General features: G+C 37.8%; 1 protein-coding gene across 1 annotated transcript; it reads left to right on the forward strand.

Moving 5' to 3' along the window:
- Window positions 1-13,117: 13,117 nt before the first annotated feature.
- On the forward strand, window positions 13,118-76,621 carry cntn3b (contactin 3b). Its single transcript, XM_057338327.1, has 23 exons — window positions 13,118-13,533; window positions 20,904-21,041; window positions 23,567-23,702; window positions 32,024-32,199; window positions 36,476-36,571; window positions 42,959-43,162; window positions 44,563-44,665; window positions 46,153-46,337; window positions 50,094-50,230; window positions 52,245-52,374; window positions 52,888-53,038; window positions 53,124-53,251; window positions 54,899-55,074; window positions 58,917-59,034; window positions 59,700-59,858; window positions 60,342-60,491; window positions 61,032-61,102; window positions 61,721-61,955; window positions 63,001-63,110; window positions 65,685-65,871; window positions 70,958-71,070; window positions 72,017-72,182; window positions 72,699-76,621. Exons 2-23 carry the CDS (start codon window positions 20,987-20,989, stop codon window positions 72,791-72,793), a joined length of 3,081 nt encoding a protein of 1,026 aa, XP_057194310.1. The 5' UTR covers window positions 13,118-13,533; window positions 20,904-20,986; the 3' UTR covers window positions 72,794-76,621.
- Window positions 76,622-131,209: the final 54,588 nt, after the last annotated feature.

Consider the following 131,209-nt stretch of genomic DNA (forward strand, 5'->3'; position numbering starts at 1 on the left):
TGGTTAATAAGGACACTTGACTGGATTAGCATTGGCTCTAACAAATTACGTCGGTGCTACCGGGTCTTATAAAAATTAGATGCTGACAACTTTTTTATTTTTAGGTACCGACTTGGACCTGAAGTACCAGGACTTTTGACAACACTAGTAAAGACTGTAAAGTGTTGTTTCTAAATGTGTTGTTTCTACATTGAGTTGGAGATAAAAAGCAGTGGTGTAAAGTATTGGAGTAAATGTAATTAGTTACTGTACTTAAGTATCTTTTTGGCTACTTTGTAGTTGTACTGAGTATTAAAGATATTAGCAACTTTTACTCTCTACTTGACTATATTTTTGAACAAGTATATGTACTCTTTACTCCACTACATTTGTAATTACTAATGCAATTACACATTACATTTTGCATTTTGCATGGCACCTATCTTTTTTTGCAGCAGTTTATTTTTGCTACAGAAGAATTAATATTGCCATATACAGGGCATTGAAGGTACTATAATCGTGTGTATTTTTATGGAGGACTAAACCTGCAAAAATTATTAAAAAAATAAATGTATGAATAAGTAAATATATAAACGAATAAATGTAATAATACAAAAATAAATAAAGGAATGAATGGTTTGATAAAACAAAATAATTCGTTTTAGCTATTATTGATCTTAGCTTTAACTTTTTTTTTCATTTTTTAAATTGATTTATAATTTTTTGTGTTTTTTATTTTTAGATTATTTTATTTATCATTTCCTTTTATAGTGTAATATATAGTGTATATAGTATAGTGTAATTTTCCTATAGCTCAGTGGTAAGAGCATGGCGCTAGCACAGCCAAGGTCATGGGTTCGAATCCCAGGGATTGCAAATACTCAGAAACAAATTAATAGTATAATGCAATGTAAGGCGCTTTGGATAAAAGCGTCTGCCAAATGTGTAAATGTAAATGTAAATGCTATAGTAATTGGTAAATTGAAGTATATTTTAATATTTATTATAATAAAGTTTACAAACACTAAAATATCCAGAAATTTCAGTACAGTTTACTATAATAAATACTACAGTAATTTTTCATTAGGCAGTGCACATCATTTTACATGAAACCATTACAAAAGATATATACTGTATTTATCTGTATTCTATTCATATGTTTTTTTACTACCATGACAAAATTTGGGGGCCTTGAACCTTTTGGTGTTTTGGGGGGGCCTTAAGTTTGGGAAGCTCTGATTTAGAATAAGGAAAAAATAAATAACAGAAAGAAAATGATTAAATATGTAGCATACATGATATGTTAGGTCTCTATCAATGTCAATTCTGGGTAACAGGGGAAATAATGGGTACAAGCCTGTTTCCTCCTTTTTCGAGAATTAGTGATCCAGTGAGGTGCTGTGATGGGCACACAAGATGATGTGCATGAGAGCAAGGGCTGAGTTAAATGCATTGATTTTCAGCCGGCGTGTGAGAGTGTCTTTGTGTGCACATCATGCTCTTGTTTATACAGTAATTGCTTCACGACAATAAAGCAATATCAATCCCAAACACTCATCTACCAAACGCCTCACCTCAGCAATGCCCTGCTTGTTTCTTCTTTGTCCTAAGGACAAATACGGCGCATGTTTAATTCTAGCATGCATCAGCTCGAGGCACTGAGTGAGACGATGGGGGTTCTGGCGAAATGGAGTCTTGAAATATTTATTAAGGCGATGCATATTCAGCCTGAGGTCCTTTGTGAGTGCTCTTGTGATCTTCCACAACACGTTTGCAAATTAAATATTGATGGCGTTTAAATAAATAGGCGAATGGCACGCCCCGGCTCGAGAGGATGCCGGCTGAATAAGTGAAGATATCAGAGGTGGCTGGAATGTGTCTTTCTCAAGAGACGCAAGAGTGATGGGGCCTACAACGTTTATGGGGGACATTTGTTACTGTATCTCACCCTCATTGGTTTCTTTTATGGCCTACTGTGCCATGATGAATTTGAAATCCATTCAGAGACGATGTGCACCAGGTTGCTTTTGGAAGATGCTTTTATTCAAACAACTATTAGATATTCAAGAAACATTTGATCAGTTTGTAAATCTTCCCATGGAATTGAACCCATGATTTTGACACTGCTAGTGCTTTATCCAAAGTGACTTACAGTGCATTCAAGACAAGGCATAGATTTTTTTATCAATGTGTATGTTCTCTGGTAATCAAACATGACCACTGCACTGCTCTGCCATTTATGATACATCGGCTTTTAGCGCCAATATATTGTATTTTATAGCAAACCTCAAATATAACTCACCCTAAAATGAATATCAAAGATTAGCTGTGAGGCATTACATTGAGACAAACTGTTTCCACACAAAAGCAGTTTGTTCAGTGTACTGAAGCTTTTCCTCCATCTTCTTCCATTCAGAACAGCCTCTGGTCTTCCTGTTGGGATCCCTCTGCATTTCTGAGGTTGTACGTCCCCCCCAAGGAGGGTCTCTGTTCCAAACACTCCCTCCCGCCGGCAATGTTTGTACAAACATGTAGTCCCATCTCAAACCCATACCAATAGAACAGATCTGCCTCCAAGTTTTTGAAATTGCCTTACACACACACATACAGAGAGAGAGAGATTTTTTAAAGTTTCTAGAGTTTACAACTTCACATAAAACACAGCATTTGTTGTATTCTATTCTAAAGATCCTTTTAAATCAATTCTGCAATGGAAATATTGACGGCTAATATGTTCCTCCACAATCAGACCTTTAGGATATGTTATTTTCAGTTGTATTGTGTTTTTATATGAATATTGACATTAATATTAACATGTTAGCTTTTATTTTTTATTTTAATCAGCAATTTTGTTATCTGCCTTTGTCATTTCATTTTTTTTTATTTTTTTTTTATATTGCTATATAAGTTATTTACTTTTTTTCTCAGTTTATCTGTAGTTCTATTTATTTGCAGTTAATGATTAGTTCATTGCTAAGGGAACATTACTCTTTATTTATTTATTTTTATTTTTTAAATAATATTGAGAGACCCATATTCTATTTGATTTCAATTATAAGAAATGTTTAGTTTTAGTACACTACAATAACCTTGATTTTTCGCAGCAAAAAAAAGAACGATTTTAGGTTTCCCGAATAACCATTTACTCAAAGGTTCTTATGAGAGCCATTTCATTCCTTACTTTTTCATCATCTTAAAGACCTATTTTTTCACTACATAGAACCTTTTGTGAATGTTCTTTGGCTGTTAAAGGATCTTTATGGAACCATTCATCCAAAGATGGTTCTTCTGTGGCTTTGTAAAGCTGCTTTCTATCATTTCAACAATATACAGTGCAGTACACAGTGAAACGAAACAACGTTCCCCCAGGACCAAGGTGCTATACATACTTAAGACATAAACACACAGACTACATAAAGTGCACATGTGCACATTTTGCACTGTATGTTACCATAAGGTATGCACATGCATGGAAAACTACAGAGAAATTAACTTAAATTTACCGTAGAAATTGCAATGATGCATGAGAATAATTCACATGGATGAGTAACAAATCTCTCATTAGAATTTGCAGCGCTGAAAGATGAAGAGAGAGGAAAATGCAATGTCGAGTTGAATCCTGTATGCTGTTTCTCCCATCTTGGAAGGTGGCCAGACGTCTAATGCTTGCATACATTTATTCATACAATATACAAAGTACTGTACATACTGTCATAAAGGCTTCTTTAGTGCCTCCATATTTCAATTTCCTTTCAAAGGCATATGCAACTTAAAGTGACAACCCAAAATATAATAGCATATGTATTTGTTTAGAAAACGTTATGTAGAGTTGCACGCAAGGCTGGCCCCGCACTTTTCCTCTAACCTACATTGAGAGAGTGAAGGAAACGTCAGAAGATCATTCACTTCCCGCTCTTTCCACCTAAGGATAGAACAGCACCATGGGAATACAGCAGCGCTTCTAACACTTGGTATTACAAACATCAGGATAATGAGATGAATTCAAATGCTAGTTTGCATTAAGGCCTCGTCTTTCTGCCCTGTGTATATGATTTTTTGTTGAGTATATAAATAGTGATCTTTTAGCTGTCAGACGGAGCCTGCTAGAGGTCTCCGGGGATATGATCCAGTTTTAAAGATCCCCTTAGGAAATATGGAATCCCAAGTGATGATACACATGCTGCAAATACAAGCGGACATGGAGAATACTGTACAATTATATTTGACAGTGACCCCGTAAAGCCCCAGAAAGACTGACTGGAAGAGGCAAACTGTTGTTTGGACAGTGTTTTGCCAATATTTAAAAGGACAAATATTTAAAGATTAAGAAGGGATTATAGTCAATTATTAAAAGAAAACAACTCTTGGCAGTTCACATGCTATTGCAATGAAAACTGTTACATTTTCATTACATTTTTTTGTCTTTCAAAGCTTGTTCCAATCCCTGAACTCTACAGTGAAAAAAATATATTTCTCAAAAGTTGCACTTTTATAGCTCCGCTCTAAAAATGACAGGTATATTGAATAGCTAAAATATGAATTTGAGTAAATTTGATGAGAAATGCTTAAGTAAATCATCAATAATAATAACTTCGGATTGCACATATGGCAAATTTGAAATCTCTTTTTGAAACTCTATAATGTACACATTTGTGACCCCTTTTCTCAGGAGATATATCTGAGACACACAAGACTCAAGCAAAAGTTTCCATTTGCTCTCATTTTAGTCTCATTAATGTCAAGACGAATTATCTGAGATATGGATGACATGTCTTTCTTACATGTACAGTATCTCTAAGTTTTAGCTATAATAATAATAATGTTTATCTCAGCAAGCTCTGTTATTATGAAATGTTTCATATTTTAGATCTTCTGCAATGGAGCCAAAAGTTCCAGAATTTCACATTCAAGGATAGTGTTATCTCAAGATGAAGTTGGATACAATAGATTGAACGGCTGTGCTGGTTTTTTGAGTGACTGTTTCAAACATGTTCAGTCAAGAGGAAAATGTTCCTGTCTGCCAAAAGAGCCATGCAGACACCAAACAAAACCTGACTGTTCAGAAATACAGTAGGATTGAAATCGACATCTGCAACACTTAAAGGCATAATGGATTTCAACCTGATCTCACAGGAATTGGTAACTATTTTAGGCTTTTTTGTATGAATTTGTATGTTGTGAATCGTACAAAAACGTACAATAACTAGGAAAAAAGCAATACTGAAGCCACCCCCCCAACCCTAACATCACTGGCGCAAAAGCAAATCGTACAGAAATGTACGAATGATATTGTACGAATTCATACGAATTGGCCAAAAATAGTTACATCGTAAAATGAGAATGTGTTGTGGATTTAGATATTTTGTATCGAAAGGGTTCAACAAAACATTTATGTAACTTTTCTTACTGAGAGTATGAACTTATTTTTACAGTTTATGAGTTAAAGAGAAATATTTAGTTGCTGTCTGTTTGAAACTTCGTATCTCCATTTTTCATGATTTTTTTTGCCATAAATCCTTATTATTAGTAACCCTTTATGTTTTTCACTTGGTTTTGCAAATATCTAACCAATAAAAAGTATTAAAGCAACTCTTTGTAGCTATTCGACTTTAAAATAATAATTCTAACCGGATGAATTCTACTGCCGCTGCTACCTGAGCAGCCATTTCTTTTCTCAGCCATTTACAACCCCATCAACTGCCTGCGGAAGAGTGCCACATGGTTTTCAGAAACAACGTTTGCCCGTTTCATCAGCTTAGTGAACATATTCACGTTTATTGCGCTGCCCACGGGGAAGCTTATACAGTGATAATTGCGCTTATCAACCACATGTGGGAACCGTGAGCAAAAGTTCTATAGTGTTGAAAAAAGTACTTGTCAACTTTGACAATATAGTTTTTATTCATTTGAAAAGTACAGTGTTTTCTCCATTTCCTTAAAAACAGTGAATTTGGACATCCAATGTTTCGGAAGGACAGCAACGATTTATTCTCACACGTTACAAACAACACAGTGAAGATTTAAGCTTTGAAAAGCTTTGTGATGTAAAAGCACCATAAAAAATAGTCTATGCAACTTTTGCAGTCATTCAATCAAAACATTGACATTTAAATTGTTATTATGATTGCATTAAAGAATTACTAGCATAGTCTTGATTATTTCTACATTTGCGTTCCAAAAAAGAGACAAAGTCATACCGGTTTGAAACAACATTTTTGTGTGGACTGTTCCTTTAAAGTCCTATTAAAGTGACATTGAAATATGTTTACTGAATTTGTCACACAACAGAAAAGTGTGTTTTTAACCACCCAGCCAAATTTGAATGGAGAAAAAAAACATCCAATTAAATAAAATAAGTTATCAAAATCTTGGAAAAACAAGCTCTCAAACGATGGGGGCGTGTCCGCTGTTGGCGCTGAAGCCACGCCCACTCGAATCGCTCAACCTGAGTCCCCAGCCCAGTAGGCTATATGTGAATTATGTGAATACGTTTTATAGGAGGATTTGAATTTCGGCAGTTTCTTCCGAACTCGGAGTACTCTCCCCATGTCCGGGGAGAAGGCTCCAGGCCCAATATTAGCCCGAACCCAGAGCACGTTGTGGTTACAAATAGCAGCCAGCAATGTTCAAAGATAGCATTTGTGCATGGAGGCATCTTAGAGAGTCAAACTGTGTCTGAATTCGCCCTCTATCTCATATATAGTGCACTTTATCGGGTGTCCGCCATTTTTGTAGTGTTGTCCGAATTCTGAGTAAAAAAACTCATTCCCTACATTTACTACTTTTTACCCACAATGCATTCTGATTTTGAGTGTACATTCGATGTACACTGGCTCACTCATATTTCCCATGATACAACGCGAATCAACCGTCTGAATAGAATCAGCTGGAGGAGAGTGACCGTTAATGCCACGAATGTACGTTTATACACTTGTGTTTGTTCTTGTTGACAGTTATTTTCTACTTTTGAGAATAAACAGATTAAATAAATTGTATATATAGCAGTGTTGTATTTTAAAAATATTGAGACATTTTTTAAACGTAATAAATGTAATTGTAAATAAATGTGGCAAACATTTGTTTTGTTCTCTTTATTAATAACGAATACAATAAACGTGACAAATTATGTAAAACTTAACTTGACCATTTTACAAAACAATCCATAAAGCCACACAGGTGTAATATAAGCGTTATGATGAATGTCCGCGACAGTATTGTCAGACGCAAGATTTTTTACATCAGTGTCCGAAATTGTTCACTCATTTTCATTCACTTCTACCTCATATACTTGACTATTTAGCATTCGCTACATAGGGAATAGTGAATGAGTGAACAAGTGAGCGAATTCAGATGCAGCTACAGGCTTCATAGGCAGCGTATTGGAAGTCTATTTGAATTATAAACAGAGAGCGTCTTTGCTATAACCACTCACATATTCAAAAACTAAAATACCAATTTCTCGCTAGAAATGCAATCAAAAGTTATTGAAAGTGAAAATTAAACGTACATTTATACAAAAGTATGCTCCAACGGGCGTTTCGGCCGCCATTTAATTTTTTCGAGCTTGAGCCTTCTCGACCAATCACGTTCCTCCCATGTTGTTATGGAAGCGACAGGTCGTTTTTTTCAGAAAAGTTTAAATTTGTTCAACCTCAAAAGACGCTCTGAGCTGCAGAAAAAGACGCCGGCGCTGGCGTTTTGAAAAAGCGATCAGGACTTTTTTGAAAACACGGTTTACTCCATAGGATTATAATTTAAAACAGACGCTAGCAGCTTCAGAAAAGAAGTCAAGTGTGAACACAGACAGCTATTTGTAGTGGTTCTCTCTTGAGCTGATAATGTAGATGCTGGGATTGCTGATAGCGAACCAGCCGGGTGGATTATCTGCTCGTGCTCGTCTCGAAATTTGTTAATTAAACATCATTCACTGAAGCACGTCGTGATAACGTGCAGTGATCGCATCTGCGTTACCATTTGCTTGTTATTTGGCGTGAGATTTGTTTAGTTGGGCAGAGTGAGAGCCTGAAAGCGTGTGCGAAAAGCTTACAACCCTGAGCTGACACCTGATGCTAGGCGCTCTAGTTATGAGGGAGGGGCCATGCATGCTCGGACAATCCATTGCATCATCCCCGGCCAAAAAATCCTGAACAGAGAATCGGTGAAAAACTGTTTAACGGTTTAACTCCACAATTCAGTACTACATACTTCTGAGTCTTTGTAATGTGTTTCTGCAATACATTTCTAACATCTATAATGCGTTTAGAAACAATTCTCAGAATTCTCGGTATTTAGCCGGACTTTAACCGTGACGTCAGCTTTACTACATCATGCCAGCTCACAGACACAACTGCACGTTAAAAATGTTTAACAACATACGGTAATTCTAACTCAGTCTGACTTTATTGGGGTAGAGCGTGAAACGAGATCCACAGCCCTGACTCACAATTAGAGATACACCAGACCCAGCAGCTATCATTTACAACCTAACATCATCACTCAAAAGATCACATTGCCAAAAATCCTCAGTGAGAGAGACTTCCAAAGGAACCTAATTGAGAGCAGGGCCTGTCGTGGGTCAGATCTGTGTGGTATGAACTCTCTTTCTTTTTAATTAATACCAGTGGGCTGTCACAGTCTCTGAGTGTGAAGTCATGAAAGACGAGTCAACCATGCTGCCATCTGAAACATGACTGCAGTGTTGGTATTGATGCCTCATTTTCTGTCTTTTTATCACTTCTGTGGGTGAAGGTATTTGTTTAGGACTGATCTGCGTAGGCATGTGTCGCTTTTCATGTAACTTTTAAAATAACAATACAGACATCAAATGGATTTTGACTGATTGATGTTGAATGATGTTAAAATGCTTATGTGATTGCGTTAAATGCTTTCAATTTAAACTGTTGAATGCTCGGTGAAGTTTTGAATAATACTGCAAATTTTTTACCTGAAGTTGATTAAAATTGAAGGCTGTTGTGAACACAGCAACAGCGGTGTTTAACCTTTGCGGTCGACATGAATAGGTAAAAAAATCTTTTCAAATGATTTTGAATGACCCAGGCAGCAATGTCTGACACTCTAATGAATAATTCATTCATTCTACATGATTAATACTTTGATTTCAACAAGATAAAGAGTACTTGGATGTAAAATGGGATGAACACGTAAAAGATTATACATAACTAAACTAACATCAGACTACATGCATTAATAAAGTCTACAAATTATATTCAACAGTAAATGACACTTATAATTGTTTTTCACAAAGCTTAGTTGTGTTAGCGTTGTGTTCAAGGTGCAAAGGTCTGGAGTTCAATTCACAGGGAGCACAAATACAAATGAGTTGCATTGGATGAAAGGATCTGCCAAATGCTTGCATGAAAATATATCATCAGAAAATCTGAAAAAAAAGATTCTTGACTTGCGTGTCAAAGGTATATATAAATTAAATGAATTATAGTTCGATTAAAAGTTTCCTCAAGATTCTGACAATGATTGATGATGATTCATTAAAAGTTTCTTTATTCATTTAGTCATGATTAACGGTGAGTCACAACTGACACGTAACTCAAAGTTCCATTACTGAATGCATTTCTAAACAGAAGTATGTTTTGAAGTATAGGGATTACAAAAAGGCCTTCAACAATAAATATAAATAAACTGCAAATCTAGGTTGTATGCGTTTAGATGTGCGATATCTATATTTAATAAACAACATCAATGGTATTTGAACACAATTGAAGTAAACAAGTACCTTTAAGGCCAGATCAGCTTGCTGGAATGCCTCTTTTGGCGTAAAAAAATACGGTCAGGACTTGCTAAAAACACGCAGTGAAAAATTAGCGCTGAAAATGCCACAGTTGTTTTTGTGGCTGACCTTATTGCATATGCATTTGTAGGAGTTTGCCTTTCAGATATTTATGGGAGGAAAGTATTCAAACGAATCATGCAACGTGATTTACAAACATTTATTGATATTTGCACCATAATTTAACACCCAAGAAGGCATGTCTTAAACCCTACGCTCATTTGCGCTGCTCTTGATGGATTGCGTTGATCATTATGGAAATTAGATATTGCGCCTGTGTTTTTTAATGTGCGCCTTCTCAGTAAATCACCTGCAGAAATTTTCACTCGTTTGAAATTGCTCTCAATTTCTCTTTGCCTTGTTTAGTAAATCTGGCCTTTAGTCATAAATCTCTATTAATCAAAAAGATAAAGAAAATCTGATTACAGCTTATTTGTGTCTCAAAAATGTTCTGGTTTTTACCGTCTAGAAAATACAGTGAAAGAAGAAAAACCATGTTGAATGAGGAGTGAGGTGCCCTTGATTTACTCAAAGCCCATAGGGGAACCAGATGGATCTTCGTCACCTGCCCAGCTTTGAAGTTTCCAAACCTCAGCAGGATGTCCACCAAATGAGGGATCATATTCTGTTTGATGCCATTTTTTCCCTCTGCATTGAAAGATAAAACAACATGAGGAGATTTGTCTTTATTACGTGTAGCCTGCGTAAGATCGTGAAGCTAGTGAAATCTGAGGTTCATAATACTGTTTGCTTAGACTTCTGGATTGCTGAGTGAGCGCTGAGGGAAGAAATGAAGGTGACTTGTCTGTTACACACTATATTTATATTAGCTGTATAACCACCAGACCAACAGAATTTGCATGTAATATCTTCACTCTCCAAACCTGTCCTTGTTCTTTTAATATTTTTGTGACTTAAAGAAACCCAAAAATGAAAATTCTGTCTAAATTCTATTTACTCGCCCTCAAGTTGTTGCAAATCAGTAAAAATCGTTGTTTTGATGAACACAGAGAAATATATTTGGAAGAATGCTTATAATCAAACAGTTCTTGGCCACCATTGACTATCATAGTAGGAAAAAAAAATATTTGTTTTGTTGATATTTTGAAGAATAGGAAAGAAATCAGTTCTGGGGCACTTTTGATTACCATTGTCATTCTTCCTACTATGGTAGTCAATAGAATAGTGGTCAAGAATTGTTTGGTAGTATTCTTCCAAATTTCTTTCTCTGTGTTCATCAGAACAAAGAAATGTATGCAGATTTGGAACAACTCGAGGGTGAGTAAATCATGACAGAATTTTTATTTTGGGTGAACTGTCTCTTTTCAGCATACCAAAAAACGAAAATTTCTGTCTTTATTTTCTCCCCTTGATGGTTATTTTTCAACGTAACACAAAATGAGAGTTTTAAAGAATCTGGCAGGCCTCACAAAAAACAGCATGCTGTGGACTGATATGTGGGTGAGTAAATAAGGACATATTTCGGGTGAGCTTCTCTTTTATATGTTTACGTAGCTGTAAAATACCTTGAGCTAAATGTCACAAGTGGCACTAGCCAGTGCAGTCAAGCGTTTGAGGGACTGTTTCACAAAGTAGCAGGTCGTGCAGTTGTCAGTTGATGATGTTTTCTTCCATAGCTCCTCAGGGTCCAGTGCACAGTTAAATGAAAAGACTGCCATTATTTACCAGACACTTTTCAAGGACCTCTGACTCCATCTCCCATCAGCGTCTCATCTATCTTTCTGTGATTCTTAGCAAACACACCGTTTTTTGACTCCGTGTCAAAGAAAAATCTCCATCCCCGGGCGGCCACACCATGCCATGAATCCAGTCTTCAAACACTTTAGATGAGGGTTTCATCGACTGATAAGGGTTTGCATTTTAAAGGGATAGTTCACCCAAAAATGAAAATTCTGTTATCATTTACTCACCCTCTTGTCATTTCAAACCTGTATGACATTCTTCCTTCTGCAGAACATAAAAGAAGATATTTTGAAGAATGTTGGTAACCGAACGACGGCGGTACCCACTGACTTGCATTGGTTTTGTGCATACAGTAGAAGTGAATGGGTGCTCCCGCTGTTTGGTTACCATCCTTCTTCAAAATATCTCCTTTTGTGTTTTGCAGAAGAAAGAAAGTAATACAGGTTTTGACAAGGGGGTGAGTAAATTTAGATGATTTAATTATTCATTTAAATGATAAAAGTAAATGCATGGCTTGGTTTAAATGTTTTATGGCCGTTGTGTCTTTTTTGACTGACTGTCACTGTTTTCTGTTCCTAGTCGGATCACAAAGGTTTAGCTGGTCTGCCATACTACCAGTCTGACCAGCTGATAAGTGCCCAAAACCCCCATAAGACTCACCTGACATATTAAAATCAGCTTGGTGCCTACTAAGGAAAAGCTTTTTTGCAACAGGGTAGAAAGGACAAAGGTTGGGAAGTGTTCAGCAAAGGGACATGAACTGTGTCATGGATGCATTCAGCAGTAGGTTGTGCTGTTTCATAAAGGAATTTCACATGACCTGAAATGTGGTTTTGTGAAATTCACAGGTTTCCTTGTCAACTGTAAATTATTAGTAACTTTTTGGTTTAATATGATAACTCTGGAGGAACACTTTTGTATAGTAAATGAATCGTCTTTATTATTAAATCTTATGCTGCTCGTCTAGATCAATACAGTCTAAACAGTTAACATTTCTTTATTTGGAAAATGCTCTTTTCTAAATCAACTGCAGTGCGTTTGAGATACATCAGTATCAGTTTATTAGTTCCTTGTGAATCAAACCCATAACATTGGTGTTTCTATAGCACCATGCTTTAACAGTTGAGCTACAAGAATTTCTTGTTTATGTCTGCATTGCAAAGTAAATAAAAAGGGTATAAACAGTACAGCATGTATCGAAGTAAACTGGTTAATTCAAATGGTAATCTGCGATATATGCACCATTATAGAATTTTAACTTAAAAACCCCTTCTCCAAACTGTGAATGCCAATTTTATTTTGGACATGGCACATGGCATATTCAAATAAAAACTCAGAACTACCTAATGATGGCTAAGTCAAGATCTACAGTGCTGTTAGGTCTCTTCCAAAATTATTCGGATGCAATTGAGACACTTAAAATCAAAAGATCCAGTTCTTGACGGTCCAGTATTAATGGCATGTGAAGAAAGCGCAGGCATTAGACGTGATGCAAATGATCACTATCCAATTATCAAGCCACCAAGCTGTGACACTTTGCTCGCTGCATTTAGGGCGTGCATGCTTACATTTTCTCAACTAGAGGTAGCCACATGAACACCATTATCAGCGCGCCTTGAGGTGCCACAACTGCGCACTGCATCCACTCTGCGCGTCTGCTGGAGGAGATGCGCATCGCATATTTCCAACCAACCGCGTCTGTCCCTGTCCACTAGTCTTTTGGACCACTCTGCTGGTGGAAACGGGGCACGTGTGTGCAGTGGATACGCCGGAGCTCTGTGATTCGTGAAGTAATCGTCGAGCGCTTTCAGGAATACGCGGAACATCTCCGCGCACCGAGAGGGAATAAACCTCATTTTCACCTACTCGTGCTTTCGAGGGGCATTAATTTGTTACTTAAAGTGAGAGACCGATATTGGAAAGATGTTGCCGACGAAATTAGGGGGGTATAGGGGCTGAGGTTTATCCCATCACTGAATATGGAGTAAAACCCCACGTCTTTTCTTGTTTTAAGTGGGAATACAAGAGTATCGCATCACATCACGGTGAGTTGATAGACTGTAACAGTTACATTATTCTAATATAAGTTGAACCTGCACGCGTATTAATTTTCCGCAAGTTTCATTGGCGTCATTGTAAATTATTTATTTTTGCATTATGTAGTATCAATATTAAATTATTAAATTCGTTATCATTATAAATATATTATGCATTTTGTTATTATACGCCTAAGCAAAACATAAAAGGCTGAAATACTGGACAGCGCTATTACAATTGATTTTTTATTTTACGCATACCAAGACCCCAATGGATTTCTACTCTTATGCAACGCACGGATAGGCTAATACACGCTGTTTGGATATCTTATGAAAGGGGGGCGTTCACATAAGACGCATTGTGTTGTTTCTTCCGTGCTGTTTTTCTTAATTGTCTGTCTATACACATGCGTCACTGACGTTATTGGCCATCACGTCGCGTCTCCAGCATTGCGTTTTTATGACGGCGGGTCAAGTTAGAATCAGTTAAACTTTTAAAAACGACGGCATGCTCTTCTATTCTGGTGCCCTCCTTCTTTCTTGGTTCAGGGGGAAAGAATGTGTCCTGTGTAGACCCCCTTTTAAGAGCATCAGACGGTTGTGGTAATGGTGTATGTGTGATTTATTTGCCGAGTTGCACACTGAACTCAGTCATCAATAGAGTACAGATGCATGCAGGGGGCACAAATCTCTTACTGCGGATAACTTAGTATTCCCTCTGACTCAGTGCTCATTTCAGGATAAGAAGGACTGAATTTACTGTGAGCTGCTGCCTGTCTTCATCTCCATTAGTTGTGTTAAGTCACCCGTTGCAAAAATTCCCTTAGCCTGTACAGTATATACATATTCCATTATCTCCTACAGTATGGAAGATATGGGCTAGAAAGAATAAGGGATGTTTTAGATGAAATGACACAAAAATAACTTGTGAATATCAGGTCACAGAAGTTATAGAAAGCCTGGAAAAACCTGGGAATGGGAATTTGGGTTTTCCTGGTCTGAAAATGAGAAAAAATAAGAAAAAAATGTTTAAGTCAGAAATATTTATTCAGTAAACGGAAACAAACATTTACCTGCTATAATAGTAAGCCAGATATTGCTTTGTGTGATTGCTAATTGTTTAAATCGGTTCATTTCAATAACTTACAAATGTAAATCTGCTCCTGCAATGTCTATAAAATGATTGATCAAAAATTCTTCATGTATAATAAAATAATCTTGAAGGACTGGAAAAAACTCAGTCCGTAAAATTAATTGGTCAGCAGTTATAATACTTTGGAATATTCATAAAACGCTTAATAAGACAACAATGAACATAACACACACGCATTGATTGTTATCTGACGTGAGCTAGTTAAGTAAACCTCCAAACAAGATCAATAAAGTCATCAGCCAACACTGCCTCTCTAGCCTGGTTTATAATCTCTCAAAGGTGTGATTTAGCTCTGGAAACTTTGATGCCATTGCAGGAGAGAGAGCGAGGGAGGGAGATAGAGATAGAATAAGAAGCACATCCGGATCTATCCACACCACATCTGCTATTCAAATAGCAACGGGATCCTTCTCTCGTGTGTTCATGTTTATTTATGGATGCATGGCTCATCTCATTTTGTTGCTAACAAGCACAGCCAAATTAGAGGTGAGAACATTGAGAAACAGCGGTGAGCGGAATAGAGTTGAACCTCTCCACGGCACTGCCGGCTTCCTCTGGGACTATTTACATCTCTCATTGTCTGCATAAAGTTTATTTAAAAATCATTTAAAAAATAAGGGTGAATGAAAGCATTGTTAGTTTATATAACAGGGCATTTTTTCCAACCCTGTCACTCTTAATATCCACCTCTCTTCGTTGTGGTACCTACGGCCTGTTTTGAAAACTTGTACTTTTGTTTTTGTCTGTATTTCCTGCGTGTTATTTCAGTTTTTTTTTTGTCCATCTCTGGCTGTCGCGGCTTAAGGCAAGAATGTGCTGCAATGGTTGAATTGTGACATCTTCCTCTCTGTTAAGTGCACTTCAGCTACTCCTCTGGTTCCGCAACATTTCTGTGAAACGAATTTCTGCGTTCAATAAACAGCGAAAGAGAGAATGCGTGTCTAGGAATGTTGTTCCATGTTGTGTCGCTTTGTGTTCCTTTTCTCGGATGCTGAAGCAGAATATCTACTGTGGTGGATGAGAGCGGATGTTTTGTGCTTTGGTTCAACACTGTAGATGTTTTTTTTGTCTCTATTCATTCACTGTTGACCACTTGCACTCAACCCAAGCATCTTTATAAGTATTAAAACCTCTATACAACGATGTATATTCTCTTTATACAATGATGGCTTATATAGTGACCATGTGGGTCAGGATCCAAACTAGACCAAAAAGCACCATATAAGCACCCCGTGTGATTCATGAGCTACATTCCAAGTCTTCAGAGGACATCCTGTAACTTTTGATGACCAGACCAAAATGTCTTCAATTTTACTGATAATCTTTCCCTTTACATATGATTTGTTGTTGTATTTCTCTAGAAAAAACAGTACTGTTGTCAACAAACAATGACATAATTCTGTTACACGGACGTGTCTGACTATTCGTTGCATCTAACATCATCACAGTGCTCTTCTCACTTGAATTTAATGGTCTGATGGTCAAGCCTGGAACATGATTTATCATCGTTGGCTAAAACACAATATACTGTACATCAGCTTCACAGAATGATGGATGATTTATAGCAGTGGTGTGAAACCAACTCCCAATCCCAACATTTAACACCAAGCACCATCAAGCAGCTCATATACAGTATGATGTACAGTAATGCTTATAAGCAGCGTTTTTGACAATTCAGAGCTGTAGTGTTAATAGTCACTGACACATTTATCCAAAGTGACCTACGGAACGTGTAATGGGTACAATCTGCCTGGAGTGTGGCACGGTTGAGTGCATTGCTCAAGGGTAAAATAGTGATGGTTTAAGGATGTTTTCTTGTGGGAATTGAACTAGCAACCTTTCGGTTACATGCCCACCACCCAGCGATTTAGTACGGACAGGCCACAATACCCGCAACTTCAGTCTGTCTATGGGGTGACCAAGAGTAGGACGTATTCCTGAATCAGCATCAGTTGTTGGTTTTTGTTCTTGTCACACAAACTTATTCTTAACTGTATTCATAACCTCAAATTTCCTCTAAATTCGGACATAAATGATAGGTTCATAAGAATGTGGTTCCAGAACCAACCCTCAGGCTCAGACTCACCCTAATGCAAAATCTGTGGTTCTGGTTTTGCATCAGAATCCAGATTTTATGATCAAGTGAAAACTCAGCACAGTACAAAAAATGTTTAGAGTACTACCATCAAAAGCAACAAATATCAAAAGCATTTAAACTTTAAACCATTTGTTTGACCTGCAGGAGCCCAACTAGCAAAATTAAGAAAAGGTCCAATTTAAATGTTGTAAATGCATTGATCACATTTATTCCAACTAAATGTTTGACTTTGTTGTCAACAACAAACTATGTTTTTCTAAAAATATATATGCACAGACATATGGTTAGTTGTTATATATTATTTGCATTCAGGACTGTTTTTTCTCCACTATTTTCCCCTATTAGAACAGATCTACAAACACATTTTGAATACTTTGTTTCATAAAAATAAAAATTTACTTCAAAATGTGTTGCAGATCTGCTCTGATTTGGGTCGCTTGCAGGACCAAGACAACACATTTTACTTGTCAAATTCATTGTCACTTAATAATGATGATGTTTTATTAACTAAGTTCAGGAGGAGCACGTGCAGATAACTAACACGGCCGGTTCGTTATTATCAATCTCACCAAACAGATAATCAACCCAGCTGGCTTTCCATGACTAATCACACGATCAGATAACTAACCCAGCTGGTTCCCATAACCAATCTTACCAATTACCCTATCAGCCCGTGAGCGAACCCTTACAAATAGACAAGCTGCCTTACCTTCACCATCTGTAGTGTTTTCAGCACCCCGTCTCCTCACCCACAGCTCAGCACCTTACAGCCCAAGGGGGGAACGACCCGAGTCCGGGCACACACCGAGCTTGGGGCCCTCTCCCCGGACAAGGGGCGAGCGCTCCGAGTTCAGAGGAACTAATGAGCTCGGAGCCCTCTCCCCTGGACAGCACGCCAAATACGCTTCATATCTGTCCCTTATCACCAGTTGTTATATGCGAGGCGAACTTGTGAATTATCAATGTGAGATTTACAGTTAAACCACAAATCTGATATCTATAGCCTAATCAGCTTCAAGAGGAAGTTTTACTGGATGATTGGCTGGAAATGCAGTTTTCATCATCAGCCAGTGGGTTGTTAGCATGTAATGCGTTATAATCACGGGCACTACGCCCCCTTGCCATGTTTGCGTTGTCGTCCAGTTATGTATGCCCTGTGAGTGTGTTTTTACACGTTTGAAATCAGCCCCCGGCCCACTAGATCCTTTGCAATTACACTGGCCTTTTGGGAGAAACAGATGCCTTTGACAACCTCTCCTATCAATTACAGTGTATGACAAAACAACGTCCGTGCTAACCAAGGAGTTATCTCATTTACTAGGAAAATAAAAGCATGAGATGCTTTTCATTGCATATCACTACTACAGAGGTGCCTCATTACATTTGCTAGTGCTCATCGCTTTGCTTAATAAATTGTCATGCCTCTCGTTGAAAGATTGGTTTCATCACTTATTTGAAATAACGCACATAATAAAAAAAAATTGCCAAGATCTTTTTGGCACACAAGATTGTATGCGCAGGTCATAATGGAAAACAACTATATATTATAGCGTTTGGTGAACTGCGGCTACGGTCCCCCCATCCAGTGTCACAAGCCGAGCTGTGTAATCCAATCAGACAACCAAACAGACTTTTCCTGAGGTGTAATGTGTCCCCGAACCTCAAAAGACACCAAGCAAATCCACTCAGAGACCCCCTATCCCTAGAAGAATACAGAGGAAAACAAGTCTTTTTGGAGATCATGCAATTATAAGAAAATGACATCAGATTACCCTTCCTCAAAATTATATGGCTTTTCATTTATTCATTTAAAGGGCCAGCGCGGTAAAACGATAAGCTGTTCCGAACTGTGTGTACACAAATGATTTTAATCCTCAGGGTTGATGTCGTTACGATCTTTGCGACAATTCATTATGTGCTCAGTGAAGACTGACTAACTGCAGATAGAATGGAAAAATAAATATAAAATAAATGATATGATATGATATGGCCTCAGGCTATAGAGCTGGAACAGTGACAGTTTGGGATTTTCAAAGGGAAATAAAGCAAGCAAAGACATGTCTCCAATGCTCGCTGGTGGAAGCTCAACGTGAAATACGGTAAAAATCCCAAAATGCATGCCAGTCAAGATAAGTTTTACGAGTATTAAAAATAGAACAAAAGCCTTTTGATGCAGCAGTTCACAAAATAGCGGATAAGGACCTACGTATGAATCATCCCGTCATTTCCATGAAGTTCATTCATTTTCTCAAGTGAAACAATAAGTTAAACACAGGCTATTGTGCAAACACTTTTCTATTAATATGCCAAACAGATCATCTTAGTGTGGGCTACTCTGCAAGACAAAATGTAGTGAGCTGGCTCACTGCCTGCTGCCTACAGCTGCCTCCTTAAGCAAAAAGTTTCTTTAGGTTGCTAATTTAGTTGGAACAACCTTCGTGTCAAGAAAGTGTCTATTTTGCCTTAAAATGCTGTCTCATAGGCAGTTCACTTGATCTTGGAAAAGAGAAAAGATAGATTGTATAACAGTATGACACATTTGTTCTGCTACATAAAACTGAGGTAATCACAACGAAAAATTATCAGTGAAGTTGTTTCAACCCATGCAGTGAAATATGTTGACAGCTAAGGAGATTGTAACTCTGCCTTTACATTTCTTAATGGTCCAATGTGTCATTTTTTTGGGAGGATCTATTGACAGAAATGCAATATTATATACATAACTATGTCTTCAGAGGTGTACAAAGACATAATGAATATAATGAAGCGTTATGTTTTTATTACCTAAGAATAATGGTACTGCATTTGGGGCGCGATGGTTCCCCGAAACCCCAACCTTTGGAACTCGATCCCGAATGCACTGAGGAACGCGATTGCAAATTGACGGAGGACACTGTTCTGTCTGAAGCTACGGCGTGCATGAGCGGCCACACAGACTCATTGTAGGTCCTGCGCAGTGCAATTTTAGGCTGCTCACAAAAGCTTAATATCTACAAAGTAGGCAAACGTCCACTTAGGAAGCAGCAATTACCTCTACATCATCTTAAGAAATAGGTAGATCATATAAGTATGTTTGTCTTTCAGACTCTCATTTCAGAATGAGCGAAGTCACTCTCTCTTCTGATGAGTTCAGAGTGCGCGTGAAGAGACTGGTAGTGCAAATAAAGTGCCTTTTCATATATTTCTGAACTTGGACGGCTGTTTAAAGCTGTTGACAGTTATTAAAGATGTAAAGCGCTATTTTCGACAGGTAAATGACACCACCGCATCTGTATTATAAACTGCGAATAAACTCTCGCTTGTGTTAAAATCAATGAAACGCGCACCATTCTCGTGATCTGGAAGATTAATCCTTTTGGAATAATGCCCAAAACACTACAATTTTGTAATGGTTTTAATGCAAAAAGCTTGGAAGAATCTGATTAGAAATTGCAAACGTCTCCATTTGCTATTCAGTTGATGTGCCTGTTGTAGAAGAAATAATGGCAGTATCCATTTCTCCTGTGTAATTTTTCTTTTCTTTGGGAAATTATTCTGTCTGAATAAACCCCACGCAGAGCATCCAAGGATGTCATTTAGCCTATACAGTATATGTAGGTGGAATCCTATGTATTACTGAAAGTAGCGCTAGTTTGAAGCTAACAGTATTTAGGTTGGCTGCTAGCTCCTATTAATAGTCATGAGAAAGTAGCTTTTGAGGTCAATAAATTCCAACCCCCTGATTTCTTTGATGTTGCAGGTTTCTGTTTGTTTCTTTGGTTTCGCATGTGGTGCATAATCTAGACTGAATTAATCTTCAAAAGTTTCACGTAGAAATCTGCCATTCGGGTTTCTAATAGGAATGTGGAAAAAAGACTGTATAAATATGCTGGTTTGGATTTCACCTGACTGTTTACATTTGCATACATGTTGCTAGATTCTTTTTAGTTCAGAGATAACAATCGCATTGATTTCTGTCACATTTCCACCTTTGTTCCAACAACATTCCACAACATTTATCCCCCCAGTTAAGGTGATCATTTCAAGAGAGGTTTAATCCATCTGATCAGTCTATAAAAGCGAAGCGCCTGTCATATTTGGACCAAAATGTCTCATTTTAATTATTTCTGTAATTACTTTCCCCCACAGATTATACGTCTCGCATTCAAGGGAAAAATCATTCCATTCACAAGCAATTGGATGAGAGTCATACTTGCCCTTGGCAACTAAAGATGACGTTACTATGGAAACGACTTGTGGTGCTATCAATCATTGGCTGCCTAGCAGGTAAATTATTGTGCTGCTGATTTCATTCAGACTGAATGTTTTTGCATGTTGTTTTTGTATATATGTAATGAACTGTCACATTTATGGCATTTGAAAGAGAAAATTATATTATAATCTTAAACGTTGGATTCATTAAATCCTGTTGAGTAAATTCAGCCTATTTAAGATAAATGTTTTTTATCATTTTAACTTAAATCACATTAAGTTTAAGTCTTATGGTATATTTTATACAAAATAATCGTATGGTATTGAGAAGGCATAGTTGACCAAAGTGCTTATTGTTTTATTTTCAGATCTTGCATTCTTTTGTCATGTCACACATTTTGTCTAGAAAGTGACTGATACAAAATGTAAAACCCTAAACATCAAACTTTAAATCATCCAATACAGTTTTACTATACAAATTGTGAAGATGCAGTTTATTCTAAATGATCAGATATGTTTTTTTGCAACCACCCAAAACAGCCCAGAATAAACCTAGCAACCACCCAAACACCCTAGCAACCACATACAAATGCTCTGGCAACCACCCAAAACACCCTAGCATTATGATCATCCGTGGTCACTTACATTTTCTTCAGAAATTGTAAAACAAAATGCATCCCAAAATAAAACTTTTAATTATTATCTTTTAGGCAGTTGGGAGTTTTTAATTGATTTGCGAGGCAGTTTTTTATTACCTTCCTTCATCCAGTTCTCCTATTTTCGTTTACATTCGTACTCCCCAAAGGCTGTAGTGAGATTGAGGCCTAATATTGTGTTTGTCAAAGATGATTATTGGGATCCTTGGAATGGAGGCACGTCTGCATCTCAGCAGCAGTCACTTCCGCTCTCTGCCTCTCTGGACCCAACAGATTACAATTGAATCTTGGAATTCAAAGGCATCTTTTTTCATCAACTTATTTTGGTTCTTCGGTGACAGAGTTAAGTTACTGCAACAGAAGGTTTGATTAATGAAGGAACAGATGTTATTGTTTGGAAAAATATAGACTAAATCATTTCCTCTTCGTCTTGTATTCATGAAACCGAAACACAGAACAATTACAATCGGTACATGCATCAAATTCCTATTATATCACCGACAACTGTAGTTATGGTGTGCTTTCACAAATGATGCGCACAATTGTTCTTCTAGATATTTTAACAATAGTAGCTGAAACATGAGTTCACATACGTGTTTTAAAGGATATTTCAGCTTGTTTGCTGAATTCTCTGGTTGTTTTGTAAATGTGGCTGCAGGGTGTTTCTTAGTAATGTTAATTAATACAGAGGAATTAATGGCTGCAAGTCTCTGGCATCTATTTAGACATTACATAACACTCAACAATAGAGACTATGTCTTGTGAAAGGAACTGCAAAAGATGTGAATAATCGTGTTTACTGTATATGTGTTTTTTAGTCTTTCTAGTGCAAATATAATAAAAGGCCGTTCTTAGTTGTGGAAGGATATGTTAGATCGGTATAGGTTAATATTGGAACATTTAATTCTGATTTAAAATAGAACAGTAATCCTCTAATCCAGATTAAAATGTATCTTTTCTATGCATTATATTATGTTTTGCTGAATCTCCTGAATTTGGAGCGTTTTTTAATCACTTTAACATGTTTTAGTTAAAACACAACAGTACGCATTTAATGAAAACATTCACCAGTTTTCAAGCTTAACTGTGACTCAATCTGTGCAGCTAAAGTATTTTTTTGTGATTTAGTATTGTATGTATAAAACTATCCTACATACTGTACGTAAAAATACAACATTGATACCTTTAATATTGACCTTGTCAAAGATTGGCCATGTCATAAAACATGTCAGTAAAATCATTCATTTCGGTATCATATTATAAATTAAAAATTAGTTCTATATCTCAATATACTGTATAGGTTGACAAATATACTGTACATGTGTCCTATGGTGTGACAGCAAAAATGCAAAAAATAAACTAATAATAATATATTATTTTAGAATCATAAGATTTATCTTCATTCATGCAAACTTTTAATGTTTTGCTGTCACACCACAGGATACATTTGCAGTATATTTGTCAACTACCCATATCTATATATCTAAACACACATTACCCATTTTTGTAATTTTATGGCTATGATTTCTTTGAGGCTCCTTATCTCATAATAAGATTTATTTATATTTTTTTCATATTTTAATGTTTAAGCCTCCTAAATATGCTATATTGAGCGTTTATATGAAGCAGGTCAGCTTTATTGTTTAGTTTTGTTCCACTAACGTGAACACACAAGCAAAATGATATGAGAGAAATATTATACTGTATAGAAACAGCACACCCCGAACGGTTGTCATCCAATCAAATTAGTGGACCGCAACTGTTTTCCGAAAAATAATTATTGGCTATTGGTATTAGCCTAAATCAATGCATCCTTAGAATCTTTAATGTAAATTGAGTTGATGCATCCAACCCTGTGAGGAGCTTGTAATGCAATAATGGAAAGAAGTTGGCCACTGGAGTCTGTGCTATTTTTTCTAAGTGGAACTAAAAATGTCTCATCAGCTCAAGCAGAAGATGGCAAGTTTTTCGGTCCAAGCTGGAAAACCGAGCCAGAGAACCTGATACTTCCCATCCATTCTACTGAACAAGAGGCTGTTTTAAGCTGTGATGCGTCTGGCGTCCCGTCTCCTCAATACAGGTAAGAATGACCCTGATCTAGCGCTCCATGAGCAATTCATGCATCCATTCATTGCCGTTACAAACCATTTAAACGGCAGGTTTTGACATATCGGCAGCTTTTTCCCCTTGGGATTCAACTTGAAAAGTAATGGTACTGGTTGCTATTGATTTTCCAGGTGAGAGGCAATTTATTTGTCCGTCTAGTTAACCATTACAGAAATCTAGTAAACTGCTGTATCGCTAGCAGACTATTACAGTGCCATCTTAAATTGTGACCCATTTTCCATCTGCTTTCCAGAGTTTCACTGGTGTCAACTATTTTGCATCCTGTGAAGACTGATGTAAAAGAAAAACATAATTGACAATTTAGCCTACTTTGGAAAACATGGCGATCGCTTTAGAAATTAGCTTTCCAATTCATCTTTTTGAGAGAGTAACATGCTGTAAAGATAGAAATTGGCCTTGAAAATAGGAGGGGTCTAAATGACTAATTTGTGCTCGAGATTCTAAGACACTGTCCCACGTACTCCCTCGTGGGGCGTCTAGTCTGAAAATAGCAGCGTGCTCTAGCTCTGTGGTATATTGTGTTTCCTAGCTAGGGTCAGCAACATGTAAATGCTCAGGCAAGCACAAGGGAGGGAAGCAATAACCTTGCGAGTGACATTCCATTTAAATGCTTACATCTCCCTTTAGAGTGTCTCTGTTGAAGACGCAGGCCTAGATTAACCGTAGGAAAGTATCAATGCACATTTGAGGATTTAAAGGGATAGTTCACCCAAAAAAATGATTTACTCACCAACATGGTGTTCCAAATCTTGCATGTTGCTACGTTGTTATTTTTCCTTAATATAAAATGAGGTGAATATTGCTCTTTTTGTTCTGTGGTGACGGATAATGACAGACAATGATATTTTTGGCTAAACTATTCTAATTTAACTTTTGCACAAACAATAAAGTGATAGTCTTTAATAAGTTTGACTTTTGACCCAGCTCTTCACTTATTTATGCAGAAATGCAACCATAAATAAACTTTGCTGTTGGAAAGGAGCAGGGTAACTTATGCAGATGTAACGAGGAAGGCGGGATGAGAGCCGCGAGGGAACGGTGCGAGGCCAGTGGCACGAGTGATAATGAGTGTCAGCTGCACGTTGCACCGGTCTCGCACCGTTCCCTCACAACTCTCGTCCCGCCTTCCTCGTTACAGCATATATTCAGCAACATGCAAAATAGCCATTTTAAACTCTGTCAAAGCAAAAATACATAGCACTCCATTCAATTCCTTTAACATGAAGTATTGCATATATTTCATTTTAGACTGTCATCGCCATGATTTTTACAAAGCTACAGACTGTGTGATTGTTTTTAAAAATCTCACATTAATAATACTTTTTTCCCATTAAAAAACAGAAAACTGTTTACTGGGAAACAGTGTATTGACTGGCTTTAAAGACCACCTAGATGTTATCTGCTGCTAGTGATTCTTGGGGTCACTTTCTCTTTGTGTGTTCAACCTGACTCGCCCCCATCCGTCAATACACCTCACCACCATACATCCAGACACTGATAAGACTGGTGACGTTTTAAAGATCCTTGCTTGGGTTAAAAAAAATACTTTTGATAAGTTGTTTCTAACAGTATAAGCTCAAAGGGTGAGGTCTAGCACAGCAAGTGATTTCGGGTGTGTTAGCAAAGGAACAGCGGAGGCAGTTAGTGTTGAAAGGTATAGCCAATTCAAGTACAACAATAAGAGTCTGTAAAAAAGTAAATTACTTTCTTTGTTAACAGAAATTGACAAAGTTCCAGCTGAATCTGGTGGTATTTGAGAGTCTGGAGAGACCAGTGTTAACTTTGAGAACACAACATGGCAGGCTACTTTGCATCTTGGTTTCAGATTCCACAGTAAAGTAACTCACAGCTTAGTCAGAGGAGAGAACTTGGCTGCCTTTTGCTTTTCTCTCACCAGAGAAATATGGCTTTCTTTATCTTTTACAGTAATAGAGTCAGGTTTATAGACACCATAATACGCTTTATGAACCATTAGCGGGATCTCATGAAGAAATGTTTTGGGTATATTTTCACCCCCCAAAAAATCGGCTAATGAAAATGAAGTATTTTGGACAATTAAGCACACTTTCCCTAAAACTTCTTATCACGGTAATGTGGATAAAATGTATTCTCATTAGTATAACATCAAAACATTTTTGTTAAATAAATAAAGAATCTTTTTTTGCACCAGCATCAATTACAATCAGTACAACAAAGTTATACAGATTATAGTTTTACTGGGGTTTCACATCATTATGCATACACAGCCCTGGAAAAATAGACTATTTTGAAAATTATTTTTTCAAAAATTAAGTTTTTCTGAATTTACTATTTATAGGTATGTGTTTAGGTAAAATTATCACAATTGTTTCATTCTGTGAACAATATTTCTCCCAAAGTTCAAATACAAATATTGTTTCTATTTGCAGAAAATGAAAACAGGTCAAAATAACAGAAAAGATGCTCAGACATCGAATACTGCAAAGAAAACAAGTTCATATTCACTTTTAAGCAATACAACAGTAAAATGTGTACATGTATTTAGGAAAAGTTCAAAAGAATATTTTTGGGTGATAACCTCCATATTTATGACAGTTTTCATGCGTCTTGTCATGCTGTCAGTCTTTCACATTGCTATCGGCAGACTTTATGTCACTCCTGAAGTTTGGCAACAATACACCTAGAATGCTAATTAAACGAAAATCTAGTATGGTTCTTATGTTTTTGTGGCTGTGTATACTATTTAATATTAATATAAATGTAAATACTACTGTATATAAATAAATATACAACTATTTCTCAATACTCTTGCAGTAGTATTAATTACTTTGCTTAAACTGTGTGCGTTTTACTTGGAGGTTAGTGATAAATGACCCATGTTCTTCATTTTTCCTAGTATTAACCACTATTGCTGTATTTTGTGTTTGTTCTCTTTGAGAGAGGGATGTTAAAGCAGAGTGATATTGCATTAATGCGGTTCTGCGGGTCCGCAGGGAGGAAAGGTAAGTTGCAGTTTAAGGCCACAGGAAAGCCACGACTCCATCCCACAATTCTTTGTTTTCTCTCATGCCCAGAAGCAGTCATGCAGCAAGACGTTATGCGAATTAAAGAAAAGCAAAAGATAACAGTTCTTCGTAGCCTCTAAAATAAAGTTCTGTTTCACTCACTTCAAGTTCTCCTGTCATGCTACTTTAAACGTTTTGAAATAACCCCAATGAACTTTAGATTCCATCTTCCTTTCTACATTTAACCTGACAAGATTTGTAACCTATCGGGTGGCCTTGCGAGAATATGAGGATTTGGTCCCTGGTCCGCAGAGCAGACAGACATCAGAGCTTGTAAAGAAGAGCTGGTTAAAATGCAGCGATTACACAGAGAAAGTCAGAGGTGCGCTGGTGTCTGCTCTCATTAATTCGGCTTCGGTGTGATCTACGAGAACGCAGGTTGCTTTCTCAGTACAGCGACTCATCTGTACGAACCTTTCTTTTGGAAAGATAATTGGAAAAACGTCACGCTGTTGTTGTTTTCTTTTCGAGTTACTGTCCTAATGAGCAGGTGTAGGTTGTGCCTGTGGGCATTCTGTTAATGTAGCCTGATGAAATAAAGGATGGAGGTTTTCGATGCTGATGCTATCAATGACGTCTGTGACAATTCTGATGATGTTGATTGTGGTGGTTCTAACAATAATGAAGATCATAATGATAGTAATGTGGATGAATATAGTGAGTCTCAGTATGGTGCGAGGGGAAGTAATTGCCCATAAAAGTGTCAGAAAACCATTGGCCTTTGAAAACTACTGGTAGTCTTAGGCTTTCTACTCATTATCTGAAAATATTGTGGCTCCCCGTCATCACTAAGCCTTTTTGAAACCTGTAAAGGGGCTCCTTAGAGACTGGATTGTTTACAATTCTTCGTCAAGCCTTTATAAATGATCATTCATGCACCAATTACTGACGGAATTCAGTTTCCTAACCTACCACTGTGATTCAGAACAAGGCTGTCTGGTAAAATGCCTGTTTTTTCTTTAACAACTACAAAAGGTATTATGTGCAAAGAAAGTAAATGATATTTTAAACTATATTGTTGATAGTTTCTCATCTTTTCTGAGTCTACATGTAAACTATAATTGATGTTGGGTTTTCATCTACATGTAGGTATCATTACATAGTCTAGTGAACATGCTGGAACACAGCTGGTAAAATATTTGGACAGCAGGGTGGACCTATGGTAGAATGCAGTAAGTGATATTACATAGTTTTATCACAACAAATCACCCTAACTACTGAAAATTCACAATACATATACAGTCAAAACTACTTTTTTACATAAATATGTACATTGTAGACAGCAGCTTCACTTTTTACTAGTCATTTGTTTAACGTTAGTTATTACGAGAGAACACAATTTTATGAATAAAGTCATCTTTCATTCCCCCAATGGACTTTGTAGAATATTGCATACTTAACCAGAGTGGGTAAAATTATATTACAAACTTACTCACCTGGCTCATATCAACATGCCGTGCGTTCCAAATGGGATATATATCACCCTCCGAAGGGCACGAAAAGGGCACTTCAAGTTGTTTGGTCCCCTACACCCTACAAAAAAGTATGGACAAAATGAAAGCTACAGTAACATATGCTGTGTGGTGTTAATTGGTGTAATTACCTTATAAATAAACTATATTTATATGCAGTGTTCGAATTGAAATTGATTATGGGGGTCCCCCCATAAGACTTTTTGTTTGTATACAATTTATACAAATTACACAATATATTTGATCATAATATGCTACCTATATACTATTTATTAGAAACAGGCTTACATAAAAGAACAGGCTTCTTTTACTGTATTTTGGATCAAATCAATGCAGGCTTGGTGAACAGAAATGACTTTTGAACAGTAGTGTACGTCCAACAGAATAAGTCTAGCATTATTTACCAATGTAGTATTTACTATTTTCCCTAAAAACAACTGGATAATTGACACTTTGTGATAATGATGTTTGTTCCAAAAGACTTGCTTAAATGCAAGAAACTAGTTTATTAGATATTAAAAATATCAACTTTGACAAGATCGGCTGTCAGTCTGTGTGTTAGTGTTGTGGGGATTTTTCAACGATTTCAGTGCAGTTTACATAGTTACTTACAGTAGGTGGTGGCAAGGGACTGTTATGAGTGAGTCTGTCAGTCAGCAGACTATTCAACCATTTCAGTCCAAAAGTCTGCTTTATTCAGGAACTAACTATGGCTATCAATATGTCAATCATAGCTATTTCAAGAGTGAATCCTGCATTTATTTCCGATATAAATCCCAAAACTTTGCAGCGTATACTGTATGTGGCCGTTGGTCTTAGCAGCATGAAAAACTAGTTTTGTACAATTCTGAATGGATTATATATAGCACAGAAACCGCAGAATGAGCACTCCCTTACACAATGACTAAAAAGCTGTCACTCATCTTCATCGAGATCTCTAGCACCCCAGAACCAGGCCTAATAATAATTCATGCAAGGAATACAAAAGCCCCGACATGGAGTTGATAAATATAGTGGAAAGATATAGAGAGAGAGAGAAAATAACCCCTCAAAAAAGTAGAAGCTTCCTCTTCCCGACTGCGAGTGGAGGTTTATTATTCTCCATTTTTTAGCTGAAGTTAGCTTCACCGGAGCGACGCCAATCAAGCAGTCATGTCAACGATATCCTGCGCTTAGCGGTCTTTAGACGTGGGTCGTTTAAAATTTAAAGAGACATGACTAGCCCATAAACAAACTTAATATAAATTATTGTTAATATTAAATTCCTGAAATTTACCATATCCATTGCATGAATTTAATCACATTTGTCATAATCATTTTTACTTAAATAAAAATAGCTGAGGGACCCCCCAAGTCTATTCTTTACTTCTTATGGGGGTCCCTATAATGCCTTATGGGGGGTCCCGGATCCCCCCAGCCCCCCTTCAATTAGAGCACTGCTTAACTTGCTCTTGACACAGTCGACTCCGATTACTTTTATGATCAAATTGTTACCTCGTGTCCTAGTTCACATTCATTTACGTGACTTCACTTTAATTGCTCGTGACAAACGGGGCAAAAATAAACTCGATTGGGATTCCCGACGCTGACATTTCTGTACGGTGCCGCATCGGTATTGCTTATGTCAATGATGTGGATCTTTCAAACCTACCGTGGGCGCTGACATACACGCTTTGTTCACGTTTTCGGTGTTTAACGGGCCCAGGGACAGTTGACCGGAAGCGAATGGGTAAAGGGGGCTTACCGATAGGTCAGTTATGTGACAACACCAATATTGTGTTTGTTATTGTCTTACAATAATCAAATGTGTAAATTATATTAAACTCACCAATGATGGCTAGAGTAGACAGATTAACTTGACTTGACATACAGTAGAAATCAGCAATAAATAATGCAGAAGAAATTAGTTTATGTGCAGTATATCTAGGCAGGGGCATCGTAAGTGGGGTGTAAAGGGTGACTGAGTACATAGGGCCCTGGCATGTGAGGGGCCCTAAAGTTCCTGAAATTATATTTATTATTATTTTATAATTGTGCGCCACTGCGCGTCTGTGGAGCTTCTCTGTTCTCTGCTAATTCTGAGAAGCTTCGGCAGACGTCTGTCATGCCGCACGAGCACAGCATGCAATATGCAATGGCGAATTGCACGATAGGCTGTATGAGTGAAGTGAAATGGACTCACATCTCTGCAGAAAGCATTCTGTTATCACTCTGCTAGAGATCTGTGAATTCCGCTCTGGGTTTTCAATTTCCCACTCACAGCAGATGATGGATAGACTCATCGACATGTAGATGAAGTACAAAACACTTTACAGTTAGTTGCTTGATCCAAAAAAAGTACTATTTGGGTAGTTTGTTTTTAGTATTTGTGTCGGAAATGTATTGTTTTTGTTTTCGATTTTTGGAAGCCTGCTTAAATGATTGAAATCGATCTTGGTGTTCCGAATTAACACCAAATTCACAGTTCTTAGCCTTCACAAAAATTAGGCAGGAGACTATGAGAGTTATATTCAGCGAACAACCCAACAAATTGTTGGAAGTGAATATACAGGGCAGGCTGCTAACTTCAAAACAATCACTTAATCACAATGTAACTGTTTTACCGGACTACGGATTGCATGAAGGGACAAACATCTCACGCTTTTTGTTTTTATCTACATATTAAGGTCAACTTTGGATATGTACGACGTTGAGGCAGTTCTTCTGACTTATTAATTTTATCCCTAATAATATAACATTCAATTAAAATGACATGCTAAAGTTAAAAAATTAAAATGACATGCTAAAGTTAAAAAGGTTCATAAATATGTAAGTTATAAAAATATGTGCTAGTGTATATTTTAATAAAAATTGATAAGAGGGGAGCCATTTATTCTTGACATACATATTTTTAAGAAATATTAATTGGCAATCTCAGTTACAGTCATGAAGTGGCATTAATGTGCTGTTGTTTAGACTATTGAACTAATGCCAAAAAAAATTCTTTCTATTGTTGTTGTCGTTCCGAAGGTTTCTGCCAAGTCTTAAATTTAAAAAGTCTCACGTTTCAACAACCAATTATTTAGGTTCTAGATATTCAATAACTTGCATTTTTTCATTCTGTTCATAATTTCATACAATTTCTTTGTGTACATCTGATCAATACACATATGGACATTTTGACTTTGTTTTATTAGCTGCAACAAGTAAAGTTAGTTCAGAGAAAAGGCTTAGCCTTTATTTGCAAAAGCCACTTTGAGGTTTCTTACTTTCTTTTATTTAATCCCATAATATGTATTTGAGTAACCAGCAATTTCAAGAGATCATATCGTTGCATTTGTTTTTATCAGATTCTGTGTTTTTTTTTTTTTACACCGTATAATCGAAATAAGAGAACACGACACATGCAAGGAGTTGAATAACTGATTTGAAATAATTAAACTGAAGTAATAAAAACTTAATAGTTCAGCTTGAATGCTTGGTTTCATAATTGGCAAGTAAAACCAGCCTACCCACAAACCAACTAGTCACTTTTTCAGGTCTTTAAACAATCAGATACAATCATTCACGACTACTGTTTTGCTTGTTTTCATCAGTTATTAGTCAGACTGAACCGCAGAAGAACAAAGAACAAAAACAAATGTCAGCAGTGAGCTTTGTTTTGTTGCTGAATCTGGCTGTATAATGAAGCTGGCTTAATCAGATCGATGCATGTGATGAGTGCTGGTGAGTTAGCTTCTCTGGAGACCACAGTCCTGATTGTGTTTGCGTCTCTCCAGATGGTCTCTAAACGGAACGCTCATTGATCTTCGTGGCGACGAGAGGCGTCGCCTGTCTGGAGGTAACCTGATCATTACCGGCCTGGATCGAGACCAAGACAGCGGCATCTACCAGTGCGCTGCCTTCAATGCCCGGGGAACCGTTCTCAGCCAGAAAGCCACACTACAATTTGCATGTGAGTTATACGCTGAATTTATTTCAACGCTGCTATGTGAAAGTTTTCTTCTTTGTCAAAAGAATAATTCACCCAAAAATGAAATTTCTTTCATAAGTTACTTACGGATGTATGAGACTTTGTTTCTTCTGATTAACACTTGTGTGTGTAAAACTGATATTAATCAATCAATAAATTAAAATATGGCAACACATCAATAACTTTAAATCTAATTGGTTCTCATGTGTCTTGTGTCGAAATATCATACCATAACTGGTCATGTGACCCAATGAGACCCAAAGTTGCAGATGTAGTGTGCACCTGAGTTTAATTTTGATTTTATTTACGCTTTATTTGCATAAATCATTAATAGTTTTCTCTTACCCACCTTATTGTATTATATGCGGACAACTACAAATAAGTCATTTGTTTACAACCTAATAGCAATATACACAATATATGGCCATTATGTTGTATAATTTATTCACATGCAAATGTATAGAGTTATCTTGTGGTCTGGTCTTGGCTAAATATTGTAAAAGCGCCTGCATTGTTGATTGATATTCAGATTGAAATTGCAGAAGAAACAGTCATCAAAAGAGCTGTCAAATGCGACAATTTCACAGTGCGAAACACCATTTTATCGACTTCAAACTCCATCAGTCATTCGTATTAGTCATCAGGTTGATGGCTTCAACGGCGTCTTTGTGCACCGTGTATTAATTGCGTACTGTCTGTTCCACAAAGTAAACCGCTGTGTATGAAAATAACAATCTAGACACCTGGCTGCTGCACAGATGATTTGAAACGCCGGGCTGGCTGAGAGAAATCAGATGTTCGAAACAGCTCTGCTGAATGAAAGGAGACGGATCGTCTGAGATGAAAACACGCCTCTTTTTGTCTGAGAGTAAAGGCTCTCCACAATCTATTGATCCAACCTCTGGAATAAAGAGAGCATCCTACATTTCCACTTGGAGGCACGCTGTAACTTTATGAGTGGGATAATGAATCTCAGTTCAGGGGATTGCTTAACAGGACCCGCTTGACATTTATTTCCATTATTGATCATTTGCGAGTCAAAGGGGAATCATCGTTTTAATAGGCCAATAATGCTGCTTGCTTTCGTAATATGTCAATGTGCAAGAGCTGGATGCATGTTTGATTCTTTCACAGCCAGCTAACAGCATTCCTTCATTTCTTATCCGCTGACAGCTGCCTTAACAGTAAACTGACTGGCTGGTGTTGGGTTTGCAATCCAGTTTGAAATAAATGCGTTTGTCATTGTGAGATTTATGGCACGGTGGTTGTCCATTGGCTGTATTTTGGGGTAATCCTTTCCCGGGTTTGTGCACCTTTCTCAAGGGTGCGACAGCAGCAGAGCGGATCTGTGACCTAACAGACCCCTCGGGTTCTTGTTGATGAAAATGTCCAGGAATTCAAAGCCAAGTTACAGATGTTTAGGCGGTGCCAAGCATAACAATGGATATAAACAATTTTGTGATGAGGTGTTCCTTATAAATGTTTCAATTGAGCCTCGGTATGTCATCACCCCCCGTGATATTTCTTTTAAGGCCCCACGAAAACAGCAGGAGGGAGATGTGAGCTCAAGATTAAATGAGACAGTTTCAAGTGTGGTGTGGCAGAATAATTCATAGGATATTGTTCATTAAATCGTGTGAGCATATCGCGTCTTTTTGTGATGGCAGAATTAAAAGAAAATCCTCTAATTTAGAGCTTGGTTTGACTAAAAGTGTTCTTGCAAGTTTTTGTGATATTGGAGTTATATGAAAAACCAAGTGTTACAGTGTTTTATTGATGGATAAACCTAGAGCGTCAATATTACAAGATTCAGAATGGCAAGCTTATGATTTTTATCTAAAAAGTTTCACGTTTTTTGACAGACCGTGTGTAGATACGTATGAGTATCTACAAGTAACCTGTAATGGTATGTTGTTGATATAGATTCAAAAGTTACAGATTTTAGATTTAAAGGTATGGTTTATCCAAAAATATAAATTCTGTTATCATTTATGCCCCCACATGTGGTTAAAACCGGGTTATGACACTTCTGTGGAAAACAAAAGCAAATAGTTTGAAAAATGTCTCAGTGGTTTTTGTCCATACAATGAAAGTCAAGGGGGCCAGTGTTGTTTGGTTACCAACGTTCTTCGAAATATCTTCTTTTGTATTTTACAGAAGAAATAGAGCCAAGTTTGCAACGACATGAGTGTGAGTAAATGAAGAATTTTTATTTTTGGATAACCTATCCCATTAGCAGTATAGCATCAGCATCATCTTTCTGTACTGTTACCTGCACTTGGAGATGTGAAGCCCACATCTCAAACGATTTTTTAAGTACGTCATTAACAACTTGTTTGCTCAGTCTGGCTCTCTACACAGTTTGTAGACTGAATGTAAATGTGCTCCTCATTACCTTAATTTTCAGGAGTGAGTGCAGTAGCCACTCCAATAAATAAACAAACTCTGTCTACAATACAGGATAACTCTGAAAGACTCTGACAACTCTGTGTAATTGCAGTATGTGCGTGGCAAAGAGTTATGCAAATAAAACCATAGGTTTTATGACCCTCAGTTCTTCCAACTCACCATGCATACTGATATTAATGTCTTTCATTTAAGAAACAACGCAATTCACTGTGAAGATGTCTGGCCTGCCCTGCGGTCTGCATCCGTCACGTGAGTCGAGCCTTATAGATTTGAACACAAGAGACCATTAATCAGAGGCATTGGCTCTCCAGCTCCGAGACATTCATCCTGTTACAGCGAGCCGGGCGAGTCCCGCTCTCTCAACTTCCTCTACGGCTCAGTGTGTCTCTGCGGTGTGGGACTTCCTTTTTGGTCATCAGGGGACGGCTCATTAATCTTTCCCACTGTTCTTAAGCACCTCTACCTAATCCTCTTCTTTTGTTTTTCATGGGTTTTTTTCTCACCTCTGCAATTTGTCCTATCGGTCACATTGACTTTGTGTTAGAGGCCATGACTCTTAGTTGTTTGCTTAAGGGCTGCCCAGTTTCCGTCGTTAAAACCGAATTTCTTTGTCACAGAGCAAGAAGAAGGTTTTTTATTACGATTAGCAGATGACTTGGCTGCCAACTTCCTTTTTTTTGCCTTTTTTTAATTTGTGGGGATGGATTATGTCGACACGTATTGACATATAGTGTTTGTGCGGTAATGATGCAGCGTGCCGCTATTTGTAGGTGGAGATGATGTTAGCATCCCGTTCTCATATACCGTAATGTTGTCTACACCTCGCTAGACTGCATTGTTAGACGCCCTCCAGTGTTTTTTTTAACATCGCTGATTTGGTTTTCCTCAGTTTTTGCTTTCTCAAGAATCGAGTGACTCAGTGTGGTTAAGTGATTACAACAAACATCTAGTCTCCATTGCATTGCTATTATATAAAGTGCTGATTTTTTAATGAGAGCGTCAGCATGCAAAACAATTGGGTCAGTCACAACAAAGGGTGCAGTTTGAAGAAAAAAGAAAGTGTTAAAATGAATCAACGTTGGTTTCATATGGCAAGTCAGTTTCATGCTTTTTAAAGGTGCTGTGTGTCATTTTTTGGAGGATCTATTGACAGAAATGCAATATAATATACACAACTAGGTCTTCAGAGGTGTATAAAGACCTTACATAATGAAGCGTTATGTTTTTATTACCTTACAATGAGCTACTTCTATCTACATACATCGTGGGTCCCCTTGCATGAAATTCACCATGTTGTTTCTACAGTAGCCCTAAACGGACAAACTGCTCTACAGAGCACGTTTCATAAATACGATATCTCCTTCGGCAAAGAAGCGAAAACGTGACGACATCTTATCCCTGCGTCAGCTGCTGTAATGCTTTGAAGGGGAGGAGTGGAGTGAGCCGTTGGTTGTAATTCACGACCTTACCGCTAGGTGCCGCTAAATTTCATACACTGGACCTTTAAAGCTTGCCAGGTAAACCGGTATCTGCCAAAACATCTACTTTGGTGTAATGAAATATTTTCAATTTAATCAGAATGCACAGCTTCTTTTTAAAATGCTGTGAATAGAGAAGCGTGCTTCTGGTTCACATAATTTGATTATAAGTATGTGTACCTGCCTGTGCTAACCAGCCAAACCTTGACCTTCTGGTTACACTGCCCTGACATTTCATAAAAGTTATCAAATATTTTAAAAGAACTGCTTCACTATTGAGTCATTTAAATCAGAAATTAACTAATTTGCCTGTATGAATTTCACATAACAAAAATACAAAACATTAACATATATGCATTCATCTTTTACAGATTTGGAAAACTTCAAAACGCAGATGAGAAGTGCTGTGAATGTGAGGGAAGGTCAAGGTGTCGTTTTGTTATGTGGCACGCCTTTGCATTCTGGAGGTAAGTCTGTGATGTGCTGTATTGTGTTGCATTCAATAACATTAAATGGTACAGAATAAGCGAAAAATTATTTTCTGCAAATACTTGGTTTACACTTTCTGAACCTGGATGTGTGTTGAGGCGTGCTCACACTGCTAGAACCTGAAGTGGCGTCAATGCAAAATCATGTTATATTGAAGGTCATTGATGTCGCTGCCACATATGGGCTTGCAGCCTATTCAAGCTCAAAACCGAGGCGGTAACTCAACCAGCCGTAATTGGACAGAAGTCATTAGACTCCAAGTGCAAACAGGAGTGATGCAGCGAGAGACATCAATATCAATTAGAGGTCGCAACAATCACTGCGACAAATGAGATGTCTGAAATTAGTTGTGAATTTGTTTCATAGGCTGGCAATTATAGTTTGCCGAGATAAATCTGTAATTAAGCATTAGTTTAATTAGAGAACCCAGAAGAGAAACACTTCGAACAAGGATACCCGTGCGTTTGGCCTTTGTGTCACCAGCAATTGAAAACGTGCTACAGTTGGGTAACTGACTACAAAGACTTAAATAATTCAAAAGTGCTTAAAACAGGAGAAATGTAATAAATACAATTTGTTGTGTGCAAACATGTTCTGAATCGCTAATGGTCGTTTTACTCTTGTGAGCATACCGGTTAGCTACAGAGCTTCTAAAGAACCCATTTACTATGGATTGCGGATCCACAGCCTTTGTTTGTTCGGCTTCAATTTGCGTTCTCATTTGAATCACTTTCTTTTCAATCAGACCAGGACCTAGTGGCAAATGGAAATAAGCAGTTGAAATCTCAACCCAATTAGTGGGAAATATGTTTTTTAGAAGAGCGCATTTTCTGCTCGGAGAAGGTAGTCAATTGTTTATCGTTGCGGATTCAGAGGAGAATGCTAAGCGTTGCACATTTCAAAGCCGATGTTGTAGTTGTTGTGTTTTGTTTAACTATTAGAAGTTTTAGAAAAAGAGCTAATGCTGCACATTGCTGCACATTACTTTAAGTATATAGTTGCTTTTTATCTTTTTAAATATTGAACTCAAAAGATAAATTCGTGATTATTACCAACCTGTTTTATCATATTGAAGAAAGCTATATTGTTTTACGCAGGTAATATTTAAAACTACGTTTTTATTTCCTAGGGCAATACTCATTATGTTTTAACTGTGGATCAAATCTTTTGAAAAGGAAATTTCTCGCTCCACATTTGCAGTTTTCTGCTAGATCAAACTATCCTGTCCCAGAGGAAAGGAAAATCAAACAAGAGATCTCCTTCTCATCTCACATCTTTCTCCTAGACAGAAATGAGATCAAATGAACATCAAATTGAGACATAAGGTTAAGTCTCCTGCTTCTCACATGTTTCTTCTGAGGCAAAAAAATGTCATTCTCTCATGTTTGTCTCCACTGGAATTTAGAAGAGATCTGCTTAACATCTCACACTGTGCTCAGATTATTCTCCTTCAATAAAGACTCTTACATTCTCCGATTTATCTCCTCTATAGTTTCATAAGAGATCTCAATAACATCTCACTNAAAACAGGAGAAATGTAATAAATACAATTTGTTGTGTGCAAACATGTTCTGAATCGCTAATGGTCGTTTTACTCATGTGAGCATACCGGTTAGCTACAGAGCTTCTAAAGAACCCATTTACTATGGATTGCGGATCCACAGCCTTTGTTTGTTCGGCTTCAATTTGCGTTCTCATTTGAATCACTTTCTTTTCAATCAGACCAGGACCTAGTGGCAAATGGAAATAAGCAGTTGAAATCTCAACCCAATTAGTGGGAAATATGTTTTTTAGAAGAGCGCATTTTCTGCTCGGAGAAGGTAGTCAATTGTTTATCGTTGCGGATTCAGAGGAGAATGCTAAGCGTTGCACATTTCAAAGCCGATGTTGTAGTTGTTGTGTTTTGTTTAACTATTAGAAGTTTTAGAAAAAGAGCTAATGCTGCACATTGCTGCACATTACTTTAAGTATATAGTTGCTTTTTATCTTTTTAAATATTGAACTCAAAAGATAAATTCGTGATTATTACCAACCTGTTTTATCATATTGAAGAAAGCTATATTGTTTTACGCAGGTAATATTTAAAACTACGTTTTTATTTCCTAGGGCAATACTCATTATGTTTTAACTGTGGATCAAATCTTTTGAAAAGGAAATTTCTCGCTCCACATTTGCAGTTTTCTGCTAGATCAAACTATCCTGTCCCAGAGGAAAGGAAAATCAAACAAGAGATCTCCTTCTCATCTCACATCTTTCTCCTAGACAGAAATGAGATCAAATGAACATCAAATTGAGACATAAGGTTAAGTCTCCTGCTTCTCACATGTTTCTTCTGAGGCAAAAAATGTCATTCTCTCATGTTTGTCTCCACTGGAATTTAGAAGAGATCTGCTTAACATCTCACACTGTGCTCAGATTATTCTCCTTCAATAAAGACTCTTACATTCTCCGATTTATCTCCTCTATAGTTTCATAAGAGATCTCAATAACATCTCACTGTGCTCAGATTATTCCCCTTAGCTAGAGACGCTAACATTCTCACATTTGTCTCCTCAAAGTTTCTTAAGAGATCTCCGTAACATCTCACACTGTGCTCAGACTTTTCTCCTTAGCTAAGGACTCTAACATTCACACATTTATCTTTTGTATTTGGTCATTCTTGCTGCTTGGACAGTAATTATTCAGTTTGACTAAATCAGATTGAATTGCTTGTTTGGAATATGGACTGCATATACAATGCTGGGCTTTGAAGATACATTTAATTGAGTCAGCCTTGATATTCAGAATTGTATAATGCTATTTAAATGATAGTTTCTATATTTACAATATTAGTAGAAATTTAAAATGTAACACATTTTTCCTAAAATTAAATGTAAGATATCGGGGGTTAAAAAAACTTCTTAGACTAGTCTTAAAAGTCATCAATAGTCATCATTTTTTTAAGCCTGGTATAGACTGGTTGCCCTTTGGTTACCCTAGTGAAAAATAAATCAAGTGTAGCGTTAGTTCTGGCAGGTCACGTGAGTTCAGCTTGCATCAGCTGATCACATCAGGCACAGCTAATCAACGTTAACCAATAGTCACACAACACACACTAGACTGCGTCCTATTTAAGCTGCATTTCTTTGCTCCTTATCAGCTGCTCAATCGTTTTGCACTTAAAACCCACCTCCATCCCCATCTCCTCCTTATTTGCCTGTATCTTCGGATCTTTTAATTGAATCCTGTTACGCATCAGGAACTGTTCTGGTTCCCCAGGTGGGGGGGGGGACATGTATTGCTGCGCTCCAGCTATGTCCATGCAAGGCTGCACGGACGGGCAGAGAGTTTGCCCAGAACAGTTTCATTCCGCTAAACTAAATATATGCTATCGTTACATAATTGACGAGAGTGGTCCTGACAGAAATGTTTTTGAAATACATTTATTTAATGCTAAGTATACTGCAAATCTATTTACATATTATCTACTTAATGAAAATACACTGCGATTGTATTTGTGGCATACTAAATTGGAACAACTAATTTTGTACTTAATATACTTAAATTGTGCAGAAATAGTGCTGAAATATTGCAAGCATGCTGCAGGTATCATAAAATCCTTATCAAAAGTGACATTAGAACACATTTTTATTTAAACACATGAAGAAATGTGCATTGTGTATAAATAGTTCTCCAAATAACGTTTAATTATAATTTTATATCAGTAAGTCATGTCAGTAAATATGTTAATACATTTAAACTATACATAGTAAAAAACAACACATTTAAAATGCATTTTATTTCATGCTAAGGCAACTACTACTTGTTCTTTAGTAACTATTCAACTAATTATTTGCAGCTGGCACCGGAAGAAAAAGCTGAAACATAAATGAGACGTGTAAGAGAATAATCAGCCCTTAGTATCCTGAACTAAGATAAATCCCTGTCAGAAACATAGCCTTGTGGTCAGCACATCAACATCGAAGCACAGCAGCACATCAGACAGCATGAGTTCGAATCCTAGCTAAAGGTACTCTCCTCCTCCCTTCCTGTCTCTCATCCTACGGTTATGTCCAATGAATGTGAAAAACAATATCATCAACATCATCATCATCATAAAAAAACACAACAATAAAAAGTTCAGTTTTTCTTCTTTCCATGACTTTCTCATGTCTCACTTGAGTCTACTTTTATGTATCCTAAGGAGTTTTAGGAGAAACATCTGAGACACTGTTGATACTACAATGAGAGATAAATAAGAATCTCAACTAAGTCTCAGATATTTCTCATGTCTCAGTTGTGTCTACTGTTATTTCTCCTAATGGAATTTAGGAGAAACATGGGAAGACAAAGCTGATACCTAAATTAGACAATGAAGAGATTTCCCAAGCTTCTCTCACCACAATCTCAGTTTTGACTCTCTTAGACATCTCTTATTTGCTTCTTTTTTTGTTTCTCCTAAGGAATTTTAGGAGAAACATCTGATAAACTGCTGACACTTAATCAAGAAACATAGGAGAATCACAACTATGTCTCCTGAGCTTAGAAAAAGCAACCAATTAGCAAAACATTTTTCCTCTGGGGTCAAACTAGCCACTGTGTAGCTGTCTGTTTAGATTGCTGAACTCAAAAACAAATGGGTTATTATTACCAACCTGTTTTATCATCATAGTGGAGGCTATATTTTTTACACTTGTAATATCTGAAACATCTAAGCTACGTTTTTCCCCGGGCGATGCTGAATATGCTCTTTGTTGTAAAGTAGATAGCAGATGTTCAGCCTTTTGAAAAGCATCTTTTTGCTAGATCAAAATGACATGATATCAAAACCAACCATGATCTAGATGTGTATTCCGATTGCTGACTCAAAAACAAATTGGTTATTATTACCAACCTGTTTTGTCATTATGCAGGAAGCTACTGTATATTGTTTTACACTTGTAATATTGGAAGCATCAAGCTGTATTATTTTTCCCAGGGCAATGCTGAATAAGCTCTACGTTGCAAAATAGAAAGTAGGTGATCAAACTTTTTGAAAAGCAATATTTCTTATTTCTCTGTTTCTCATTATAAATCTGTCAGATCAAAATGTCGTGATGTCAAACCACCCATGATCTACATTATTTCTATGACACTATTGGTTTATTTGGATTGGCCATTGAGGGCTGTGGATAAAATTGACAAGTCGTGGCTGTGTTGTACCATGCCTGTCAAAAAGGTTTCAGACAATCATAGCTTTCACAGCCACCCTCGCTTTAGTCTGTTGAATTCTGTAAACTTTCAGCATACATATAAATCTATGCCCCTCTGTGCCTTTTCAGAAAGGATTGAATGAAGCCCTGCTCTTCAAATTTTTCTTTTGTTGCAAATACATTTTTTTTTTGTGAGTTATTTATCGAAGAAAGAATGAGTGGTACCCGTCTGAAGCATTCAGAGCCAGACGTGTCCTAATAACTTTGATCTTGTCTAGGATTATTTTCAAACTGTGGGCTATTCGTTCAGCAGTTTTAGTGCTCTTCACTTTGTGAAAATGTCATAATATGCATACCAAGTGTGTTGCGTATCACAATGGAAGGGGTATGGCATGCACCCTGCCGTGTTGGAAAAAAGATTGGCTCATTTTCCTTCTGTGAAGAGCACAGTTGTTACACATCCTCATAAAAATGTAGATATCAATATGGGCAACAAGAAATCATCCCTTTTTTAGTTATGAGTGCCAGTTTTTTTTTTTGTTTGACTTGTTTTTTGGAAATACCATTTTAAATGTGTCTCTTTCTCTCTTGGATTTTTGTTTTTAAAGCAACCAAACTCTGATTCTGAAATTCCCATCCAATCTCTTTGGACTTTTGGTGGTCTTTGGTGGGCAACCGGCCTGCCACAGTGTCCCCAAAGCTTTTGGTCCGAACACTCTGCCTCTGAAAACATCCAACATCTGCAGTTGCATCATCTGCACAAGCTTTTTTCCTGACTGTCCCCCCACCCTGTGTACTACAGATGACAAGCTAATGCACTATGGCAGGGCCTTTGGTTGTCCCTGGTTCAGCCTTTTCCAGTACGGGGTAGCCAGGCATGAATGACGCTAGAGGAGAAGCCCTCGTTCCAAGCCACGGTGAGCTGGACAGGGCATGTGTCATAAGAGCTCCAGCGAGGCGCTTTAATCTAGTTTGTTTCGCTCTCTTTCCTGCCGCCTCTCAAAGAAAGAGATGCTCTGTAAGTAAGCCTTACCTAACCTAAGGAGGTCAGCCCCAGGGGATGAGAGTGGTGTTACATGGACAGATCGTCCCCGCTTGCAGTTTGAGTTTACCGAACAAAGTGACTCAACACCTTTTTAAAAGCATAAGCGTATGTGTCCGGGGTTAATGCTCTGTTTGTGACATCTTCTCTAGAGCTTACCTTCACCTGGGTCTTCAACGAGTACCCTAACTTCGTCCAGCAGGACAGCCGGCGCTTTGTATCCCAAGAGACGGGGAATTTGTACATAGCTAAAGTGGAACCGTCGGACGTGGGGAATTACACCTGCGTGGTCAACAACACTATTACAAGGGAGAGAGTGTTTAGTTCACCGACGCCTTTAGTGCTGAGAAATGATGGTAAGCGTGGCATACAGTCATCAAGTTTGACACACATATACTTAACTCTTTTCCACATTGTAAAAAATGATTTGTTGTTTTTTGTTGTTTCAACTTAAAAAAATAAGTTACCTTGTTGCCTTAAAATTTTAAGTTAGTTCAACTTAAAAATATTAGTCAACACAATGAGTTTGCAACAAATTCATTAAGTGAACTAATATTTTTAAGTTGAACTAACTTAAAATTTTTAGGCAACAAGGTAACTTATTTTTTTAAGTTGAAACAACAAAAAACAACTAATCATTTTTTACAGCGCAGACATTGACAGATTTTTCCGCCATTTATGTGACGTTCCCTGGCAGTGACACATTTTTGGCAGTCTATGTTTTCTTTAAGGGGCCCTGTTAGGCATCTTCTAAAAAGGAACAGCATCCATGGATACAAAAGCAGCAAATACTTTACGGTTTATATAACCGTTCTGAATCCAATCTAGACGAAGTACCCACGTTTAGAGTAAGCTGCAGAAGCATCTTTAACTACACTGTAGAAAACAATTAGACTGCAAATTTAGTGTAAAATAACGTAAAAAACATTTTACTTTACAAACCTTTTCATTTTTTTATGTTATTTCCGGGTACCCAAGCTGCTGGAATATTAACTTTTTTGTTTACAGTGATTGCTTTTTGTTCGAGATTGCACATCAACTTTAAAAACATATACAAATAGCTATACACTGTTTCAAAATATAGCCTACAGAAATGGACTTTGTTTTCGGAGTTATTTACAGTATGTGTACTTTTGATCACAATGCAGAACACACTTGTTGTGTTAAACTAAGTGCTATAAAAACCCTTAAAATATCCTTTTAAAAGTTGATGCCGCTAACATTGTAAACTTCAGCAAATCCAGTGGTTTGGTTGTACTTTAAAGCTCTCATATTCGTTTGGACAGAAGGAGTGGACCAGACGGGCCAAGTCAGGGCATTTGATAAAAAGAATGGTACAAAAGTGTGCTGCGAAAATTACTTCACCTTTAAGTTAAAGACCCATATAGGAGAATATCTCATATGGGTCAAAGGAACAAGTGGCATTTTTATAAGAGGTCTTTATTCGCAAATGTCACGGATGGTTTTAATGCCATTCTGTTGGAAGTTAAATGGGCTCTTTTAAAAAACGGTAACCTATACCCCTGAAAGCGCCTCAAGAGTGCACATTTCCATTTGAGATGGATCCTGTTTTTATTATGTCTTCCATAAATCTTTAATAACGTGTCTCAGTTTTTTCAGCTCCACCGTTTATTGACAGGTCTTTGTGTTTCGCCGTTTGTTGTTGTTTCGCTTGTGTTCTGGACTACAAAGCGTGTATATCATAAATCATAGATGACGAAGCTGTTTGCATCTGTGTATTGTCTGCCCACGGTAGGAGCAATGGGAGAGTACGAGCCCAAAATAGAGCTTCATTTTCCAGACACCATCCCAGCTGCTAAAGGATCGACACTGAAGCTGGAATGCTTTGCTTTGGGAAAGTAAGTATGATGCAGGCAGGTTCAATGACTTGCAACACCTCCCAGTTGAGACAAATAACTTCTTATTATTCTTTCTTACCAGTCTGTCATGAAACCTGGGGTTTGTATTATTTTATTAAAGGTAGATTTATTTTCGTGTCAATATGGAATTATCTTGTTGTCAGTTCTCTTTTTATAAGTGAGAGACTGTGGCTGTCACTGTACATTAGATGAGTCAGTCTCTGTAAAACTACACCTGTCACAAAAATGTAAAGATACGTTGGATGTTGTTCTTAATTCTGGTTCCTATTGCTGCTTTAGTGTCTAAATGCACGGAATTTTCAACAAACCTGTCACCACATAGAGTTGTTTTTACTAAATGTTGATCGATGACACAAGTTATGACAGATCTTTAGTAGACGGTTGTTCAAAAACATCGGAGAGGAAACTGAAAAGTGTTGAAATAAAATTGTATATGCAATCTTAGTAATTATAAGTTAGAGTATATGAATTTGACAGGATCTATATCTTTTTTACAAGTAAACATTATGGTTAACTGTGAAAAGGTTTTGTATCATTATGTTCCAACATTTAAAGAGATATGCTTTTAAAAAATAGCTAGACAAAATTCTGTCATTATTTATTCACCCTCATGTCACTCAAAATCTATTTGTGACTCTTTCTTCTGTGGAACACAAAAGAAGATATTTTGAGAAATGTCTTGGTGGTTTTGTGTCCACATAGTAGAAGTCAATAGGTGTCAATGTTATCTTATTACCAGCGTTCTTCAAAATATCACAATATCTTTTGTATTTTGTATGTCTTTTTCATTTTTGGGTGATTCTCTTTCAAATTTGAGCTATGTTGCACATAATAGTATAGGCATCGATTTGCACACTGTTCAATTGAAAAATGTGAAGTATTGTATTAATGAAGTATCTAAATTGTAGTCTATTGTTTTGTGTATAAGTGCATAAGAGTACATCCTCGCTTAATTATAACATAATATATTAATACAGAAATTGCGCTCAGCACTTCAGGTTCGCTCTTAATGCGGTTTACCGTCTGTCAAGGAGGATTTTTAGGAAAGGCTTTTGACTATAATGTCCTGCTTTGCAGAGTGCAATGACCCATAAGATTTACTCCTTAAATAGTGTGGAAATGGAGCTGGAAGCTTCTTTTCAAAGCAGGGCAGAAGGCTCGGCACTTAGAAAGAGGCAAAATACAGGTTTTCAAAGAGCTGGAGATGATAGCTTTTGAGATTATACAAGAAGCACATCACCCCAGATCCAAACATGAATCAGATCTATTCACACGCACATTTCCCTAATAGGGTACAGCTATAAAGAAGTGGAGGGAAATTGATTTCTTTTAACGGAGCTAAATGTTTCCTTAAGCTACAACACTGGAATTTTGCTTTGGAATTTGTCACAGATGGATTTTTGTGAGGTAGGAAAGTGCGTTTCCAAGGAGATTAGTGTTTTAATGGTAGTTTTCTGGTTCCGCAGTCCAGTTCCTAAGATCAGCTGGAGAAAAACCAGCGACGCCCCGTTTCCAAGCAAAGTCAAACTGAAGAATTCCAATGCCATTCTGGAGATTCCGAATTTTCAGCAGGAGGATACTGGGACGTATGAGTGTATAGCAGAAAACAGTCGGGGCAAGAATTCGGCACGGGGTCGAGTGTCTTTCCATGGTAGGTTGTTTGTTTTTTAATGAATTTTAATTTAATACTTCTTTGATTTCCACCCATAATCATACCTGCCATTTAAACTTTGAGACAATTATAAATATCATCAAATGTCATAGTTGTTCTGGATAATCTGAAAAGAAGTACAGTAAAATTAATTGTTAAAAATAAAAACAATGTCGTTTAGGAGCTAGCAATATGCTGTTTTAGCCACATTTTATTTTTGTACATTGATTCTTCATCTGGATGATAAATATTGATAAGTATAAAAAATGGAGAAAAAAGAGAATAGAATTTTGATAACATGTTTCATGGTAATTATGGCATTTAAATTGGCACACAATTTATTTTAACCTCTGTGTCATAGTTCAAAGTGGGGACATGTCATAACAAACATCCTATGACTGGTGTGTCCTTGGGAGACGTGACATTTTATCATTTACGTGATCACATGTTAACAGCACCACTGTCTAGAAGGTCAGGGTGACATTCTATGAAAAGTCATGCTTAACTAAAACAGCTACCATTGTCATATTCATAATTTTATACAGTTTTTACCCTTTATAAAACATAAAACCTATATTAAAAGTATATTAAGAGTCCTTTTAAAACTTCCCTAACTGTAATAATTGTATAGTGCAATTTTTGTTCGTGGGACACAATACAAAGCAGTGATGATGTTTTGTAGAGTAATTTTAAACTTCGCCATGTCAGAGTAGATTTTCTGTTTCGCTGTTTGATTTGCAAAAGGCAGCAACGTGAAAAACACTCGATTAGCATTGGCATTAAATGATTCGGAGGTTTTATTCTGTGCCTTTTGAAATGAGATTTTTGGAGGGGAACGCAATTATGTGATTTTGTTAATTGAACTCAAGATTCGGTACACAGGCACTGGAGGGTCTGCCAGGCAACAGGATAATAAGCTTTTAGAAGGAGGTCAGAGGATTTGTAGCATGGAACTGAACATGTGCCCTGAGTGTGATAGAATTGACATATTCAACGTGTGTCTCACTTCAGTGGTTAAATTCATATTCATTTGGCTCTTGTGAAATGGGTCGGCTATTCTTTGTTTTCGTCTGAGCGGCAAGCATCTTGTCAACATTTTTCTGACTAGCGAGTGGGTGCGTGGCCAATCATTGCGAGGCGGACAAATTTTTGTGAAACGTTGCATTAGTGGTGGGTTGTCTGTGCACACCAAAAATAATAACTATAAAGAAAACTGTAACGATAACAATTTTAGGGGTGTAACAGTACATCGATATGGATCGATGCAAAGTTAAAATTTCTAACAATACAATGCACTGATGCCACACATAAAATACCGATATGAGGTACCTTTATTTTGACACTGTACACGTCTTCATTCCTCACGTTACCTCTGTCTAAGTGTATTTTTTGTTAGTTTGTTGTTGTAAAGGTCCAATTTAGGACAGAGAGTGTGCAAAAGAGTTTAATAAAACGTTCCTTTGATGTATTTTGGTTGCATTTGTGAGTTATCAAAATGTAACTGCTTCTGTAAACTAGGCAATTAATATCAAAACATCGATAAATTCATCGTAATCATATCGCAGAAATTTCTGAGGTATCGGCAAATATTGCATCACTGGTGGAGAAAATCTATATCGTATCGTATCGTGATGAACTGTCCGATTTACACCCCTTTTTTAAAGTAGTAGTTCATCCACAATTTTGTCATCATTTACTTTATAATCCAACTATACAAAAAATAGGAATTACGATTTTTTTCCATGGTAAATCAGGTATGGGCTTAAGGACACATAGAGCCAGGTTTGAGGTTGTTGAGTGTTGACGTTGAACCTGCTGTCATGCATCTTAAGGGATATTTGAATGTGCGTCACACAAATGACTTGAAAACTGCAGTGGATCGCTAAGCTGTCATACGGCTTCAGAACACATGAGTCATGGACTACTTTTATGGTGCTTGTTTGTCAAGTTTGGCACTAGACAGCCCTATTCTATTTCATTCTATAGAAAAAATGACCAGGGCTGCGTTTCCCGAAACCTTCTTAACGCTACGTCGTTCTTAAGTTATACCTTAAGCTGTACCTTATCGTTAATATGTGTTTCCCGAAACCTTCTTAGTTAAGTATACCTTCTGTAAGTCATACTTTCGTAAGGTTGGTCTGGACCTTATCTCCTTTGATGGTTCATACCGCTATGCAAAAAACTTTTCTACATCGTAGTTTAATTTCACATATAAAATTTAATATAATAATTTAATATAAAATTCTATTTAGTATTAAATTTACATTTTTACTTTAACTTAGTTTTAATTTTACAAATAAAATACTCGGGTTTAATACACTCAGTGTAGGCTATTGAAGTGTTTTCATGAATAAAATTGTCATACACTGATGGTTGTTAGCGTTTTTAATTACAGCCTATTATCCCAAGGCACATCAGCAGGAAAGGCGTAGTCTATATAAAGGGAATGAATGTTATGGGGAGTTTGGTCAAACTATGGCAACGAGACAGCGAATCGTTGTCTTAAATCAAAGACGGCGCCGTCCGCGGAGCCAGTTAGTGTATTTGCACAATTTCATTAGAGAACATTTTAGTCCCCTGGCTACCATGTCAGAAGAGAAAATTCTACACAAATTTAGCAAATTTATCTTGTTGGCCCAACTTTGTCGAGACAAACTCAACGGAGCTACCCCCTCAGCCCCGAAAATCAGCTGCTGCGTGGCGGCTCTTCGTTTTTATGCCGTGGGGAGTTTTCTGGAGGTGTTTGGGGATGAATATGGGATGAGAAAGACCTCGGTGTGGCGGTGCGTTCACTCAGTGACAAACATCCTGCTCCGTCATGCCACGATTACATACGTATGCCTTTCGCCAGGCACGACGTGATGGAGGCACATCAAGGCTTCCATGCCATTGCGGGTGTCCCGCGAGTGATTGGCATTCTGGATGGGACACTTATCCCTATACACAAATGAGTGATTTAAGCCAATAATGTGAATCAACACAGATCGTGGAGAACATTAACACAAGATGGCAAACTATGAGAATATAAATGACCCTTTCAAAAACAAGCGAAGCCAAACAGCCAGTTAATGTGGCTGGTTAACGCAGAAAACGTTTGGCCGCGAGGGTGCGGGATCGGACACTTGCAAAATTATAAATACACACACACACACACATATTTCTTTCTTTATTTATACTATTTCAGTGAGCCCTGATAAATGCAATTTCTACTATTTCTGAAGCGTTTCTTTATAATAAACATTGTTTTCTCAATACTTTACCCACTCTATAACGCAAGGTAGAGCGAACAATCGATTCTCGAGGCATCAATATCAACCTATTCAGCACCACCGCCATGGACAGCACCTGCTAACGTCGCACTTAAGAAGGTTTACCTTAAGTAACCTCAAAAGGTATAGTTCGGGGAACACGCCTAGAAAAGGTATAACTTGAGTTAAGGTGTACCTTTAGAGTCTTCGTAATGCGCTAAGAGACAACGTTATCGGGAAACGCAGCCCAGAACATTCTTACAAGCATCTCCTTACAGAATAAAAGTCAAAAGATACCATTCAGTTTTAGATTAGCATAAGAGTGCTTGAGTGATGATAGAATGATGTGCTGTTCCTTTAATTTCGTCTGTCGCCACAATTGAATTCATTAGCCTTGGGTAACGTGAGTGGTTTTGAAATGCAATTGTAACATTCAATTTATGAGTATTCTTGAATCTGTCTATCATCCTTTGTTTAATATGCCATACTTCTGCATCTGTTTCCTCAGCGACACCTCATTGGCTGCAGGCGGTGACGGACACGGCATTGTCCATTGAGGAGAATCTGCTTTGGGAGTGCAAAGCCAATGGAAAACCAAAGCCCTCCTATACCTGGCTGAAGAATGGAGAGACTCTCATGTCTGAGGTACCTCGAGGCTATAGCAGGAGCCTAATAAGACCAAAACATGATCTGCTTTGAGTTCAAGGTCAACACACAAACAGCCTGCCAGAGACCGCCGAAAACTCTCATGCATGAGATTAAAATGCCATTGCTTGAAAATAATAAGACCAAAATGAGTTTTATCAGCCTTGAATGAGATCAGAGACAACAACTGTTTAAGAGAGGCTCCCATGACATCGGTGGAGTTAAAAGGCTTTAGAGAGACACCATTAGATGTGACCTGCATTCAGACAGAGCGAGTTTATGCCTCCACCCCGACCTTCCATCCCACATCACGTCAATCTCTGCTTGTAACTCTTTGTGCTGAGTTCAGCCCTTAAGAAAAGCTGATAAGCTTAATGTCCACCATGCCATTAGCAGAACCATCAGCTCAACACTTCTCTACCTGTCTCGCACGCTTTTCCGACTGGGAGCCCATGCCAAATGAACTGCCCATTAGTATTTCGCTGCTGTTTTCAACATTTCTTTTCTGTTCAGTGAAGCGTTGGGTCAGCGTTTTACTTTTCCTCTCTAATAACCTTCATTCTCTTCTAAACTCTTTTTTTAGCGCGTTTATAGCAATTTTAGAGTGCGGCGGTATTACAACAAAAGGTGTGCATGCACCTCTGGGCTGTGGATAGTTTGTGTATTGAAAGAATTGTGAATGCCTTGTCTTCATAATTTGTGTACAGTGTTGTATTAAAACGGCTCAGGGTGCCACCTTTAATACCGTGTAAAATTACGATATTAAAGGGTGAGTAATTTTTTATTGGACAAAGTATTTGATTGGACAGAAATTTATAGTGCAAGATGAGTAATTAATATGTTTGGTTTGGTTTGAATAGTAAAATAAGTGGAAACAATCCCAGAAATTGGTGCTGCACGATATTGAAGAAAAATGTGATTAGTGATAACTTATGTATAACTTATAAATAATGTGATGCGATAATGCTTTAAGTTTGTAAAATCAGTTTTAACTATAAATACATAAAATCAATTTTTATTTTACAACATTTTGTAATGGATATATTAAATTATAGGTTATTATAATTAAGTATTTCCATTGCGATATTCACTTTGGCAATAAACGGTTTCATCGGACGCACACGGCTGGCCCGAAGTTAACTTCCGGTCTGTGTTTGGTTATTATATAACTATTTATTTTATATATAATTTATATACATTTTAATTTATGTTAATATTTGATCGATATTAATGGTATTAAATTAAATTAAATTCTACCGTCTACCGGAAGTTATGTCACGGTATACGTGGAAGACAGAACCCAAATGCAGGCAACGGCAGGTAAGGGGTTAACAGGGGTAGTTTACAAACAAATAACAAAACAAAACTCCCTCGATGGGGAAAAAACGAAACTAAGAATATATATATATACTGTATATATATACTGTATATAAAACAAAGACCCACGATGGGGCATAAAAATAACAGGATAATATAACTTAAACACGACAGAACATGGACTAAACTAGAACATACTAGACATAAACTAGAACTACATTAAACACTTACAAAGACTGACTAGACTGGAACAAATCCACAAGCGTGAGATGACACAACGTCATAAACAGGGAACAGGCAAACAAGCACCTAAACACGCACAGGTACAGGGTACACGTACATATACACAATCCACGAGCACAGGACAAAGAAACATTAAATAGGGAAGACAAACGAAGGATAACGACACAGGGCAGGTGAGGGTAATCAAACACGGCAGGAAAGCAATACCTGAAACACATAATGTTTGTTTATATTGTCTATTTTTCGACAATTTTGATATATTTTGCAGCCCTAACAAAGATTTAAGCAACGTTAAATATCATGACCCAGAATAAAATTGCTGTTTTTAATATGGGCCAGGAACCACCCTAGCAACCACAGCAACACACTAAAAACCACCCAGAACGTTATTGCAACCATTCTTGTCATTCAAGTCTACTTTTGTTTTTTGATGTTTTCTTGTTTGTGTTTACAGGGCCGAGCGCAGATAGAGAACGGCGCCCTTTTCATCTCCTCGCTGAATCTTTCGGATGTTGGGATGTACCAGTGTGTGGCAGAGAACAAGCACGGGATCATTTATTCCAGCGCCGAACTGCTGGTACTCGGTACGGCAGCTATTTTTTTTCTGCCCGCTCTCCATCCTTCATTTGAATGATAAAACTTTTATTGTCTAGTCAGAGCCCAGGCTCAATTTGCTGAGCCACATCGCTCAAAAGGTTACTCTGGGCGGCATTGAAAACGTCCGTCTGATGGAGTGCTTCATTCCAAACTCATTTTTCCGCCAATATTGATTCTGATACTTCAGGATGTCTGCGCGTCCTGAATTCATTCATTCGTTTTAATCATGACACATTGGTTGGTATTGTGCATGCGGGCCAGCGTCTAATGAATGGCTTCTTTGGAAGACAGAATGCTGTAAAATGTAAGTTTGGTTGAAGATAAATGGCCCGGAAGAAGCCACTGGAAGCGGGTAGCTCTATTTGTTAAGTCCTTTCGACTTCTCTAAAAGGCTTTTCTCGTCTTCTGCCAGAGGCTGTTTGAACGTCAGTCGCTGTTCATCACAGATTTCGTCGAGCCTTTGAGTGCGAGTCTTAGCCAAATCTTTCTTTCGCCTACAGCCTCTTCTCCCAGTTTTTCCCAGAATCCTTTGAGCCGTGTGCTTAAGGCCCGCACGGGTAGTGATGTTACCTTAGACTGCAGGCCACGTGCGTCGCCCAGAGCCATTAGCCTGTGGAAGAGAGGGAGTGAGGTACTGCAAAGAAATGAAAGGTACTGTCACAACTACGACTTTTTTCATTCACCGCTTTGACCACGTTCCTCTTTTGTGAAGTTGAACAATTTATTTCCATTTAAGGATTTCTCTCTTCGCCAATGGGACACTTAAGATTGCCAACGTAACTAAGCGAGATGGAGGTAGTTACACATGCGTCGCGAAAAACCAGTTTGGCACCGCAAGCACAACCAGAAAACTGGTGATCACCGGTGAGTATTTGATCTTCGGAACCGAGGCTTAGCGGTTAGCGCATGTGTCCCCCTTGTTGAGTTGTGGTGCTCAGGTGAGCAATATGGGTTCGAATCTGTTGAATGACATTGTCCAAACCACAATCTTCATTTTCTGTTCCCAATCCACTGCTCTTGAATAAAAATTTGGCAAAACAGAAACATTGTATCTATGCAGTCAAAGAAATTTTTTGAACACTCTTTCAAAAGATTTTGACTTTTTTTTATTAATCTTTAGTCTTTTCTGATGAAAACCAGCATAATTTTGCAGGCCAGACATGAAACAATGCAGTTGACTCTTTAAATACTGCATTCTTGATCATTCAACTATAAATAGTTTTGAAAGACATGTCACTTCTGTCTCTTATCGTGCCACATCACTTCAGCTACTTCACAAAATGCATTAGCCATCTGACAGCTCTGTTCTGTCAAATTTCCATTGTCGTTCTTTCAGCCTTTCAAGTGCAAAAAATCACACGCTTTAAGATTTGTTTTATATAATCGAGCCACTGCTGAGGAGCGTTGCACAATACTTCTACAGTACTTCAAGACAAATAGCTTTTTTCAATGTCAGAAAAAAATATGAGATCTCTTCAAACTCACATTAAGAGAGCTGTCTGTATAACAGAGGTATTAGATTTTTTCTCTAAGGATTTTTATAGCATGCTTGCCCTCTTGCTTCGATCCTACACACACATCTGTTTATCTAATTATTCATAGTTAAGGTCATTCTTAATTGCCGTGGCCATTATCCGTGCGGACTATCATCTCATTACGCTACAGAACAATGTTATTTCTCACTTTTATTGTTCATTATATTGGTTAGCTGTTTAATCGGCAGTATTGTTAATGTAAATCAGTAGAAGCTCATTAGCTTTGTAGTGTATCGTTGAGAATGTGTAGGAGCATATACGTTGTTTTTCTTTCTTGTGTTTTTCACTCATTACGTGGTTTTTTCATGCACCGACAGTTGACCCCCTTAATATAATATAATTAGAATGACCTTTCTTTTACAAAGTGGCCCCACCTGTTTTAGCTCCACCAATTTATTTTGCTCTTATTAAACATCTCGCATTATGTTCTCCCTAAATTACCGGGGTTCAGTATGGAACGACAGAAGCTAAAAATCCAAATGTGTAGTACCTTGAAATTACGATTATTTAATACAGCAATAAACCATTTTGTTTTATTATAGCCAGGCATTTGACTCCTGCAAAAGGTCTGGTGGTTTTCGCTGCCTACCTTGAAAGAAAGAGCCTTTTGGGCAACAGTTTGTTTTTACATCAGTATATTGTATATATAGATATATTGTACCACAATAATGTTTTATTAAGTGGTAATGTTTTAATACAAACAGACAGTGCGGGGTGTTCACCGAGGTTCCGACTACAGAGCCTCAAGCGACTTTTATAAAACACCAACAACAGCGATTCAATTTTAGATGATTTATATCATAATCTTTAATCTGAAGTCAAACCATTGCTTTGTTTTAATAAATAATTAAAAATGTATTAATTTCAATTGCTCAAAAAAATGAAAGTTGTCCAATTATTTGCACGGTCACAGAGGGTCTTCTTACACTTTAATTGTCTCCCAGAGATTTATCCGACTGTGTTGTCATTTTAACAGAGCCCACGAGGATCAGCCAGGGTCCTATCAGCACAGAGATCACTGTGGGCGAGAGCATCGTGCTGCCCTGTCAGGTGACCGCTGATCCAGCCCTGGACGTGGCCTTCTCATGGGCCTTTAACGGTCAGCCTATTGATTTTAATCAAGACGCGGACCACTTTGAAAGAGTTGGAGGGGTGAGTATTGAATTGTGTGTTTAGGCCGTTATTGCAACCTCAGCACCCTCGTCCCACACCACCAGTTCCAACCGTGAAATACTTTAAGGGAAAATAATGCTAGAAATCAAAAGAAGATATTTTGAAGAATGTCGGTAACCGAATAACATTGTCCCCCATTTACATCCATTGTATGGACACAAAACCACTCAAATATTTTTCAAAATGTCCTCTTTTGTGTTCCACAGAAGAAAGAGTCATGTACAGGTTTTGAACGACAAGAAGGTGATTAAATGATTTTTTGGGGGGGGTGAATTATCCTTTTAAAGGTACAGTAGTAAAAAAACACACTGTCACGACGGTGCGTGGAGAAGAACCCAAATGCAGGCAATGGCAGTGAAGGGGTTAACAGATAATATTTATTAATAACAAATTCCAAGACAAAACAAAAACCCACTATGGGGGAAAATCAACTAAGAATAAATACAAACAAAAACTTCCATGAGGGGGCAAGACAAAACAAGGTCAAAAATAACAAGAATACTATAAACAAATACCAACACTAAACGGGGAGCAGGAACAGACCGAACAAGGCACAAGGCACACATGGACCAAAGTACAACACGCAATCCACGAACACAAGACAATGAAACATGAGGACTATTTAAAGGGTAAGACAAACGAGGGATAATGACACAGGGCAGGTGTGGGTAATCAAACACTCAAGGAAAGATAACAAGGAAACGAGAGGGGCAGGGCCAATGACAAGACACTGGAGAGAACGTATATTATTGTCAAAAGGACAATAATATGTTTCTCTCCACACATAACCAAAGGCTTTGTCATGGCTCTGCTACAGGACCAAGAAAAACATGACTAAATGAAGCAGAGCCATGACACACACACAGGTTGTTTGCTTGGGTTTTTAATCTACTTGTTGTTGTGTTGGACTAGAAGCTATTTAAACCAAATTGTCCCCTTAAAGAGATTTATATGGCCATTACACTGTTTTAATTTTGCTTTCTTGTTCTCTGTCATTTATTCATTTGACCTACATTGAATGTGAATGATTCAACATGTATCCCAAACAGAATCTCTCTACAGAATGAAGCAAGAAAACAGGCCACATCAATTAAAAGTCTTGTTCCCATTTTACCCTTACAGCTCCACGGGACATTGTTACATCTCGGGGGAGACAATTTCTTGTACAGCACGACTCAAATAAATCGAAATCCTGCCTTGAAAAAGGCTTTGTGTTTTGCAGAACGTGCATTACATTTTTCAGTTTCGACTCTTTTGTTTTCCTGTGTGTTGAAAAATAGTTGAAGCAAAACGGGTTTTAATAAGTACAGTGTTCATTCAGGGACCGTTTTGAGATGTAAAACCTACATACAGAAGGTTTGGAATGAATTGGAAGGATGTCTGGGTATTGTCATGTGATGTTGGTCATGTAAAGTTCATACATGAGGATCTTTTCTCAAAGGACATTACAAATGACATTGACATATGCAGATGGGAGTTATAATGAGATGGTTTTCACAGATCCACATTTCCTCTGCTCCTGAAGATTACCACCTTCTGTCTCAACAGCCTCTGATGGATTCATTACCATAATTAAACATCACACCCTCTGCGGTCTTTCCATACAGTCCACAAATGCTGAATTTCAATGGCCGGTTGGGCTCTCTTAAAGTGGGAGACCCCAAATCAAATTCAGAATTTTTTACGTACAGTTACAGGGATAATGTAGAAGGATTTCTTAAAGAATTAGTTCACCCAAAAATGAAAATTATCCCATATTTTACTCACATTCAGGATATCCGTGTATAACTTTCTATCTTCAGCTGATGACAAACAATCATTTTATAATTATGAGATGTCTTCTTTTATAGTGCTCACAAGTCTCTCACAAGCATGTCTCTCATGCTTGTGAGAGACATGATTGAGCTTATTTAGCTAAATTAATAAACAGATCTGATAAATTCAGAAGTTGATAACGTCAAATCTCACCAGTTCTCTTTTGTTATATGACGAAACACGCAACTGGTCGCAAGACGCGACAACCAATCAGATTCAAAATGATAGATGTGATACAGTTTATTTGATACTCGCTAAGATCTGTCTGTTTACATTTTAAACAGTTTGGATAAAATTATTTGGATTACTTTAAGGACGTATGTGGGCAGTTGACAAATAAACTATAAAACTTAACAATGAAGATGAATTTCTCTTAGGCTATTTTATTTTATAAATGATAATATTAATAATGTAAGCGAATATATTTTTAACAGTTTGTTTTCTATATTTTTGCTATGTCGCACCATACCGGTGTACGATATATTTGTCAACTCCCCATGTGCTTGAGCTTGTAAAGAAAAGAACATGATGGGATTTTAATGTAAATGTATTAGTTTGTATTTAACTGAAGAAAGAAAGTCATAAACAACTGGAATGACACGAGGGTGAGTAAATTATGATTATTTACTTATGGCTATTATTAGAGATGCACTGATATATCGGCCAATAATCGGTATCGCCCGATAGTGTTTACAAATATTATAGTTATAGTTGAAAAGCAGCCGATGATCAGGGCCGATATATCCTGTCAATCAAAAGAAGATAGGAAAATGCTATAGAAAATGTTAAGAAACATCACCAGTTTGATGTGCAATATTAATGGTCATTATATGAATTAACATTCAGAAAGTTAAGAAATATTAATTCAATCTTAAGAATCGTTATCGGCAGATATCACTCAAAAAAATCGGCAGAATCGGTTTCGGTGGAGAAATGTAGTATCGGTGCATCTCTAATTATTATTTTAAACCAAAGCACAGAGGATGATTTGAGGCTAGAATTAGTTTTTCTAGTTTTGGCAGATCTAAAGTGAGTGGTATGTGCAAATGTAAATTCCATGTAGGCCTACACTCAGTTTAGATATTTGATTTCTCCCACTTGATTCCTGACAACACACTTTGGTATTATATCTTGCAGTATATGTTGTATGGAGAAAAAAAACATATGCTCTAAGGCTTTAGTGTGCTGTGTGTTTTATTTAGATCAATATTAGCACCCACTGACTTATGTAATTGTGGAATAATTAGCATCGTCTTGCCAATTAGCCGGTGTGTGTTACTGCGTTCCTGTGTGGCACAGAGAGTTGGATTGAACGAATCCCAGAGGCTAGTTACTGAGAATGTTGATCTAGCTCCTTCCCATCTCTCAGAGCACAGCCGCCATCTCCAGTATTTCAGAAGAAATCAGCACAGGTTTCCAACAAGAAACATCGGTATGCCAGCCTCAGCTTTATTTTCGTGCTTACAAAATATGCATCAAAATAATAAATACTAGAGTACTAGACACACATTTCTGGTGAAAACAGGCATCGTGTCACTCTGCCTACATTCAGTTGAATGGAACCCAAATCTCATTTATACAAATCAGTTTTTTGGATGACAGTGTAAACAGGAAAAAGTCACATTTGCAATTCTGACCTGGGCCACATTCATATGTGTAAATAAATCAGGTGTGTCTGATGTGTTTGCAAAGACTTCAGCATGAACCATCAGGTCCAATGTTTGTTTGAAATACATATTCATGTTTATCAATGTTACATTTGCGAATAGTGGCAATACAAGTTTTAAACCATGGATTGTATAGGTTATTTTATTACATTAATGTGTTTATAATGAATGTCTTTATGCATTATACACACACATAAATGTATTTATGAATAAAATGTAAATGGATTTGGTTGTCTTGTGATATCACAAGGTTACTACAGTTTGAACAAAGAAAACATGTATTATCAATATGCGTTGATCTTTGGATGTTCTTGTGTTTTGTCTCCATTATTGCAACAGAGCTTTTCCGGCGACCTTATGATTCGAAACATCCAGCTTAACCACGGAGGGAAATACGTTTGCCTCATCGACACAGATGTCGAGAGTCTGTCCACTGATGCAATATTGGTTGTTAAAGGTAGGAACAAATTGTCTTTCGGTTTATACGTCCAAACACGCGCAACATTTGCCTTCTGAGCCCCGCATTATATTTATTTATAACCGTCGCACTTGCGCACTAAACAGCGTCCCGCTAGGTGTGTATTTTAATGAAAGGGGGCGTCTAATGTAGCAAGAGTTCAGATAGTGCTAAATGTGTCATTTTGGGATGGTTTATGGTGCCACCTCTTCTCTGCGGTGTTTAAGAGAGTCGCATTGGTATTCACAGCCAATACACAACACAGTTCTGTCCCAGGTGTTCGAATAGCAGCTTGTTTATCATAGAAGATGACTTTAATTGGCTCATTTACACATCGGGTAAGCAGCACAATGCGTCCCAGAATGCCATGCAATTGAAGAGAAAACATTTATTAGGAACAGAAATGCGACTCATTTAGTTTGTATGTGTGTGTACTGTATACAAACGTTCACACATACTCTATTGCGAAACGTATAGCAACATGCGCAAGCACAAACCAGTTGTCATGTAAAACACACAGGCGCGCACACTCTTGAACAAATACAAATTTTATGTTTTTCTGGTCTTTTCATCAATGCAGAGTTGATCTTTAGAGCAGATGCACAGACTGATCAAACATTCTTAATGAAATTAATTCAGTTCTTCACTGGATGTGATTGAGTCAGGTCCCCCCAGTCCACCAGATTTGGTGGTGGTAGAAGAAGTCACGGATAGCACGGCCCAGCTGTCATGGAGCCCAGGACAGGACAACGGAAGTCCCATTACAGGATACGTCATCCAGGGCAGGACTCCCTTTACTGTGGGCTGGCAAGCCGTTGACACGGGTACACATTTATTTGTTTATTTATTTATAAATTTTACTGTCAAAAATGAAAGCATTTTAATGCACTCAGTCTGTCTTTTAAGAAAACAAAATGTATGTTATAAATATTTATTGCAGCACTTCCGACTGTTCCTGAAAGCCTTAACAAAATAGAACGAAACGTTGAATTATGTAAAATACAATAACTGTATTAAACACATTTAATGGCATTAAATATATGAATTTATTGCAAAAGGTATTGTCAACCGAAAATAATGCATATTTTCATAATTTACTCACCTTCCAAACCTGTGCGACTTTCTTTTCATGAAGAATGTTGGCAACCAAACATGTTGATTGGCCCTCATTGACGCTTATTGTATGGACATAAAACCACTCTTCTTTTGTGTTTCACAGAAGAAAAAAGTCATCCAGGTTTTGAACGACATGTGGGTGAATAAATTATGACCCTTTAAATGGTTAATTTTCACTGTCTTGTCTACAGTTCCTGAGGTGATCAATGGGAACACTCTGACTGCGACAGTAGTGGGTTTGAACGCCTGGGTGGAATATGAGTTCAGAGTTCTGGCCAGTAATGGTGTTGGGATGGGAGAGCCAAGTCCACCATCCACCAAGATCAGAACTGAGGACGCTAGTGAGTTCTTCACTTATTTCCCTGGATCTTTGAGTCTTTTTTAAGAAAGACACTACGAATATGCACTCAGACAGACCACACTTCCTCACTGTAATGTTTCATCTCTTTTACGCACAACATGCCCACTGTTATCCGGAATAATTCTGTGATACTTTTTTAAAAGACCTCCGTGAAGGTCCTTTCACAAGACTTAGCTCAAGTTTTAAGCGGCACTTTGACCTCCAACTTACAAAAAGCTTCATTGGTAGAGGCACAGAAGACGTTGCTAGGTGACGAGAAGGTGAAAAATGATGTAATGATACGTTATTTGAATTAACAACAATCATTTGCTGTCGCTTGGAAAGGTTAGCGACAGAGTGGAAAAAAGAGAGCTCAACCGATGTGTAATGCAACGCTAGTGCTTTACTGCATAGAACGTCAAGTGAAAGGACCATAAGAGTCTCTCTGGAAACAAAATGTAAACTTAAACAAGAAATTTAAAGAAATCCACTAATCAGAACAGTCAAGTACTCTGATTGAACTCTGGGTTTTCGTCTGTAGTGCCTGACACAGCGCCCACTGAAGTTGGAGGTGGAGGAGGAACCAAGTCGGAATTAGTGATAACGTGGGAGGTAAGTCATTTGTCAGATTTTACCGCTCCCTCGGCCGGCCTGGTCTAATTGCCGGCGCTTAATTGTGTCGAATGAAATGTATCCATTTTATGATCAGCACTTAGACCCTCCCCTCGCCCGCCGGACTCCAGGCTTTATTTCCTCTCCTCCAAATGGAAGGCAGCTCACGTCCAGTGTTGCTTTGAAGTTTATTTCAGCCACAAATAGGCTTCAGTCCAACCGTGAGGAGAGTATGAGTTCAGGGCTTCTTTTTTCTTTTGTGAGCATAAAAAAACTTTGAGGATGGCTCACTGAATTTTTTTAGTGTTTATGTTGTTTGTTTACGCTAAGCTGATGCATGTTGGTTTTGCTAACGGTTGTGTTCTATAGTTACATCAGAGCCTTTTTAAGTCCATAGAAATATTTACATTTGAGGTAGTTGACCAAGTCAACTTTATGTAATCAAGAAAATACTATCTAAAATAATTTTAGCAGAAGCTGCATGCGCTGTGGTGTCTGCCCATTTTTTATGTAACTGCAAATCATTTTAATTGATTTCTACTACAGCCCTGTTGGGTCAGTTGGTATGTTGGCCTCAATGTGTTTTAATATCACTATAGTTTTGTGTTCCACTCTCAGCCTGTTCCAGAGGAGTTGCAGAACGGAGAGGGCTTCGGTTACATCATCGCCTTCCGTCCAGTGGGCACGGTCACTTGGACCCGCGCCGCGATCTCAGCGCCTAGCCTCACCCGTTACGTTTTCCGCAATGACACCATCCCGCCTTTCTCACCCTTCAATGTCAAAGTGGGAGCGTTCAACAACCGAGGGGAAGGGCCGTTCAGCTCCATAACAACCGTGTTCTCGGCAGAGGAAGGTACAGATGGATTTATCTACATCATTACACACAATCACAACCGCCTACATGCGGAATACAGGCTGCCAAGTACAAAACCATCAGTGTATATAGACCATTTTACAAGTTGTAAACAACACTGGTCCTTTTTTAACAGAAAACAGTTCTTTTGGACTAGCATTGGTTACGTCTTGCAAAATTATCATATGATAATGGACCATAAATGAATGAGTTATGCCCAAGTGGTGTGGGGGTGAAAGTTTACTGCTGGGCAACGATTACATTTTTTAATCGCATTAATCTCATGACTTTTCTGTGATTAATTGTGATTAATCGCATTGTTAAGCGTAAAATTCAATAATGATTTTTTTCAATAATGAAAACAAAACCAAAGTGAATGTGTACCGGTTAACAACATTTTTCAAACAGTCTTCTTTTGTTTTCTGTGGGAAAAAGAAAGTCAAACAGGTTTGAAATGACAAGACAAGTAAAGTAAATGATGACAGAATTTCAGAATCATTTTTGTGTGAACTATCACTTTAAGATCCATAACGGTATGTTTCAACTTTAGAAAGCACAACTAAAAATCACTGAAAGGATCTACTTCTAATATTCCCATAATAAGATACCAGATACGGTATGCATGCTTAATATTTGATCTCCACACAAACACACTTGAGCTCAGCAGTAGTCCCAGCATGCTCTCAAACGCTCACTTCCCTCCGATCTCACACACAGGTGTGACCTTGAATGAAAATGATGGAATAAATTGATTGAGACAGCTTTTCGCCCCTCCCCTCTCGTTCACGCTGCGAATGACAACCTTATATTAGTTATTGCAGCTATAGGTTACTGCAAATCCTGCTGGACACTTACAGGCCTATTGATGTGCTGGAGTGGTAATTGAATTTTCCAAACAGATTGTCTCCTTCACTGTCAGTCACACTTCCTATTAAAATGTAGGGTCTCTCTCTCAAGTGAGACCGACCCCTTTATTCTCAGCCTTAATCCAATTACATCTCGTTGGCTGTGTAAAGCTTTTGAACACCTTCCCGTTTCTCCGCAGTGCCGAGCGTAGCACCGGATAAAGTTTTAGCAAGAAGTCTGTCGGCGGCCGACATCGAGGTTTCCTGGGAGCCTATCCCATCCACACCCGAAAGGGTTCTTGGATTTGAGGTTTGATATTTTCTTGTGTTTTCTGTGTACGCATCACATAGTTACTTTCAATGGTGTAAAGTAATGAATTACAAATACTCAAATTACTGTAATTGAGTAGTTTTTTTTAAGGAAATGTACATTTTTAAGTAGTTTAAAAACAGTGTACTTTTACTTGAGTACATTTTTAGTGCTGTATCGGTACTTTTACTGCGCTATTTTTCCTCACATTGTCGTCGCTACTTTATATGTTTAATTTTCATGTGATTGGCTAAGGAGAATAATCAGTCCCGTCACGTGAACCCGTCCACTCAAATCGCGCATAGAAAACTTGCGTCACACAGATTTCAAGACATCTGCTGCCAATTTAGTTTAATCTTGGAGGAGGACTAACGTGTGCGGCAGGCAGGGCACGTATCAAACGGCAGTTTTGCGTGCTTGAAAGTCACTGCGGGAAAGGGACACAATACGAAGGCTCGTCCGAGATATTGAGAATTATTGAGTTCCTGTATCACTCCGTTCGCCAAGTTTCATCCAAACGGCTATATCATGAGATAAAATTGTCCATCTCTCTCCATAGTCTCTACATCAAGTGCTCTGCCCTTATAAGTGAGTAGGGAACATATGCGATTGGAACGCATGCGAAGCAGTTTCGCAAACTGTGCATTGTACTTAAGTACAAATTTCCAGTACTCTTTCTACCACTGGTTACTTTGCATATCTGAGTGACTTGTACTGTAAATTTACTGTATATTATATGTAGATTGACAATTTTTTTTATTTAAATGCCATAAAAGTGATTATAGCTATAGCTATACTAAGGTAACAGCACATATCATTTAAATACCACGCAGAAATGGCATAGTAACAATAAAATTATTTGGAAAAAAATGTAAATTCTCCCAAATAGCATCACTTTGTGATATATTAGAAGATCTTTTAAAGAATGCTCGCCCATGACATCACTGCTGGTGGGCGGGGCCTCGTCTCACGGATGTGGTAGATCGGCTCTCACTAAATCCTTTGTGTTTCTTGTCATGCGACATCACACGGGCGTGTTTTTTGGCACGTTCAAGCACCATAGGTAGTCTACATGGTTAGGTTTAGGGCGTGGGTTAGGGTAAGGGTCAGACTCGAAACACAAAGGATTTAGTCAAAACCAACAAGCCACGCCCACGGATCTGACTCGAAACACCAAGGATTTAGTGAGAGCTGTGGTACATCGCTGTTCCCTGTAATAATGGGATACAGAACTATTAAAGGCATTTCTCATCCCTCCCGTGCTATCTGAAATATGTAGAAGACCAGAGTTTATACGGTTAAACGTCTCAAGCTTTCAGAAGCTGTCTGAAAGCTCTCAGCTGGCTTTTCAAGAATGCAAAGAGAGTCTCGCTTTCTTACAAGCCACGCTCTCCATCTCTGTCACCCCTGCCCTGCGGCACAAAAACCGCCACGTTGCCATGGTAACGGCCATATTGTCTGGAAAGAATAGAGCTATCATGTCACCGGATTTCTAGATGGAAAAAACTTTTGGGTTCTTATTTTTTGCACCAAAAGACCGAATCAAAGACAGCATGTATGAATCAAAGGAGTGCTTCATATGTTTGAGTTCTTTATACACATACGTAAAGTTTATTCATTGTATTCACACAAACTTTTTAAAGCATATATTTAGTGAGGTCTTATTTAACCGTTCATGCATTACGTCTTGAATAAAGTCACTTTTCAGTAAGTTGAAAAGACTTCCACAGAGTCAAATCTAGACAATTACTCATTTAAAAATGAGACTCCCTCGGGCAGATCCTATTGTCTAATTCTTAAATTGACTTAAATCTTCTGACACCTAGTATCTAAATATTGATATTACTTATGACCAGAGGTTAATAATTAATGATTTCATTTCCTTTATCTAAGCGTTTCTCACCTAAACGTTAATTGAAATGTCACATTCTCAAGAAAATCAATTACATATCGCTTCACAAGAGTATCATATTTTCACCCTGCCAGATATATGTTTTCAAAGGTGGTGAGACACAGACACATTTGACTCTATCATCATTTTGCTATATTCGGCTACTCGGTTCTTTCACTATTTTATCTCCACAGATCTCATTTACATTCATGTCTTTGATGTTTTTATCCAAAGTCTGCTTTCAGGCCTTTCACGGTATTACATTTTACATTACAGTACATTACAATAATGCATTTGGTAGATGCTTTTATCCAAAGCAACTTACAGTTATGATGACACAAGGAGCGCATTTGCAATGATGTGATGAATTCTTTCTATATGTCACACCTTCTTTGGCAGCAATATAAAACACTGCTGGCATTTGCTCTTAATTTGATGTTATTAATTATAGAGATACATCACTTTAAATGCAATATATTCTATTAAAAACACAAGTGCGTAATTAGTTAAGTTTCCTAAACAAACTCTTTATTCAGGTAGCTGCTCACACTTTGACAATAATCAGCATATTGAGGGTCACTGCGGGTTACGAGAGTGTTTAATTATATTGGCGGAGAGCTGTTCACATCTAAATCATTGTCAAGGATATGAACAACGTCCTTGTTGTGTCTCCCGGCGAACAGGTGGTGTACTGGGAAGACGACACCAAGCCGGATACGGTGGGTAAAGTGAGGATTACTGGAAACTACACAGCGGTGAATGTTAGCGGACTGCAGGGGAACACTCAGTATTATGTAGCGGTGTGCGCTTTTAATACTGCAGGAACCGGCCCTCAGTCTGCACCCGTCAATGTCACCACTAAAAAACCACGTGAGTACACTGAACAGTTAAAGGAACAGTTCACCCAAAGATGAAAATTCTGTCTTCATTTACTGACCCTCAAGTTGTTCCAAATCTGTATAAATGTCTTTGTTCTGATGAACACAGAGAAGGATATTTAGAAGAATGCTTGCAACCAAACAGTTCATGGCCACCATTGATTACCATAGTAGGGGATTTGAGGGTGAGTAAATGATGACAGAATTGTTATTTTTGGGTGAACTTTTCTTTTGAAAGCACACATTAATTGCGTCAACATCTAGTCAGTCTTTTTAATTCTGATAAGGCCTGTTCACACCAAGAATGACAATTTTAATTATAAATATAATGAAAACTATATACGCACACACTCCAATGGACGATAATGTTGTGTATATCAGAATCAGAATCAGAATCAGAAGAGCTTTATTGCCAAGTGTGCTTGCACACACAAGGAATTTTCTTTGGTGTTGGAAGCTTCTAGTACAGACATTCAACACAATGACAATACAATATAATACGATTTACAGTCTAAAAGATTCTAAATTGTGCATATATAAAATAAAGACTATTTTACAGAAAATGGGGGATAATAACATATAAGAGACATTGTACAGGGTAGTATATAGTAGAATAAACATATTAACAGATTGTATGTACACTTGTGCAAATGGATAATTTAGTAAGTAGAGGTAGTGTTATATACATGTATACATAAGATGTAGATATAATAAGGCACTATAGTGCACACTATAGGAGTAGTGGAAGTGGAATATTGCTCTTAAGGAGCAGTTATCTGTTTAGGAGGGAGATTGCCTGGGGGAAGAAGCTGCTTCTGTGTCTGGAAGTCCTGGTGTTTGGTGCTCTAAAGCGCCGGCCAGAGGGCAGCAGATCAAAGAGTTTGTGTGCTGGGTGTGTGGAGTCAATGATGATTTTTCTTGCCCTGTTTTTCACTCTGGAATCGTACAGGTCCTGAAGTGTGGGCAGAGGAGCACCAATAATTTTCTCAGCACTACGAACTGTCCGTTGTAGTCTTCGTAGGTCTGATTTGGTGGCCGAGCCATACCAAACAGTAATTGAAGTGCACAGAACAGATTCGATGACCACTGAGTAGAACTGGGTCAGTAGCTCCTGTGGTAGGTTGAACTTCCTCAATTGACGGAGGAAGTATAACCTCTGCTGGGCCTTCTTTACAATGGAGTCTATGTGGGACTCCCACTTCAGGTCCTGAGAGATGGTGGAGCCCAGGAACCTGAATGACTCCACAGTATCCACAGTGCTGTCCAGGATGGTGAGGGGAGGAAGTGATGGAGGGTTCCTTCTGAAATCCACTATCATCTCCACTGTCTTGAATGCATTCAGCTCTAGGTTGTTTTGACTACACCAGGCAGCCAGCTGAGCAACCTCCTTTCTGTAGGCAGATTCATCACCGTCTTGAATAAGGCCAATGACTGTGGTGTCATCTGCAAACTTCAGGAGTTTGACAGAAGGGTCTGTAGAGGTGCATTCGTTTGTGTAGAGTGAATATAGCAGTGGAGAAAGAACACATCCTTGAGGAGCTCCGGTGCTGATGGTACATGTGCTGGATTTAAATTTTCCCAACCTCACTAGCTGCTGCCTGTTCGACAGGAAGTTAATAATCCACTGACAGGTAGAGGTTGGCACAGAGAGCTGGGTAAGCTTGGGCAGGAGGAGGTCTGGGATTATGGTGTTGAAGGCCGAGCTGAAGTCTACAAACAGGATCCTGACGTAAGTCCCTGGTCTGTCTAGGTGTTGTAGGATGTAATGCAGTCCCATGTTTACTGCATCGTCCACAGACCTGTTTGCTCGGTAAGCAAACTGGAGGGGATCAAGAAGTGGTCTGGTGATGTCCTTCAGGTGGGCCAGTACAAGTCTCTCAAATGACTTCATGACCACAGATGTTAAAGCAACAGGCCTGTAGTCATTAAGTCCAGATATTTTGGGTTTCTTCTGTACAGGGATGATGGTGGAGCGTTTGAAGCATGAAGGGACTTCACACTGCTCCAAAGATCTGTTAAAAATATTAGTGAAGATGGGCGACAGCTGCTCCGCACAGACTTTCAGGCAGGAGGGTGAGACATTGTCTGGGCCTGGTGCTTTTCTGATCTTTTGTTTGCGGAAAAGCTGGCAAACATCCTCTTCGCAGATCTTAAGTGCAGGTTGAATGTCAAGAGGAGGTGTTAATGGTATAGCAGAGATAGGGTCAGGGCGGGTGTGAAGGGTGAGACTCTGCATTTCAAAACGACAATAGAAGTCGTTCAGGTCGTCAGCCAGTCGTTGATTACCCATAGACTGAGGGGATGATGGCTTGTAGTTGGTAATGTCTTTCAGGCCTTTCCACACTGATGCAGGGTCGTTGGCTGAAAACTGGTTCTTCAGCTTTTCAGAGTAGCTTCTCTTAGCTGCTCTTATCTCCTTTGTCAGTGTGTTTTTGGCCTGATTATACAAGACTTTATCCCCACTTCTGTAAGCATCTTCTTTGGCCTGACGAAGCTGTCTCAGTTTCATTGTAAACCATGGTTTGTCATTGTTGTATGTTAAGCGAGTCCTGGTGGTAATACACATGTCCTCACAGAAGCTGATGTAGGATGTCACTGTGTCAGTTAACTAATCCAGATCAGTGGCTGCAGCTTCAAAGACACTCCAATCCGTGCAGTCGAAACAGGCTTGTAAGGCCCGCTCTGTTTCGCTGCTCCATCTCTTTGCTGTTCTTGCTACAGGCTTGGCAGATTTAAGCTTCTGTCTGTAGGTCGGAAGAAGATGAACCAGGCAATGATCAGAGAGACCCAGAGCTGCTCTGGGAACAGAGTGGTATGCATCCCGTATTGTGGTGTAACAGTGATCCAGAATGTTGCTGTCTCTGGTGGGGCATGTGATATGCTGCCTGTATTTTGGCAGCTCACGGGAGAGGTTTGCTCTGTTAAAGTCCCCAATAATAATAATAAGAGAATCCGGGTGTTGCTGCTCCGTGTCAGTGATGTAATCCGCCAGCTGTTGCAGCGCCGCGCTCGCACAAGCATGTGGAGGAATGTAAACAATCACGAGAATAAACGAGGAAAACTCGCGTGGCGAATAAAAAGGTTTGCAGTTGATAGAGAACGCTTCTAAGTACGAAAAGCACATCTTCTTCAGTGTTGTTATATCTCTGCACCAACCTTCGTTTATATAAAAACATAATCCACCACCACGCGTCTTCCCTGTTGACTCGGCAATGCGATCCGCTCTGAACAGCTGAAAACCCGTCAGATGTAACGCGCTGTCCGGTATGGTGTCATTGAGCCATGTTTCTGTGAAACACAGCGCAGCGGAGTTGGAAAAATCTTTGTTTGTCCTGGTGAGTAAGAGTATTTCGTCCGTTTTGTTGGTAAGGGAGCGGACATTCGCCAGGTGTATACTCGGCAGCGGGGTCCTAAATCCGCGTCGTCGGAGTCTGACGAGCGCACCCGCTCGCTTTCCCCGCTTGCGTCTTTTAGAGCGCTTGTACAGAGCTGCCGCTCCTCCGAGTAAAATGTCCAGTAAGACGTCTGAATTTTCAAAATTAGGGAAAAGATTGATAGAAATTAGGGAAAAGATTGATAGAATATATCTTGAGTGTTGCAATTTCACATTTTCAATGAGCGAGTCCTTTAAATTCTAATGGATTTGGATTGGCTGTCAGTGTTTAAGTGTTCACTAGCTGGAAAAAAATGTTGCTCTAAAAGTAATTTCAATGATTTTGTTCCTATATGTCTTGATCAGTGGTGTGGACGCTATTCTGTTAAGTTTAAGATTTTGACTAACTTTATCTTATACACTACCATTCACAAGTTTACACTTGACTGTGTATTTTGTAATCTTATAAATAATTTCATCTAAAGGCATTTGCTTATGTATTTGAAATCATTTTTGTGGGCAAAAAGGTAACTGTGAAAACATAACTTCTTTTATTAGAAAGCTAACATTTTATTTACTAAAAAGCTGACAAAATGAATGATTTGGACTAAATAATTAGGAAACGACAGCCAATAAGAGAATCTCTCTTAAAGTCCCAGTAAAATAAAAAATTACAATGCCTATTTTTTAATGAAATATTGCATCGTTTATTAATGTGGGTGATTCTGTTTTTAAAATTGTGCCCTCATAATCTGAAAATGCATTTCCTTCCTGTAATGACTATCCATCTTAAAAAATGGAACGGCTGTTTTTATACATCCATTGAAATCACAAAGAAAGACGGAATGCCATGCCCACTATTTTTCTCATTAGAAGTTCCATTTCACTTGGAAATGCGTCAAAATTCTGTAGTAAAAACTATCGCAACTTATTACACGGCTCATTTGAATGCTTGATTCTGATTGGCCAGTCGCGACATTCCAATGGTTGTTATTTTCAAATAACAACCGCTCAAAACTAATAACACCCTGTAACCCGGATGCTGCAAATCATTTTGAGAGTGGCAGTTTAATATTACACAAAAATGAATTATAAATATGTCTTTTAATAACATGTCGTGTCTTACTTTAAAACCGAAACAAAACAGCTTTTCCTCACGGAAGGTCAGCATTTGGTAAAAATTAGCTAATAAAATATTTCAAATTCACATTTTATGTCTAGTTTTTTTCTCATGTGGCAAGTAGCCGTGTAATAAGCGGGATAATGTACAAGCTGCTGGCTGTTATCGCGAAATAATCCCCTTCAGTGTGATACAAGACCGCTCCGTGTCTATAACAACCGGCTGCCTGTACATTATCCCTTACTTACGGTTCACGGGGACTTTAAAAAGCATCTCAGGGTGAGACCTGAAGAAACTGGCTTATAAAATGGCAGTTCTACAAATTCAAGTGTACACTAAAATATAACATGATTTGTTCAATTCTCAAAATCAAATTTTAGTTTTGATGGGTTTTTTTATTATTCTACAAGAAACAATATAAATAAGGAACGAATAAGTGATCCTAAACTTTTAAATGGTATGTACTTATAGTTATCGTCCTTGGTGGGAACGGTCCTCAGTATGTAAGTATTTTGTTGCATATTTTTGCTGATATCTCCCTTTTTTCATTTTGTGTTTGCCTTTGTTACTCAAAAAAATCCACAGCACCTGGGCAGCCCCCTCAAAATGTAGAGTGGAATCTGATTGGCTCTCAGCTCATGCTTCAGTGGGATCCAGTCATAGCTCTCGAAACAGAATCTGAAGTCACTGGCTACATAGTAAGCGAAATCTGTCTATCAGCATGCAGACAAGAAAATCCACCTCAAAAGCGTTATCCATTTATATCAGAAACAGTTCCATTCCTCCTTTGTTTGCCAAATGCTAATACCAAGAGCTACGACACATTTACAGATGATACTCTTGATAAAATGAGAGTTTTTGTGCTTTAGCTACAAAGATATGGCAGTTACGTACCTAAAAATCATTAGTTGGTATGTTTTTATAGATAAAAGCACAACATATGCTATTTCATGTCAAGATCCACCTCTCTGTTAATTACACAGGCACGCTATTAACAGCTCTCACAGTGCTTATTTCCTCACGCTAGAAAACGGTCATTGATCTCAGGGGAAAAGCACTAGCCATTAGCATCAGTAAACACTATCTCTAGTAACTTGTGTTTAGTTGCTTTAATGGTTGCGTATGTTTCTCTTTGACATCATTAATGATGATTGCTAAGGCAAATGTCACTATTATTGAGGATCGAATATGTAGGGTTGAAAATTTGAACAAATTATTTTACAGACATAAATGATAACTCAAACCAGTTGATTTGTTGAGCAGAGGTGGGCTGGGCATGTTTTTTCCTGGTGAATGATAAAACGCTACAAATTTAGAAAAGTGTAAAAATTCTGTCACCATTTGTTCACCCTAATGTTGTTCAAAACCTGTATATGACTCTTTCTTCTGTGGAACACAAAATAATTTATTTTGAGAAATGTCTCTGTGGTTTTGTGTCCATACAATGGAAGTCAATGGGTGCCTATGTTGTTTGGTTACCAACATTCTTCAAAATATCTTCTTTTGTGTTCTGCAGAAGAAATAACTTCAAACATGTTTTAAATGACATGAGGATGAGTAAATGATGAAAGAACTTTCATTTTTGGAAGAAAGTCTTATTATTGTGAATCTCATCCTTAAATGATGCTGTTCCACCATCCACAGATACTGTACAGAAGACATCGAAATAACGACATGTACTCCATCATCACCAACAAAACATCCGTGGAATTGACCCTCAACCCAAACGACAACTACGTCATACAGATCAAGACCCTCAGTGAAGGGGGACTGGGGGAAGGAAGTGAGCCAATCCACATCCACCAACTCAGTAAGTCTGTTGTCCTCCCTTTTATTTCGTCTTCCGCAGACATTGATTAGCTCCTAATGGGGATTCAGTCAGTTTTGGTCTTTTCTCCTCAGCCTCGGTTCTTTTTTAGAGTCGCAGAACCCGACCTTTTAAGAAATGCACATTCATTCGCCATCTATCTCTGTCACACGCTTATTCCTTGTTGACTGTGGCGGCCGAGTGGCATATAAAGTAGTGAAAATCACCCTCCCCACCACCCTCAAGCATCTTCCTCAAATGGGCGGCAATCAAACTCGACTTCCCTTCCTTTTTGGGACAGAAGATCTGCTCTCAGATGTGACGGGAGCCCTTATCGTCATGAGATTCTTTCCCCTCGGAAGCTATTAATAATGTAGATAGCGGAGCAGACCCGATGCGAAATTCCTCTTTGATTTACAGTGAGCTGTCTGAGAATTGAGACGTAAACAATGATTCTTTTTCTCCCATCCGAGAGCTTAAATTGTGTTTCCTAACGTTTCTGTTTGCCTTGGGTTGCAGGCATGGGTGCTCGGGGATCCAAAGCGGGAAGGCTGTGCGCTCTCTCTCTCTCTCCTCTGCTAATATGCGCTCTGTCGACGCTCAGTGCCTCCTGATGTTTGAGCACCAGACACGGGCACAGTGAAAAACACGTACAAACTTTCTGCTCTTCGCGCAATCGAGTCTTATCCGATGGGATTCCCCAACTCCGGCGGCATGTGTGTTGGAGATTCTGCAGGATGTTGAAACGTCACATGGGAGAATTCCTCATTTGTCAACATGAAACAGATTTATTGAGGTGTTTGGATTGGCACAGATGAGCTATAGTATTATAACAGCTTGTTTGGCACTTTAAACCCAGGAATAAGAAATGCAACGGCTCGGTTCACACTGCACACAAATCTGATTTGGTTTTCAGATCTTTGAGAGGGTTTGATCCAGAACATTGTTTTTGCGTTACACATTTTGAAATGCGTCTCGAATTCCAGAAAAAATTAAATAAAGAAACGTCATGACCATTCAGATACACATGTGCCAAGATCAGATTGTTTAGACTACAAAAGCAAATAGCCTTGAATATAATGCACCAAAAATCAGATTTTTGCTGCCTGTTTGAACAAAGCCACAACGCTCAACGTTTCGTGCATATGTTGATTTCTTTATGTACTGTACAGTGCCAATGTGTGCATCCTTCATCTTGCGCTCTGATCTTCGAGAACAAACAATGCCTTAAATTCATGTACGCACCAAAGTAGTTGACAGAAGTCGTGCAGTTGAGTTGCATTCAAAGAGGACAAGGGCTGACAAAACTGCTAGAAAGATGCTCTTATGTGCTGATTTTGGATCTGTTTGTGGTTTCTTTTGTGTTAAGTTCTGGGTTAACAGTCAGGAGTCCTCTGCCAGTAGTTAAGAAATAAACATTGCTGTTCCGCTTCTACTACAGAGCCGTCAAATTCAAAAAGGCTCTTTGTTGGGTATTAGCATTTTGTTTGACGCTTCATGCCGGTTTAATTATAGATGTGTTAAGCGTTAAGGCTTTTCCTGAGAGTTTTTGCTCCGAATGTCAACCGGTTGAAACACATCTTAGTTTCCTTTCTGTTGCCATCCCGCTGTACCGCGCCGATCACAACTCATTCATGCTTTTTACATTGTACAAAATAGGCAAATTGCTAAAAAGCATAAAATTCATACAATAGATTTGAATATGCCTTGAAAGCATTGAAAGTGTCAGGCACTTTGGAAAGCAAGCACTCGGTCAGAATTACCAACGTCTCACGCACCTCTATCAGTACGTAAATAAAGACTCGAGAAAGTTTGTCAGAAGTGGCGAGATGCGGAGCGTTGCTGGAAGTGGGACTTGCATGAAAGTTTTATAGCTCTAATGGCCTTGCAGATGTGAAAAGGTTAAAAGCCTTGCAAACAAGTTGCGTGAAAGACGAGTCCCCAGAGGTCCCTAGCAGTCTATATGTCTCAGAATAAGGCCATTATTTAAGGTGCATAGGACATCGCACTCATAGTAGAACAGGGCTGAACAGGGTTGTCGATTTGGTCCCCGTAAAGACCACTTTCTATACACCATGGCCAAGCATGAGCGAAGCATTGAAGCCAGCTCTAGATTAACTTGCTCAAGGATGACTGACATTTTATATATAGTGTAGTATCTGGGTGCCTTCAGCGATTGAAATTTATAAAAACTAGATATACACTAATAGGCACTAGACCTGTGCTGGGATCCAGTATTACAATATACTGCGATAATAAAGATTGTGTACATGTCAAATACATTAATAATTAGAAGTACTTTATTATCGGAATTATTTCGATTAAAAAAATGCGCATTAGTTTCTTTTCCATGAACTGGCTTTGTGTATAAATGAAACGTACAGTATATTAGAGTGACTAAAGCATAAAAAAGCATGGATTCTGTTATAGTAAAACATAGGTCAAATAATACTCTATACACTTTTATCTGGACTAAAACACGCCAGTCCAACATTAGTTGAACATTTTCAAATTCTTTTTAATTTGAATGTTTTATTAAAATGATTAAAAAAGTTATTATGAAATATTCCGATTTTTTAAGTTGTCAAACTTGTTATTAAAAGTAAAACAATTATGTTTTTCAACTTGATTTTGTAACAAAATGTGGCACCATGATAATCTCGCATACCGTGCTAAAAGCTGTATTTACCGTGATATGGAAATTTGATATCCGTCACATGCCTAGTTGGCAACTATGTATTGCATTACCAACATACGGTGATGCTCATTTCATGCACCTTCAATTCAATGTTATTAAAAGGACAACAATGCCTTTTTCAACCAGTTTTTTAATACCGTATACCGCGATGAAAAGGAATAGCATCAAGCGCATTTACCGTGATATGAAAATTTGATACCATCACATGCCTAGTCGGCACCTATGTATTGCGTTATACCAGAATATGGTGATGCTCATTTCATTCAGCTTTAATTCTGAATCACTATTTGAGCCCCCAGTAAGACACCTCGATAATGACCTTTAACACGAGGTTGGCTGCCAGGCAGTAGTCCCTTCACCGGACAATATGTTTCTGGCTCTTTCATGACAGTATCAGGCTGCGGTAACTATAATTTGCACCCGTTCTGTTGAAAGTCAGAAGCAGACGCAAGGAAGTGAACCAAGGTGACACAGCCTTCTCTCTAACTGTTCTGAACAGGTGCGGTACAGCTCATAAAAAAGTTAGCAAGAGGCTAAAAAAGAGGCTACACACCCACAATCAGGACAGCCTATCTGTTCTCCTTCGAGCATTCATAAAGGTCTGGGCACCTTGATTAGGCTGCAGTGGCCCAGTCAATGGGATATCGATTTTTCTGCTCTATACTGCGGCTGTCACAATGCCGCCTCCTGATTGACTGATGCCGATGTTTCTGTTGGCCATCTTGGATTGAGTTTGCGCTTTGAGTGTCAGAAATGACCTTGCCCTTTCTTCTTTTAGTGGTAACCGAGTGGAATGTTGGCAAAATAGTTCTTAGTAGATGAACTCACCTCTTATATACTTTTTCATTAAGAAATATCTTTACAGTAATGCATCACACTACATAAGAGAAGTTTCAAGAAGTCAATTGGCAAACAGCATTTCATGTTGACTTTAAAGGGAGTGCCACAGACAGTTTTACTTGGTTTTGTACGGTTGAGTGTTCTTTATAGTTCCGTAGTTTGAAATGATTTATAAGCAGTACATTATTTGGGAAACTGCTTTTTTTATTTAACATAGTAAAATGACAATAGACATGGTCTGTATTATTTTGTATTACAGTAATTACAAAGCGAGCGCTGCTTATTAATTGCACCCCTTGTCGCTAATAACATGTTACCAATTGGTGATTTTTCCATTTCCTGTTTGGTTCCTTTTATTCTAATGCGGACCGTCAGCCTTCAGTACACTATTAGCTATTGATGCATACCAATGCTGAAACAATAATTGTTGTTTAATGTTTTTTTCGTACTCTTACAGTTGTGCTTTCTAATTCCCCTCATTTTGTGTAAACAGTATAATCAGTGAGTTTCATTTCTTCCTATTATGGTTTCCCCTTTGGCTAAACTTTAATGATATGTTCATAATCCGAGCTCTTAATGACATGAGAGATCTTATCAATACAATCCAATTACGTTTCTTAGTAACCTGAAATGAAAAATGACCCTACCTTTGCCAGATGTAAATAGCTGCTATATATTTTTAGAGTCGGCCGGCTTTGACACGCCCTTTTCTATAGCACACGGCCCTGAGAATTTAATACTGATGTATTAATGAATAATCTCTGTGAGATGCCTTGCATAGAATTGACATTTTCATATTGAAAAGTAACCGTTTTGTCTTGTATACTAAATCTGTGCATGTGGCAAATTGTTTGGTGAATTTGTGTTGAGTTTTATAATCCTGTTAAAAACTTAATAAAAACGTCAAAAGACTGACTCGCTGCCATATCTCATAACATCGCGGGGGGCATCGTAAACGAATTTGATCCTTCGAAATCTATTTAAAGGGTGATGCCATATCTCTTTTCCCCATATTTTCAGTATAGCAAAGCTGATTAGTTCATGTAACTTCTTACTGTAGTTGTGATCTAATGCAAGAATGTTAAATTCTGTATATCATCGTTGAGCCAGAATCAAAGGGTTTGTACATGAATAGTATACCATCACTTTAATCTGTGGGATCTAAACGGGATCAAGCAAATCCACAGTACTGTAGCAGAATTCAATCACTTGTATTCATTTAAAGTGTCAAGAGTAGTTAAAGAGTTTAACAGCTCCTTTGAGAACGGATAATAACACTGATGGTTTTTTAATTAGCTGGCCACGCTGATCAATATCTGAAGCAGAATGGGCATCTAATGAATGAACTTTAACCTTATTTGCATGTTAAGTCACATGACTTTCAATCCGTTATTGCGTATATTTGTTAGGCATGCCCCGGTGCTTCTCTTTCACAAACAGGCCTGACTTCAGATCAGTGTGGTTGGTGTGGGTCATATCTGAAGGCTGGATGAATGGTGTGTAATTAAAGGTTCAGCCGAGTGGAGTGTTTTCCTAATTAAGTATAAATGCCAAGCTGTCAGGATGAGGCTCGGTTTCTGTCTGAATGCCAGCTAGAGATTTTATTAGTGAACAGCATGTTTAAAAGTGTTTAGTCTCCTTTTTTATTGATGCAAGCATGCAAATGTGCCCGTATACACATATTCAACTTTAGAGACATTTTTATACATGCACTCTTGGTACAAGACTTTGTGTGAACAAAGAATAGGATTACTATTATGAGACTGGATGAGGTCAGAAAGTGCTGATGTAAAAATAGCTTTTGTCCAATTGTTACTTGCTGATGTAGATGGTGTGTTTATCCAAGGGATAGTTCACCCTAAAATGAACTATTTTAGTTGTTTCAAACCTGTATAAATTTCTTTGTTTGGTTTGAACACAAAGAAAGATATTTGGAAAGATGTTAGCAACTGAGATTTCTGGGGCATCATTGACTTCCATAGTAGACGTTTTTGTCTGTTGTACACAAAATTAGATATTTTATATTTTGAAGAATTTAGGAGAACAAACAGTTCTGGGGAACTTTTGACTATTTCTACTATGGGAGTCAATGGTGCCTTAAAAATATCTTCCTTTGTGTTTAACAGAACGAAGAAATTTACTTGAGGTTGAGTAATTCATGACCGAATTTTCAATTTTTTATACCTTTCAACTCTGTTTTCGAAGTCAAAGAGTTCCAGAATAGATTGCTGTAGGGATGACTTATAGGTATACTTATGGGTTAAAAAACGACATAATGTCAGTAGTCAGTTTATTAATGGTAAGAATATAACAAGCCAAGGTTTGTGTTTGAATAACGAAAGCACACCAAGCAGTTGCTGTCAACATGAGTGGGCCATGTCCTTATTATTAGTACATGTCTGTCATGCTTCTCTTTAGCTCTCTGTCTCACTTACTCATTATATTTGAAGGTTTTCAGGCACGTCCTCTCCTCTGTATGAATCCAGTTTCATACAGCTTCTTCGCCAGTTTCTTTTGGAAAACACCTGACATGTTGGCATGTTGAAAGCTGCTGTAGAGCTGTTCTAGAATAAGAAGCAATATTCTTAACTAACACGGTCTCAAGATACAGAAGTCTGTCCTTTTAAAGCAGAATGGAGACATGGCACATCGCTCCTCATTATCATGACATCATCGAATCTAGTGTGAAAGGTTCTTTGAAGTGTTTGTGGGATTTGGGAACTAAACATCATAATCACTTAAGCCTTTGAGAGATCTGTGCATAAAACAAGCTGTTGTCATTCGCCATTGCTGTATTTTCATGCTTTAATTAGAGCTTTCAAAGTGAAAACACGTTGATTAAATATTAAAGCTTAAAGTCAGAGTAAAGTGACATTGAAATATGTGTTCTGAGTTTGTCACACAGCATAAAAGTGTGTTATTAACCACCCAGCCAAATTTGAATGGAGTAAAAAACATCCAAGTAAATAAAATAAGAAAATTTTAGAATCTTAGAAAAACAAGCAGGACTCTCAAACGATGGGGGTGTGTCTGCTGTTGGCGCTGAAGCCACGCCCACTCAAATCGCTCAACCTGAGTCCCCAGCCCAGTAGGCTATATGTGAATTACGTGAATATGTTTTATGGGAGGATTTGAATTCAAACACGCGCGATATTCATCAATAGATAATTCATGAGCAGGTTAAAAGGTATGCGTCTTTGCTATAACCAATCACATATTTAGCAACTACAATACTAATTTCTCGCTAGAAATGCAATCAACAGTTATCGAAAGTGGCGTTTTGAAAAAGCGCTCAGGACTTTTTTTGAAAACACGGTTTACTCCATAGGATTATAATTTAAAACAGACGCTAGCAGCTTCAAAAAAGAAGTCAAGTGTGAACACAGACAGCTTTTTCTATTTGTAGTGGTTCTCTCTTGAGCTGATATGATAGATGCTGGGATTGCTGATAGCGAACCCGCCGGGTGGATTATCTGCTCGTGCTCGTCTCGAAATTTGTTAATTAAACATCATTCACTGAAGCACGTCGTGATAACGCGCAGTGATCCTCCTTCCGTTCGCGTCTGCGTTACCATTTGCTTGTTATTTGGCGTGAGATTTGTTTAGTTAGGCAGAGTGAGAGCCTGAAGGGTGTGCGAAAAGCTTACAACCCTGAGCTCGTGACTGAGCAGACACCTGATGCTAGGCGCTCTAGTTATGAGGGAGGGGCCATGCATGCTCGGACAATCCATGGCGTCATCGATCCCCCATTTTAGCCCCGCCCAAAAAATCCTGAACAGAGAATCGGTGAAAAACTGTTTAACGTTTTAACTCCACAATTCAGTACTACATACTTCTGAGTCTTTGTAATGTGTTTCAGCAATACATTTCTAACATCTATAATGCGTTTAGAAACAATTCTCAGAATTCTCTTTACCCGGACTTTAAATGTACGACTGTCTAAAATGTCCTCACAAGCCTGTTTTTGACATGTTTTACTAAATTTGCAGGGACCCTTCATCCTGATCTCATGGGAAAATGATTTTTTTAAGAGGTGGCGATTCTGTATGAATTTGTTTAATGTGGATCTGATTAACTGAATTGAACGATTATTGGAAAAAAGCAAGATTGAAGCTCCACCCCAAACACAACAGTCACTCGAGCGAAAGCAGGTCCTACAAAAAACGTATAAGATTGAATTGTCCAAATTTATACAAATTAGACACCTCGTTAAATAGTTAAGAATTACCATTAGATTCAACTTTTTCGAGAATTGAAACAACTTGAGTAAAAAAATCAACAAATGTGCCAATGGTTATTTTAATTTTGCTTACTACTAAACCCTAAAACTAAAATGATTTTAATAAAAAAAATTCCTTAGAGTATTCAGGGAAAAGTTATTAGTCCATTTTTTTCTTTTGATTATTTGTTTAGTTGATATACAGAGTCCCACATTGCATTTTAAAGCGATGCCTGCAAATACAGCATCCTGAATTCAAAATCTCTCTTTTTAATGCTCAGTATTTTCTTTTCAATGCGATGAACACTCTCCAGGGACCTTTTTGGGGTGTCTTAAATTTACATATTGATTCAGAAAAAAGTCTCCTTAGAGTCACTTTGAGGAAAAATTTACATTCCGCTTTTGTTTTGCGTGAGCATCTTCCCGTGACGCATCAAACCTCTTATTACCGATTTTCCATTAGGATTACCGTATCCGTTGCGGTTTGCTCCCGGTCTGTACGGCAAAAGCTTTAATGCTGATGGTAGGTTTTGCTTTGTGCCCTCAATAAATATCACACTGATTTTGCATTGTGCATCTGTTAGTGATTCTCGCATGAAGGATGCCATTTACCATATTGAGTGTTGTAAGACTCCCCACAAGGGTAATTATCTTGCAGATTGCTTCTCGCTAGACATCCTCATACCCTTTCTCGACGACATGCTGACACTATTAAATCAAGACGGAGAAAAATTCTCTCACATGGATCCCATACTGACAAGGTTGAGAACTTGATCTTTTTGTGTAGTTTGAAATTTCTACATGGGACCTGAACTAGTTTTAGCTATTCAGATCCCGGAAGCTAATTTTATCCCCTTAAGAATTCACTCAGGGTCTGTTAGATCTGCTTACAGGCAAATGTAACGTGATGAAGGTCATGCGCGTGTATCACCTTGTATTGTGCAGAACAGCAGAGTGTTGCAGCAACATGGAAAAAAATATGTACAACAAATATTGTTTCTAGGAAATAAGTGTGACTGCTTGTCTTATTCTTAGAGGTTCGCTGCTTGAGTGTCGCGGACACAAAGTATGTTGCAGCATTCTGAACAAGGGCAAAAGTAGATTTTCTTGGACTTCCTGTCTTTAGCTGTGACATGCTAATCCGTAACTCGATAAAACACTCCAAGGGCATTTCCTACCTGAAGAACAAACTTGGTATAATTCACATGTCTCCGAGCTCTCAGGGCATGATTTTGAGGAATGTATCACTGTATACAGTACAATATTTAAATGCACTGATTTCTATAAGTTTGCATAAACGTTTCTTTATGTACAAGTACATAAAATATCAATATTGAAAACTGAAAATCTTTCAGAAAACTAAGCTTATAATAATGATTTCTAAGTTGAGCTGTCAGGGACAATTTCGTCGTCGGTTAATGTCATTTAACTTAAACACATGTAAAGATAATTGTGGAAAGTACACTGCAATTTTATATTTCAAACAGAGGTGGCGGTAGAGAGAGAAAAGTTACCGACTGCCGCTTTAATCGTGGCTTTGATGGGTTTTGTTACAATGTTACAAAACATTTTTAAAACTATCAGATAAAGGTTATGCATTTATGTATATACAGTATGTACATATATATATATATATATATATAATGACCAAATTCAAAGAACAAAATTCTGTGACCCCGACAGAACAACACAGGATCGATATAAGGGAAGGATTCTTGCTGGAGGGAATACAAGTGTCAATAAGGCACAAATTGAATCGCCCTCATAAATTTGGTCCCCGTGGCACTGATCACATTCATTGTTTATTCAATGAGTGAAAGTGCAACATACCAACATATTTATCTCCTGCTGCGGTAAAGAGTATATGCCACAGGTCAAAGAATAGCGTAATACATTGAGAAGGGGAATGTTAGGTAAAAAATATTTAAACCCATGACTTTGGTGTTGCGAGCACGAAGCTCAAACAGTATATCTGTAAATTCCTATAGAAAAAAAATATGGTTTTAATTGTTTATTTATTCTCCTGAACAGCAGACAGAGATTAAATAGAACAAACAAGTCTTTTGCGTAACAGCCTCTTGTCCAAATGATTCAGGCTTTGCTTTTCAAACGTTATAACATTAAGCTCTTACACCTTGGCAACAATTGTTTCTTGTATTTCTACTTCTGTCCCACTTAAAAGTAAAGGTCATACATTTTTGGATGACATTAATAGTTAATATTAATAGTGGGTCTGTAAAAAGCAGTTTCAATTCCAATTGCAATCATAGGGAATGTGCGTCACAACTAAAGTTGAATATGATTATGTAAATCATGGCATAGAGCTTGAAGTATTATCATAATAATCCATAAGAGTGATGAAAGGTTATCAACTGAATTAAATGGCAAGTTCTTACATGTTTGTTTGCCTAAATGTATTTCACACCACCGAGTTATTTTCCATGCCCAGCAATGTCAGGGTTTTTCTTCTCTCACGGCAGGTGGTATCTGTATATCTAGCCCTTTGAAGTCTGCATGTTTCGACAGTGGGTAAACTAGCGCTGAACATATTTAACAGTAATGACAACATTTCAAAAAACGCAATGACATTTGAAAATACAACATATTGAGGCCCAGCACTAGATCAAAGAACAGAGTAACTGTGTGGTGCACTTGTTCTGTTTAACAAAGCCCCCTTAACCTCGCTCTGACTGGGAAACGGCTGGATTTCTGGTGCGTAGGAACACGTGGGTGGAGAGAGAGGTTTACAGGAACAGATTTGTTTATTTAATATATTTTATTCAGTGTGTTCGAGCTATTATTGAACAGAACTAAATGGTGATGGGGATATGATGGGAATGATCATGACGATGATGATGCTGATGGTTGGGATGATGTTGATGATCACATTTAACCTCTTGCCTTTGCTCATTTTGAGAAAGAAAGGGGAGATTCTTGCCACGTTTCACTTTCCGGATCTTAATCCCAATAGATCTAAACATTGTCTCAAGAGACTGGATAATGATATGCACATTCATTAAACAGCCCTATTTAATCCAATACACATTATTTGTATAGCAAAATACACAATTCAAAGCAGCTTTATAGAAAATGCATGTCTCCATACTTGCTGCATGTCAAGAATAGTTTATTTTCATCCGTATTGCATATTCATTTTTTTAAGAATCCTCTGAGATCAAATTGATACCATAATGAAACACATCATAGACCTCCAACAAATCTCCCGAGCCATAAAAGAGCAACTTCTGAGAAATATCATTTTCTTCTCGGAATGATATGCAACACCATTAATTAACTTAACCTGGTCAGACAGATCAATGCGGACTGTGCTTTTTTAATTGGTCCACATCTTTTGGCACGTGTCCACCACACAACATGTTAATGGTTCTTGGCCGGATTTCATAGTGTGAGAAAACACCAGCTGTTCATGCTAATAAAGACTGAAAAGAAAAAAAGATGGAGAGAGAGAGAGGAGGGGTGCACAAGGAGTAGCTGCCATTTTAAAAAGGCTATTTTAATATTTTGTGACAAGGCGCATTTTAATAATAGATGGCATTTCGGCAAATCTTTCTGATTAATATTTTCACAGCCTTTCTTTCTGTGATACTGTCATACTGCAGTATAGGTGCTGAAGGGGATAGTCATCAAACTGAAATTTTTTTGATGGAGGGCACCGTTTTCCCACAATGTCATTATTTTCTCATTCAGTGGCCAGACAAGGGCACTACTTAGGGTTCAAATAAGCCCTTTGTGTCTGACAGATATATGTAGTTATTATGTTCCCTTCACTTGTGAATGATGAATGATTTTTAAATCTCAGAGTGTGCCCACAATCTTCATTTTGTCAATTCTTACACGAATTAGCCACAGTACAATGATTTCTAGAGTCACTTCTGGATGTTTGAGCAACGCTGTCTCCATTAGATACTAGCCTTAATCCAAACGCTAGAAAACCAGTTGCCTACTGTAGACAGCATCTTCAATCCCAGAATGCACTGCGACAAACCCAGGGAAAAAGTTGGTTAAATGGCAGCCAATTTACTAGTTACTTAAGAATTAAGGTTCATTATAAATATTTTTCATAAATGGATCACTGAATAGCTTAATCCTTATTTTTGTCTTGTTTCCTGTACAAATATCTAAAACTAAGACCCATATTCTATCTTCAGAACTTAAAGGTCCTGTTCATGAAATTTAGCAGCATCTAGCGGTGAGGTTGCGAATTGCAACCAACAGCTCACTCCACATCTCCCTTTCGAAGCACAACGGCGGCTGACACAGGACTAAGATGTTTTTGCTTCTTTGCGTATTTTGTATTTACGAAATGTGCTCTGTAGAGCAGTTTGTCCGTTTATGTCACGAAACAGGTGGGTAAGAACCCAATTGCAGGCAGCGGGGATGAACGGGTTAACAAAACAGATTTTATTTAAACAAAGAAACAAAACAAAGACCCACGATGGGGATAACAGATTAACAGGATAAACAGGATAAACAGGACGAAGACTAACTGACACTAGACTGAATAAACACTTGACAAACTAAACTAAACTAAACTAAACACTTACTAGGATGACGAAACGGCAACAACAGGAACAGGTCAACATCGAAGGCATACAAGGACAGATGTACACTGAACGATAGACAAACTGAATACAATGACCGAGCAACAAGACAATGAAACATGAGGGTATTATAAAGGCAAGACAAACGAGGGATAATGACACAGGGCAGGTGGGAAACATTAGACACAGCAGGGAAGCAATACATGAAACGAGAGGGGCGGGGCCAATGACAAGACACGAGAAAACACATGGAGTGTCAAAAGATAAACACCCCATGGTTTTCTCACACAAAACCAAAGGCTTTGTCATGGCTCTGCCACAGGACCAAGAAAAACATGACTAATTGAGGCAGAGCCATGACAGTTTAGGGCTACTGTAGAAATAACATGATGAATTCCATGTAAGGGGACCCGCGGCGTATGTAGATAGAAATTGCCCATTCTAAGGTTATAAAAACATAACGCTTCATTATGTAAGGTCTTTATACAACTCTGAAGACATAGTTATGTATATGATATTGCATTTCTGTCAATAGATCCTCCAAACAAAATACACACAGCACCTTTAAAGTATGAGTTTATGCTTAAAACAAGAAAACAATCTGCCAGTGGGGTAAGAAAAACCGTTTAGTTTTCTCTTTGAAGTTTATTTTGTCTCAGATTATTTTCTTAATATCTTGTAAGACTTAATATGTTATATTACTTAATATACTTAATTGGTATTTTGCTTCTCAAGTAAATGTATCTTGATTGATTAGATATTTGTACTGGAAAACCAGACAAAAATACAGAGTAAAAATAATATTTTGCACTGATGAAGAACAGAAGAATTGGTGTTAAAAATCCACTTTAAAATGAACTAATAACCTAATATTTATGTGTGAAATAGTCCAAGACGTCTATCGTGTGTAGAACTTAAGAACTCGTCTTCTACTCATTAGTTGTCTATGTAGTCATCAGCTGCCAGCAAGGCATTTTAGTTGCAGGTTTTGAAACCAAGCTATTTAGAAGCTTAAAGGTTTTTTGTATTTGAGAGCGAGGACATTTTGATACATGGAGGACAGCTGGTTGTCAAGTTTGGTGGACACACTGATGGCCGGCATGGTGTGATTAGTTCCGTTGTGTTAATCATGGATCTCACAGCATCTGTCTGGTGACCATCAAACAAAAGAAAAATAAGAGTGACTATAACATCAAGCCAGAAAATAGCAGGACCTGTCCAAACCTTACTGAACATCATTTTCAAAACAAAGCATTTCATGGCTCAGCCCAGAACTTTTTCTAATGCAATGCATATCTTTTTATTAAGATCATCGTTATATCTAAAATAAATGCATGTGTTCTTCACTAAGGTATTTAATAGGTAAACATATCAGTTGACAAAGTATACTAAATACAAATTTAATAACTGTTGAAGTTATGTTCACAGGCTACATAATTATATTGTTTGCTCGTAAATGAAAAAATCTTTTAACATTTAGGAGGGCCACTGGCAAAGGTTTGCATTAAAATGAATGGCGCAAACCAAGATCCTAAGGGGTGACATATGTTAATATGTTCTTTGGTTGCACTCTGATTCGCTGTTCTGCACATAAGCCTCGAGCGAGCAAAACTCGGACGTGAATTATACATGAATTATACATATTCAGGACAAAAAAAACGCAAAGTCATTGGCATTCAAGTCACAAACTCTGAAACTCTGGATTCATATATTCCAGCATTTCAAAGTGTACAACATGTTTTATTGGAGTGATGGCAAAAGGTCACAAGTGTCCACTACAAAATATCATCCTGTCAGCATACTATACATTTCATTAAGGCCTATTTCAGGAGGCTGTATTTAGTTGTCACTGTGGTTAGCAGAAAAGAATGCTAAAAATGCTACTGTAATTAAGTTTTAAGTAGGTTTTCCTAATATTGCACAGAAAATATTTTTTGTGTGTTAAAAATGTTGCGTTGTAGTTAATGTTTTTAAAAGATCTGTAAAAATGAGTAGACCAGAGTTTGGCTTGGGTCGATAACTAAAGCTTAATTCCCATACGGTAATTAAATCAATATTTGCCTTAACATTTATTATAATTTACTATTGAAATCTTTAATATATTGTGTATTTCTTTATTGATTGATTGGGTAACGCTTTAGATTACGGCCCGCAATGTACCGCATAATTAAAGAGGATTTACAGCATAAGTAATTGTAACAATAATGTACCTCTACAGTACATATCTGTAGATAAAGGGGAACAATATGCAAAGTTTGGGGAGTAAAGGGGTAAGAGGAAGAAAAATGATTTATGAGGGAACTGCATGCCATATAAACATCCAAATCAAACCGCTCTTGAACAACTTGATTATAGTCTCAAAAGACACATTTTACACATTAAAACGCATCCAAATAACTCATAATTGAAAGAAATTATTTGTGACCAACAATCCTAAAATCAATCAAATAAAAAAGTCAAAAGTCAAATTTACAGTTGACAGACAGTCTGCGTGCTTCATTCGTGCTGTTTTGCTTGCGCAAAAACTGAACACATCATTTCAGTTTTAAAATACTTACAGAATAAACATTTTTTTGAATTTCCTGACTTCTTTATTCCCCAAACTTTGCGTATTGTTCCTCTTTACCTACAGATATGTACTGTAGATGTACATTATTGATACGATTAGTTATGCTGTAAATTCTCTTTAATTATGCGGTACATTGCGGGCCTAAAGTGTTACCATTGATGGATATGCTGTGAACACTTTAAATTGTCATTTGATGCCGAAAGCTGATTCTACTTATATGTTCCTCCGCAGCAGGTTCGACTGACATGATGACAATTTATAGCTGAGCTTTTTTTTTTAAGGTACACGGGTGTATATACTGTAGCAGAGTTCTGTCAGTGCAGTCTGTATAAATGTGACTGGATGACCTGTGATGTCTGTTTGCTTGCAAAGTAGCAAATGCAGCACAACTTCACTGAGCGAAAGAACGCTGTACTACAATAAACCCTAGCAAAACACTGTCATTTAAACCTCTTTGTCTACTTCACTGCGCTTCGTTCTAATTTGAGTTGGCGTTTCAACGTAGTTTAGACCGGAATTCCGCAGCAGTTTGATGATAAAAGCAGACAGACGGGAGAAAATAATTCAAAGCATGCAGCGTAGCTGAACAGCACAACTGACAGTGCGTATCCTGAAAAAAAACAGGTAAAGCAATCCATTGAGAAGGCCATTATAATAACATCTCTCAGACAGAACACAGTCATTGTTAGCTTCAAGTGGCATTACTTCCCGACGTCAGATACGAGAAAGCCTGAGATCAGCAGTGTCTATTATGATCCAGCACTCATACGGCCAAACTCACTCTCTGTAGCACTGCGGCCTGCTCGTATTAGACTAATGAACACGCTATGAGTGGACACGTATGCAAATGTGGATAGTGATGATGTTGTAGCTTGCTGTTTTCCCAGTCAATGGCGAGAAATCATCATGGCCAATATGCATGGTTACACTGTACAAAATGTTAGAGGATGAAGTTTCATAGTCAAATTTCATTAAGAAATGTGCTAGTTCCTCTGCTGTCATAGTCCGTCTGCAGTGTATTGTGAATTGGATGATATTGAGAAGCTTTAATGGGGTTGTAGTGAGAATCTATCATTATGAGATTATCGAACCATGCTCTGAGTTTAGCACTTGTTATTATGTAATGATAATATCAATGAAACCTGCCTTTAGCAATTACTTCAGGCTGTGTTTTACAGCAGAGTTATCAGGGACGCTGTTTAAGCCGTGTATTAACATCCATCTCTGGTGATCCCATCACAAGTGGTCAGCTGAGACAGATTGCAGTTTTTCTACTTGGTATCGTGTAAAGTGACAGTGCAGTCTTTTCTATACAAAGGAGGTAACCACAGCTACCCTTGGTCCCCATCCACTTTCATTACATGCAGAACAGCAGGGAAATCGTTCGGTAGGTGGTCCTCGGTTGTTGTTCGGGACACATCAGGAAACGTAAGCGTTTATGTGATGAGTGTGTTGTTACACCCCTATTAGATACAAACTCACACAACACAACACAAAACAATTTGTGAATATTTGGGCTAATACCTAATCTCATTCATAGATTTGGTAGTATCTGCTTTCTCCCCAGTGATTTTAGTTTTAGGAATGGGGCTCATTGATGCTTGTTTACTAATGTTATGGTACAATTCACAGTGTAAAAATTCATTTGAAAAAGCCATGTCGTAACATTGTCACATTTTCATGTTCACATTTTAATTATTTTATCCTTAGTCTTAATCATATAATTACTCTTAATAATATACCAAATATTAAAACAGACCAATGTAACAAACTATGTTGTTCTAAACTAAACTGTGTCTTGTAAACACTGAATGTTGTGATTTGGCTGCAGTTCTGCACCTTTAGAGTGATCTGTGTATGGAAAGCACATGTGGTTGGGTGTACCTGGACAGGCCTGTGCCGGTGGATTTATCCCCAGTGACAGGTGTTTGATTGTGGGCCGTAATTAGAATCAACTTTGCCTTGAGGAAACCTCAAGTCTCTGGACACACACACACCTTCTTTACATCTCACATTAACATGTGACTGGCTCACACTTAACCACATTAAAACCAGATGTAAATGCACCCAAAATGCATTAGCGGACTGAGGCGGATTTTTAACTGCGTGTAACGGAGATATAAATGTAAATGTGTTTCCAACTCAAGAATCCAGATAGTTTAAATTTCAGTAAGTGACCCTAAACGTTTGACTGGTAGTGTACAGTATGTATGACAGCACATATCTCCAGTTCAGTTTATAACAGCACATGTCTCCTGCAGTTATGTGTCCTGTTTCAAGCATCCTCAATTTTCCGTCAGACGCTGATAAATTTTGACATGTCTATGTGTGTGATTTGGGTTCAGGTAGGCAACTCTTATCTCCACCTGACAGTGTTACATCACTTGTCTTCCTGAAACACTTCTGAGAAAAGTCCTTTGGGAAACACTGTTCCATCAAGAAATAAATTTCAGGTGCTGTCAGACTCTTTTCTATGCTACAGTGTACTGCTCAAACGCCGCTGAAAAGAAAATTGCTGGGGAAAATAAATAGCTTTTTTATTTACAATGACAATATTTGAGGGAAGCTAACGGTTCTATTTGTGAAAATGCGCTTTTAAGAATGGGTTTTATGATTGGTACTTTTTTCTCTTATTGGAGTACAATTTGTAATATTGTAATACCCGGTGCTGTATTACTTATAGATTTTATTCGTGCAGTTCAGGTAGACATCTGGTTTTATTACGTATGCTTGGTGGAAAATCGGAATTGGTGTTTGCTGTACAGATTTATCTCGAGATTTATTATAGAACAAAGATCTATCGTGCAATGAGCAATGCTCAATATTTCAATTAACATCAGAGGTTTGGATTAGTGGGGTAATAATTATCATCTCAATGTTATATGACAGCTTGTGATCATTCACCTATTATTAAACAAACTCGTTTTATTTATTTGCTTATGTTGCACAGTGATGGAAGCTCTGCTCTCGTCCTTGAATATTAATGTTTTTTTAATGCAAAAATTCAGACCCAAACAACAAAACACTCTCTGGCTAAAAGCTTTGTGTCCTAATTTGCACCCTCTTTTTGTGTTTAAAAACAAGAAAGGCGAAACAGCCAGTTTAAATGCACGAACCAAAGTTAAGTGAAACAGACTTTTACTTGATTTTGCTCGATTCAAATTCTGAAGTGCAAATCTAAACAAGAGGCTTTGTATTATCAAGACCCAAATTTATGATATCGCTCTTTACATGATCACTACATATCACATACTTGTATAGTTTAAGGCATAGTTTACCCCAAAAAGAAAATTCTGTCGTCATCTATTCACCCTCATGTTATTCAAAACCTGTATATGACTCTTTCTTCTGTGGAACACAGAAGAAGATATTTTGAGAAATGTCTCAGTGGTTCTGTAAGTCAATGTGGTCCAATATTGTTTGGAAACCAACGTTCTTCAAAATATCTTATTTTGTGTTCTGCAGAAGAAAGTCATGCCGGTTTGGAATTTTTTGATGAACTATCCCTTTAAAGGGGACATTTCATGAAAATCTGACTTTTTCAATGTTTAAGTGCTATAATCGGGTGTCTGGTGCATCTACCAACTCAGAAAACGTGAAAAATGACAATCCAGTAATTTTGTTTACGTGAGCCTATCTCTGCAAGCCTGTGAGAAAACGAGCCGTTCAGATTTCGCTCGCTTTCTGACGTAGATAGTCGTTCTTATTATAATAGTACCGCCCTCTTTTCTGAACGTGTCCACCCATGGCGCTGCCGCCATTTTTGTTTTCGCAAGCGACATATGTGAATACACCCTTTTCACAATGACGTCACTTAACTTCCGCCTTTTTGCACAGCAGTGTATAACATCCGTCTTGCAACAAACAAGAAGAAGAAGAAGAAGAAGAAGAAGAAGAAGAAGAAGAACTTCCGTTTTGCCGTCGCGCTGGAATTTAACAACAGTGAGAAAAAAAACTGACAGAACACGTATTCAAGTACTTATCCTAGCACCTTCGCTTACACAAAAAGAAAACAAAACACTTACCTTCATAATCAAACAGGTACTGTTCAACGAAGAATTTGTATCCTTTCTCTAGCTTTGATCTTGTCGTTAGCGATGCGGTTCATGTCCGGCATCTTTTAGTGCTGGGACGCCTCTATATATCAGTTTCAAACAATCTCCAAATCCAACGTTATATCCACCATTTATATAACATTCATCACCCAAATGCAGTGAACAAACAAACACTTGAACTTCGCGAACGTATGCTCTCTCTCTCTCTCTCTCCTGCACACAAGTGAAAGTGACGTCTGCGCATGCTCCTTCTCCTGCTCTCCTTGCTGCCGCGTGGGCGTGCCGCTTGCTTTTCCGGGAGAATTTTCCAATAAGGGACTAAGAAAAATTGTTTCGAAACAGTTTTATATAGTCGAAAAATAACTTTCCGAAACCTGTACGATCGCTGGGGGAGTGTATCGAGCAAAGAAATACTACGTAATACGCCCAACTCGTTTTTTGACAAGTTGACCATGTTAAGCATGAGAAGACAGCACGTTTAACATTGTAAAGAAGTCAGAATGCATGACACACCTTTGCAGCACCCCTTTAATAAATATAAGCCATATTCATTGAGTGAAACATATTTAGATACTAGATGGATTTTGGTGCTTATTTTTTCTATATAACACAGTTTTCAGATTATATGCTTTTCAAAAGACCTCCCTCCCCTTTTTCTCATGGCCTACTGTTTTTTCTTACCCAACCTCTTTGAGAGGCAGCAGACAGCTCGGATGAATGACCTCGACCAAGGCATCCATCCACGAATGGTACTGCCAAGCTTGCATGCCAATGTACACACAGACACACCATGCCAGTATTCGAGTTCTGTAGGCCTCCAATTGCCTCCAAACTGAGGCCCTGAGGCACGACTTCAAGAGAGCAAGAGCTCACAGCACATGGGGGAAGACAGCCCCCCAGCAGACGGTAGACCATTTGCTGTCTTTTGCATGTAGTCATCCCAGAGGAAGTATTGCTTAAAGGTTGCTCGAGAGATTTGATGGAGATCTCTGTTGTGTTTCATTGAAGTATTCACTTTTGTTCTCATAAAAGTTTTATTGGTGAAATACAAAAACATACAAATGACACAACTGTCGAAACAAGAAGAGCAGGGAGCAATAAAATTCATGTAGATAGCATGAATAATTGAATGGTTTTGGCAAGTCCATGTCAATGAAATTTGTGACTATTGTGTGAGGTACATTTTGGTACGATCTGCTCTCGCCCCGTGATTCTAGATTTAGAGTTACTTTCTTGCCTTTGTCTTCTAATCATATGTTTTTGTACAATTTATACAAATTCATAGCAAATCGCCTTTTCATGAAAATATTTCATTTTTACGTGACATCAAGTTGGCTTTTGACTAGATTTGAAGAGAAATGTTTTGAAACCAGAAACATGGGATTTATGGGTCTTTTAAAAGAAATATCTGAAAGCAGAACACTGAGATCAAATTCTATTAGTCTATTATTATTAATAAAAGTTTTTTTATTTAGTCGTTCAGTTAAAGTTAGAGATGTCTCTATATATCGATATTGATAATAATCATGATTTAAAAACCGCGATTATCGATTTCGTGTTAATTTTCACACATATGATAATATAAATAATTCCGCACTTGTTTAAAGTTTTGCATTAACTCAACTCAACTCAACTTTATTTATATAGCGCTTTTACAATTTTCATTGTTACAAAGCAGCTGCACATGAGACACATTGACTACAAGCAAAACAATCAAAGTTGTACCTGCAAAAACAAGAAAAGGTTGAAAACACAGAAGACAGACATACCCACACACAAAACACTCCACGCACACAACACGCACATGCACCAACACACACAGACACAGAGACACACACACACACACGGATGCGCACGCACGCACACACAACACACGCACACACACACGTACGTACATAGACAAGTACGCACACACACACACACGTTCAGTGAGAGCACACATTTAGGATAAAGGAGAGAGAAGCACAGGTCAAATATAACAGATAATAAATTCCTATATGCAATATTAATTAAGTGAAACTTTAAAATTCTAAAGCAGCCCCCCCGGTCAGGCAGATAGTGCAAAAACAGTATGCAAACGGTGGCGAGGAACCCAAAACTCTAATCGAGAAAAAAAACCTCAGGTGCCACATTAAGTGCCACAATGGCTACAAACTCTCTCCACCTCACTACACTCAAATTTTTAATGTGATTCATTGAAAATATAAAAAGAAAAAATACAAAACAAACAAAAATTAAAGATAAATGTGATTAATAGTATTGTTAATTGCTTCAGAAAACAGCATTATATATCATGATTATATGAATTTCTTTGGCTACGATAACCATGTCATGAAAATCTGACATGACAGACCTTGTTAAAGTATTGCTGTCAGGAGAATAAGAAGTGCACTGTTAATGTATCGCCTAAAAATGTCACTCGCTGATCATTTTCAGTGTTTATTTGAATTCTACTATTCAACAACCTTGTGTGTTTTTATTAGTCTTTACAATAAATGCTTGAGAAAGAGCGAGCGTGATTTAACTACTGGAAGTAGCTAAATACAGAGCGTGACATGCACCTCTCAGGCTGATACGCCTTAATCTCATTAGTTAGAAAATGAAGTCTCGATTATTGGCATGTTGTCAAGCGTAACCATCCCGTTACGGGAGGCAGGCAGCTTGTTCATCTGTGTTTTTGACAGATTCAGCGTGTGCATCCAAAAGGCTGTGGTTGCTAATAAATGTCAAGATGAATATGCAATATAATCCATTTATCTCGCAGAAAGCATTAAGAAACAGTAAAGTACTGTATTTTTTATGTGACAACATGACTGATGACAAGAAAAAATGTTGTTGATTTCATAAAGCACGTAATACAGACATGTTATAGGGTTTAAACTGGCACAGGATATACTTTGACCCCGCTTCAGTCATTCCTTCACACATTTATTTTTCCTAACTCACATTTGCCATCAACTGTCAGTAGAAGCCGTACGGCACCTTGGACTTCGGAAACATTTCACGGGAAGAGACGGGATTGCCTCCGCTTGCATCACGATTTCAATAAAACCTAATATCAGAACACCTGTAGAAATCGCCTCTTTATGATTAATTATCATCTAGTCGTACATCAATTGAAATACTTTGAACAATTTCATGTAAAAGTCATTCAAGGTATCACAATTTACAAATTCTTCTTTAATGTCATCTCGCCTTGAGAGTTGTGCTCATTCAGGCAGAGACGTCTCGAGAAGGATGATTCATGAGCTCAATGTGTTCGGCAGAATCTGGGCCAGAAGACGCCTCGCCCACAGCCACACCTGATCTTTGAATATCTCTTCGTCTACAACCAGCAGCGAACAAACTCGCCACACTCCTGCATTATTAACCACACCGCCAGGGGAAAGACCGAGTTATTGTCAAGAATGCGAATTCCACACCTAATAAACAACCTCCTCTGATTCCTGTTCGATATCAATTTTGCAGGTGCGTTGTTTGGAATAAAAGAGTGCGATTGTTTCTTTTTCATTTCTTTGAGCAACATTTTGATTGCAGCTGTTTTTATCGCCTACAGGAATTTATCCAAAGCTTTGAAATCATATCAGGAGATATCCGTTGAACGCTGGATGAGGCATGACCCAGTCTTCAATTATTCATGCTACACGCTCTCTTCCATCAAAACCCTGGAATAGATACACGCAACAAAGAAGAAAGAGCCTGGAATTGTCTCTCATATAACAGTTCCAGTCGGTGGGTTTTAATTGTTTGGGAGTTTGAGCGGTGCAGTGTTGGACTTTAAATGTTCCTGGCACAATTCCCAGCCATCGCATTTATTAGCCCGTTGATTTGTCTATTCTTTAAATGGCTAGATCTCATTAAAATCTCAGTTGTTTCTGATTTCTAGTTTTTTTAGAAAAAAGATAATCATTAATCTGATGATGATAAATCATTCAATCAGTTTCCTGGCCGTTCTTCAGTTTGCACTAAATAGGTCACCTTCTGTCCCATCGCTGATGAAGGCAAACAGAAAGACACTTGTGTGCATTGAGGTATCAATATGTACATTGTTACGCACCAGCCAGCGTCTCTAAATCAACATCGTGAAACTGACACAATGGGGCTGAAGTGCTGCCATTCCTCTCCAAACACTTAATTAAAACAGAAACACTGGAGAAGACTGTGTCATTGAAACCGGCCCATCATATTCCCACTTCACCGTGTCCTCTATTCTGTGAGAAGAAACCAAACATATGTGAAGTCTTCAACATGGAAAATCTTCCGACTCTGCCTGCTTCAGTGAGCTTGTACAGCATGTTGGAAGAAAATGGGAATGACATATAAACTATTATGAAAAGCAAACTCCCTTTTCAAAATCAGAGAACTGTCATGAGGATAATACACTACCATATTAAAAGTGATGTAGCATTTAAATATCGTAGTATAAGAATTTGGTAACTATTAATAGAATATCAAAATACCATGGTATTGCCATCTCATACCATCGCAACGCATCAACGCAGTTGCATGTATAACCCGAAAATTGTAAGTCTGCAATCAAAAGTCATTATTGAATATTTCACCATGAACTCAAACATTTCTCATTAAAGGAGTAATTAACCTTTAAAATGAAAATTCTGTCATAATTTACATGCCGCCTTGTCATTTCAAACCTGTATGACTTTCTTTCTTCTGCAGAACACAAAAGATGATATTTTGAAAAATGTTGGTAACAGAACAGCACAGCCCCCCATGCACTTATAATGTAACCAATGCAAGTGAATGGGGGGCTGTTAAAAACACTCTTCAAAATATATTTGTCTGTGTTCTGCAGAAGAGAGAAAGTCATACAGGTTTGAAATGACAAGAGAGTGAGTAAATGACAGAATTTTCATTTTGAAGGTGAACTACTTTAAATTTAGCCAAAATATTTTACCAATACAAATATACATTTTACAGCTCCATAATCTTAAAATGTGTCATTTGTATATTCAAATTTGTTATTTTATTTCTTCTGCAATTTCTGTAATTTAAGGAGAAACATCTGAGAATGAGTTGAAACTGAAACACAGCTCAGATCTCCTGAGTTATGAAAGAGCAACTTCCGAGCAAAAACTTATTCTCTGGAATATATCTTGTATAAATAAAAAAAGCCCAGATGCATTGCAAGATCAAAATAATAGAAATAATGGATAGAGAAAATATCAGTTTGTGTCAACGGTTTATTTTTTTACTTTTTTGCAATTCAAGGAAATGTTGTCTGTGTGATGCATAAATCTGCCTGAGATGTTTCTTGTTAGTCACTCACTTTAGTAGAGTTTCAAATTAGACACTTAGGACGTCCAATGTGTATTTTTTGGAGGGTCTATTGACAGAACTGCAATATAATATACATAACTATGTCTTCAGAGGTGTATAAAGACCTTACAGTCATGAGATTCCACAAAGGTAGAATTGATTAAAGGCGTAGTTTGTAAAATCCGCCGCTAGAGAGCGCATATTCGAAACAGACATGTACAAAACAACAACGACGGCTTAGCTTGATGACGCTGTAAAGGAGCGTGGAATAATGGAAACTATCGTCTTCAATTTGACCACTAATAATCAATCAGACGTGAATGAGAAATCACATTTATGGATAATGTAAAGTAATAAAGTTTAATTTATAATAAGGTATAAATGTTGCGTTTGATGACATTATTTTATTTCATTATAATTAGACGCATTAGACGTAATTCATAAAATTAATTTATTACTATTTTAGATTACTGCTTGTTCAGTGAATTTATACATGACACTCCTGGAATGCACCTATCTATGACATAGATAGGTTGAACACCGCCTCCACAGAAGAATATCAACTCCTACTTCTCGAGCCCTGCCCACTGGTTCGCGCTTGACAGTACTGAACACAAGCTGCACGGAACCAGATAGAGCGAGTGTAAGCATCATGCCGTTAAAGATCGCAAAATATTGTGCAGTGTCTGGTTGTGGAAGAACACAGTCACTGCATAACCTTCCTTCGGATTCCGACAGTAGGAATGCGTGGTTGAAGTTCATTTTTAAAGACGTTCCAGCTCACGTGGGGAAAACATTGAGCGTTTGTTCGCTTCATTTCAATGCGGATTCCTTGAACAAGTCTTTGCGGAGAGACTTAAATTAAAAAGCAGTGCTGTGCCATCAATATTGGATCCGATAGGAATGGCGCAGCAATCTTATGTGAGTAAAACATACAGTATTTGTACTATGCGTCAATATAGCTTGTTTAGAGATCGCTTGATATGCCCTGATAGTATTACCTGGGGACCTCTAGTCATTTGTAATAATTGTAATCGGCATCTCATATATTATTTTTCAAGGTTTTATCCACTGTTTGCGAATAATGGAGGCTGTTTTGAAGTGTTTTGATATTATTTCTGGTGCTGAGACATTATGGCCGGGAGTCTACCGTTTGTTTATTTATCATGAAAACTATAACATTTGAGACCCGCGATCACGGTGATCTTCTGTCCGGTTCGCGGGTCTTAAATGCTGACATATACGGTCATATATCACTAAACACCATACAACTATAGGCTATACAAACTATACGCAAAGCCTTGCCATAACATCCGGGAAATAAGTCCGTAAATTTGAGTAAAATCACGTTACGTGTCTAACCAAATTCACAGAAGGCTCCAACTAAGTCAACTACGCAAGCTGCTATCAAATCATAGCAGTGGCGTTTACTTCCAAGTCTTCTATGCGGCCCGCCCTTAAAATCCGAGCGTTTCTCCAGCCGGCCTCAAAACCAGGGTAGAAAATAGCCTATTACTAGCCTATTATCAGACAATAGTATAAAACAATAAAAACGGCCAGTTCACTGCACCTTTAAGAAAAAGACATTCAAACAATAAGACTAATCTTGTTGATCGATTGTATTGCCCTCTCAAAAGGGCAGTTAATCGCTTTTCCGCTCATTCTCCTTCACAACTCCTTCCTGGTGGAACAATCTTCCTAACTCAGTCCGGTCAAGCACATCTCTCACAACTCAAAAAACTACTTAAAACCCATCTGTTCTGTGAATACTTGACAGGCAAATGAAAAAAAAAACACTGACCCTCTCTCTTTCTCTCAACAGGCATTGTTCTGGCTTGTGTGGAAACGAGTAACTTGGTATTAGCACTTATTGTATTATTGCTCCTGTATGGCATATCGTTTTATTGCTCCCTGAACTCTCTGTCAGTCGTTTTGGATAAAAGTGTCTACTAAATAACCACAGTAAATGTAATCGTACGTTTTCTGTCAGTAAAGGAATCTAAACAGTTGCAGAATGCCGATCTGGGAGAGCCGCAGAATGCCGGTCCGGAAGAGCCGCAGTACACCGGCTCGGGAGATCGCTGGGTGGTGGAGGAGTGAGGCGCGGACTTGGGGTGAGCCGGAGCGGGTCCCCCGCTAACGACTGGTACTGGACGGCCACCGCTCAAGCCCCATCAGCTTCCCCGACGCAAAATTTCGGGCCTACCGCTTGGAGGACTCCATTTATAAAGTCCACCAGCAAATACTCTTCCACATCGGGGAGCATGATGAGGATGAGCAGATCGTCATCCAGTCAGGAACACACGGTTCAGCACCCGATCGCTCCAACTCACCCGATCAGACAAACCAACAAACTCCACGTAACTCTCCAGAGGCCGGCCATCCTCTCTAATATCCAGCAGGATGGCCTCTGGAGAAAAGATGTAGCTGTCCATTTGTCTCGGGACACCACAGGTAACGGATGCAGAGATTCCACAAAGCTAGGATTTATTAACAAACTCCATGTAATACAGACACATACAGGGGTGGACTGGCCATCTGGCGTACCGGGCATTTTCCTGGTGGGCCGCTAACATATGGGGCCGGAACGGAGGCGGTGGCCGCTAACATATGGGGCCGTAATGGAGGCGTTGGCCACTTAGATGGACGTATTATAAATGCGGATGCACGCAACGTGAATGCAAAAGACACATATGCAAACCCAACTCCCAACCAAACCCCCATCCCCCCCACCCCAAACCTCCCCCCCAGTCGACTGATTCGATGGAGGGCCAATGCAGGCCTAAAAATACAAGGGCTGATTTTTCTTTCCAGTCCAGCCCTGGACACACAGAATAAACGTAACATAACAGAGACTAGACAAAGGCTGGGGGGAAACACTGTGAATATATACAAAGTCCGGGTGATGAGGGAATAGTTGGCAGGTGCGTTGATTGTCAAATGAGGGCATTTGTGCATTTCTCACATTTACCAACAAGAAGTGATTTAACGTAATGTCAAATAGAGCTGCCTTCAAGGAATTTTGACCTATGGTGGTCTTAAAAGCTACCTGGTCTTACTCGTATATATAATTTAATTCAGATGCCCTTTCTCTGGAAGACCTTTAAAATTAGATTATCCTACAGGAATGTGAGTGGCGGAAATACATCTGGGCTGGGGAAAAAAAACATTTTTACCAGTGTATTAAGTGACCTCCCTAACAAGCTAAGTTCTCTCTTGCTTGTCCTCATCTCAATTGGAGTTGGTTTATGGGAAACTTCTGCTCACAGTCACAGATCTTCCACTGTTTTGAAGCACTTGGCATGCCCTCTGTCTTCTCCCCACTGCAACAATACCACTGTCACACAGGGCTCCCAGATCCCCCCAGAGGCCTGGCCCAACTGGTCAGCAGTTTTTTTGACAGTGTGGAGTTTTTCAGCTTACATAAACACACACACAGCGTAATGACATTCTAGTTGAGTTCAAGAGATGTTCAGCACTGCAAAAGAAAAAACCATAAGAAATAAAAGATTTCTTATGACAAAGAAATACAGAATCTGATATCCAGCACACATCAGTTATTCCCACGACTGGTGCACCCTTGAGGTTTTAACATGGAGGCCCGTTGTGTTTGGAAAATAGTTTCGTCTTTTTCAAAATCCTCACGACATCACAAGATAAGTAACCGGAGAAGCGGACGGTTTGTCTGACAGCACGCGCGTAATACTTCAAAACAACAGGCTGTGTCAGCTCTCAGAATAGCTCTTTGAATTAAAGTCTAACTTTATCAGATGGAAATGAATGGTTGAATCAAAAAGGCATGAAATGCATGCAAAGCTTTTGTTACCAATTTCCCCCGCTGCAGGGCACACGCGCTTTAGTAGAGGTAGTCAAATTAGACGGCGTATTGCACAGTGAATTGACGCATACACTAATGCAACCTAGTGTGTGTGCGTGTGTTGGTGGAATTAAACATACTTTCACCATTAAAGTTTCATGAAATTGAAAACACACACCTCAGTCTGGTTTATAAGATGTGACTGGAATATGTCAAATAACGTTTAAATACCATATTTATTTGCATGCTTGTGCGCATTTGCATCGAACGTAAATAGCAAAAATATGACATAAAAATGAGGTTTATAGAAACAGAATGACAGGCTAGTAAACATCATCACTCACAATTATCCCGCATTGAATTTTCGCTACCAACACGCTGAGCACTATTTTGATTTGTGTCTTACTTAAAGGCGTGCTAATGGGCTTCACTTGTCTGTGAAGTCCGGCTGAATCATCAACACCTTGCGCTTAAATCAATACCTGCACTTTCTTTCCTTTTCTTATTCACCTGCTGAATTCAGACGCCCTTTAATGCTGAAAGCTATTCAATTGATAAGGAATCATTGTCATTAGCCTGTAGCTCATTAACTCACAACTAATTAGTGGGCTGAAATGAGACGCAGGGCCCGCTTTAATTAATTGGCCGAGTGTGCTCATATCCAAACACCAGCGCTGTGATGCTTTTAACACAAGATCCATAGATATAGTTACTGCCAAGAGGAGCCTGGATTGGATAGGGGTAAGGAGAGATGTTTTGTTTTGTTGTGTCTGCCAGTTATTTTGTACACACACACACAGTCACTCTTTAAAGCTGCAATACGTATTTTTGGTAAATGTATAATTATCTGTGTTTATAACTTTCCATTCCCGATGAAATGGTATGCTTATAATACGATTTTTTGGGAAATGTCAGTGTGACATCATTTGACCCAGAGCTGTTGAGAGAGAGAGAGAGAGAGAGTCGCGTCAACTCATTCACTTCAATGGAACAGTTTTTTCACAGCAATGGTGTTATATTGTAGGGTTGTCACGGTACCATAAACATATCTTACGATACTATACCTTATGAGATATCACTATACCAAGTAGTATTACGATGCTGTGTCATGTTCATAATTAAAATCTACAAAATAGACCAAAATACACAGATCTAAATGAAACATGTTGTATTTAGTAAAATGTATTATACTGCACACTACAATATTTGTAGTATTAACTGTAGTAATTGGATAAGTTTTAGCAAATACTGTAGTATACTATAATATTTACTGTGGTAGAGTGTCTAGTAATTTTAGCAACATTTACTGTAGTAGCTACTAAAGAACATTTTTTTTAACATTGGTACTAATTCAAATAAATGTGCGACAAATTGCATTATAGCAATGCTTATAAAGGAAAATCTTAGGCTTACTTTATATGTGACTAAAACAGCCAATAGGTGGCGACATTTTTTTTGTGTATGAAGCAAGTCTTGATGAATGACTCACTGAATCATTATCTCGTCGGAGTCGTTCAAAACATGGATTCATTTAGGAGAGAAACACAGCAAAAAGACAGAAGTGTTCAAATGAACGTTAATGTGCATATGCAACATTAGTTATGGCACTACGATACTATTGTTTAAAAAACAGAGCGGCATCGCGGCAATTTTGAAGCTTTAGCATCGCAATGCTACCGTAGCACCGGTACACCGTGCAACCCTACTAGCAATGCATGGAGCTGCAGCAAAACAGATCAATTGAGATTTATTTCTAACATTATTGTCATATAATGAATAAAATAATTAAAAGAATAATCCTACCTTCCTGGAACCATCCCAAGGCTTCATGTATCACGTGATGTTCGAAAATGTTGAACTTCTGTTGTCTCGACTCTCTTTCTCAACTGTTCTGAACCCACCTAAAGGAATATGTGTACAGTACATGTTAAGTAACTTGCCATTTTAAGTTTAAAACGGATATATGCTATTGTAGCTTTTTCAGAGTGATCGTATGGGAAATTTTAACTATTTTACTATTTTGTTAAAGGGATACCGATTTTGCCCCCCATTGACTACCATAGTAGGAAAACATACAATTGTAGTCAAAAGTGCCCAAGAACTGTTTGCTGTCCTACATTCTTCAAAATGTCTTCTTTTGTGTTGAATAGAACAAAAAAAGATAAAGTCAATTTTCCTACTATTGGAGTCAATGAGGGGCAAAATCTGGTTATAAGCATTATTCCAAATATATTTCACTGTGTTCATCAGAAGGTGAGTAAATGAAAACAGAATTTTCATTTTTGGGTGAAGTATCCCTTTAACTATTTTGGCTAGTCTATACAATAATCAATTCGTACGATGTGAATCGTACAAAAACGTACGATTATTATAAAATGCCAAACTGAAGCCCCACCCCCACTCCTAACTGAAACATATGAATGAGATTGTATAAATTCATACAAATTGGCTACATCAAAAAATAGTTAAGAATTCTTGTGATGTTGTGTTGGGGTTTTACAACGTTTAAAAAAACTAGAACTTTTTTGTACAATCTGCATTGTTAAATTATTTGACTTGCATCTCTAATCATTATTGGCCACAGTTATTAACAAAATCGTAAAATAAAAATAGCTTTTATCAGACAGCGAAGGCAAAGAAACATATGCCATCTCCTCCAACACACACAAACACACAACATATTTGTAGTGCAATTACAGTGCTGGTCATATCAGGGTGCTGGTGTCTGGATTATAAGCAGCCATTTTTTAAATATTAGTGCCGGTGCATATTTTCAGCATGACTGCTTCCATTCTTATTAGAGACAAACAGAAACAGCAGGACTTGTTTGGAGGGTGAAATATTCTTTCTTTTTTTTAATGAATGCTATGCTGTAAGAAAATAGAAATAAAGGAATACATTTTGTGAGGCTGAAGCTAAAACAAGTGGAAAAATCTACTAATGCAACAAGACAAAAGAAACTTTGCAAAATTAACTTAAACAAGATATAGACCTAAAATAAAGCTATGTTCAGAGTTTTAGCCCTATTCAGCCAGAAAGCTGACGAAAAACAGAACATAATGATAAATGCTTGGTTTCTGCTACTGCAACACAATGTCACAACAAAAACGTAACTATTTAACAAAGTGGCCAATTTTGGCTAATTTGCCAATTTGTATGATCTCAGTTGTACATTTTATTCCGATTTGCTTTAGCACCAGTGACGTTAGGTTTAGGGGTGGGGCTTCAGTTTAGTTTTTTCTAGGAATCGTATGTTTTGTTTCGCAGCTTATGAATTCCTACGAATAAGCCACCTTAAATAGTTACGAATTCCCATGAGATCAGGTTGGATACTGTGATGTACAGTAGCATGAAATAGCCCTGCCCATAAGTCGATGAGACAGGAACATACACACAAACATTAAATGGAATCCAGACAATTCAAAAGTTTAGCTACATGAAACTTGCTTTTTTTGTGAAGTATATTCTTACAGAAAATAGTGCAAATATATTGAGTAAGATCATTTTTATTTGGGGTTTTTGGTCTATGCACAAACTAAAACAGCTTCACATTGAAAACAACTTCCAGTTGCCTATTTTTAAAGGTTGTGTCGATAATTAAATAACAAGCGTTGCTTTTAGGGTCAAAAAGTGATGCACTGAATCATTTCCAGTGAATTTGAGATGACACCAAGACCTTACAGCGACACTTCTACTCCTCTGTGTCTCTCTGTGCCGCTGGATTTTTCATCTCTCTCTGTTCTCTCCTTCTTCCCTAGAGGAAGTTTCATTCTCAGTTAATCAGCTCTTTTTTTTCTCCTCCTAAAAAAATTCATGAACAGATGTCTATTAGAAAAAAAAGTGTTGGAGAAGAGGCGAAAAGAAGAGAGGGAGAGAAATCAAGACAGAAATGAAAGTAGGAAACAAGGCCCTGCACTGTGGTTCCACGGACACGAGTGCCAGAGCGGCTATTTTTAGATGCTGGTACTGAGCCAGAGGACACGAGCCGTGGCAGCGAAGGTGGCACGGACAGAGAGAGAGATGAAGATTGGGTATAAGACAGAAACACAAGTCCTGAAGGCCATAGCTCTTATCAGACAGTCTGAGATTACTCCTGGTAATTTCGACTGCAGCCGTCACCTCTGTAGCCCTACAGGCTACACTCATTTACAGAGTTCAGATGTGAAGAACGGCTGGTTGAGAGCACAAACAAAACAGACTCGCTCTTCTCCCGACGCTGCACGGCGCTTCCTTTACCCACAGCAACAAATGCCCTTCTGTGTGCAGATAAACATCCACACTGCCTGGAGTCCGTCTGTGTGAAGGTCCCACTGTCATAGACTGTGTTTCTGTCACGTTGCCCGTAGGTCAGGATGTGTTTTGAGTTTTAATAGAAATAAATACTTGTAGTAGAAATAAATCTTCAGCTTAAATCAGCAATATAATAGTGTGTCACTGGTTAAACAGAACAAAACACTGGAGGTAGGAATGGAAAAACAAACACATAAATAAATATAAAATATATTTTATAAATTATATATTTTAACATAATATTTATGATACAATATTGAACTAAAATTATTATTTTTAATATGAATATTTAATAATTTGAAAATATAATATTATTATGTGTGATTAATCATATCATATTATTTAAAAAATATTTTATATATATATATATATATGTATGTATACAGTATGAAGAGTTTGGTTCCAAAATGAGATTATTTTTAAAAACGGAGTTTTCGAAAATAATGTGTTTTTTATTGTGCATTCCAATTCATATCAATCAAACTGCAGTTGGTTTGTTTTTATTTAAGCCATAGTAACTAATAAAAAAATAGAGCTAACTAACACAATAAAGGCTAGTCCACACCGGGACGATAATCACACGTGCTTATCGCCAGTGTTTTTCGAGACGTTTTTCAACGTCTCATACCCAAACGATTTTCACTGGCGATGAGTCGAGTGAACTTGCAAATTCACTCCCTGGCATAGATTCTGCTTAATGAAACAGAATTGAGAACTGAACAGAAATACCCCGGTACACAAGGTGGCGCTGCGCAACTTTATGCTTCTGACACACGCTTGCCACACAGAAGAAGAATTCATCTTGCTTCCTCTTCGTCAATGTGTGCTCGTCAAGACCGTTTTGTGCTTGAGCGCCACCAAGTCATGTTTTACTGTAATTTCAGCAGCTTTAGGCACTTGAACAAAAGTGGCAATCTCATTGGTCGGACAGTTTTTAAACCGGCGCATCAAACCCAAAAAACGAGCGTTTAAACGTTTAGAAAGAAATGACGCTTTACCCCTGCCGTTTTGCGCGTCGGTGTGCACACTCACATAGGCACCCTTTGTTTAGTCAAGAGGCGTTAAACCTCAACGATAAACGTGCGTGATTATCGTCCCGGTGTGGACAAGACATAAAACACAATAAAAACATGATAACATAATAAAAAACATGATTTTTGAAAAATAAAAAAATGGAGTTATCTCATTTTGGAACCAAACTCTTCCGATATATATATTTGTTTTTACTGAAATATGATTTCATATTAAATGTTAGTAAATATAAAAATTATTAAATATAACGTGAAGGTATGTTTATATTAAAACTTAATATTTTTACCAAAATATTCTTTAATATTAGTCAATATAATATTATTTTATTTTTTATAATATTATTATGTTACTATATTTAAATATTATCAAATATAAAGTCAAGTTATATATACACTAAAACTTAATATTTTTACAAAAAATATTTAATATAATATTATTAAACATGGTATTATTATTTTATTTAAATATAATTAAATGTAATATTTATATTATATATTTAGTTCATATTAATTATAAATAAACCTCAAGAATTTACAGATGTGGATTGTCATTTTTGTCTAGAACGAAATAATGAAGATATAATTATTACGCAGACATAATCTTTCTCATTTTTATTTTTGGGTTATTGTCACAGTAAAACTCAGTAATGATATCCTTAAATAAAATAAAATAAAATGAAACATCTATAGCTAAAGTACGATATTGATGTCACAAAATACCTATTAACTGCATGATTGTTCGTTGTTGCCGTAGGTTTCTGTCAGATTTAAACACACTGCTCATCTGATCTTTCACTGTTTGGCCTTTCCCACCATGTGAATCTTCCTTTTTATTTGTTTTTATCCCCAACAGATTCTTATGCATTGCATGTGTTTATTTCTCTGCGGTTTTGTTCGACATTTCGAATCATCTCATTAAGATATGGGAGACTGACATTTTTACGGAGGACAGACAGGGATCCTTCTGGCGATTTCAGCACAAACAAGTAACCACACACACACACGCGCGTGCTCGCAGATGCGCACCAGCATCCACACAAATCTTCAGCTCTTGAGAAAGAAGCAGATGTGTGTTTATATGACAACGACACACTGGCCGTGTTTCAACACGCCACTGAATTTTCTAAACCCCTCTTGAGATGAGATTACATCTACACCAGGGACGGAACTGTTGATGTGTTGTGAAGACACCCCAATTATCTCTGATTCAAAATAATGGCTTAATAAAGTGAATGATGTTTAAATAAAAAAGGTGAGGTGTAGGTTTGGGTTAGGAGTTAAGAAAATGATCGACTTCACAAATCCAAGTCTATAAAAGGTTCTAGATGCCCGAAATGTACCAACAGCGTGTGCGTGCCCAAGGGCTTTGTATCACAGACGTCCAGTTATTTGTGTTGTGGGTTCAAGCCTTGACAAGACACGTCAAATCATATTGTGTCTAATGAGACACCAGAAAGCACAAATCAGTTCTTTCCCCTCCACCAGTCAGCCATCCCATCAGCCCTCGTCGTGACAGACTGTCGATCCTTTGAGAAGACCTCCTGGTCATTAAAGTGTACGGGTGGATGGACTTATTCACAGCGCATTACAGCATCCCAGCTTTCCAAGATAACATGGAGATTCTTGAAGGATGAATCTACCCGCAGGCCAGTTCTTGATCACTGACTTGCACTAATTGATCCTAACAAGTGATAATGTACAGTTTTATGTTATATATTGTAAATGACAGGCGTCGTTAGTCAGTCTTGCTGGCATTGCGCCACTTCAACCCAGCTGTTATCTTTCAAATGATGCTCTTATCTTCTAACAAGAGAAATGACAGGAAGCTACCACTGAGATCTTTCGCAGAAATAAGGATTGCTGAAATGTAAGACGTTTCTAAAAAGGATATAGTTAAGGTTGAAAACATGTTCTTCAAATAAAATATAGAGGACATATACGTCACTCAAAAAGCTCCTGAGATCGAAGAATGTAAACTTGAATCATTAAGCTTTTCAAAACACCTTTCATACTTTTAAGCATTGAACTAAACGGCATAAGGTTACGGTTCAAGCCATCTTTCTCGAGAACTCCCCCTTAAAATGATCCAAAGACATATTCGCGAAAGATTGTCGTGTGAAATACTGTATAATAACAAGGTTTTCAGAGTCTTCGGTGCAGGCCTTTTTTTTGTCATTACCCCTCAACCCACACTCATACCACACAGTGACATTCATAGTGTTTGCTTTAGAAAAAGTCGAGGCGGTATGACATCCCTCTCAGTCTTGAGAAATACTGCTTTGACCCAAACCCACTCAACTCCAAGTTTAAATGAATAAATCCTGCTCGCTGTACTCTGTTTTCATGTATAGCTGCAATTAGTGTCTCTTTCTAAACATCATTTAAGAGTGTGTGAAGAAGAGTAAAACTACAGATGAACCTACCACTACGGTGGCTGACACAGGACTAAGATATCATCACGTTTTCGCTTCTTTGCCGAAGGAGGTAGGCCTAACTTATTTACTTAACGTGCTCTGTAGAGCAGTTTGTCCGTTTAGGGCTACTGTAGAAACAACATGGTGAATTCCATGTAAGGGGACCCGCTGTGTATGTAGATAGAAATAGCTCATTCTAAGATGATAAAAACATAACGCTTCATTATGTAAATTCTTTATACATCTCTGAAGACATATTGCATTATATTGCATTTCTGTCAATAGATCCTCCAAAAAAATTACACATTGGACCTTTAATAAATTATGAAGAAATCGTAGAATAGTGCAATATACAGATATTGGCTCAACTGAACCAAGGATGTATTTAAAGGACTATTTAACAGGACTTCTAGTTAAGTTATTTTTTACTCATCCTCATGTGGGTTCAAACTTGTAGATTCTACCCTTTTACATTTTTTGTATTTTGAAGATATTTTAAAGAATGTTTGTAACAATGGCAGTACCCGTTGACTTGCATTGGTTACAATAAAAGCGAATGGATACCGCCGTTGTTCGGTTAGCAACATTCTTCAAAATATCTTTTTTGTGTTCTGCAGAAAAAACTATGTCATACAGATTTGAAATGACATGAGGGTGAATAAATGATGACAGAATTTTCATTTTCGGGGGAACTACCCCTTTAAGCAATTCATAATTCTGTGCTATTGAATCTGAGTTTGGTGCAGTGCAGTTGGCACACTTACAAACTGGATGACATCATGACTTTTGAAACCCATAGCAACATTAACCCCAAAGTTAATGCTGATGTGCACTTACTAGTGATATATTCACTTATCCAAGGCGTTGTTCGCTTGGAACACATCAAGCAACATCAGTTAATGAAATCACTCTGCCGTGTTTTGAAACATTATTCGCCATTGATACCAGATACGCCAGTGAGAAAGACATGGGGGGAAATAGAAAGGCAGGAAGTGTGTGAGTGTGTGATGTGTATATCTTGCGTGTGCTGGAGCTCTGGGCTTGGCACAGAGAAAGAGATCATACAGCATAGTGGATGATGTTTTTGGGAGTGATACAAAGGCTACTGTATTTGAGGATGTCTCCTGAGATACAGCGTCAGTTTGAGGAAGATGGATAAATATGAACTGATGGAAAGCGAGATCCCAGTTGCACCTGATATGAGTTATGCTGTGTATAGTGGAAGGGTGAAAGTAGTGGAGAACCGTAGACTTTTTAGAGATCTTCCTGCTTGGGGAGGTAGATCCCGGAAGGCTGAATCCCCAAAAGGTCTATATCATTTTCTAGCGATATATGCCCAGACTGTATTGTATGTATAATAATAGTTCTGTATTTTAAGAAGGGCCAAGATGTGAAACGTTTATAAAATTGGATGAAAATTCTCGAGGGTCACCAGAAGTGACACAAACTTTAGCAGGAAAGTTTTAATAAACAGAGTGTCTTGGTTTATAAGTCAAATCAAAGCTTTGGATTTATGGCAATATCTATAGCCGATGTCCTAATGATTAATCTCGTGTCACACCAATCATGATAGATGTTAATATCAGGCAATTATCATTCATATAATTCAAGTAGAGCTCCAGAGAAATGCTGACTCTGTGAATCAATCCCCTTGATGAATTGCAATGGCTTTTTTATTCTGCATAGCATCTGCCATTGTACTTTTTATGAGCTATGAGTTATAGATTGGCTGGGAATATTTTGTACAAACGTAACAAATTTATCTTCGTTTTTTCTTCAAAATGCATCATGTCCCATTTGGACAATACAGAACGTGTGAATTTCAATGGCACTTCCACACATTATGGTATGGTTTTATGAGTAGGTCTCAATCTTCACCGTAAAAGCCAATTCTTTATTGTTTTATGAAAAGGGCTGTCCCAGGGCAACAGACATTATATCTCATTACTGATAGACTTTAATCATCCCAGGTTCATGTTTGGAAAAGTAGTGCACTTAGTCGATTGGCTTTCGTTGGTCTCTGATACAGTCTCTGCTGCTGAAATTGATTAAGGTTTTCAACCGTTCCTATTTAATCAAAATGCACTGACTCCAATTTCCATGAGAAATGATTTGTTAATGGATTTGGGCACGTGGCAGATTTGGGGCACTTTTAACACAAGTGAATACTTACATTTGCAAATTACACCTGCGAAGTGTGTTGCATTACACAGACGAGTACCGATTGAGTATATATTACTGTTCTGTTGGATGTCTGATTGTGATGGGAGCTTGATGGGAACTATTTAGCAGACCTATTTATTTGAGCCTTAATATGAAGATGTTTTTTGTATGTGACTGATGTGCTCAAAATTACCCTTATAAAAAAATGAAAGGTAATTGATATTTTGTCGCCTTGGACTTATAAGGTTCTATCTGCATTCTGAGCAGTTTTGGGATATTGAGCTTCAAAGCTTAAAAACTTTTTGTTTTCTAAAAAAACTCACACAACGTAAAGAAAAACGTCACGTAATGTAAATACGTTGTCACAGAATAAGCATATGTGAATAACTAAATTTTGACAAAAATGTCAGAATGCCATAATTTTGTATTTAAAAACTAAGTTTGAACTCTTAAGTATAAAAACCATGGGGGTAGTATTAATTTAAATGGCATTTAAAGAATACAATGGCACTATCATGGGAGATAAAGAAGAAAAAAGGGCATTACCATAGTATCCAATAAATAAATTAACTAATTAATTATTTTATTAATAATAATAAATATATAAATATGCAATGATGTGGTACTTTTGAATATAATGTGTCTTCTGTTATTAAGGCTTTAAAGGGCTGGACTAGATCAAAACAAATCATTTCTTAGATGCTGAATGAATTCAAGGTCATCTGAAATACAGATGTATTCCAGGTTAGGAAATAATAATTACTGGTCACGAGCGTCCTGATGTGCTACTGCAACCAGTGGTTCCAATACAGTATTATAGTATATATACAGTCAGTGTTGGGTAAGTTACTCTGAAAAAGTAATTAATTACTAGTTACTAATTACATATTCAATAGTGTAATTGGATTACTGTACAAATTACTCTCTCCAAAAAGTATTTAGTTACTTATTACTAATTACTTTCTACATCCTATATCCACCTTGATTAATTAAGTGATTCAAGGATAGGCATGAAAGGGCTCTTAATTCATTCAAATAAATAATATTAAACTACATAAAGTACTCTTATTAACTGACCAAAGTATTACAAATGTGAGAATACATTAAAGCACAGATTTTAAAGTTAGACTTTGAATTTTGATGTCAATTCCACTATTGCACACACATATATTACACAAAGTATTTAGTTTAATTACATAAAAAGTAACTAATTAAATTACAGAAAAAATAAAAGTAATCCCTTACTTTACTTTTTCAAGGGAAAAGTAATTCAATTACAGTAACTACCAAGTAACTAGTTACACCCAACACTGTATACAGTTTATGGTATTCAGCTTTGTCTGTTCCAAAAACTGCTATGTAAGTAATAAAAAGATTCCTAGTTCTTCTGTCTAAAAAAAATCGTGAAGTTTTCTTAAAACGTTGTGTTACCTCTTAAGTATACCACAGCTTTAAAATGTAAATGTAAAAAATTACATAACAATTTTTTTAATTGCATTTAAAAAAAATTAAATGTAAAAAATTACCCTGCGTACAGCGTGGCTTGAGCCTTGTCGGGCTCATTTAAAGGTCCAGTGTGTAATTTTTTGGAGGACCTATTGACAGAAATGCAATATAATAAACATATATGTGTTCAGAGCAGTGGTGTTGTCTAATTTTTTGTAGCGAGTATACTCTGATTCCCCCCCAGCCTACTCATCCATCCCAGGTCGACAACTCATAAGCATCACCACACTCACAAATGCATAGAGTATGCCTCTATATATCAAGAGCATTCTGAAAGATTTATTGCAAGCAATATTTAAATGCCAAAGACAGCTGGGGTGACTTGCTGGTTTTGTTAATCACTGTCTCTTAGCCAGTTAAGAGTTGCATTTAGCCTTAGATGGTATATGTACTGTATACAATCCCTAAAGCACATGTTTTATCAGCTGGCGATTTTCAATGCACATTGGTGATCCGTTTGAAAACCCAGCTATAAAGTCATGTATATGTCATATATTTTTTCTACATAAAGACCCTGCTAAAAAAATGGTATTACATAAACAATATTGGTTTACTACTATTACTATTATGAACCAAAACATTTTTCTTTTTTTGATATAGTTTGATTTTGACTGACTAAGGCCATGTCAAAGATTTACAGTAAATCATATTGAAAGAAATGGTTAAAATCAAACTCTGATGCTCGTCACTAATAACTAGATTTTTAGCCTCGTTTTCACACACTGGGTCACATGAGTGCAAGTTGCGTCTATTATTGACATTGATAGTTAACTATAATAATAAACAATGAACATTTGTCTAGTTTTATCAAGCACTCGTTGCACTTATAGATTGCTGGAAGTGTCTCTAGCCTGACTTTCACAAGGCTGGCCAGGAGTCTAAAACAATTATATAGCCTACATTGTAGTATAAGTTACCTCTTCCTTTCTCCCTCATTTATTGATTCACCACACAAACTAATGTTTGTGAAGTTGGCTAGTTATATACAATTTAATATGCCAACAATCCCCATACAGTTATGTTAATGATAACAAATATCCTCATTTTATTAAAGAAAACGCAGTGGTTTTAATGCGGGTGTGGGTTATCAGCAGAAAGTATAATACACCGGCAAACAGAGTACGCGATTGCGACCCCAGGACGCTATCGCGACGGAGGGGGATCTCGCGTACAGCGTAGCTTGTGCCTCGTCGGGCTCATTTTCTGTAACACCTGCTGCAGCGTCGCCTGAAGTGCCAGTAGCTTCAGGGGTCGGCTTACAAAAACAATGAAATGGTGAAGTTTAAATGCTTGCCTTTCATAACCTCTTTTTGTTTCATATCTCCCGGTTGCACCAATGGTCCAAAGGTCAGTGCGTAACACTTTTCTGACACCAAACAATATTGTTGTATCCTCACATTTTTATAAGTGGGTATACAGAAATCTTTTCTAGTAGGTATAAGGCGTATACCTGCATATCATGTAGACTACACCACTGCTTCAGAGGTGTATAAAGACCTTAAATAATGAAGCGTTATGTTTACAACCTTAAAATGAGCTATTTCTATCTACATACACCGCAGGTCCCCTGGAATTCGCCATGTTGTTTCTACAGTAGCCCTTAATGGACAAACTGCTCTACAGAGCACGTTTCGTAAACACGCTATCTCCTTCGGCAAAACGTGACGACATCTTAGTCCTGTGTCAGCCACCGTAGTGCTTCGAAAGGGAGGGGTGGAGTGAGCCGTTGGTTCAATTCGCAACCTTGCCGTTAGATGCCGCTAAAAATCACACAATGATCCTTTAAATCTTAAAGTTTTAAATGTTAGAAGGACATCATAGCTCATATTAGAGTCAAAAGCTGGTGATGTGCCATATTAAATGTTTTTGACAAAGTTTTGTGTATTGATTAACACCTCTTTCCAGCTTTCGTGAAGACAGATGGAACAAAGCTACTGATCAGGAAAATGTTGATGACATTCACAGTAGGAGATCGGAGGAAAATCCCCCGAGGAAAATGAGATGTGTGTAGTGAGCAATCTGTTGCATGATGGGAACTCGGATACAACAGTGGTGGCAGGAGGAATATGGTCGTGGAAATAGAAGTCTTGCACAATAGACGCCTTTACTGTTAGTAAACATTGTGACGCGTATTGGTGGGCGGAGCTTAGGTGGAGGCAGAAAGATCGCCCTGACCGCATTACTAATGCTAGGTAGCACGTTTTGTTTGCTTGCTTTTTGACAATGACTAGAAAAAAATCGGATTCAATTTTAAAATGTAAGGTTGTTTTTGAAAAAGTTAACTTTAACGCAAGGAACCTGGCCAACCTGTACGCGCTCACTCAATCGATCCAGGGACGAACTGACAGGATTACCTCCAGTTAGGTGGCCTGACATCTACACCTATTACGCCTACCAGACTGAGAAACCAAGCGTGTATAGTAAAGATGAGAGCATATACATCTATAGATGCCTGTGGCAAACGTTACTAACAGTGGCAAATGTTAGCAAATGCATTTACTTGAACACAAACCTGACACATAACATGAGCCTTGAATTCTCACTGTTCCCTCTCCCTTTATACTAATGCACTTGTGACAACTAAAGAAAAGATGACAAACAGTTTCCTTTATGTTTAGTTTCTGGCCGATAGTTAGCATACCCTATGCATTCAAAAGTTAACGCTACGTGAAAAATAACCTTGTTCCCCATCCCCAGTTTCTTATTGCGTTTAACTGCAGCTGTCGTCAGTGTTTTTGTTTAACAATGGCAGCAGGTATGTGTTAAAATATCAAATTGGAGACTGTATTCTGTCGATTGTGGCACTAAACGACGCAACAAGATCATATTTTAAACTCCTTATGTAGCCGAATCTGTGCAGGTTTGTATTGGCCGCCTCCAGTTTTCCCTTTGTTTTGCACATAATGCCGTGACGTAAGCATGACGTTGGCCATAAAGGGGTATATAGTGACCCCAGATAGTATTTAAATAACTTGAAGTTATGACTTAATGCATCGTATTAAACCAAATAGAATCTATAAGAACCCATGTCACTGGGTTAAATTACTTTTAACTTAATCCCAAAGTGATTTTGCATGTACAGTATAAGGTGTATGTATAAGCAGGGCAGAAAGGCTATAAGAGAGTAACATAAATTAAGCCTTACAATCATGCCACTCCTCATTATCTAAAACATTAAAAACCAATAACAATTAAACTCCCACGTTCTTCTACAGGATTAATTAATGAGTCAAAAGTTTTCTTAGGTTTTAAAAGAAACCCCTTTTAAAAGTTCAACAACATAACAGTAGTTTAACAGACATCAATAGTTTGAAATAACACAGTAATTTAAGTATAGTGGCTATACAGCTGTAGTAAATAAGCCCTAAAAGGGCCAAAGTAACAATTAACTTAGCTTTAAAAATAAGAACCGTAACAACATTAAAATCCCATTTACTGCTATAGTAGGAAAAATAAATACTATGGGGGATGAGATCTGCTTGGGTACTTACGTTCTTCCAAAAATCTTCATTTGTGTTTAGTGGAACAAAGAAATTTGAACAGGTTTAAAAGTTTGAGTAAATGATGACAGAATTTTAATTTTGGGTGATCTATCACTTTAAGAGCTGCTGTGTATCCCGGTCTTTGATTCAGAAGGACTGCAGAAGAACTATGGCATGATCTTCGGTTCATGACATGAATGAAAAACATATACGTAGACCGTGGGAGTCTGTGTTTATCTTTCAGAAACCTGACAGATGCTGACAAAAAGTATGCAAGATAAAGGAAGAAAGGGTGGGCGGACTTCTCCTCTGTAAGATAACAACAGTAGGTGCATGTCTAGAGAGGCGGAGGGCGAGCGAGTTCAGGGATGGCGTTGCTCCTGAAGTACCAGGTCAAGTTTGTTTGCCGGCCTTGTGCGGTGAGACCTTTCAGAGAGATCAAGGAGATGTGAAAGAATACTTGTAGAGCAAGAGGTTTGATTCTCCAGTCTAGTCTCTTGGAGGAATCTGTGTGGAGTGGTCATTGGGGAATGACTGGGCCGTGAGAGTTCATCCAGATAATTGACTAGTAGACCTGAAGAACAGGACAAAAACCACAATAATTTAGTTTAGTAAGGTGGGCTGGTGATTGAAAAGGTAGAATGAAGCGTTCAGATGGGTGTGAATGAAGTGATCAAGCTTTTGGGTGATTAGAGGAGTAATCTGTGAAGTAACTGAGGTTTCTGTTAGTGGCTGTGAAACTGTCTTTTGTGTACTTAACAAAGATATTCAGTGATGTGTACCATAATGTGTTCATTAAGTTTACTAGGTCACAATAAGTGTCAGTCTATCTGTCTGTCTGTCTGTCTACCTGTCTATCGGTCTGTCTGTCTACCTACCCGTCTGTCTATCTGTCTATATCTCTGCCCGCCTGCCTGCTTGTCCACCTTTCTGTCTGTCTCTGTCTCTTACTTTCTGTCTGACAAAAAGTATGTCTGTCTGTATCCATCTGTTTGTCTGTCTATCTGTACCTGTCTGTCTGTCTGTCTGTCTCCATCTTTCTGTCTGACAAAAAGTCTGTCTGTATGTCTCTCTCTGTCTCTATCTTTCAGTCTCTCTGTCTGTATCTTTCTGTCTGCCTGTCCATCTGTCTGTCTGTCTCTATCTCTGCCTGTCTGCCTGCCTGTCTGTCTGTCTGCCTGTCTGTCTGTCTGTCTGTCTGTCTGCCTGCCTGTCTGTCTGTCTGTCTGTCTGCCTGTCTGTCTGTATCTGTATGTCTGTCTGTATCTATCTATCTGTCTGTCTGTCTATCTACCTGTCTGTCTATATCTCTGCCCACCTGCCTGCTTGTCCACCTTCTGTCTGTCTCTGTCTCTTACTTTCTGTCTGACAAAAAGTATGTCTGTCTGTATCCATCTGTTTGTCTGTCTATCTGTACCTATCTGTCTGTCTCTCTGTCTGTCTGTCTCCATCTTTCTGTCTGACAAAAAGTATGTCTGTATGTCTTTCTCTGTCTCTATCTTTCAGTCTCTCTGTCTGTATCTTTCTTTCTGTCTGCCTGTCTGTCCGCCTGTCCATCCGTCCATCTGTCCGTCTGTCTGTCTGTCTGTCTATTTACCTGTCTGTCTCTATCTCTGCCTGTCTGCCTGCCTGTCTCTCTGTCTCTCTTCCTGCCTGTCTGTCTGTCTGTCTGTCTGTCAACTGTATCTGTCTGTCTGTATCTATTTGTCATCCAATCCTGTTTACATCTTTATTTGATATAAAAACACATTTTAAAGCAGTTGCACCACATAATTTTATAACCTGTTTTATCTACTGCGTAAGAGAGATTCCATCCATTTTTAATACAGTAATGACATTTAGATTGGCCCCTAACTGATTCTTACGAGACGAAATGCAAGAGTGTTCAATTGGCCAATATCATAACTATATGCTAGACTTAGAAAAACATGTACGATTGGAGGTAACAAGCACTTACGATTGCACTCAGAGCAGAGTGAAACATATGTGCTGCATTTGATCTCAATCTAGAGCAAGTCAGTGTAATGCGAGTCGGGTTAATAGAGTTCACTGTAACGATACAGGAGAACATCAGTTCCAGCTGATATGGCACCATGTCACAAATGGGTAATCTCATGGAGTTTATCGAATGAAACTAAAGCAAGATCTAGAAAAGACATGCTACAAATTTAAAAGCACTAAGTAGGATGGTGTAATTACAGTTCACTAAAAATGCATGATTTGTTATTTCACTTTTATTCTTTTTTCTGCACAGTTTCTCTATTACCTTGAGTACTGGGAAACATCTTGAGCTTACTTTCATTACATCAGTACTTACGTAAAATGATAAAAGCACTCTCAACTGTCAGCCACTAAATTAACCCTTTAGGTGTCTACTAGTAAGCAATATTACAAGCAGGCAAAAAGAAAAACATAGTTTACTTAAGTAATGAGGTCACAAACTCAGATGACAGAAACACCCGCTATGGAATTGGTCATGGAAATTGAGAAACATGAAGTGCCATTTGATTTCTGCAAAGCAAATCAGGTTAAAGAAATGAGGGCATTAAATATCTTGATTAAGTTCATTCCAATAGTCCGGGTGGGATGACAGCAATCAAATTGATTTTGCTGACACAGAACATTACGCAGAACAAGCAGCAGCTATGATTTGTTGCATTAGCATTTAATCACTTTTGATTAGAATTAACCCGGAAAAATGGCATCGAAATAAATAAACGCTTTATTTCTAGGGACATTTTGATTTTCCTATCAAGCACACGAAATGGTTGAGAAAGCCAGGACTAACATGTAACTCTCTAATCCAGCAGTGTGTAAATGATGTATCTGAAACCGTGTAAAATTGATCATCCCATCTGTGTGGTACCCTGAGGAATAGCACGTCTCCATCAACGCCCCTGACAGGCAGCAAGTGATAAAATATGACGTGCGTGTGCGAGGAACGTTCCATATGGTGTGTGTATTTTGACAGAGCTGTGACCCTAAACAAATGTGTCACGTCGGTGCGTGCGGGTGCCGGGTGGGTGTCACACCTGTTTTCCATGACAACACCAACACGGCAGTCTGCGTGAAGTTACATCCGCATATGACTTGCCTATCCACCTTTTAGCTCTATCTGATGTATTGTTGGAATCTGAGAGAGAAAAATCACAGATGAGATCTCAATTATGTTTCATAGACGTCAACGAGAGTAAATGGAGAGCGCATGGAAACTTTAGCTCTTCTTTGTTTCAGATATATCTCTGAAAAAAGACAGAAATCTAACAAATTTCTCTACAAGAGTTTCAGAAGAGATTGAAACAATGTCACAAACTAAACTCAGATTTGCCAAGTCTGCAGTTCAATAAGAAATCAAAAATTTCTAATGTAAACTAAAATAGATTATTTAAGCTTTACAAATTAATATTAAATAAATAAATAATTCAACAATTGAACTTTTTTCCTCTTAGGCATGTTCAGGAAAATCATTTGATACTAAGTTTATACTCGCAGTAAATTAAAGTCTGCGCTATAACAGAGTAACTTAGGAGCAATATAATGTTTCTCTGGATGTAAAAAAAACCAAGAAGTATTTAAACCATAAATATGAGCAATGGTAGTGTCGCTTGGCTTGAACACTGAAAGATTTTAACATATATCATATAGAGGGTTTATGGTTATGCTTACAGTTTCTGTGTCAATGATTTTGCATGTCGGTTCATGACTGCAGTATATTTTCCAGCAGATGGATGTTTTACATGATAAAACCTGTCAGTTATGATTTAATACATTATCTCCCTCTCTATCACAGGCCTGTTAAAAATTCATAGGGCCAACTGACTGTGTATGACATTTTATCGATATTATATAATAAACGCGCTTAACAATGTGCCTAATATGCAGGGTTTTTAAAGAGCCTGTCTTTGGCTAAATAATTGATGAGTCATTTTATTTCATTATTGCGTTGGGAACTTGCTGGTAGCCTGAAGAAGAAAATGGGAAGCGTGGCATACGGTTACACATCGGCAGCATCCAGGAGGGCAGGATGCCATCAACACACACCATTGTGAGACATATTGAACGACATTTAAATGTAATAGTGGTTCCTGACTGGTGGAAAATTACCAACAGAATTTCACGACAATTTGTAAAATTTCATTTGGTTTTTTTGTAATTTGCTTTTATACCAGCCCTTACAAAAAGTATACTTCAAGATTATTTTATTAAGTGTCCTTAAAGTGATAGTTTAACCCAAAATGAAGATGCTGTCATCATTTACTCACCCTCAAGTTGTTCCAAACCTTTTGGTTGAACACAAAGAAAGATATTTGGAAGAATGTTAGCAACTGACAGTTCGGCACCACTGACTACTATAGTAAGAAAAAATATCGTATAACTTTTTTGTCCTGTTGAACAGGAAATTTTGCAGAATTTAGGAAAGCAAACTGCTCTGGGCACTTTTGCCTATATTGTAATTTTTGCTATGGCAGGCAATGATGTCCCAGAACTGTCAGTTTCTAACATTTTTCTAAATATCTTTCTTTGTGTTCAACCGAGGCAGTGGCTCTTTTAAGCGTGAAAATGAGTTCTACATTTTTACATCACCTGTGGCTTCAGAGTGATTAGTCACATAGTATTTACATCATAATCCTCTCATGTCATTTATTAAAGGTTCGAGTGGGGAAAAGACAATTTCCTCCCTAACACGCAGCCATACATATAACCGTCCACGGCACACTGAAAATTTCAAGGATATAAAAGATTTTTCGAAGTAGCAGCCAGCCTCTGCCACCGCAGGTTTATAATCCAGATCCATCTGAGGAATGTGTCATTTCACATCTAATGTAGGTGTGAAGACCTGCGAAGAACACTGATTGTCACTTTAGAGGTGTAGAACAGGATCCTTTAAAACCTATTGTGTGACGACTAGAGGCACAACCGGCACGCTTAAAACAAGCCTCACGGTTTGATACACCCTCCACCTGAAGTACCATCAGATTCAATGGATGCACTTCTACATTGTGTATTCCACACACATGCACTGAGTGTTCTGAACAGCTGTAAAGTAGCCTACTTTGGGCTTCACTGCATAATTTGTCTCAATGACACATCTGTCATCCTCATCTTTTTATTGAGGTGTGTCCGTTAAACGTGAGAGCTCATGTGAGTTTTTAAAACCCGTAACGGAGAGAATAGTAGCCAGGTATGCATGACGGAAACGTGGAATTGATCGATGGCCCGATGAGCAATTAAGAAAGAGAAAATTAAGGACACGGTCACGCTGTGCTCAGGGTTACAAGAACTTCAAAAAAAAGGTAACTGCGTGCTTGTGTAAGAAAAACGGATTGAAATCTGTTGAATTCATCATCAGCAAATGTTTCTACCTGGTTTCTTGCAAGAAACTTTAAGATGTTAAGTTGAATGAACAAATTCAGAAACTGCAAGTTGTGGCAACTTAAGAAAATTAAGTAGAAACAACTAAACTGCTAAATCATTATTTACAGTGTGCTAAATATTAATTTGTTTGTTTGTTTCCAAATGCCATTACAGAATATATGAGTAAAATATATATTATATATTTTGTGCTGCAATCAAACAAACTAATTTGGATGTGGATGTTACCATATAAAGTACATTTTAAGGTATCTGAAGATGATTCTAAATATTATAATATATAAAAAATATTATGTATTATATTATGTATTTATTATGTATGTATTTATTTATATTTTGATTGATTTATGAAAAAACGAAATTATTTTTTATTTATGTATTTATTTAGATTGCATGACTTATGAAAAAAATTTAAATAATTATTTTAATTATACAACACTTTGGCGTCAACTCCTGTTGTTTCCAATGTGCTTTATAATCTAAACTAAACTAAACTAAACTACGACTAAACCCGACCATGAATAGAAACACTAATATGCACCATTACCATTTCAATGTTAGAAGTATGATGAAATGAATGTTATTATATCAGATAACATTTCATCTCATATACTGTATATAACTGTATTTAAATGCATCTCTGAATTTGTGAAGATGAGATGCCTTCCAGCACTTTCAATAGATGAGGGTTATTTTAAAATTGGTAATTAAAGTACAATTAAGGTCCACTAATAAAACCTCGTCCGATTTTTTGATGATCGACGAAAGTCAATTACTTCGTATCTATGCATTTTATTTTCTCATTACAGTTTTCAGCGCTCCCCTATTTGGCTCTTTTAAATTAAAGCAGGCACTCGGCGCATCAGCTCGGGTTTAATCAAGTGGAAACCACCAAAGCCCCTCTGACTCCACGGCATGCAATCAAATCCAGTCTCTCAGCCCATCACCGGGATCCCGAGCCTCATCAGGACCAGCGGGCTACATCTGCATTACAGCGGTCAGAAATATAGACGCTGCTTGTCACCGATGCCCAAAGTGTGCATCTTGCTCGACTTTCAAAGAGCAACGAAGTGGGAAGAGAAGACGACCTCGTGACATTGTTTGAAAGCCATAATAACTTAAATGATGGCAGGCTTAGGTCTCGTTGAATGATTTATGGCTGGCGAAACATAGCATCTGTGGCGGGATATCAGCTGTCAACTGTCAGGAGATGAAAGCTTTCAGACGAGGCTTGCAGCACTTGCCAATATGTCACAGTATCCCACAGCCCCGGGACCAGGGCGAGTGGCGCGGGGAGTCTTGAGCAGATGTCGCGGTTGAACGCAGACACGTAACACATTATGATCTGGGACATGGGAGGAAAATGTTGGAGGACTTTTTATTGCCCGTCAGATTGTGGTGACTACTGTCATATGTGCTTGTAAGCGTTTTGTTGAAGGTGTCCTGTTTCCCCAGGACGGGGTAATCCCATAACCGCAAGAGAGTTTGGAGGTCATAACATTGCGAAATCAGACTGTAAAAGACAACAATTCTCCGCATGCATGAAATGAGCCACAGAGATGATGATGTTCAAATAATTAAAACTTTAATAATTTAAAACTTCGGTAAAATCTAAACCGCTTGTACAGCCAACCTGATCTCATGCGATAGTTTACTGGGCTGATAATACAACGCTAAAGGACAATCACAACACATGGCCAAACATGGAAAAGCTATGTGCAGTATTTAAGTGGAACAAAGTGATTTTGTGAAAGCTTATTTTTTACATGCATAAAATCGCAATAAAAAATTCTGCGTATGCTCAGATGTAATGTAAAATATATATATATATATATATTTCTTTTCTTCCAGGCTGAAGAGTTGGCCCACAAGCCTTGGAAACGATGCCCAAGGTTATGTTTTGAACTGAATCCCAGCTTACCTTTATCTGAATCCAGCTTTAATTAAATGTCTTTGTGGCTTATGTAACATCCGTATTCTACAAAAATTTCAATAGGAGAAGGACAACCACAATAAGACAGCTCAGATACAGAATAAAAGGCGCGTAAGAACTGACGAATGAACATCAGATCAATATGACTGCGGTGGCTCCAGACATTCGTTTCGCCTCATATTGGGAGTCACAATGCAACCACATCAAAGTTTCAGCGCTCCTACAGCAAAAAGGAAATGATGAACAGAATAATATATAGGCCTTAGGAGCGATATGGCTGCTCAAAAGAATGGTAAAGCGCAACAGGTTTTATATGGAAGTCATCCTTGCCCAAAGCAATTAAGCAAGTCAATCAGGTCGTGTGAAACATTACAGTAGTGGATTTTTTTTGGGGGGGGTAGAGATTATCCAACTGATAAGGAATTAAAAAACTTAAATTAGCTTCGTTAAATTTTTAAGCTAAATCAAATTAGCTTTGTGAGTCAATTCAACTCAAATCAAATCATATTGAACTGAGTTTTTACAACTTTACAACAAGTCATTTCAATATAATTAAGTTCAATTGACTCATAAATCTAATTAGATTTAACTTACAAATTTAAGGCAGCTGAAATTGGTGATTTTTTTTACAGTGATCAGAATATTGTAAGGATATATTATCTACTCCTCTTCCCATCCTGGAATGTTTCTCAAATATCATCAATGAACTCAATTCTCTTTCTATGAATGGAGATTTTTGGGGGGGCCAGACCTCAATATTCCTTCAGACAAAAACCCAAAGCTTTAAAAGCATCTCTCTTGTTTCCTGGCAGCAGGTTTTCTGGCCTAGTGTATCTCAGATGAGATATACAGAAACATCTCAAGGCTTGCTTGATGTAAGCAGACATCCTGGTACATAATTCAGTCTTCTGATGCAAAATGTCCAGCCGTTTCCCGCTCAACAGTTTACTAGATGCACCGAGTATCAAAGCACAAATGTTTCAATGTCAACCAGCAGGTTTTGGATCAGTATACAAAACATGACTTACAAATGAGAAGAGACTGTCATGGTCCTGCCTTCTTGGTTCTGTATTTCTAGCCGTGTGGCAGGATCGGGACGGAGCCCATAGGTTTTATGTGAGAAAGCCATGAGTTGTTTATGTTTTGACATCTCAGGTGCTTTCTCGTGTCTTGTATTTGGCCCCGCCCCTCTCGTTTCATGTATTGCTTCCCTGCCGTGTCTAATGTTTCCCACCTGCCCTGTGTCATTATCCCTCGTTTGTCTCTCCTTTAAAATGCCCTCATGTTTCTTTGTCCTGTTGCTCGTGGATTGCATGTGTATGTACTGTGTACCCTGTACCGTGTGCTTTGTGTTTTGCCTTGCCCGTGGATACCCTTGTCTCGCCTTGCCTTCCCTTACCTTACTTGTTTAAGACGTTGTGTCGCTGGTTGTTTTGTTAGTTTATTTTTGCCCCCCTGTGGGAAGTGTTTTGTTTCAGTTTTTATTTTAGTTATCGAGTCTTGTTGTCCCCATTGTGGGTTTTTGTTTCTTGTTTTGTCATTAGTCTTTCATGTTAACCCCTTCACTGCCGCTGCCTGCATCTGGGTTCTTCAGCCACGCCATTCGTGACAGAGACAAACTTCTAAACAACTTCTGAAGTGAATCACTTCTGCACCACTAACAGCACTAAACAGCATTTTCTAAATATTGATTATTGGCACGTTTCAAACACTTCACCCCTCTTCCATGGTTTGGACAAGCAGTCTTCCATGCCATTGGCCAATTTTACTGTCCAGCCCAAACAAACAGATTAGAAATCCATTTGGTGCTGTTAGTGGAGCAGAAATCAGATACTTCACCTTAAGGATTTGCAAAAACAAATATATCGAGGAACATTCTTCAAATACCTTTACATGAATATTAGAAAATCATTATAACACAATGGAAAAATGACAAATCTTTTTATTAGGTACATCCACATGACTGCATTTAAAATATTCAAATAAATAAAATAGATCCTGTGGAACTGAGGACAAATGATGCGTTTGATTTCTCGAATTTCTCAGTTTTGAGGTGTCTTCTACCAGCCGACATTATTGTCCCATATTCCATTACATACTTTAGAACCAGTGCGGGCTCTTTACCACCTCTAAGAGATGTGTTGGATAGAGAAAACATGAGAACAGAAAACAGGGATTTAGCAGGGATTTGAAAATGAATGTTTGCTTCTCTTATCTTACAGAATCATCTGTATCACATAGCTGGTGAATATTCTTCCCGGGTAACATGAGCCCTCATATATTCTCCAGGCTTTGCTCTCCATCTGATGCCTCACGTGTGTCTGCTCGACAGTGTGTGTTGTGTTAAGTAATGTACCTCAAAATATACATTATTACATATACAAAATCTATGTCCTCTTACAGAAAAGTAATTTGCTGGTCCCAGACTGGCCTGCTGCAAACCCCTTTAAAACCATCAGTTCGGACCAGACTGACCTGTAATCATGTTAAATCTACAGTAAGTACACTTTGACAAATTCTGGGTTGTTTCAAGCCAAAGGGGTTAAATTGTGTCCATTGTAGTCCAGTGTCTGTTGAATTTCAACAAAATCAAACCTCAGGAGTGCAAAGTCATCCAACAGCAATGTCAAAGACTGACAGCATGACAAGACACAAGAAAACTGTGATAAAAATCAAGGTTATCGTATAAAAAATATATTTTCGAACTTTTCCTAAATACATGTACAAATATTACTGTTGTGTTGCTTTAAAGTGAATATGAACTTGTTTTCTTTGCAGTATTTGAGGTCTAAAAAAAATACAGAGCATCTTTTCTGTTATTTTGACATGTTTCTTCAGTTTTCAATTTCTGCAAATAAATGCAAATAGAAACTATTTTTATTTGAAATTTGGTTGAAATTTGGTGTTAGTAGTTCACAGAAAGAAACAAAAATGATCATTTTACCTAAACACATACCTATAAATAGTAATTTCAGAAAAATGAAAAAAATATTTTGAAATGGTCTCTTCGTCTTTTCAGTGGCATGAAAAAAGCCACACATGACAGATACAAGGTTTTGACGCCCGGGCGCCATGCATATAGATGAGGCTAGAGTTTATGTACGCTTACATAACCTTTCTCATCAAATCTCCACTATTAGTATGCACCAATAATCCCCAACAGCATGACACTATGTGCCATTTACAGTGTAATCACTTACATTAGAAAATTGTGAAGCCATATTACCGACTGCCATCGTCATTATACTGATTAAAATGATGGTGCAATTTAGCCAAACTCCGAGTGTCCTCTTGAGCCCTGTTAAGTTGTATTACTGTGTTTTTACGATGATGAATTTACCCCGGCCTCGAATTTACAAGGTCAAGTACTGGGTATGTACTGTAAGCGTATCGATGATTGTCAAGATTCACATGATTAAATGTATCAAACATACGAACGAGAGACTTTCTGTCAGTTATATCCAATAACGTAACCTTGTGGTTTTCCTCAAAGACCCCCTCAGTAAAGTGCTTCTATTGGTTTCACAGATGTGAACAACTTTCCAAACATTCAGATTAAAGAGACAAATACTTTTAGATAGCCAGAGTTCTGCTGTACTTTTTGGGGCCAAGAAAGTAATAATCAATCAGACGAACCCATTTGGAGACCAAAGTGCAAGACAGAAACTACATTGGATCTTACAGGATAAGAGTGGCCAGCTATCCAAAACAGAACCTGACAATAATTACCCGAGGAGATAACGGAGTAGGAGAAACACTTTTTGGATGAATAAAAAGAGAAACTTCTAGATCAAGATGTGCTTTTCTTGGACAAAGATCGCAGTCTGTTAAGAGTAGGTGTGGGGAGACCGGGGATATTAGTTGTCACACTGGCCATATGTCTCAGTGACTTAAAGGTTTTCAGTGTGTTTTCTCCAGCAGTGGTTACAGATCGTCGCTGTCGGACTGAAACTCTATATCTCCAAAATTGCAACTTTATAGGAAATGAAAAAAAACTGCTTTTTTAAATAATTAAACACTGTATTGTCAATATTGACAAGCTATTTTTAATACATTTTAGTGGTTAGATATTTGCAAAACCCTCACACAAACATGAACTCACTAATATTGATAATATATTAATTAAAAATAAAATCATGAAAATTATGGATTTCTGCCTGACTGTGACTCTGTTCTATGGTCCATATACAGTATTTTATTAAACAAAGAAACAAAACTAAGATTTGAATTGGGGCATTTATATATTAAGTGCTTATCTGAATATATATATTACATTATTTGTTGTTTTGTTAATTATTTTGTACTTTATTAATATGTATATAAGCAAGCTATAATAGAAAACTTTGTTGCATTTTCCCATTGTGACAAGTTGCCCCACATTATATGAATGAAATGTGTCTCCCTGGGTAATAAGTAAATAAAATGTTTTGCATGCCTATTCAGAAATTAGGTTTTTAAAAATAAATGTACAGTGGGAAATTTTAGATAACAAATACTGCGTCAGCTCCCCTAATCTACACATCATACCAGTTCTAGTCTGTTTTGCCTTAATGATGCATATCCAATATCCATAATCTGAAAGCTTTTACAATAATGAGGAAGATTATGTTGTAAATAATAAATGAAATATTCATAATTGCGTCTGTTTAAGACACGTAAAAGCTCACATATCTAGAATGCTCTTCATTTATTATAATTCTCAATTTAATGTAATTAATATAATGCACCAAAAATAGCCCATTGCATAAACAAAAGAAGATGCAGATTCCACATCCTAGTTTTTGGTGTATACATGTGGCCAAACATCATTTCAATGAGTCTTTATTATCCATCAGAGCTTTTACACTTTGCCCTTGCATATGTTTAGCTTACATTTGCGCTTGAGAGCAACCGCTCCCACATTGAAAATAATATACTTTAAACTAACTTTATTAAATTATGGACAGTGGTTCCACAAAACAAAAATATGTAATCTCTACTCAAATACTTAATGTATGATGAACTGAATTGAGTAAACTTAAACAACCATGTCCAAATAATGTCCAAATAACTTGAATCAATTAAGTTCATCCTACTAAAAGTATTAAAGTAGAGATAACATGTTTCCATTATGTGGAACAGTCCATAATTGAATAAGTTAGTTTAAATTAAGATACTTTCTGGTACATTTTTAACACACACTAAATAAGATAAATATAGCTCTTATTGTTAGGAGTTAGCCAGAAGATGGTTCTTGATTGAAACATGTTCATTTAAAATGTAAACATTTAGTTAAGCCAAACCGTTACTGTTTTTATTCCGTTTCACACAATGCAATTGTGTTTGAACATAAAACCTAATACAAAGGTGTTAAAACAAAATGAATTATTTAAATAAAGTGAACAGTATCTAAAATCATTTTTTGAGTGTATTTGATGAGAAAAAGTTCAAAAGTTTAGCCTCTGGTATACAGCTCCTCCTGATAGGGATTAATCCCCGCAACCAATTCTCTCTTTTCACCCCTCAACCAGTCTTTCCTTTCGGCACCTGACTCCCTGACATGAAATGGAATTTGGTCCCGTCAGCCTTGAATGTATAATATAAAGGGATACCTTTGTCCTCTCTGTAAGTGCGGTGTAATGAACTGTGTGGAATGCAATCTGGCACTAACTAAAAACCTCTTTTCAGACAAGTTTTAGAAGGACGGCTCTTTATAGCGAAGAGGCAGAGTGGCTCCCAACCCCCTACATTTTTTAATGTCTTCCTTTTTCTTCTTTAAATTGAGAAATTCTCACCAACATGAAGTTCACTTTATGCACCCTATTCAACATTCACGATTCTTGTTGCTCTCCGAAGAAAAGGACATTTGAAATCTAACAATGCAACGCATTTGCAGGCCTTGAGTCTAAAGGTTACCCTTTTCTAATTATGCCATCTTCCCAATGAAAGGCAAATTCAGTAAATATTACACAACGGCTCCTACGTAGGAGAAATATTTATTCGCTGGTGCCTTTCCAAAGCGCATTTTCCAATTCTGAGCATAGTTGTAATTACTTTCATTTTTAGTTGAGGGTTCGTTTTAGAATTTCAGCTTAGTTTTTGATGCTAAGCAAAGGACTTTTAACATAAAGCAACTTTTTCTTACATATGTGACCCATGTTCAGTAACTGGATATTTAATAAGGAAAACATGAAAGGTGGAAGTTGGTTCTCTCAGGAGTTGATTGGATAGTGAAAAGTGTACAGCCAAAGTAGTCATTTCAGAAGCCGAGCGAAGTGACATTTTTTCTAGGAAATAACTTTATGACACAGAATGTGTATTATGTATAAAAATAATTTTGATGTTGACTTTAAGCCAACCAAATATTTGAGGGGTGAGATGATGTGCCAAATAGTTGCCAACCAAACAGTTCTTGGCCACCATTGACTACCTGTGACGGTCACGTCTTCTGTGGATTATATTTTGTGGATTACCCTTTTTTCGTTCCTGGTTCCTGTTTTTCCTTACCATAGTAGGAAAAATGTCTTTATAAATTTCTTTGTTCTGTTGAAAACAAAAGAAGATATTTTAAAGAATGTAGGAAAGCAAATAGTTCTAGGGCACTTTTGACTACCATTGTACCATGTCATGGTAGTCATTGGAGTCCAAGAACTGTTTGGTTACAAGTATTCTTCTAAATATCTTTCTCTGTGTTCATTAGAACACAGAAATTTATGCAGATTTGGAACAACTAGAGGGTGAATAAATGATGATGGAATTTAAATTTTTGGATGAACTGTCCCTTTAAAATGTACCCACAAATGGCTTAGAATAATTTTATGGTGTGTCAATGTTTCTCCACGAAATTCTACTTTTATGTTTCTTTGGGGGGAAATGGTTTTAAACAACACAAGCATGAACGCCACAAGCATTACAGAATCACAGTATCGTTCCTTAGCCTCAGCAGTGAGCCATTCCCTGAATACACTGATCAATGATTACAAAACATTTTAAGCCGTAGACACAGTGCTTCTTGAACACAAAGCACCATGGGCTGGAGGTAGAGAACTGGTATTGAGGAGAAAGGGACGGAGGGAGCACTCCCTGATGAGTGATGCGTAATTCTTATTTGACAACCTGCTGATTGTCCTCCCAGGGAACAAGCACATCAATGTGAAGGGACTGCCTGCAGCAACCCATAAATGTTCTTATATTGCCACCTTCTGGTGGAAATAACTCTCTACATCCAAATGCCTATCATGGATGAGATTTGAGAATTTAACAACCCAGCTGATGTCCATCACAAGCACAAATCATCTAAATCCAAACCCATTTGTTTTATTTTGATTTCCTCCATTACAACCTCAAAACACATTCATTCACAAATATGGAAACGGTGTATAATTCTAAAGCCCATGTGACACATAAACAGATCTAACCTTTACTAAAAATGTGTAAGCAGATGTAAAATTCGAAACTAAAATTGTGGGGTCTTGGTAAACCAGAGCAGATGTGATACCGTTGCCTCATCCAAACCAAACATTGCTGGAACTCACGATGTAGACGGTTGCACGAGGCTCTGTTCACCTCATCTGAGGATAATACGTTTGTTAAGGGGGATCTAGATGTTGAGTACAGTGGGCAATGGCTACCTAAATATGTTGAGCTCAGATAAATCTATATAGTGTGTCGGTGAACAGGCACAACTGAAAGTGCTGTGAATTGCTCACCAGTAGGGGGCGATATATTACTGTAAATGTTTGCGTCACATTCATATGCTGGTCCACCTTGCGTTCACGCTGAAAAAAAATTGCCCTGCGTAAAGCCAGACGGTAAGGATTTGGCACCGTTCTTTATTGACAGCCATACATAAATAGATATTTATTTGGACAACATTTTGGCAAACAACATACAAATTGCATACATTTTATTACATTGTTGCAGATGTTTTGTTTTTGTGCCATTTTGGGAAAGCTCTTTAAAGACACAAAAACACTTATATTCTTTCTGTTGCCTTTTATATCTCAGCTCCGGATTGCCACTGTAGTATGGGATCAGAATTGTTGCAATATTCTGAATAAATAAACTATGGTCCGCAAATAAATATAGAGAGTTTCACAAACATTTTTTAAATCCACATATGCACAAAAAGCGAACCATAAATATATGTTAGACGTTCCACAAAAAGAAATGGAATTCACAAATAAATACAATGAGATTTGCAAATAAAAAATATTTACTAATTTATTTCAATGGCATTTATTTGTAGATCACTTTCTGCACATTTGTGGATCGCTTTCTGTGCATTTGTGGATCGCTTTCTGTGCATTTGTGAATCGCTGCACGCATTTGTGGACCAGTGCATGCATTTGTGGATGGCTCTCTGTGCATTTGTGGATTCTGAAACATTTCTAACGTCAAGACGTGCGCACAATCCACAAATAGGTGGACTCCGCCCACTATCTACACAAGCCAATCGGGTAACTTCCGCTTTCGTTGTCCAATAGGGCACGTTCTAACTTCAGCCAATTACAAATAAATGCCATTGAAATATATTTGTAAATATTTTTTATTTGCAAATCTCATTGTATTTATTTGTGAATTCCATTTTTTTTTGTGGAACGTCTAACATATATTTATGGTTCGCTTTTTGTGCATATGTGGATTTAAAAAATGTTTGTGAAACTCTCTATATTTATTTGCGGATCATAGTTTATTTATTTAGAATATTGCAACAATTCTGATCCCATACTATAGGGTTTGACGCTCCTGTATTTTCTAAATACTGAACCCATGCGTTTGGTGTTGCTAGCACCATGTTTCACCAGCTGACCTACAGGAAA

Source organism: Triplophysa rosa, linkage group LG7 (genome assembly GCF_024868665.1).
Source record: "Triplophysa rosa linkage group LG7, Trosa_1v2, whole genome shotgun sequence".
Classification (NCBI taxonomy): domain Eukaryota; kingdom Metazoa; phylum Chordata; class Actinopteri; order Cypriniformes; family Nemacheilidae; genus Triplophysa; species Triplophysa rosa.

Coding starts and splice junctions, on each gene's coding strand:
- cntn3b (XM_057338327.1), top strand. CDS start 20,987: ATGACGTTACTATGGAAACGACTTGTGGTGCTATCAATCATTGGCTGC. Junction 46,338..50,093: donor GGGTCGAGTGTCTTTCCATG/GTAGGTTGTTTG, acceptor CTGTTTCCTCAG/CGACACCTCATTGGCTGCAG. Junction 63,111..65,684: donor AAAGGGTTCTTGGATTTGAG/GTTTGATATTTT, acceptor CCCGGCGAACAG/GTGGTGTACTGGGAAGACGA.